Source organism: Molothrus ater, chromosome 6, assembly GCF_012460135.2.
Source record: "Molothrus ater isolate BHLD 08-10-18 breed brown headed cowbird chromosome 6, BPBGC_Mater_1.1, whole genome shotgun sequence".
Lineage (NCBI taxonomy): Eukaryota > Metazoa > Chordata > Aves > Passeriformes > Icteridae > Molothrus > Molothrus ater.
The window spans coordinates 37,451,916-37,573,811 of NC_050483.2; the positions used below are offsets into that span (position 1 = coordinate 37,451,916).

Here is a 121,896-nt window from a genome sequence, read left to right on the forward strand (position 1 = left end):
GTCCAATGATGTGCCTTCTGCTTACCAAAGACAAGTGATCAAATCAAAGAGGGTTTAAGTAACCTCACTTGTCAACAGGTGCCTCCAATATAATTACTTGTAGTTGGCCTTTTGCCAACAGGCAAAATTTCAATTAGCTTTTTAGCAAATTTCTGCCATGTTTCCACTTAGAAAACTCATAAAAGTGTACGATTTAAGGCATCTTAAACTCTACATAGATCCTCTCATTCATGAGCAAAGGGTCTGCAAAACTCTAACATATCTCCCCTTCTTGAGGTATCATAGTCACAGAATATTAATCTCTTTTGCCAGTTAGCAGAGCAGGACTCGAGCATTTGCGAGGGATATTCTCATTTACAGCTGGGTGTTTTTGCACAAGCCCACCATTGTTATTGGCTTAAGACAAAGCCCTGGGCTGTGAACAGGAGGGGATGAGGTGTGTTCCCCACCTTGCTCCACTCTGCAGGGAAGAGCAGCAAGCTGCTTGTGCTAATGCACTGAACTGCCTGGCTAGATTAGGCAGAGGTGCCTATCCAAGGTTTTGGTTCATTATGAGCAGATTCTACCGAATAACATCAAAGTAAAGCCGCTTGATTTGAACTGGAAACCTCCATCTTGGGACTGATGCATTTTAAAGGCCCTGACAGATGGGCTCTGCCGACCTGAACAGCAGCAATCTGTAACGCTTTAGCTCCCCCATGTCTGCAGTGCCCTCTCCAGTGCCGTCTGTCCCAGCAGCAGGGGAAACGAGCAGATGCTGAGAAAGGCAATTTCTCCGTGGGGTCTGTGCGGGCTGAGGCAGCAAGCCCCTGCTTTGGCCACTGCCAGGGCAAGGACCCCATCAGGGAGGTGGGGGAGATGGCAGGCAGACAATGTGTAACCATCACTGCTAAACCTGACAAGGTTCCACCAGGATGTCTCACACTTCCCTGATTTGCCAAAACCTGCTGCAGCTGCCTCCTGTGGCACCTTCTTCACACGCATAATAATTTGACCACAGTCGAAGTTTTTGCTTAAAGCAAAGAATAAGAGAGTACTGGTGCAGTGCAGGAGGAGAGCAGAATGTGTTTTAAAGCCTTTTCACAGCTTTGATCGGAAACCTTTTGGTTTCCAGTTAAACCCATTTTGCTCTGCCAGCAGCAATCCTCACAGGAACACAAACAAGGACCCTGTCTCCTCCCTTTTGCAACACTCACACCCTCTGCGTCTGGGCTTACCTGCCAAATTTCATGCAACTCTGTGTCTGGCACCTATGCAAATTAGGCAATCTGTATCTAATGTATACATTGCCATAAATATAGCTTCTGAAAAAAACCACTGGTAGGGGTGATTAAAAGTATTAGGCTGAGCCTTGGCTTTACAGGGAGAGCTTCAAAGATCAGGGTCGGAGTGCAGTGTAGATGGGAAAGAGCCTTCTTGACAGCCAGTCTGGAAAGCCTTTCTCTGGAAAACACAGGCGACAGGTGCATCCAAGGGTTCTTATGGCTCTCTTCCCGCTCAGGATCTTCTCTGGCCAATGAGCATAGCAGTGGAAGACCAGAACTTCACAGAGAGCTGTTCCCCATGGAAGGAGGAGTGTTAACTGATATCCCATGCTACACACTCATTAGGTGCTGCCAGTCCTCCGCTGGCTCCTTGCTTCCTCTTCCCCCTAATCCACCTCTTCCTCTTGATTGGATGCTCAGTGCCCTAAAACTGTCCTGGAAACGTGGAGCACACAGAGGAGAAAGGGATGGCTGTCCATCAGATGTGCATCACCCCAGCTCCCAGGGACAGATAGGTAGACTTCCTTCCTGGCGCAATTTCCCCTAATTCTTTCAGAACAAGCCCTCCTGCTCCTGATTTCTCCTACTTTCCTCTCGCCTTGCCCCTTCCCCTCCTCAGAGGAAGACTGGTTGGGAACCAATATCCAGCTGAACCAGTTTGGGCAGAAAGAGATCCCAGTCTATTGACCTCTGTACTCTCCAACTTCCCTCACCAGGGGGTGAGGTAATTGGATAGCTCATATACATTCCTGAAAACATTGTAGGAAGAGTAAAGGAAACATGACTGGAAGAGGTGGGATGGTTCTGCAAGGCAGGGCAGAGAAAAGAGTCCAGGTCATGCCAGAAGCAAAGTGGGAATTTATTGGGAGAAGGCCTCATTGACTTAGCAAACCCAAACAGACAGATGGCTGCTCAGGGCTGGGAGTGATGGAAAGGGCTCAGGTGTGGTGCAGTGCACCCTGTTTAGACAGGATTTAGCACCAGGCTCAGGTCATTGCTGGGTCTGGAGGCTTTGCCTCCTCTCTGGGGCACAGAGCAGTGTATGACTGCTTTTCCCACCAGACAGCCACCAGGCTGCTCTGGTCATGCTGAGAAGTTTGCACCTTGTTTCTCCTGTGCTGTGATCACAGCACTAAGGTGAGCCCGTTCCCATGCACTGGAAATACTTGTTTTGGAGCCTAGGTATCTCTGACAGTTAATTTAGGCTGTGAGCAGGGATTTCATCCACAAATACAGGATGTTTGTCTGCTCTCCTCTCTGCCAAGGCCTACATGGGGAGGGGACAGAATTAGTTTCTGACCAGCTCTGTCTTCTCCACTCCCTCCATGCCCTTTGCAGCCACTTGCAGGAAGGATGAAGGAATAATCCCAAGTCTGGATACCTTATCACTGTAGCTACAAGACAGTAAAATAAAATAAATCCTTATTTCTGAAAGGCCATTAGCTCTGGGTTGAATGGTCTGCTTCGAAGTCTCAGTAAAATACATCTTTCTAGCTACTAAATACTCATCCCTATTATCTGTGAGAGCTGAACCATATGCACAGTTATGATTAAATGTGGGTGCTGCAACTAACACTGTTAGTTCAGAGCAGAACTATCAGCTCAAAGCAGTAAGTGCTAAGAACATCTTTCTGTTATGAGAGTTTCAGGGTGGCATCAACTGTTTTGCATGTAAAGTTTGGGTGAAAAAATTGACCAGGAAAGAAAACCCCACTGAACAAAACCAAACACAAAAACAAGAGACAAAACCAGGAGGAGAAAATTAATGCAGTGTTGGATTTTATATCATACATGTACTGTAAAAGAGGATCCATTTGAAAGGGATTGGGAAATTTCACAGAAACCATCTTGTTATCTATGTAAGTAAAACCAGACCTAATTATCAGGCTGTGCTCAGTCATGCTGCTCCTGTTAGCACAGCCCTCTCAGAAAGTGAAAAAAAATCAAGTGATTTTAGGGTTCCTCTTACCTGCAGAAAAATCTGAGGATGGAAAGAAAGAAAATAGTAGCCTTAAGAGGTATGTTCAGCCTTCTAGACATTAGGACTGCTAACCACCTCATGTCTGGCTAGTCTGCAAGTTAAAGTATCATTTAATCAGAGCAAGCAAAGTAATACAGATAATGCAGAAATTCAAAGGTACCTTAGATCCATTTTTGTACTTTCTCTCTCAGCCCATATCTTTGGCTGTAGCTCAGGGTCTGAGCATCTGTGCATAAATTGGTTTAAAGATCCATCTTCAGAAATCTTGATGCTCAGAGTTGAAGGTAGAGATCCAATACTCAGATGATGAGAACTGGAGGAAATTCAGTGAAGTCTTGCACACACAGTTACACCAGCAGTCAGCCAAACCAGCCCCACCCCTCTTTAATTTTATCTAACAATTCCCATGGACCATCTAATGGGTCATGGTGGCTCTTAAGTTGTGTCAGCTTTGTACTGCAGAGATACTTCAATTCACTCTGTTACCTGGTGGGAAGGGATGAGAGGCTTGCAGCAACCTCATTTGCTGGTGCCAGCCTTCTGGCACCTAAGCTAGCAGGTGTTTCCATGTTTCCATGCATGCCCAAGGCACTGGCTCCAGGGCAGCAGTGTAGCAAACCTCACTGCAGAGACACACCAGCATCTGAGTCGAGGCATGGACCAGAACACAGGCTGCAAACCTCAGGGCATGAGCTGAGGCTCCTCTCTAAAGCTGTCACTCATCAGGAAGCATTAAGCAAGAGCCAGGGGAGTCAGAGTTAGAAAACAACCCTGTAAAAGAAGCAGAACATAGCAAAGCTGGCAGCAGGCACAGATGGGCCAAGAGGACCATGGATCACACCAATGCACAGGAAGAGCTGAAAAGGAAAGAGCTGGGACCATGCAGCAGCAGCATGAAATGGCCTGAAAGCTGGATCTGGGAGCAGAAGATGCTGTACTCAGAGTCTGCATGAAAAAAAAAGCTATAGCTGAAAGGTAGCTTCCCAGCCATATTCCCCAGCTGAGCATGTGCAAGTAAAATAGCAGAGGTAGCACTGGAAGCTGGTATTAACACCATCACAGCTAAATGTCAGAAGTAGCCTAGAGAGGGAACTTCATTCTGCAAAACACATAGCTGTGAAATCCATCAACAAAACTGATGTCTGCTTCTATTAGTACCACACAGCAGCTTGACCTAAATAGTAATTTCTGTTTGGCATTGAACGACAAACAGGAATAAGGTCCAAAATATGAGTCATTAAAAATAAATAAAGGCCAACAACATGTACTGTACTCCTCAATCAGCCCCTTCCCAAAAGGAGGCCAAAAGCTGTACATATTTTGGATTCTTCCATAGCAAATCTTACTGCCACCTCAGAATTTTTGGCTGACACCTTGATGACACTGAAATAGAGAGTCAGACTATGACACAGAGATTTTAAACAGACAGTGGTGGTCCTTACTAATTTCAGTAAGTGCATTAAGAAACACAGACTCACAGTATTGCAACACCACGTGTTGTGCTCACACATGCAGCAGTTTTGACATAAAATCCTTGAATGCTTGGCAACCCCCTCATTGCCTGGCTCTGGTTTGGATGTTTTTGCTGATGACCTTTTGGGTTATTGCCCTGGCAAAAATGGAGAGCTGACAATGACCTACCAGTCACTGGTTCAGTCTTTCTAACAAGCGGGAAAGAATCAGTAGAAATGTCCAAGATGCTCCTGTGTAGACCTCTGAGAGTGACACCTCTAGTGCATATGTGTAGCATAGTAGGTCAAGATTACTTGAGCTTACTAGCTCAAATAATTGTTTTCCCTAATTGCCACAGCTCCTAACTGAAATGTACTTACTATTCAAAATGCTTTCAAAATGACAAAGCTGATATACTTGTTTACTTACATTCTCAGCATGAACACCTTACACAGGGCTGAAAGAAAACATGTAGGCATCTGTGATCTCTAGTAGAGAATACTGCTTCTCAGCATCCAACCCTAGTTAGTCAGCAAATGCTTCCACAACATCATGCTTAGTCTCATTTTAAAATGCTAAACCTGATGTTTTGTTAACTTTCTGTTTAGCTTACTATCAAAATTAGTAATTTTTTCTTTGTTAGTTGCTTTGTTCAAGCAGTTGGAAGCAGGCAGCTCCACCCAAATTCTTCATTACACCAGTGCCCTTAAAATGTTTATCTGTGTGTCAGCTTGGTGCTTGTGTCTTTAATTGTTTTGCCAGGAAGTCACCAGTGATGTCCTGTTCCCCTCCCTTACCACCCCACCACCCCCCTCAGTAAATTGTGTACTACTTATCTTCTTAATGTCATTTTTAAAATAAAGATTATTTAACGGCTATGTATTTTCATGCTCTTTAAGTCCCTAAAAATACTGACTGCAAAGAGTGCACTCAGCAATCCTACAGCAGACCACGTGTGTGCAATTACCTCATTTACACAGTCACAATAACCACACAAAATTCAATGCCCCATCTGGAAGATAGGAAATATTATTTCCTTTCTTCTACCTTTGTCTGTGTAGATGGCTGATTCTCGAGGATAAGCAGAGTCTCACTATGTTGGTGGATATATGTACACACACACACAATACATATGCTCACACAATACTGCAGATAATTGGGGCCCGATTTCTCTTGGGGCTGCTAGCAACTCTGGTAAATTATTGTACTGCTAATTTTGGCATGAAACCTCTTGCCACCTTTGCCTATCCTTGCTATTTCCAGCTCAGGCTGACAGTTTTGGCTGGCTGCCTTCTTGGGTAAACCCCTGGAAGAACAGCTGAGCAAAGATTCAGAACCTTCCCTCTCCCCCCCGCCCCATAGGTGTTTGGTGGGGCTTGAGTCAGGTGATGGAAAGTAAGCCATCACAGACACTTTCACAGAGAGAGGGGCAGGTCAGGAGAACCTGGACCTCTGATGCATCCTGTGATGAAGAATGAAAACTGTTTTGTTATCCAAGTGGAAGGAGAGGAGTCTCCAGAGAAGCAGGAATGCAAAAATCCCCAAGACAGGGTCTCCAGGTAAAGTAGTACCACAACTGCCAGGGAGCTGGGACATCACACAAAGCATGCAGCAGAAAAAAAGGGGGGAAGCAAATACCTAGTGAAAAAGACTTACAACTAATAGTGAACTTCTGGGTTTGGGGTTTTAATATCTCTTTCTTGGATGGGGAATGACTCTAGCATGTGTTCACATAAAGAACTCCTACATTACAAGCTACAAGGGATACTGGAGGTGATCAGTTCTAACTAAACCTTCCAACACACTGCTACCTTGTTCCTGTTGGAAAAGACTCACCCCTAGGGTGACACAAACATGTCAATTTTTTAAGATATACAAGCTGCACTGAGTTTCTGCAAAGGAATTTAAAAAACATGTGCACTTAAGCATGATGTTCCATCTCTCTTCCTTCCCCAAAACACTGTGCCACATTAATCTGCTCTCAAATAATGAATGTGTGGAAGTATAGACATTTCCAGGAGCATTTAACATGCATTTGTTGGAAAAGCAGCACTGCCTTCTTCTCCCACTTATTTCTACAAATACAATTCCCTCTACTGCAGAGGGCTTGTGACAGCCCAAGGGCATATGAGAGGCCATTTGTTAAAATGCTGGCAAAGAGTACTGGCATTGTGCATGTCAACCCCTGCTTTACCAAGGGTGGGCAGGGGGCAGCCAGAGCCTGAGTCTGCTTTGAGGCCTCAGAGATGAGATGGAGCAGGGTCTGCTCTTTTCACTGGAGTCCCCACCAGGAATTCCTGGAGAGCGCATATCAACCCCTTAAAAATGTTTCTGACATTATTCCAGCCTGCAGCGAGTCCTAGAAGCTGTTCAGCTGAAGTTACTGGTCACATTTTCTATTATTGTCTTCCAGTAACAGAGAAAACGTGCAGGCTGCAGCCACACTCAGGCACACTCCTGCTGCACCATGGCTGGTCCTGGCACTGGCAGCAGTGAGAGAAAAGACAGCTGAGAAGAGACAAGAGACAGGAGAAACCTAGGAAAGAGAGGAGGATACAGATGGTGAAGAATGAAGGAGCTGGATTTGGGTTTTTTCAAGCTTGCTCCACTGTCAAGATTTCCTAAGCATGGGCCATTAGCCCCTTCCAGTGTTGCTTACTGTGAAAAAAGGCACATGGAAAATGACACCCCTTTGAGAGCCAGGCTGTTCTCACTAGGCATTTGGTGATTTTTTGGAAACAGTCTCAAGTAAAGATAGTTGCAACATGTCCTGTCTGCAAAGTGAATCTATCATTCTTATAGCTTGACTTTTTTTTTGTGCTACTACAGTGGATCCAGAGTATTTTTTTTCCTTCTTTTACTATTAGAGAGTACTTCTTTTACTACTAGCTCTTGATGGATTCAAATTTCAGATGGCTCTTTCTGCAGAAACCAGGGTACTGCATGGGAAGTTATGCTACTGGGGAATAGCAGAGCTGCTTTCCATGTGTGACAGGAACTCCTGGCTATTCTAAGTGCTGTAGATATTCATCTCCCTCATTAATTTTTTCTAATTCAGGCCTACAAAAGTGAAATTTTTGGATTTACAGTTGTTCAGTGTACTGCTGCTGCAGCAGGGGTTGGGACCTCTGTCAGGCCATACAGAGCTGGGTTTCACAGGCAGTGGCAGCACACACCAGCTGTGCAGCCCCAGAGCTGTGCAGGGCAGCGAGGGCTGGCAGCTTATGGCAGCCACCGTGACATCTCCAGCAGCTGTCACAGGGCTGCCCTGCACGCAGGCCTACAAATCTGGGTGCCAGATACTCCCCTCTCCCTTCCTCCCAACATCAGGGGCCAGCTAACAGCAAGGACAGTGTAAAAACAGAGCTCTAGGAAACAATTATTTATGCATTTTCAACACTGGACTGTGGTTAATCTGTGCTTCCTTTTCAATGCTGTCAGGTGAAGGAAAGAGCCAGAAAGTATCTCAGAGAGGTACTGGTATTATCTTTGCCTTTCAGGTTTTTTAAATTAGGTCACTTTACAAAGAAGAGCTCCGCTGTTTAACATTTTTTATATGACAATCTCAAAGCAACCGATACTCAATTAATTCACAACCTTGCTCTGATTTTGGATTTGTTGTTCTCATTTTCACAGTAGACAACAAGGAAGAGAAAAGTTCAATCACTGGCCAAATACCAGGCAATTCAGCAGTAGCAGAACTAAGAAGAAGGACTCAACATGCTGAATATACTCTGGCAGCTTCCTCAAGCTGAAACAGCAAAACCTTAGTTGAGGCAAGACACACACTCTGGGGAGGATTTCAGCTGATGTCCGAGGTCTTCTGAGCCGGCACAGGGAGGACTGATTTGCCCCCTTTCACATGAGGTTTTGCAAACTACATCACAATTTACCTTTGCTGCCCTTGTGTGTGGGAACGTGTAACAGGACTGAAAGGGGCCAGCTGGAAAAGAGACAATTACTACCTTGTTGATACACTAGTTGTTTCTAGCTCTTCAGTAGGTCACTTAGGCAGCTCATAACATCCTAAAGAATGGCCTGTGATCTCTGGCCCTATGAAGTCGAGTTAGGAAGAGGCTTCTAAAAGGACAGAGGAGATATATCTCTTAATATGAGATTGATAAAACCAAACTGAATTACCACCACCTCTTCTCAAGTGAACGTGTCAATGTGAGGGTTTTCACCGAGGACCCATCAAGGGCAGGAGAGGAAAACACACACTTCAGCAGCTTGAACTCACCTCTTGAGTTTCTCCTGATGTCTAAAAAAGACAGGGGGAGCTTCCCTTTTGCACCCTCTGCTGCATATGAGCTCCAGATGCGTGCATGCTATTTTCAGTCAGAGGATACAGATGTCATTAAATATGCTGGTGATCTGCTCCAGTCTATTGAAATTTTTTTAATCTGAGATCAACACCCAAAAAAAGTATTTGAAGACTCAGCATGAAGAGGAGAAACAACTGCAATGAAAGTTGTAGTTCCCATATTACCAAAACAAGGTGCAGGGCACAGATCATATCCAGTACCATGAGCCCCAAGTCCTGGTAATTGATTCAGGAGACCTTTCAGGACCTCTGGAAAAAGTGAAAAACATTCCAACATGGTGTTTTCTTCTCACATGGTAGTAGGGTTATGAAGTAGCTTTTTATGACCCATTCAGTTTTCCTTTTATATCAGCCTATTTATATACTCCAATTCAGTCACAGATTCCACTGTACTGATCACTACAGTGCTCATTTCCTCATTCTGAACTGCGCATGCATTTCTTTTCTTCTTTTTTATTCTCTCCTTATCAGATCTGTTAGCCTTGCATCCACCTCCATGCTGTTGCTTGGTCTCTCCTAGGCTTCTTTCCTAGGGGCACTTGTCTCACTGACAACCAAGTAACCAATAAAATAAATGTTTTAAGAAAAGCTTTCCATCTTTTTACATTTTTAAACACATGAAGAATAGATTCAACACAGTATTGAGCAGCGATTCAGCATCACTCAAGTTAAAACATCCTCTGCCACTCTGAACAGGACATGAAAGTAAGACTTAAAACTCACTATCCTTTCTACAGTCCCATTTATTTACTGAGTTGGTGAGTGCCTAAAGGCCACTAATCCTTTTTGCTTACAGCAGGTATTATCAAAGTCACGGACCTGTACATCATTTGAAGACTGAAATCCAATTTAATGTTTTCCCATTTACACTAGACATAAGTTGTGCAGCAAACTTTTTAACAATGCTTCTAAATTCACAACATGCTTAGTCCAAAACTCCTGAAGATAGTATTTTTGCACTTGGGATTGTTAATGTTTGCTAAAACCCAAAACATTCTTCAGCTGACTAAAAGCTTTACATCCTTAGAACGTAAAATCTAAATATAAATGTGGTGGGCGTATGTGGATCTTTTCTCTCTGAGGAGGCTCTGTTACGAATTTCCACTGTTTTACGCCACTACCAAGCCTCTGCTAAGCCATGACACCTGTTCAGAATTTTCAGTTTCTTAACCCCTTATTACACTTCCTACCATCCACAGAAGTAGTGCAGGAAAAGAGTTCCATTGTCCTAGATTTGCTGTATTAATACTCCATGGCTCCTCGGTGTCCTTCAGTATTTTATATTAATACCCACCTTAAGGACAACTAACTAAATGGATGAACTTGCCTCCCTCATAACATATGCCAGTAGATAATCTGGTTATCAAGCAGAACCTGGAGAGAAAACCTAAAAATTCCACAGGAGGAACACCAAAGATAATGCTGTTAATAAATATTGTTACTGATAAGAATAAATGCTTTATATCAAAATGAAACAGCACTACAGCTTTTATGTAACATTACGCTAAATGCATTCTTATCATTCACATCAATAAGGATTCACTGTTCCTAGGTTTGATATATTTAGCAAACATTGGCAGTGCATAATGCTACTGATGACCAAAAGTTCTTTTAGCGTTGCTATATAGATGCTCTTTTTAACATAGTGTTGCTATATAGATGCTCTATTTTTTCTGCAAAAAACAGACCATGAGGATATCTCCTCAATTAAAAGTCAAAATACCCTGTTGAGACAAAATGCCTCAGTAAGAAAACCTGTTTCAAAAGACTCTTTTTCATTAAAAACCACATATATCACTCAAATTAACCATAATATTAATTTTGACCTGATTTATTCACACAAATCAATCCAAGTTCATTTTAGGCCCAAAATATATATATCATAAAAATACTAGTAAATTTTTCCAGGTACTAGAGAATCTTGTATAAATGAATCTGTTCGAGTGCTTCTCTGTCAACATCCTTTTCCATATACACATCATAGTTCAGCTGCAACTCTTCAACCCATTGACTGATCTGTACATCTGTCTGAAACAAGGAAAGCAGATCCTTAAATCAACACCATGTTAAGAAACAGCAGGAGTTTCAAGGTTAAGGAGTTTCAACATTAAGAAGGCAAGACATATTATGAGAGATTAGTCATTCCAAATTATATGGCAATGATAAATTAATTTCTGGAAAAGGCTTTTTAACTCAAATAGGACATAATAAAGATAACTTTAAAAATTATCTCAGTCAGTAGTCTAGATATTTTGCTAGCATATTACAACTGCCTTTCTTTATGCATTTGTGTAAGCCTCAAGCATCCTAATTCAAAGGGTGACATTCTGACAGATGTGCTGAGGGAGCAGCTAATAGTATCATGGAAGAATCACAGGTATTTTCTCATTTTACACACAGGGAGTATTGTATTAAGGCTACAAAGGGCTTCTCAGCTGCTCTGTGACTACAGCCTGCTCCAAGAAAAATTCAAATGACACTACTGATGGTCATGGGGCTGAGGATCTACTTCACCCATCAGCATACAGGCAACAAATGATTCAATTTCTCTAAAACTAAGTACTGTTGTGAGAAAGTCACTTTATACATAACCTTGTCACGTCTGATCAGTGTTTTGTTTCCTAACTAAAGCTAGGCCACATAATTTGACCAGGTGTAACACACATGATCTAAGATGACCAATGGCAGCATGGACAGAGGGCAGAGCGTGGCCCAGCACAGAGCATTCAACACCTCTGAAAGAGGCACTGCTGTTATGTTGCTTCCAACTGCAATTTAAAGCTATGTAACTGATCCAAGATCCCTGATGGTAGTCACTTGGCTAGTTGGGGGACCACATCTCTCACTAATCTGGACTTCCAAAAGCTCATACTGCCATATTAATACACATGTTAATAGAATGATTCATGCAGCCTACTGATAGAGGCTGGGATTTTCCTTTTCACTCGAGGACAATCTAAGTACAGGGAGATGTGCTGGTGGTCAACCTCAAAACAGAATCCTGAGTCTTCCACCTTTTAATCTCTGCACAAAATTACTTATCCTTCCTTACAGCAATACTGGCAAGCAGCTAACTTCAACTACAGAAATGCCACTTTAACAGAAAATAACAAAGTGTGTCAGCTGAAATAGGCCAAGGGAACTTACCTGGAGCTTTGAAAGTGATTCCTCAAGACTTGGAACTGTCACTAATAAGGACCCTCTTTTCCTTACATTACAAGCAATAAATTCCCAAGCTCTGAAACATATTTAAAAGCAGGTGACCAGTTTTTTGGGGAAAAAACACACATATTTGATATACAATGAATCTAACACTTGCAGTTTATTGGCCAGAGGTAGTCTATGCTTAAAGACTTGCAATACATGCTTATCAGTCAATATTAATATCTAAGCAAATGTATTTGCAGGAATAAAATCAAGCTTTGGATTAAAAACACAGGGAATATATGGTCTTACAATGTTAGATTTTGTAACTTTATAATTCTCATACATACATGCATATCATTTGGTATCATACTTTCACTATGAACAAGGGTTAAACATTTACATTTGGCCCCTTTGGTTTGAAGAAAATCCAGTCCTGAAGTGCAGTCCTTTATTAAGCTTCACAACAAGCTTCTCTTTATATACAGACTTCGTGTACAGTCGTGACAAAGTACTTCTCTTAAGACATCAGTAGTCAGAGTACTTAAATATAGCCTCCAGCATTCCCTTTTTTAATTTTTTTTTTTGATTTTGCAAGATCATTTCTCACAGCACAGCAATTCAGACTAAAAAGAATTTAATTTCCAGCATTCTTCAAATGTCATTTGTCTTCATGCTACTAACGCAACACTAAACCACTATTCCCAAGTTATGACAGAATCAAATGAATTCTCAGTCCTGTGCCTGGAAATGTATCTCCTGGCATTTTGAAACACCCACTGTCCTTCACCCATCCACTCTGTGCCTGTCTGGTTGGTATTATCACCTGGTATCCAGGGCAGCAGGGCAAGCCTTAGCTGAAGCTGGTATGGAATGGCAGACTTGGCTGGGACCAAGTGGAGACACAGGTACTCCTTTTTTCTGACTGCCCATTCTAAACTTAGGATGATCAAGTTATTTACACTTTAAACGGATGCTGCTAGCTTAGCAAAAGCTCATCTGTGAGTGCCTTGTACCTGAAAGAGAACCTTAGCCACATGTTTGTTTGCTACCACATCCTTACAAATATCTATTAGCAGTATCATTCAGAACCATGCTTTGTAGTCTGTATATATTAAAGCTCTGACATTAGCGAGTCAGTGACTCTTACTTCTGAAGATTAAGCTTTATGCTGATACAGTAATCTCAGGTTCTTTAGCAGCAAGATACTATTTTAACATATCAGTGCAAGGACTCAAGCCAAGGTTTGGGTAAACAAAGCAGCAGTGTTCAGTGGGTTTAACAATAAACAACTGCCAGAACACCTTAGCAGTTAAGTATAACAACTAGAAGTAGACAGTATGAAACAATTTCCTTATATAAATTATGTACATGCCTTCAAAAAGCACAACCTTAAGGTTTTCCATTATTCACAAGGTTACACAGGTATTTACAAAGAAATAGGTAACTTGTTTGGACACAGAGCTTACCTGGCCTGTTCCTGTCTGTCAAGAAAATATTCAAAGACATTATTCATTACAACAACATCAGCCTTCTGCAGAAGTGAGGGCTGAGTACAGATGTCTGCATGAACCACCTGAAGGAGAGAAATTTCCCGAGGCATAAATTAAGAGACAAATACAGCCTTTGAGAAGTCATGAAGCCTGTCAGCCTAATACAGCAGCTGCTACCACCCTTTTGAACCAGTCACAAAACCAGGCATTTCACTGGCTTCACAGTAGATAAAACTGACATATACAACCATAATAACCTTGCAATTTTTTTTAAATCAGATTTAACTCTTCTAATTAAGATACTCAATCCATTATGATAAGTAAAATAAAGTACATCTGAATTTTGGTTTAGAAGTGTGTGCCATAAAAGAGGAGATGGCTGTTACATTCGACTTCCCTATATTTTATCAGAAATGTCCAGTGATTTCAGGAAAGAAGTTAAGCTAGTTGAAGCTATTTTGAGAATAATAAAAGGCATCTCACAGGGTCAGTGGGTTACTGAAGGATTATAGCTAGAAAAGACATACAGACCCAGATTTGACAGCTGAATTCTCACAATGCATATTGGGACGGGAAATGTTGGAAAGGCAGGATGCTCAGTAGAACTGGAGGATCCTACTAAACAACTGCCTCTCCAGTCAGCACAAGAGGAGCTGTTTTGATTTCATCTACCTTCACCTACCAAAAAGGATATTAGCACATCATGTCATTTTTCAAAACAAGTGAGACAGGAGAATATGGATGCTCATTAACACTCTGATGTGTTTGATTTCCTCTTAAAGACGGAGAAATCTTATCAATCTGACTCAATGATCCATGTGGGTCCTTTTCAACTGAGGATATTCTATTATTATGCATCCCAAATCTGATGAGAAATGCAAACTGCAATATCTTTTGAAGGGCTAAGTAGTAGTCAGCATGGATTCACTAAAGTCCCGCTTAACAAATCTGATTGACTTGTGTGATGAACCAACTACCTGCATGGATGAGGGGAGATCAGTGGATTTTGTCTATTTTGACTTCAACAAGGCTCTCAACTCTGTTTCTCACAACATCCTCACAGGCAAACTCAGGGTGTGAGGGCTGGATGAGTGGACAGTGAGGACTGAGAATTGACTGAATGGCAGATCCCAGAGGGTCACAAACACTGGCACAGGGTCTAGTTGGAAGCCTGTCACTACTGGTGTCCCCCAAGGCTCAGTACTGAGTCCAATATTGTTATATTGTTTAATTATTCCACACAGGACTGGGATGAAGGGGAGATGCCTCCTCTGTAAGTTCACTGATGACGGAGAGCTGGGAGGTGTGGCTGATACTATGGAGGGATGGGCAGAGAGGAACCTTCTGAAATTCAGCAAAGGCAAATGCAGGGTCCTACATCTGGGGAAGAATAACCCCATGCACAGGATAGGATACTAATGGCAGTCCTACTATTTTAAACCACAGTTCAGATAGCTGCTTAAACTACTGGAAAACTTTCAACATATGTCGATGTTTCCTTGACCTGAATGATTGACTTAAGACTTGACCTAAAATTACTCTGCATTTACAGAGTAGGTGACCATACTGACCAAAGTGACCTAAGCACCTCATTCTCCCCAAACATATCCTCATTCCTCTCGGGGACTTTGGGACCACATAAGCATATCTGGCTGCACAATGAGCTAGACCCAGATACTGCTCTAGTCAAAACCCCTATATTGCTGGGTTTGGTTTCAGCTGAACCAGCTCTCTGATCTGCTTGGCTGTGTGCCGGCACAACAGAGGAGGCAGCAACTGATGTTAAAACTGCCCTGTCATCCAGTGGAATACACACCAAGCCTTTCATGACTACAGTCAATTTCTGAATTGAGGTCTCAAGTTTCCTAAGATCTGTTGAACTGTTTACTTTCCTCCCAGTAGCTGAATGTTTCCTCAAATGGCAAAAGATGCTGAGCAACCCTCTATGTACTTTAACAAACCAAGTGTTGACCAAAGAAACACAAGGTTCACTCAGAGATTTAGCCACTAAAGATACCATTTCACTTTGCTATCTTTTAGGAACATATTCTAATAAAAATTCAGAATATCTTGAAAAAAACAATCTCTATTGAAGAAGAGCCTCTAAAACGTTTTTCAAACTTGTGCCATGAATTATGACCAGCATCTGGATTCTCACAATTTTTCAACTTGATATGTACCTCTAGAGAGAATTTGTTTGGGGGTGAAATAAAAATATAAGATTGAAATGTTCAAAGCAGTGTGATAACAGGAGTCACATGACTAAATTAGCATTTAATGAGACTCAAATAGCTAAGTCCTCCGGCACTGCTTTGAAAACCTATTATCTTATCTTTATGCTCCAAAATGAATACTTCAGCAGAATTACAAGGTGTGAAGAAAATGCATAAAAGCTTATAATAAAAAATATACAGGGCTGAAAAGCATGCCTATAGATCTCCAGCTCCACTGAATTAACTTGACAGAGCTCCTAACTGTACTTTCAGTTTCATCACAGTAAAGTGTTATGAACATAAAACATGTACAAAACCCAAAGGTTATGGATAAACTGTCAGCAACTGTGACTGAATTGAGCAACCCACTGCTACTGCTTACCCTGTGGTAAATATGTCTATTACTTATTTCTAGGTTAAAATTGGGTAACCTTAATACCCAAGAAATTACCATACTCAGCAGTTTGTGTGACTCCATTCAAGAGCACATGCATACAGCACAGGATTAAAGCCAGTATTCTATTCAGCATATTCTACTTACCAACTTTTGCTGGTAACAAAATCATGGGTCTGGTCCAGAAAGGAATTTTTTTTTCTCTTTAAAATATTAGTAGCTATTCCCATAATTAAACTAGGGAAGTGATTCCCATAATGATAGCACTTTCTTTGAAACCCATTTTGTTTGTGGCAGGTACATATACACTGGCATTCTATGAAAGGAAATATGAATAAATCTAAGTCCTTTAGGTATCCTTAGATGCAAATTTGCAAATCCTACAAACATTTTTCTGCTAACAAAAGTGAATCACAGACATTTACTTTAGTGTTTGTGACAGAAATTCTTTATACACCCAGTTTCACAGAAGTGAGTGGCAATGATGTCATTGATTTGACTGGGAGAATTGGCTAAGATTTATCTGTTTTGTGTGGGCCAACGGTTAAGTCCAGTGAGGAAAAAGGCTAAGTGATTAATATTTTGATAATTTCCCTCTTCCTCTTTACTATAAGGTCTTTATTTCCTAATGCAAAGCCTTTGTTTAGGATCAAAACAAGCTAAGGCAGAAACTTCTCAGAATGCTGATTTACCAGCCACTCACTTAAACCAGATGCCTTGTACACAGTGGTTAAAAATACAAAACCTAAAACATATATTTGGTTACCTTTATTCTGTCAATGAACTCGTACTTTGTAATCATAATTTCTTGCAACTGGCAAAAGTCTGCATTCATTTCTACTCCATACAGCTGGGAAGCTGAGCTATAAAGATAACCCTACATTAGGAAAAGGAAATTTAGTAACTGTGATGCCTTTAAAACAAGTTCAAATATTTCATTTAAAAAGAAGAGAATCAAACACAAGTTAAGATTAGAGAAACATTTTAAAATAGTCAGTTGAGAAATGTCTTTCAGTGGATGTGAAATATTTTTCAAAGCTAAGCTCCTGATTTGGCAATTCCTACTTAAGCCTCACAAATGTTAGTAAGAGATCCAAAATGACACATCAAAAAAACAAGAAAAGGAAAGCTCCAAGTTCATTTGAACTGCAAAACAGATGGAAAATAGTCTAAGAAAGAAAAAAGGTATACAAAACAAATTATGAAAATACTGTGAAGGGAAAAGACTCTACATGTCATTTTTGTTTCTTGGGAGAATTGAAGAAGAAAATATCAAGAGAAAAGAACAAAAACATGAGACATAACAGAGTCAAAGTGAGTGAAAATGGAGGACAATATACCAATAATATAGTGGGATATTTTGATACCAAGTCTTTGTCAGCTTCTCTAAGTTACTGTATTACTGACATTTTCAGATGCTTCATACAGGTATATATGAAAAAAAAAAAAAAAAGCTAAATTATGACTTAATATTAAGCCCAAAAAATAGTTCAGTTTTGGGCTAAGATTTGGGGAAGCCGTTGGAAATGTTAGAGAAAAAAAGTACAAAGACTTGAGCGTACAGTGCCCTAACAAAGATACTGCTTTAAGTGCCACTGTCTCTGAGCAGAATAATTACACTTTGCCAACACTGGCAAAGACAAACAATGTGAAGATACAGAATAGCTGAGATCCACATGTATTACAACTTCATTATTAAGGTTTTCTGAAACCATTCTACTCAGAGAGTAGAAAAGCAACCTGTGAAGTCACCCCTCCTCCAAGGCAAGACCATATTACAAAGCAGAACTCTTTTTGTGAAAGAGTGTTTTGAAAGTATCTTCTACTATAATAATACAAGCATTTGAATACTTCAAAATAAAAATCAGCCTAGCCAAAGTGTTACCATTTAAGGACCCAATGCTGCAAATATTTACAAATGGGAGTAACTTTCCTCATTTGAGTGATCCCAAAATTAGACTATTCAAACGAGTAAAATCACATGCTCAAGTGTTTGCAAGATTGAGCCCTAAACACACATTGACTTTTTTAAGAAAGTAGTAATGTGTGTTTTGCATTGCTGTTGGCCATATGTTGTACCAGCCATGCCAAAAGCAATCAAAATTGCACTCAAGGTTCTTGATGAAGTATTTTATGTGCATTTTAAAATGCAGAGCAGGACAATATGTTTTTGGAGACAAATTCATATCAAAGTCTTCCTTTGTATATTTTAACAGTTTATCAGCTTCATAAAGGAATTTAACATAACTAATCTATATATAGGCATGGTCAAGACATAAGAGGACAAACTCACTTATGAAAGAGACAGCAGGAATGAGCAAAAGAGCAGCATGTGTGACAGCAATATGCTACTCTGTTGGACAACAGACTTTTCCTCTCCATAAGCAGGATCATTTCTATTCCCTCTTGTGAGGAACACAGGAAGAACTGAAATTGCTAGTAAACAGCACCTTACACTATTCAGAGAGTCAGATCAGAGGTGCCTCTCAGAATGACCCATCCAATATTGAGTAATGAGAGTAGGCAGTCAGAAAAGAGGGAAAATGTTTGTCACAGTAACAAAATATGAATTCCTGTGCTGGAAGTTACCGCAAATAGCACTGCACCAAGCCTGGAGCCAACGTCAACCACTACCTTTCCTGTCAGGTCAGGCAGTACATGGTGATAAAGAAACTTCAGTTCCATGAGGGAAAAGGAATGCGAAATAAACTCTGGGAAATAAGAACAGAACAAAGGTGTTGGGTGGGCAGTACTAACTACTGTGTAATTAACCATTAGTAACCTGAAGTATTATCTTCACTGAAAACTTGGTTTCTTGCCTGCACTAGTGCACTAGGGCAGGGTTTGCAGATCAGAGGTAATCAGCCAAGAAGCCTGTCCCAAGTCTGAGGATTCCTTGCCTTACATGGCGAATTTTGAAATCCTTCATGAAACTGAATTACCTTTTTCTGAACAGTATGTTAAAGAATACAAAACCAAGTATCTTGGAACTGTTTAACTGAAAAAGGAAACGTAGTAAACACAATTTGTGCAAAACTTTTTGTGGGCAGACATATTAATAGCTTTAATTTCAACTCCAAAGTTTTCATGAATGGAATGTTCTCCATATAAACCATTCCTTCAATGGCTGTGCTCTACTGGCAACAGCACTGATCCGTACCACACACAAGCTTTAAGACAGATGGTGATTTCCACTGTTCTTCAGCATGTGAGAGGAGACCCAGGCTACTGCATGGACTCTAAAGTATTGTCTTCCTCTTGCATCTTCCTCTCCAGTGGTACATAGCCTGCTTCTAACCTGCCCAGTTTTTGTGGGCAACAATTGTCACTCATACACTGCAAATTAATTCAACTTACATGTGTAGGAGGCTCCTTCCACTGGTTATGGGAAATAATTCTGGCCTGTATATTGCAGCAGTCTGGACAAAGTCTCCCATCAGCTGGATGTTGTCATGTCCAGCTGAGTCACTGCACAAACCAGTTTAGTTAAACTCAATTTGTTTCTCATGCTCCCGAAAGAACACTTACCTAAAGATGCAGTTTTGTATGAGCCACACTCTGTGCAGTAGCTCCTACTCATTTTCCCCTCCTCACACAATGAATCAACAACATCATCATCATAAAGGAATGCATCAACATGAATCATGGGCAGTGGATGCTGGTGTATCTGAGAAGAGGAACAAAACCTTAGAAAGGGATAACCAGGTCTCTTAACTTCAGTTACACTGTCACATGTTAACTGTCCCACCATCCTACCTTTCCCAAAATCCCTGAGATCCATGCTTTTCCCTATGCAACAATTACCAAAAAAAAAAAATTTAGCTACAGAAATCCTGCATGTAAACTGGGTTATCAAATTCCACTGAGATAACCAGTAAGTGGTGGTCCACAAACAAAAGCAAGCTGGTTTTGATATCTGAGTAGGGAGAACTATGTGAATTTTGCCTCTTTAGTGCTTGCTTGGCTAGAGAACATACAGGGTAAAAGAAGCTTTTCCGCCTCTTTTAATGAGGAGAATGTAACTTAAATTTAGCAGAAAGGTCAATTCTGCTTCTCAGCCTCAACTGACTGTTTTCATCATTGTGCCTTATGCCTCTATCTAGAAGCACCCCTAATTAACATGGGTGTCACTTTCAATCAAAAGTATACCAGTTGGGATGCTTGCCCTCTCATTATTTCAAGGGGCATAATCTTCATCCTCCTACTCATCTTTCCTTCCTTTTCCAGGCTTGCTGCATGTGGCCAATCCACTTCTCCCACTGAAGAGCCACACATCACTTTTCTGGGAAATGCATTAACTTTCCTTGCATACTGACAGGTCAAGTAGGAAAGGTGCACTCTCCTCCCACAGGACTCACAGCCCACCTGCTTCTGAGCGATGAGAATCTGAAAAGAGCTGGATATCATCTCTGGGCTGCCCACATTATGGTAACAGCAAAACATTGGCCCTGTGTTCCTGCTGTCTTTAAGGGGGCTGTTAAGAGTCTATTATGGAGCTAGCATTGAAGAATCACTGTGACAGGTGCCATATCACACAGAATAAAATCTATCCCAAATAACATATGATCAAAGCATTAAAAACTATGAAGCAACTTTCTTGGAGTCAAGCAAACACAGAGCAACAGACCTGAGAACCAAACTGAGATTTCCTATACTTCAATCCATGTTCATTTTCTATTATAAACTACTGCTAAAATGCTATCAGAATAAATGATGTGGTTCAGTAAAATCAGACCATAACAATTAGCTTACTTTCTGAACAGCTTGATGTTCTGAAGTGAACATTGCCTCAATGGGTAAACGATTCCGCAAATCTTCAGCGATATTTCTGAGCACAACATCATTGTTACTCACCACAAGCTCATCAAAGTCATCTATAAATCAAGACAAACAAAAACCCCTGAACAATCATATGCAGATCATGTGGACTAAGTGATGACCAGTACAATACAGTTGCAAGACATAAACAACACCAGATGGATAAGGTTTTTTATTCACATGCATTTCTGTTAGCTTTTCCAGCCAATGACTGATTTGGATTGTAATAACTTTGCCACGTAAAATAAATGCACTGCTTTTCTGAGATCTCAAATTATTTTCATATTTATAAATTTATAACTCACATATGATGGTCTGGGCTGCCACCAAAGTGATATTGTTTCAGTTTAAGATATAAAAAGCATCAAAGATGTTTTTGAACTATTGGAGAAATTACAAAACTCAATAGTTGCCTGAATGCAGGCTTTTTTTAAAATACAAGTTTCTTTTTATACGTATGATCTTTCTAGTAAACGTACAAAAAAATTGGGGATAATGCACAGTTCAACAGTTCAACTCACAATACATTTTACATCACCTAAACTATCAAAATATTTCAAATGAGAATGAAAATAGGAATAAATGTAAACCAATACATTTTTGCAAAGCCACAGAGTAAATTTTTGCTATTTTTCCTGGACATTTCTGCATTACTTTAGCTCATTTTTTTAAAAGACATCTAGAAAAAAGATTCAGAAGGAAACCATGTGAAGACACTAATCCTTTTTTCTTCCAAGGCTCAGTCAATAGTAAGTGTCATTGCTTCTTCAAACTGCTCTTTTAAAAATGACTGTTAATGCTGGGGACTCTACAACCACCCTTAGCCATCTATTCCAGTGCTTGACTACCCTCAATATCAGAAAGGAAAACCCTTCTTAACTACTGATTTTGATGTCCTCTGCCACTACTTAGTATTTTCTGCCCCACTCACAATGGAAATAGCAAACTTTGTTCCTTTCTATTATACAGTAAGTATTTACTTCCCTGAAGACTCATCACGTGTCACATCAGTCTCCTTTCCAAGAAAAACCAAGATTTGCCTACTCAGATCGTTCCTGTTTTTTTTTTTTTCTTTCCAAGTGTGTGAGGATTCTCAACACTTCCCTTTGGATCTCCTGGACTCCCATCCTTTCTGACCTGCAGTATTGAGAACTCCAGCTAAAGGTTTACTTGCTCTTACCAGAGTTTTCACATCTTGCAGCCAACATCCGCTTATATCCCCCAATTTCATGTTAAGAGTATGATGTTCCTAACTGGCATTAGCACAAGATCTGCTTTATGCCTGTACTCTGCTCTTTTCTTGTTATGTTTTCCTCAAAAGAAGGATTAGATGAAATTCCTTTTTGTCTGGATATCTTACTGCTTGAAGGATGTTGAACTGGTTCTAAACAAAGGAACATCTCAGCTCAAAGCTACAAACCTGTAAAAGACAACCACCACCACTAAAAAGCAACCACTAATCTAATCCTGAAAAAATGTACCAAACCCATCCATTGAATCTTGTCTAAAAGTGAGACGAGTATGTATGTCCCCACTTCTCCATCCCTTCTGGCTTGCTTCTTGTTTTATTTAGACTGCCAACATGTTGGGCAGTGACTGTGCTCTTTTACATGTACATGCATCACTCACAAAAAGAAAATCTTGACAGCTTTTACAGGTGTTTTTAAAAAAGGCAATGTTTGCTAGCATTGCTGTTCCAGGTGGGAACATTAGTACAGAAAAGCTTGATGGAAAAGAGGTTCAAAATAAATCTACAGAACACACTACAAGTTTCTCTATGCTAATATATTTAATCTTTCCTGTGGATCACAGGAAATGCTAGAAAGACTGAGAAATTTTAAGGCTAGTATAGAAATCAGAAATCTGCAAACCTTTAAACTATGAAATGCTTCTGAAATGGTTTTTGCTTAAGCTTTGTAGTGAAAACAATATGATTAAAGAAAGCATCATTCATTGGTGCAAAAGGCTCTCTTCTTTAGACTGCAAATGTAAATGGTTCTTTCAACACATCCAAAAATGGACCCAAACAGACAATCCTGAATCCCCTGTAGTAAGCAGCAGAAACCTTAAATTATTTGTATTTCCCTAAGATATATGTGGTTTATAATTTATTAAACATACAGTAGTAATGCTCCAAAGCCTTGATGGGCCATTACCATTAGTAGTTGTTATACTTCAGGAAGGCAATTTACTGCTCCAAAGTGCTCACAGTTAGGTTCTCCAGAAGTTCAGCTCCTAAAGAGATGCACACTTTGCAGCAAGGAACACAGACAGAGGCAGCAGCTGCAACAGCAGCAACATCAACACAACAGGTGCAATGCAGCAGCTCCAGCTCGTCAGCATTTTAATTTGAAACTTCTAATGAGCACCCATCCTGGTAAACTCACAGCCCATCCAACAATTTGCAGATTTGTTATAAACATCCCAGAAGCACAGTGATGTTTCCAACCAGCTCAGGGAAGATTTCTATGGATGTGACACAGCACAGAAGCAAACCTAGATATTATGGGAAGGAAAGGTGGACAAATCTAACGGTAGCTTAACTGAGACCATCAGCACCCCAACATGCCCTCAGAGTGCCAAGGCACCAGTTTGCTGAGGTGGTTAACATCTGAAGGAGCAAGGGGAAAAGTCATGCTACAGACAGAACAAGAGAGTAGAAAGCTGATATTAGCAGCTGAACAGATCAGTGCCTGTGGGCAATAAGCCTCTACATCTGGCACTTGCTTTAAAACAATACTATTACTATGCAAGAGAGCTCATCCAGCTGTTATAGTGCCTGTTAAGAGTATCAAATTCAAATATAGCATTTAATGAAATGCAGGAAGTGTTCCTAGACCACCAGGCCAGCCACATCACACTGCAAATACAGAACTTCAGCTCTCTTCCTCCCAGATCTAGTGTGTCAATAGGATCTGCTCCCTCATGCCCTGGGTGACCTTTCCTGGCCAACATTAGTGATGGAGAGCTCTCCAGACCATTCAGTGTTCCAGCTCCACAGAAGAGAAACACACAGCTTCAGTGGGACACAGGCAGCACATCCATCTTCCTCTAACCCAGAATATCCCTTCCCTGCCCTGAGTTCAATCTGTGCAGTACCTGGCACAACGCTGGCCACCTTGCAGAGGGCCCTCTGATCTCTCCTTGCAACGCAAAGTATGACACACGTGAGTTCTTGTATGCTCTGTACAAAACAAGTCCTAAGGACAACACATATGCAGCTCAAAGCAAAAACTGTTGAAACACTGACCCTGAAAAATAAATGACAAATGTGCTCCTTTCTAACTAGCAGTTAATACTCTAAAGTACAATAAGCAGGAACAAAAAAGGAGAAGAAGGTCTGAACAGACTTCATTTGAGATGACAAAATGGCAGCTGGAGCAGAAGCTGCGTGTGCAACACTCCACACCTGTGTGTATAGTCTGTGACTGAACTCTGACACAGAGAGTCAGGACTCCTTCCTGTCAAAGCAAGAAACAGCAACAGCTACCACAATAACCCATTTGCTTTTGCAGTATGTAAATATTTGTAGATTGCCATCAAGTAGGAAACGCCAGTGCCAAATATGAAAATATGCATCTCTGCTGGTACAGTTTTATCAACTCCACCCTCGTGTTTAACAAATTGTTCACTCTTGAGAATCTCAGTATCGCCTTAAAAGGAATCTTCAAAGAAGAAACAAAAATAGAAAAGTATTTTATATATAATTTTAGTACCTGTTACATACACGAAATGTATACAAGATGAAATGGAGAGTGTGCAAGCCAACCTGTGTTCATTGCACAGACAACTAACCAGGAAAGAAACGTACAGTTCATGAAACACTGCAAGATGAATCACAATCATTTGTTTATGGAGGAAGTCTGAGTGTGTAGTGTTTGTATTTTACTTCAAAAACCGGTTCCACTGGATTTACTCAACATGCATTTATAAAATTTAATTAACACGTTGCAAAAAGCCTCATTATCACCCTGGTGCTAGTCAGCCTTTCTACAGAAGCTAAGAAAACATCACAAAGCCTCACACCAGATAGAGAGCACCGCTACACCAACATCTGAACACGCTGGCACTGCAAAATACAGGATTGAAGACAAGCAATGTGTGATTTCCAAATGACAAGAGAAGATTACATGTCACTGAAAGAGAGGAAAGAAGAGAATTTAGCAAAGGCAACCATAGCAGCAAGCACCTTATGGCCTTCTAGATATAGACTCCAACTCACAGAAGAGAAAAGCAAATATTAACAGCTGTGTTACTGAAAACAAGGTTGATTTAGTAATTCAGCATTTTTAAATAATACTAGAGAACCAAGTCAAGGAAGAAGCACCACATCCCTAAAACTTTAGTATTGCCCTTTTTGGCTAAATAATTTGAGAAGCAATATGTGACCTCAGTATACGAAGTAACTCAGAAACTCAAAATGTTATTTCTGTCCCAAAGCATACATAGTTATTGGTAGAAAGTAATTGGCTTTTTGCAACAGAAATATAACCAGAGTTCATTTTATAAGTTTAAGTCTTTTACACTGGTTAATTGAAAGAAGCTTTGAAGTTCAATTTTAAACAAGGTAAGTCTCATACTGTTTCACAATCCCTAGTTTCCCCCACCATTATTACATTTCAATGACTAACAACTTAGAAGTACTTGGTATTCTTCTTGAGACCTCTCTCACAGCAGTATCACTTGTCACAAAAAAGGAAATTAATGCTAATTCCCACAGTTGATGATTCATCCAATTATAGGTAACATCCCATTTTAGTTTTTCAAACAGAAGAGTGGAAAAGATTTTTGGTATGGTATCATTTCAACAAATAAATGCTAATGTGAAAATGCAACGCTATTTTTATCTCTTCTGAAAGGATATTTCAGTTGAATAAATCACTTCTACAAATTTGGATATGAAGCCTTGTACTAAATTACTTTTTCACACAAACACAAAACCACATACTATACTTGTCACATTGCAGAAACCCACATTTTCATCCTTTTTAAAGATACTCGTTCCACTTTACTTTCATCTGCAGACTGAAAGGAAACATTTAAAGAATCAAGTTTTTTCTTATCCTGTTTCCTCTTCTTGTCTTGTGAAAATTATCATCTGATAACTTTACCTAGCATGTCAGAGAACATGCTAATTCCTAGATAATAAAGTACAAGAAAATGCTGGACACACTTGGTCTGCTCCTAAGAGTATGATGAGAAGTTTCTTCTCTGTACTCAGAACACTGTACTAAAGCAGCACATCCTCTGTTATCAGTTAGGTTGACTTTGTCAGATACTCTTCCCTCACTGCCTGTTAAAAGCCTGAATTTACAGCACTGACTGCCCTCAACTTTCAAGTTACAAGACTAAATTGTACTCCAACCTCTTAAAAAGCTGGTTTGCTCCCAGTACAAGTGAATCCATAAAAAAAAAAAATTGTACTTAATTATATGTTGTTTATCCTTAAATTAGAAGATTTGCAATGATTATTATTCAATTACTATTTTGAGTGATACTCTTGATATTGAATATTTTGAGTACTGCAGGAACAATCAACAATTCAGACCAGTATATCACTTTGAAATCTAAGCTTCATATTTTCTCAGGAAATGCATAGATTGGAAATGGTTTGTAGAGTGTTTTATTACACTGTTGCATGAACTGAAAAAAATTTAGAAGTTTAGAAAAAAATTTTAGAACTGAAAAAAATTTAGAAGTTAGTATCACAACAGTAATATTTACCCATGATGGAAAAATATTTCAATCTTAGACCCCATGACAGAACACAAGAAGCATAAAGGGTCTTATCCCTTATCTGTGCTTCACTGACACTGACTGAGACACAGGCTTTGTAATCTGCATTTAAGCACTAAGTACAGCAAAAGCATTCAGTAGTTGCCAGTAGGTAGAGTGGTTTGGTGACTTCAATCTCAAACTCAAGATTCAGATTCCTGTATTTACTTCCCCTGATTCCTGTGGTGCTGCTCATGTACACAGATAGCTTGGTCAATTCACTGGTTATCTCCTCCAGCATTCATTCTTACCAAATGCAACCTTGTCTGCTACTGAAAATTTTAGAAATCTGGGCAGTGGAGGCTCACGTGGGAATTTGCCCCAGCTCTACATCAAATGCTGGGACCCAGCTGAGGGGGATTGTCAGGGGGGTTTCCCAAGTGGTTTGAATTAGCTCTTGGGCTTCACCCAGGTTTTCTTAGCCGGAACTTCTGGAACATGGTTATTGCAAAAGGATATTAAAGCATTAATCATGCTATTATAAAAAAGTTAAGACACGAAAGGTTCCTGTTCTTTTTTCCAGCTCTTATTATTTAATTTTCTTTAAGATCTAAGACAAACTCAAAAGAAAAGCTGGAATGCAAGTCACCGTGAAATGACGTAGATCTCACTGCAGTGTGTGGGAAGAGCTGGCTGATTGTGAAACAGCCAAGCAGTGTTGCTAAGCAGCTGCTTTAAAACACTAACGTCTTCTTCCATCACACATAAAGATTTGGAATTTCTAAAATTTTCAATACAAAAAACCCCACATTCGTAAGAAAAGGAAAAAAAACCTAATAGAATCTTTCATTTGCTTACATTCCTGTAATTACCAAGTAAGGTTAGTCAAAAATCATTGGAGTGAGAATTATGTTCAATGTTCTTTCAGTTCAAAATATGTAAGGCTTTACGTTAGGTCAGATAACTCGCTTTACTATAAACCAATTCGAGTCTTCCATGGAAGTTTGTCAGTAACATTTCATGCCTTCAGTGCCTGAGTCAGAAAACACCAACTAAGTTACAGTAATAAATAAGGCTGTCTTTGCAACAACACTAATCTTAAAGGTCATCCACCTTATGCAGGACTTTACTCTAAGGATGCATGTACACTTTAATTCAGAGAGAGGTGTCAAGAAGGAAAAAGCCTGACTCCAGCTAACACTGGAATCATGCCCAGTTCTCCTCAGCTGGAGGTAAAAGTATAAATTCAACATCTTGACAGAAACAGGAATGGGATACAGGAGGAGAAGGCAGGGAACTGACACCCCACAGAAAAACAGTTTGTCTGTGGAGATACCATTTTTATTTCCATTTATCCTATCCTAGTTTTCATTCACAATATTATCTCCCCATCCCTACCACTTTTTTTTTTTTCTCTTTTGTTCATCAGAGGTTTGTTTCCTTCCCTACATCTGTATCACCAAAGACTAGGCTTTTATTTCTATGTGGCACAGAGATCTGGTAACTTTTTATGTCTCCCATAAAACAGTCTTCTTTATGCACAGAGAGAACACTACATTCCCTAGCTGTATTCAGGGTACAGCAACAGAAACCTCTACCAGCTCCTCACTATCCTCAGTCCAAGCACTATTAATTATCACAGGATTAGCTAGGTATTAAAATGGGCAGTATAATTATTCAAATGCAACAATTCTGAGAGGAAAAAAAAAAAACCCACACTAAAAGTTACTGCCAGTATGCAGCCACAGAAGCAGCTCAGAGAAACAATACTAAGAGAAGCATCATCAAGAGTGTTATGCAGGGGACATCACAGAAAATATTTGCATCTCTGAGGAAAATGCAAAAAAGCTAAAGGAATGTGACCTGCAGGACAAATGCCTCTGCTCACTTACTGTCCAATGCTGCAAGAAAATAAAACCAGTAAGGTACAGATACTGATCTTGTACTCTACTCCTGTCATCAGGGTGAAAACTAGAAATAAAGCAGGACATAGCCATCCAGACAAAAGAAATCAGAAAAATAGGAACAGGTTAATGACCCTAAGAGGCAGTGAAACATATATTGATTGTTTAACAATGAAAAGTTTTTACACATAGGTATAAAGCTTTCTAATTTCCACTCTTTTATCATAAATCTACATGCAAACATATATGTATGTTAGAGAGGGAGACTGCAGCACCTTGAGAGAGCACAAGAACTGGGTAAACATTGATATTTTTCCACTGGCAACTTCTACAAGCATTAGCATGAGGCCAAATTCTACAGGCTCTAAATGTCTCCACAAATGTGGCAGTCAGGGAAATATGATTAGTCTAAGTCACACATTCTAAATTACACACCTTGGAACAAATGTGGTTGCCTACAGTTCTATACTGCATCAGCAATTCACAAAATACAATCACAACATGTAAGCAAATGCTGAGGATACAGATGACTAAAGTACAACTTGATTTCTCAGAATATTAATTAATAGCATCCAGCCAGGATATTAACAATGAGCATTTTTTAAAGAGAAAATTAGCATAAAATATTATCAGAGCACAAGCCTGTAAGCAAAGAATCCTAAACCAAAAAAGATTCTGAAGATGGCCTGACAAGGAGACTACAGAAATGAAATTATATTCATTACTTCAGCTGCTTGATCCTGATTGCCCTGTCCACTCTTCCCTGATCTGCAGCATATGAGCTGAAAAGCCATTGAATGGCAACCGTAAAGCTAATTATGTTTAAAGATGATGCACATATAGTGAAGCAGCAGCCATCACTATTGATGCAAACAGTATAAAAATAGAAGGACACAGATTGCTCAGATGTACCACACACACAAAGTAGTTCAAGATTTGGAACCTAATCTACTCTTTAGGTTGCATCTTAATTATGAAGAGCAAATATGAGGCAAGAATATATGAATCCTTTCACTGAAAGACCTAGGCAAAAAGCTAGATCATTAAAATTCAGAAAAAATATTTGAGAGATCATAATAAAGGCTAGTGACCATACCATATCATCTTTCACAGAAACCATCTTTAGTAAGTTTTGGAAGCTGTAACATAAAAAAAATATTTAAATGTATTCACTGACAAAGGATTTTGGAGTCTACATAAACTATGCTCAAAACATTGGCTAAAAATTCCTATGGCAGAAGTAAAACATGATCATAGAATTGAAACAGAGAAAATAGTAAGCATTAGTTTCCTAACTGAAACAGTTCAGCATTTTCAAGTTTCACTAGTAAGCTCCCATGTGCTTTGCTGTATCTGTAAAGGGGTCAGGAAGCTGAGAAAGCTCTATATGCACACCACACAAACTAATACAGTGTGTAGGAGCTGCAATGATTTATGTTATGTGAATAATCAATATGAATGATTGCATGAGAAATTGAATGAGATTTTTATATATTAGAGCATATGGTGTAGAAGAAAACCACTTCTAACAAGATTATTTACAGTAACCCAAGCACTGTTTAGGAAGTGTCCAGACAAGACCTCAAAACTGGAAGGATGCAGTACTGCTTACAGCAGATTGCTCTAGCATTATGTCTACACACACACGCAGACACATGCATGTGTAGACAGATACATACACGTAAGTATGTGAACATACACACACAGAAAATAAGAATGTTTAATTGCAAGTAACACTGACTACTTCCATCAAAACTCAGCCTTCACGTTCTAGGGAGGCCCATGTCTGCTCTAGCCGTGAAGGCTGACTCCCAGATGCTCTGGAACGTTCGGCGAGGTCTCTCCTAGGAAAGAGCCCGCTGGGTGGGAGGGCCGCATGCCTGTCACAGGCAGCAAAGGCTGCTCCCAGCTGCTTCTCTTCCCACAAATCCAGCAGAGGGCCTGCTCCCCCTGAGAAGGATCTGTCCTGCCTCTCCATCTGAGTGACTGCGGGAGCTACAAACCACAGAGCAGCACGGCGTGAGCTCGCAGCTCCAAGTACCTAGACAGCTGGACAAGTCCTTGGTGTCAGAGCTGCCCTTTGTGCCACGGTCCCTGTGTGTTGGTGCTGGCTCAGGAAGTTGTTTTCACCCTAAAGTGGACGTGCTGGAGCAAAGACCCAAACAAGAAGCATAATCTGAGCAAAGCAGGGGAAGTACTGTATTATATGATGAATTTCTGCTAACACACCATCATCAGGGTAGGTTTACCATCCCAGGAGACAATCATTAATAAACAGGACACACACACATACTGGATCTTGAGACTGGGCCACAATATTGGAGGGGTCTTCCAGATTCCTATCTGCAATGGAAAAATGCACATATCCCCTGAGACTAAGCAGGGTTTAGACTTTATTCAGCACAGCACTATGTGACTATATCTTTAACGCACTGCCTATGATGAGGTTTTCCGTGTCATCTTTTGGGTTCAGTTGCAAATTTACAGCTTCTGCACTGACCCATATTTCCTTTCTTCATCTGCCACAGAATGCTTGACTGCAGCACGCTGATGAAATTACATCCAGGCATAAACAAGGGAGTAAACAGAAAGCTATGTTCACTTAAGGTAACATCAAGTGCGGAAAGCAGCGTTTGTAAATGAACTCAAACCGCTATTTCCAAACTCCTGAAAGACTGCCGTGTACACGTGTGAAGCTGCACAAGACAAGCCTAAGACCTAAAGGCGTCTCGGCGCGGCAGGAGCAGGGAGCAGGCTGGCTCCGCACGCCCGGGGCGCCGCGGGCTTTGAGGGGCAGCCCGTCCTGCTCCGCTGCCGGCCGCGCCCGCGCCGCCACACCCCCGCCCCTGCCACGGCACCGTGGAACGGCACGGCACGGCACCCGTGGAACGGCGTGGAACGGCATGGAACGGCACGGCACCCGTGGCGTGGCATAGCAAGGCACAGCACCCCGGACGGGCGAGCGCGGCCGCCCCCGATGGGAGCCGAGCAGGGCGGGCGGCACCGGCCGTGCTCTGCTCCAGCCGAGCCGTCGGGCCGCTACCCGCCGGTACCCGGAGAGCCACGTGCCCCCGGAAGGGGGCGGTACCCCGGTCCGGGCACGCCGCCCCTCGCCCAGGGTCCGCTCCCCCCTCCCCCGACCCTGGCTGCCGCACGGCGCCCCGGGCCCGACCGGCCGGCGGGGCCGAGCCAGGCCCGCTGTGCGGTGCGGTCGCGGCCCCGCTGTGCGGCGCTTACGGGTGTTGCGCATCCAGTGCAGCAGGCGCGGCAGGTCGGCGGCGCGCGTGCCCCGCACGGCCGCCAGCACCGCGCGCCGCGCCGCCGCCAGCTCCATCGCGCGCCGCCGCGGGGGGGCGCCACGCGCGCCGAACCACGCACGTGCGCGCCGCGGAACGAACCGCACCCTCCGCGCGCCCGCCCACCCGCACGCACGCACGCACGCACGCACGCGAGAGGGCGACACCGACCGGAAGAGGCCCTTTGCGCGTGCTCGGCCCCGCCCTTCGGCGCACTCTCGCGGCGCGTGCTCGCGCTGCCGCTTGGCGCCGCGCCCGGCCCCGCCCCCCGCTGACGGCGCGGCCGCGGGGGAGGAGCTCCGCCCTCCCTGCCCCGCCTTAAGGCGGCCCGGCGCAATTCCCTCCTGTGCCGCGCGGGGTGCGCGAGGGACGGTTACATGGTGCCACCTTAACGACGCAGCGGTCCCGCGCGCGCCCCGGAAACGGAAGCCAACGGGGGCCTGTGGGGTGACGGCCAGTGCTGACGTTTCCCTGGTCGGTGGCGGCCGCCACTCCTCGCGATCCAGCGGAGTCTCGCTGGGCAGCCTCGCCCCGGCGGGCTGGGCTGGGCTGCGCTGGGCACGGCTCCGCCGCGGGCCCCGCGCCGCGCTCCTGGTGAGTGCACGCGCTGCCGCTGTAGCCGCTCCGTAAGCGGGACCGCCACCGGCCGCGGTGTTTGGTGACGCGGAGGGGCCCCCCCGCCCAGTCCCGGCGGGGAAGGAAGAGACACCGGTGCCTGCCGACCCCGGGAGGGGCGGTGGTCTGTTCTGCGGCAGCCCGGGCCGGGAGGGGCCCTCAGTCCGCCGGAGCTCCGCGGGAGCAGTTCTGGGCCTCCCGGACCCGGCCGCTGCCGCCCACAGCCACCGGGACGGGACTCGCCCAGCCGGGGTCCGCCCGCTGTCCGTGCCAGCTCAGGGCAAAGGCAGCGGCCGGGCACGTACACCGGGCTCTGCCCTCATCACTTTTTCCGAGAAAACGAGGGCATTGGGCTGTAAGCGAGATAGCCGTTCCCGGCTGCTGCCTTAGGGGCGCCTTCCCGTCGTCAGCCGGGTAATTTTAGAAGGTGGAAACTCGTGAGTTGATGTTGAGCTTGGCTGCCGTAGCTCGAGGCATTCCCAGCTGTGAAACAGCCGCTTCTCCCTTACAGTGTTAGACTTGCAGTTGGTCTTAATCCGTGTATGTGTACATGTAGTGCAACTTTATTGTACAGTTTTTAAGTGTTCGTTTTGCTGCTTATCTTCTTAAACAGATGCTATCTTTTAAAGCAGCTGCTTAAACTGCTGTTACCTGTTAAGCCTATTTTTTTTTTTCCAAAACCCTGTACATTAGATATTGCTAGTTTAGCTAGAGTGATCTGGTTGGAGGTTTATGCTGGGTGTGGGTGGGCAGTCTGTCTCCTCAGAATTGCTTCACTGCTGGCTGGCTATGCCTTAGTAAGACGTGCACTATTCCTGCTGCGCCTTTGTCCCTGGAATGCCCGTTTGTGGTCGAAGCACAGAGCTCTTGGGGCTGCAGCAGACCATGGCCTGGGAGCTCAGTGTGGCGGTGCCAGGCTGCTGCTGCTGGTGGAGGGGATCAGAGTGCACAGAGCTCGTGGCCGTGCTCAGCCCTGCTCTGTGTGTCTGTGGGGTGCTGCGTTCAGGGTGGACTGCCCAGAGCTGCAGCTGCTCAGCACACGCACCATCTGCACTGCAGTACTGCTAATGCCCATCTGGCTATCTGCCAGCCCACACTGGCTACCTGCTAAAACATCTTCTGTGTCTTTTTGTCTGGAGTGTGTCTCTCAACTTGGATGGACTGTCACAAGTTCTATTAATTTCTGTAATTGACAGCCCTTAGAAATTCTGATAACTTATGATTTTTTAATATGCTAGTAATAGCAGTTTATATAAAAATGCTTAAACTCATCTCCTTAGCAAAGGATTTGAATTATTCCTGTTGTAAGGCTGTTGGAAGAAGCTTTTGGAATTCTGCAGAGGAAACATTCATTTATTAGAACATAATTAACCTTCTGTATTTGGAGATCTGTAGAACTCTGAAACTAATTTTAAATATTGAGTATTAACATGACTGGTATGTTGGTTATCCTACCAAATTTCTTAGCGAATATATCCAAGTTTTATAGTTAAGTGCTGTCACTGGTTGCCATTTTAGCAGCTCAAAGCTTACTGAGGTGCAACACGGTTTTTAAAAGTTTGGAGGCTTTGTTTTTTCTTACACATTGTGATTATCACAGAAAATTATCTGGAAAACGTTTTGAACATCTGTCTTGCTGAGACTGTTTGGTAGAACCTATTGAGGTTTAAAATGCTTTTTTAGAATTATTCTGGAATAATATGACTTCTATGCCTTGTAAGGAAACCTTGGAGTTTTACCACTTCAGATAACATGTAGAAGTCCCCTTCCAGCAATGTAAGCAGATGGACATAAATTTCTATTAGTGTACTGTAGAGTACATTAATGGAACAGTAGAGTACAGTAGAGTATTTGCAAATACTCTGCTGGCAGAGTTCCTTAAGAAACACAGACTTGTTTTTTAAATTAATATTGAGATGGCATTTTAATGGATATCACTGCTTGTACGTTCAATGTACATTAAATCTAAAATGTGTAAATATGTTTGTGTCATTTGCCGTACCCAACTCCTGTACTTACACTGGATTTATTTATCCTACATCTTCTGAAGCTCCTGCAGACTTTGTTCTGCATTGTGACCTTAGTATCAGGGGAGTGTGGGTTAGCCTGGCAGGTATTTTTGGGGTTTTGTTGCTGGTTTAACCTACCAAGTTGGTAACAATAGTAACTCTCAATTAAACAAAGCAGTCTGGAGGTTGGCTTACATGGGAGCCTTGTTTTAGCTCTTTTGGAATATATGTTTTATTATTTATAGGCAATAAAACATTTTAACATTTTAAAACATTTTAAATGGTGCTTTTTGGGGTTTGTGCAGCTGATAAATCTCAATGTGTGTATACAGTGAGCTGCTTTGTCAGCCACATTGATGGCCAGTATATTAAATAAAATCAGAATGTAGCTAGTGGTGCATTCTTCATTTCAATAAATGGACTGGCTTTTGTTCTCACTTGAGGCAGGAGGAAGTCCCAAAAATCTTTGAAACTCTCATCTGTTTTGATTACAGAGACTCCCATTATTGAGAATTTGGCTTTCAGTACTGAAAGGAGGAGCTCAAATGTGAGATTCCAATTTGGGCTATGAGCTAGGAAGTAGTTTCAGCTGAGTACAGGAAAGCAACACTGAAAGTGGAAGATAAACATGAAGTATTTGAAGTGCTTCATTTCAGCATTAGCTGTGGTGTTGCAAATTTTTGCTCTTCAGACAAGTTTTGGTTTGCCCTTAATCAGAATTTTAGGTTGCCGATTCTACCAGGTGTTCTCCTGAATATCTTGTCACCTAATATAGGGAGTGGAGTGGTTTTGCATGTTGACTAGAATGTGTACCCTTCAGAAATTAACTTTTTATGGTTTTCTAAGTGTAAATTTTGGTATGGTTTAGGCTTGTATGTGAGATTTGTGTTTCTAGTGAGCAAAAATAGTCTGTTTTTCCAATACAGCCATTAAAAAATACAGTATTAATGTTGCTTATTAAAATGCAAGTATGTTTCTAGGGTTACTGAAATGGGAAATTCAGCTTGATTAATGAAAGCTGGATAAAATGCGACTGATAAATAATGTTGAATTTTGCTAGCAAAGTATTTTGCTTCTGGTCATACTGTCCTTGCAAGATGCAGTGTTTCTAGGCTGTTTTGCTTGATTTTATTCTGTTATGTAGCATGTTGCTGATAAGAGGATAAAAGGCAGCTGGCATTCTTTCTGGAAGTCTGTCTGGACTGTTTTGTTTGTTTTTCCATGGTGAATTCAATGCACATTTATTCTACACAGTGAAATCCTTCCTAATTGAAGTGTGGTATCTCTGTTTTTAAGTAGGCCATGAGATTGCCTAAAATTAACTTCAGGCCAATATTTCCTAAAAATAACTTTAAAAAGTAAAACTTATGCACTTTCTGTGTGAAAGCATAGCTTCAACTAGTTTAAAATGTTATTTTAAATTTTTTTTCCAGATCCTTCTGAGTCGTACTTGAAGCCGCCAAAATGGTTCTGGCAGATCTTGGAAGAAAAATAACTTCAGCATTGCGCTCACTGAGCAATGCCACAATCATCAATGAAGAGGTATGTCGTGTACAAATGTCATGGCACTAGCACTGGAAAAGTTCTGAGAAAAAGTTCTCACAGGCTGATGAGAAGCTTGAAGTGGGCTACCTAGACTTTCTTTATCTTCAAGTAAAATTTCTGCTAAAGGTTTTAACCCTCTAACAGTACTGCCAGAAATTAAAACTAGATTTATATGTGGGTCATCACCTCAGACATAGTGGGTCCCATGGTCAAAGGTTCCTTGAGCCTGGTGCTGTATTTAGGGAGATTAGTGTCCTGTGGAGGCAGTGTGTGCCTAAGGGTGGATGGAAGGTAGGTGCCTGCTCCGGTTTATGTGTGTGTGGGACAGGCAGACTATGCAGATGTGTATTAGGCTGCTAGAAGCTGAGATGTGGAAGAACAAGTGTAAGGTTTGTTGTCTGAATTGCGAGGAATGTGTTGTGTTTGCTGCCTTTATGTTCAAACCAGTGCATGGTTCTGGAGTTTTGTTTGGCTTAGCATGGCCTGTATTTTCTCTAAGTAAGAGTTTGGAAATAGAACTCAGTGTGTTCTGTCATAGAAGTTCAATGCAAGATGGAAAACTAACTAATGTGATGGTTTCAAAGTGTCTCTGAATACATAGATTGCTAGAAATTCTTTTCAGGTGGAAAGATGTGTGGCTTAAAGTAACTAAAAAATCGGCTAATTAAAAGCTGTAGGGTTAGAACTTACGCATAAAGAAAATGTTTTAATGTATCTTCTGCCAGGAGAAAAATCCTCAATTGAATCAAATGCAGCCCAATTAATTTTTTCAGCAATGGAAGCTTTTATTCTGCAAGAGCTCAAGATGTGAAAATGAGGCCATTTATGCAGGTGTTACTTTCACAAAAATCTTTATGTTCAAGACTTTGAAAACTCAGAATACACAGGGTTTCTAGCTGAGGCACCTGCTTGCCTAAAAGGCATACAGTCAGAGCAGCAGTCCAGTTTCTGAAAATTCAAGTAGCAGGGTGTCCATCTTTAGCTAAGGAATGCTGTAACAGAAATGGTGTCGTGATCTGAGGTGGTTTTTTTTGGTGTACTCTCTAAGGAGGGTCTTGTTGCCATATGAGCTGTGGGCCATAATGCAGTAAGAAGTGTTTTGTGTTAGTGTTCTATAGTGTGCAGTTGTTACAATTGAGAACCCTTCCCTCTCAGATTTAAATTGTTTTTATGTAGGAACAAATGCACAGACTTTTTTTTGTGACAGTTGATTTCATGATAGGACTACATGCATTTAATTTGTGAAAACTGTGGTTATATCATAAATAGACTTTCACATTCTTATTTTGATCTAATAGTGGCCTAGTTAATCTCTGTGTATTGTAAAACAATTTTTCTGATTTTTCTTTTATATTCCAAAGGTTTTAAATGCTATGTTAAAAGAAGTATGTACAGCATTACTGGAAGCTGATGTTAATATCAAACTTGTGAAGCAACTTAGAGAAAATGTCAAGTAAGTGAAATAATCAAAATGCATTTAACTTTTGATATTTGTAAAAGTTGTAATTTGAGGTTACAAAAGAACAACTAATTTATAACTTAATATGTTGGGGTTTTTTTAGAAGCACACAGTTTACTTTGAACAGGAAAACAGCTGTTTGAACTAAATGTTTAGCCAGTTCCATCAAAAGAGTCTTTGGTCAAATTTAGCCATTTATTGCTGTTACAGGCTTGTTTCAAAAATCTTTTGCTGTCGTCAGTTGAGTCGTCTGATAAACAAGTTCTTCATTATTTCCTAGACACATAATCTTCACATGTTCTGTGCTGGCTATAAATAAATCTGTGTATGTGACTAGCACTATTACTTTGCCTATTTTCATATTAATTTAAGTAAATACAAGTCTGAAAGATGCATTTTAGAAACCTGTTATTGTGCTCTGCATAAAAATGTCTCCAATGTGTGTCACTTCTTAAGTACATCCTATCTGAAGACTCAGAACAAATCAGGATGCTGTTGCAGTTCCAAAAACTCTATTACTGGGTTCAAGTGATGCTTTAAGTTATGCTAGTGTTCCATGCTTTTCTCAAACTCAGGTCTGCAATTGATCTTGAAGAGATGGCATCTGGCCTTAACAAAAGAAAAATGATCCAGCATGCAGTCTTTAAAGAGCTTGTTAAGGTAGGACTTCAAAATTCTGCATTGCATCACTTTCCTTGTACAGTCTGGGCTTGGAAGTAGTGCAGTAGCAAGGAAAGCTTTTAGGTGGTTATGTGGTACCTGCAGTCAGGTTTTCTGATGTGAAAGCACAACTGCAGTACTGCAAACAGCAGTATTATCATGGAAACTGCATCCTGGGCATTTCTCAAACTAACTTCAATTTAAGCTTTGAGTTCAATTGTTCTTATTCTTCAACTGAAATGTAAAGACAAGAGTAAAGTACTGCTAGCTTCTAGACTGCCTCTGGTTGTCCCAGAATACAGCTTTGCTACCCTAATGTTCCAACTATTGATAAGCCTTTGGAAAAGTGATAAACAACAACCCAGCAGCTCAACACAACATTTCTCATTAATCTGCCTGCTTGGTCAAATCAGGGCTTGAGTGTCTGTCTTCTGCCCTCTTTCCAATTTACAGTGTAGTCATTTGCTCCTCTGTAGTCTGTGCCCACAGATATGGTGGCTCTCAGGAGCGTATCTACCTTCTACTCATTTCACAAGTGAGGCAGCAACCCTACAAAGCCCTCTGTGCTGTAGGATTCTCACTGGAAGAAGCCCATCCTGAGCAGTGACAAGAGGGGTGGAGGTCACCTTTCTGTGTTGGTTGTTACCCTTGTGCCATATATACAGGCCACAGCCTGACTGTGCTTGGTGGTACAAAGAAATTAACACTGTTGTTGTTGCAGAATTATTATGCAGAACCTTATAGATACCTTGTAAGGACTGTTGTTGTTCACAGTAAATCAGCAAAAATCTAAGCCAAATTAAGATGAGACTGTGCAAAAACTGTTTTTCTCCTTTGAATATGAAACCAGGCACCTAACATTACTGTGACACCAACTGTTCTGTGCTTTCTGTGCTTTGTTTTTCAGCTTGTAGATCCTGGAGTCAAGGCGTGGACACCTACCAAAGGAAAACAGAATATTATAATGTTTGTTGGTTTGCAAGGAAGTGGTAAAACAACAACTTGTTCAAAGGTAAATGCAGGGGATCTCTTTGCATGGTTTTTGGTTGGTTTGTTGGGTTTTTTTGGATTTTTTTTTTTTTTTTTTTTTGCTTGGGGAAGCTGGTGGTCATTGGGCTCCTTAGGTAGGTTTGGCTTGTGATCTGTGCTGGTTTTGTTAGTAGGAAAGTTCTAACTCTCTACATATGCAGAGATATGTTTGCAAAGGGGTTTCTGAGATGAAATGAATGTTGAAAGTAAAATTCTTTTGGGACAATTTATGGCTTGTAGGACTTCCTTCAAAGATTTTTAAACTGAACTCTTGATGAAACAATACCCTATAAGAGAGTCTTTATTTGTCCTTGTACTTAGTTAAACCACAACATTGTAGTTCACTTTCTAGGTTTAAAACTAAATACTAAGAATGGGTGTTCATGCCATTACTTATTTAGAAAAACAGTGGAATTTGGCCTTTGTGTTAGATACAAGGTATCAGTTAAGTGTAAGTTGATGGGAAACCTCTTCCAGCCCCAGATTCGTTGAGGAAATTTGTGTTTGTATTTTTTTAAGGCTAAAAAAAGAATACTCTGAATTGACATATGTTCACATCTGCAACAAGGCCTTCCCTGTTTGTTAGTGTGAGGTCAAACAGCATACCATTCCTTGTGGGATTGTCCCCCTTCATGTGACAGGAAGTTGTAATCCCTGCTTTCCATTTTCCAGGAACTTCCTGGACTGTTTGTGCTCCGCTGTGTTGCTTCTCCAGTAGATGTCAGGGTAGTTAAAGTCCCCCCCAAGAACCAGGGCCTATGACTTTGAGGTTGCTTCAAGCTGCCCATAGAAAGCCTCATCCACTTGCTCCTTCTGATCAGGTGGCCTGTAACAAACACCCACAACAGCATCACTCTCACTAATCTGCCCTTTTATCTTAAACCATAAGCTCTTGATTCACTGATTCACCCCAGGACAGAGCTTGGTACATTCCAAGTTGTGAGGAGAAATTATCCTGTGGAAAAAGACACATCTTCATTGTTTTTTGTCATCTCCTTTTGAGATGCACATATAGTGAAATATTCAGCATAGCCTGCTCTGATTTCAGAAGACTTTCTTAGTGCTTATGTAGGTGAACTTTATTTTGAACATTTGTATTTGGTCAGTGTTTTGTGAATATATGTAGCAGCCGTGAAGCTGAGTGTTGTAGGAAGGTTAAGGATTCTGTCCACTGCTTTAAAACATGTCCTTTCAATGGAAATATCCTTGTTCCTCTGAAAGTACAAAAACATAGAGCTGTACAAGTTGTAGCCATTATGGTACTGGATATTGAAGTATTGCATTGGGTAGTTTCTACATGCTAGTCCAATCTGCAGTATTAACACTAAGAAGAATTCAGGAGTTAGTAAAATGGGAACTTAAGTTATTTGTAGTCATTCCTAGAGATTGCCATTTCAAGAAATTGAAATCAGAAGCAGAGTCAAGCAGGTGTTTTCATCTTGCCATTAATAATTATTTATGATATGCTTTCCTAAATAATGGCCATGCTAACCATGAACAGTCTTACTCTGTGGCCTCACTTACAGAAGGGCTGGCTTGAGTTTGTGTCCTCTGTGTGTGCCTTGAGGCTGGTAGAAGTGTCATGTCAATGGGACTTTGGTGTAACTACTTGTTTTGGGTTTCATTTCAGTTAGCATACTTCTATCAGAGGAAAGGCTGGAAGACTTGTCTAATATGTGCAGACACATACAGAGCAGGTAACACAGACTTTAATGATGTAGTTCTCTATCTATAATATTTGAAGATTTCCTTAAGTAGTCCCTTGACTATACCTGTCTTACAGGTGCTTTTGACCAGTTAAAGCAGAATGCCACAAAAGCAAGAATTCCCTTTTATGGGAGGTAAGCTTCTTTCAGAAACACTTAGGAGAACAATTCAACTCAGTTATGTATTGTTCTGTTCTGAACATTTTGCACTAAACCCCATCTAGCATGGCCTAATTTTTTTCATTTTAATAATATATTCTGGGTAATACTTGCTCTGATCAGATGAACATTCTGTCCAGTTCAGTATATTGTCAGGAGTAGCAGGTAGGATAGTGTACTAAGAGATCAGGTGCCCAGGAATAATTCCCTATGATGCTTACTCAATGTATAGCAGCTCACAGACTTTTACCAGACATGGCCAGATTTTTGAGACGTATCTCACAGATCAAAGGATATAATTTTTGGATGCTTAATTTTTATTATCAAATAGAGACAGAGGTGGACCTGAAATGTCTTTTTATAAAGCAGTAAATAACTTTCCCCTAAGATTTACTGAAGGTGAACTGTCTAGATGCTCAGCTAAATCCTATTTGAGAGAGGGTCTTGTAGAACTTACTGCTGCTTCCAGCAGGTGAGACAGACTTCAGGCTTTGTGCTTCAGTTCACTGAGCAGTAAGGGTAAATGGCTTAGGAAGATGTATTTGTAACCAATTTTTGCTTTACATAAGAGGAGTTCCCTCTTGAAATCCAGATAGACTTATAGTTAACAAGTTTATAGTCAAATGATGAAATTCTGAATCTTTGTTTCTCTTTTTGATCAGTTACACAGAAATGGATCCTGTAATAATTGCCTCAGAAGGTGTTGAGAAATTTAAGAATGAAAACTTTGAAATCATCATTGTTGATACAAGTGGACGTCACAAACAAGAAGACTCTTTGTTTGAAGAAATGTTACAAGTTGCTAATGCCATAGTGAGTAGTTTTGAGAAATACAGTAACTTGGCATTTGATGACAGTTGATTAATCTTTATCCTAATGTTCTGTGTGCATTTTGCTTTAACTCCTAGATGATATTAGAAATTACAAACAGATATGAATAAGAAAAGGCTAAACGACCAGTGCTTGTTAGTTTTGTGATGGTTTTAATTCTTCTATTCTTCTGATCAAGGATGCTTGTGTATAATCAGACTGCCATTCCTGCTTTAACTTTTCCTTTTCAGGATCTTTGCATTGAAAAACTAGATGAAAGAACCAGTCTGGTCTGGTTTCCTTTAACTATGAATACTAAACTTTCCGTGATTGTCACAAATAATTGCACTGAGACAGAGAAGATGATTGGATAACTTTCAAGAGTTTTGATATGTAAATGAAGTTGTTGTTTCTATGGGTTTAAAAAGTCTGGCTATTTGTTTGTCTCTGTGGTCTTGCATAACAATATGACACTTCCCACACAATTCCTGGTAATGCTAACTTATTTTTAGAGGAATGGATGTCTTAAATATCTAAATGTAAAACCAAATTGAAGATGTTAGTCACTAAGTGCTTGTAGATACTAATTATCTTACTGGCTCAAGATACTGGCTAAAATCACTTGAATCATAACTAATAAGCACAAGCATATTAAATTGTAATATTTTGTGTTGTAGATGAGTCATATAGTCATTCAGCATCAGAATTTTTTAAATGGTCCTTAGATAATACTGTTCATAAAACAGTGGTCCTGTTTTAAACTCTAGCATACAGCTCTTATATACTGTTATTGCAGTAAGTTCTGCTCTGAACCTATATAATAATAATAATGCATGAATATTGTTTAGTAAAGCAGGAAGTTATTATTTTGTGTATCTCATTTCTCCTAGCAACCAGATAACATTGTTTATGTGATGGATGCTTCCATTGGCCAAGCTTGTGAAGCTCAAGCTAAAGCTTTCAAAGACAAAGTAGATGTAGCTTCTGTAATTGTCACTAAGCTGGATGGACATGCCAAAGGAGGTGGAGCCCTTAGTGCGTAAGTACTAATGGGGTATAACAGTGTCCAACATCTGGCTGTGCACAGCCAGCTGTGAAATGTGTTAGTGTCTCACAGAAACCTGTCCTGGGGAGTGTCACTGTCACACTGCACAGAATCTAAGTCGGTCACAGTCACACTTAGATTCTTATCCTTCTTCTGTGGGTAGGATCACCTGCTGATTGTACTTAACATCAGCATTCAGTGATAGGATGTATTTTCAGTACAGCAGTTTGTATTGTCACAGGTCAGACTTTTGTCTTCAGAAGTCAACATCAAGCAATATTCATTGCCTATTGTGTATTAGGCATTTTTCCAGAAAGATAAATTTGGGCTCAATAGATATGACTTAAATGAAGAGTTTTGCATATCAAGAGATTTTTTTTCCAAAAGGGGAAAAACTGTACCTCATCATATGTGACCTTAAAACTACAATGCAGATCAAACTTCTGGATTGGCAGTGTCCAGAAACTTGATGAAAAGTTGTCTGCGGTCATACTTAGCCCAATTCCATTCTTGTTGGACTTTCCATGTCCTGTATCTTGGCAGAGTTTTGACCAGAAAATGCTACATTTTATCTTCAGCCTTATATGATTGTTTCAACTGCCTTGCAGTGCTACAGCTTGTTTAGAGCTGAGATGTTTGATCAAAACAGTCAAAATAACTGCCCCTGACTTCCTAAATCCCTGCTTGTCTTTGACCTGAAGTGTTAGAGTTCCTACACTGCCATGTGTATTTTGCTTTATCTATAGCATAATGTTGGAAGACTAAAGCTTTTGGTATTTTCATTTTGCTCTTGTTCGAGTTGTCGTATGCTTGTGTGCTTTAAGTGTGCTGTATTTGCCCTGTACTGTCTGTGGACTGGAAACGAAATTTTATCTAAAAGATAGTGCCAGTGTGGTGGAAAGGTTCTAAGTTTTCTTATGTCTGAGTTTTTTCCTGTGTTGAAAATGAGATTGTCTTTTGTATGAGGTACCTTGAAGAAATTGTAATCAATGCCTGTCATCTGACAGTATTATCATTAGTATCACTAGTATCATTAGTATGTATCAGTAATAGCCCAGTATTAGGATAAACTGGAGATGATTTATTTTCCTTTCTTTCCTCTCAAGTTTTTTAAACTCAGCAGTGAAAATTAGCAAATTCTGTTTCTGATTTTTTTCCAAACAGAGTTTGTATTTTATTAACTACTAATTAGAGAAAAATCTTTTTAACTACTCTGAGCTAAACACCCAAGTGCAGGGTGTTTTTTCATTAATAATTTGAGGAGTAAGGCAGATACTTCAGAGAGAATGCATAGTGTTGATGATGCCTAGCTGATTATAGTATAAAAGATGAATGGTGTTTGAGAGGCCATTTCATAAAATATATTTTATTGCAGAGTTGCTGCCACAAAGAGTCCTATTATTTTTATTGGAACTGGCGAGCACATAGATGACTTTGAACCCTTTAAAACACAGCCTTTCATCAGCAAGCTGCTTGGTATGTCCAATGTACAACTGTACTTAAAAGACACTTAGAACTGGATAATGGAAAGTCAAAGTGTATTTTTTTAATGCTAATTTCAGATCTGTTTTCTTTACCCAGGTATGGGTGATATTGAAGGATTGATAGATAAAGTAAATGAGTTAAAGTTGGATGATAATGAAGCACTCATAGAAAAGCTAAAACATGGTAAGTTATTCTCAAGGTCTGAATTGCAGATGCTTTACAGTGACCTGACCATGGCAGGTGCTCTGTGACAGAGACCACTGAGTTCATTTGTGCTGTAGACACAACTTGTTCATGCTCAGTGAAGAACAGATTTTCTTTCTCCAGTAAATGTGGCAGCCAAGTAAATTGAGTTGTGTTTTTCAAACAAAAGTCTGTCAGACTACAACTGCAGAAAAACTAGCTTAATGGTTCAGCATGTGCCATCTGAAACTGCTTAGCCATATGAAGAGTGAAGAGGTTTATTTATCTACTTACCTATGTAGTATAATATTTACCTTATGAATACAAAGAGTAATTAAAAAAGGACAGTAAGAGCAAAATGCTGGTGTGACTTCCGCTAACTTTTCTTTTGTTGTTGTGCTTCAGGTCAATTTACATTAAGAGATATGTATGAACAATTCCAAAACATCATGAAAATGGGACCATTCAGTCAGATCTTGGTTAGTTATCCCCAAAATAATTTTATTTTAAAACTTTTAATTGAAATTTGTTATAATCTGCGTTCTGTTTTTAAAAAGGTGAAATTATTTGCCTACTGCAGTATGCAACTACTGAACTAACAGTTGCTGTCTATATTTTTTTCTGCTTAATGAAGTTAGCTTTTCTGACACAGCTTTTGTTTCCCTTTCTTGAAACAAGGGCATGATCCCTGGTTTTGGAACTGACTTCATGAGTAAAGGCAATGAACAGGAATCAATGGCAAGGCTAAAGAAACTCATGACTATTATGGACAGTATGAATGATCAAGGTAATACAAATTTCACCCTCTGTTTTTTTTTCTTGATTGTTAAACAAGCTTATTTAGAGAGATGTTTCTGGAAAAATTCATATTGCAGCATGTACAACGACAGAAAATGACAAGAAATATTTAACATTCTTGGGAATCGCAAGGAGTACATGTGTCTCCAAATTGCTTCATAAATCTAAATATCTAGAGATACTTTGCCTGTTGCTGCTCTGTCTTGTGTAGAGTAGGTGGGATTTCAAATAATTTCCATTCTATTGGAAATCAATGTACTTTTATTCATTGTATTGTAACTGTTCATAAATTATAAATGCTATACTTGTAAATTGATAAGTTATGTTAATCTTTAATCTGGCATTGCTGTCTTTTTTCTACTCACCCTCAAATTTACTTGGTGACATAGCCTGGTCTCTGGAATTCAAAGTGTTGTTTCTATTCCACCTAGAATTCCTTTAGTAGTATGCTCTTACCCTTGTGCTAAACCCATTAATATGGCTTAAGACCAAGTATCCCAGGAGCATAATTTATTCATACAGCTTTTTTTCTATCACAGTTATTAACATATGAAGAGCTTCTTAGTATTACTTCCTAGAATATTATGTCTCAGTGATTTATGTAAAATTTTGCATTGTCACTTTTAAAACTTAAGTATTTATTCTGTGTCTCAAAATTAAATTCTCAACAGTGAAAACAGGTTTGATGTTTGTTACCAATTGTAACAGTTTTTAATGTCAGTGACTCAATGGATTTTTCCTTTCCACACTGTAATTGCAGAACTTGACAGCACAGATGGTGCCAAAGTTTTCAGTAAGCAGCCAGGAAGAATCCAAAGAGTAGCAAGAGGCTCTGGTGTTTCTACCAGAGATGTTCAGGAGCTATTGACCCAATACACTAAGTTTGCACAGATGGTGAAAAAGATGGGAGGCATCAAAGGGCTTTTCAAAGGTAAAAACAACTCCAAACCAATACCAAAAACCCCACTTTAAAATTTAACTAAGGCGGGAGGTCACTTGATGTGTGTACACAGAGGAAATGAGAAAACACTGATTAGGGAGAGGAGAAGGTGAGTTGTAGCTTGCTCATTTTCACAATGTTTGAAATTTCTTTTATGTCACTGGTAAGAGCTGCACTGTTCTTCATGACAGCAGTGTGTAACTTAGCAAGGAAAGCTACTGTATTTCTATCAATGCAGATTTGATTGCTATTACAGTACTAACACTTCAGTCTGGTTTGTGGAGTGCAGGGAGTGTTGATCCTAAATGGACTTTTAGTGGCTGATGTAGTAACTTCTAATAATGGGCTCATGGATATGAATCTAGAATTGGGAGGTAACATTTGGATTTATTTTATTTCTAGCACCATTTGTTAATCCACTTTCTTATGATTGCTCTTTTCTTTTTATTTAGGTGGTGATATGTCCAAGAACGTAAACCCATCTCAGCTGGCCAAACTGAATCAGCAGATGGCAAAGATGATGGATCCAAGAGTTCTTCATCATATGGGTATGTGCTGACTTTTTATAGCTTCAAGAGAGGACTGTCAGTTATAGCGGAGCATTTGAGATACAGAAGTGAGGAAGGGGATGAGAGACTATCTGCAGTATATATCAGTATTAAGTATTTCTGGGGTTTTCTAACAAGAATCAGAAAGTTGAGTCCAAATACTTTGCACTTAGCAGTGCTTAATCTAGTCTTTCGTTTGGATTCAGCTCTCAAAATGAGTACTTGCAATGGTGAAGGATGTCTGTGGTAAAGCAAATCTTCCTAGACTTCCCTTCTCTTCTAAGATTTGCTCAAGTGATTAAATTTGACAAGAGCAACTTTAAATAAGGACTCCCATAACTGAACCTTCCTGATTGATAATAGTCATTCCATCAAGTTTTTTTTCTTCTGTCTAGTTCTTAATGCACAAATCATCTTAAAACCTACTGAAAGCCTGGTGTTTTGCAGACCTTTCTGTAATTACTCACTCCATTCTTTATTTTCAATATCTATTTCAACCTGGTTTCACAGTTAGGGCTTCTGCCTTTGTATATTACTGGAATAGTGTGTGTGCAGTAATGATGCCTTGAGCAAGAGACCCGTGCCTCAGAGTTCATTAACACTTTCATGTTCTCACTTATTTTCTGCAGGTGGCATGGCTGGTTTGCAGTCAATGATGAGACAATTTCAACAAGGTGCTGCTGGGAATATGAAAGGCATGATGGGATTCAATAATATGTAAAGAAGCCTTAATACAAATGGACTTGGTTGACTCTACATTGCAACTTCAGTGAATGAATTCGCTTTCTTCCTTCCTTTTTACAGTGATGAGAGAGTGGTCTTTTGAAATCTTACCCAGCTTCTCAGTTTCTACATCTAATTCCTGAAAACTATTTTTGCTTAAATTAGTTCCTCTCCACTAATAACTGATGGCACAAAGAGCAATTCAATAAAACAAAATCATGATGTAAAATTTTAATATTTAGAGACACTTTTTAATCGTTTACATCAAATGGCAGCCATTATATTTGTAAACAACCCTGATCTTTGGTTATAGTAACATAAAATGTCACAAATATACTGTAAAATAAAATTTAAGTGGTTATAAACAAGGGAATGGCCTGTGTCTTCAGTTCCTTTTAACTGTCCTTTTAGTGTGTAATGAGATTGTTTTCTTAGTTTGATTTTTTTTTTTTTTTTTTAAAGACTGTTGTAACTCATGCTTGGCATAAATATGATAAGAATAGCCCAGTACGTAAAAATGTGCTGTTGGTGCTCATCTGTGGAGCATTTTTAGAATGTGGATGTGCTGTGCTCAGGTTTGTACAAGGCTTTGTCATATAGAATTTCATCATTCTTCCCCTATACACAAAGAATCAAGGGACTGAAAAAATGCAGGTGTGCAGATACCAAACTGTCTTGTATACTGAAGATAATCTTCATACCAGGCTGCCAGTTAAGCAGTTCCTTTTTTCTGGAGGTAATTTCTAAAGCATATTAGGCGGAATTCTGTGCTGGTACTGAACTTTAAAACAGAGAGAGCTGTAATTAACAGAGCATATTGCCCCAACTCAGCTACATTCTAATCTTAATTTCCTATAGCAGTTTAATATTTCAGTTTACTCTGTTGATATAAAAAGGGTAGAATCCACAGGCACAATTCAGAAACTAGGTAGACCAAGATGAACCTTGAAATCTAGCATAGATCTTGTACCCTTATCTTAGGGTAAGAGGGTGTATTATAAACTTTAATATACTGCAGTGTTTAGTGTGTAAATAGACATGTATTGCTGCTGTCTAGATAAAAGTTAAATGCAGTAGTTAAAAAAAGTGGGTCCCTCTGTCAACCAGTTCTCTGAGATGGCAGCTGACAGGGAATGCCTAATATATGACATTAGACTCTTGCACTAATAAAACATGAGCTATGCTGTAATGTAGTTTATAATGTGAAACTATCTCCTGCTTAATTAATGGTATGTGTTCAGTATATGGAGGATGCTGAAAAATCTTCACATATGCCATCTACCTAAGTCCACTGCATTAATCTGCACAAGGATCAGTTAATTTGAGTCTTTGTATTTTAAACAAAACAAAATAATGAGTCCTTGCATATCACCAGCTTTTTGGTGTGTGAACAACAAGCTGGTGATAGTGGTGTGCTTATTGGTTCTGAAGTGGTGTGCTTACTAAAACCTGATTTTTCTTTTTTATAGTATTTTCAGTTCTTGAGCAGTATAAACCAATGCAATATGTAAAACCATGCAGGAAAGAGTATGAAATCCTGATTTGAAATGCAGTCCCTAGGGGAGAGTGGATGGTTAATGCATTTGATGGAAATCAACCATGAATAGGGATATTGAGGATGAACAGTGAAGCACTGTGCTCCAGGACAGGCTCAGTCAGACTGTCAAGTTACCAACAATTTAACTCTATTTTCAGCTTGTGGTCTACATTTAGTTTTAACTTTTAGTTCACCATTTCCAAAGGAGTAAAACTGCAACCAGATACAAAGAGAGCTGTCACTAGCTGAGTGTTGGCAGAGACAAGGGCACGTTGAGAATGCATTTCCTTTTAAGTATGTGTTAATTGGTATTTCTAAGATATATGCTGGAATTAACAAACTGTATATTGCTCTTACATTAGGAAGCCAGGTAGAAAATACTTTGGAGCCTGCTTAGAAAAATTGCCTAAGCATCTCAAGCCTGGGAAAAAACACATCCATGATGGAGGCATTAAGAACAAGAGTTCAACTGTATAGGAGCACATCTAAATGGATTGGTGACTTACATGGCCTTTCATAGCTTGATGCAAATAAAACTCTCCTGGCAAATGTGTAACAACACTCCCAGCACCATTTTCTTGCATTAGGCTTTTTGTCCTCACCCTCTATGGCATCTCAGAATAGTCTGCAGAAAAGTTTTGTCTGGCATACAAGGACCTTGAAGAGCTAGGGTCAAGCAAAATTCACTGGAAATGCTTAGAAGACTGAGGTCTGTCTTCCTGTGTATATCTTGCTGAAAGCTGTTGCTGCTGTCAGACAAGCTTTTGTCGGAGCTGTTTTAGCTCAGGCTGCTGCTGAGCAGCCTCCTAAGAGGAAATGGTTATGATGGTCAATGGATAGCTGTGTGATGGAAGCTGGACAATTAACTATTCACACACACAAACAGCTATGACTTTATTTGTTAACTCTTTACCTTTCCATAGGACTTTCAACATTAATGTGCTAAATTTATTAAACTTGTCCAAGTTGCAAATGCCAGTTTTTCTGGGAGGTGAAAGATTAAGTTCGATATGACTGTACAGCTGCTATAACCACCGCAGAGGTGAAGGAAAGCAAGTTGGTTGGTTGATGATTTAATGCTGCTCTTGAGGAGCTGTTACTCTATCCAACCAGTCCTTCACTAAACAGAATGTATACTCTGTTGAGGGTAAGAAATATTTATCCTAACTTTAGTTTTTTTCTTTGGAACTTTAAGAGATGTATGTTTGTTGTAATCCCTTAAGCAGATATTCAGCTCTGTAGTGTCTAAAATAATAGTCTAACCTTTCATTCTGTAATCATTCTGTTTCTGTAATCATACATTGTATGTCAGCCCTTTTCACAAGCAACATTTTCTGCCTTATGCTGGTTTAAGTGTAAGTCTGATGCGTCTGTGCTTTACCTGGGCTTTGGTCATGGGCTCTGGATTATGCTTTGATGATATGACTAAGAAAGTGTCTAAGAGCCCATATAGTCCTATAGAGTGTAATTTTTTGGAAACTGTTCTTAATGATACAGGGTTGAAAGATGGCTCTTGCTGTCATGTAAGTGCATGTTACAGCCATTGGTTCCACCCCTCGCCCTCCAAAAAAAATTAAAATTACTCCCTTCTCAATCCCATAAAAAGAATGTTTCAGATGCTTCCACCTCCAGCTGTTTTCACTGGTAATTGACATTTACTAATGTACATTTTGCCGGGATCAGCACACACTGGAGGCAGGGCTCCCACCTCTCTCCAGGAGCAGCTGAGCAAATCTTACCTGGCAAACACTTCTCCCACCCTCCTGGGCATGCATGTTATTTTCTCACCCAGCCGCAGCCCAAGGGCCAGGGCCCTCTTGGTCTGCATTTCTTTCTTATTCAAGGGTTCGTTCGTTCTTTACAAAGGGCTGAGTTACCTGAACCATCACCCAATCCTGCAAGGCTGAGCAAGGGTGGTCCTGGGCTAGTAAGCCCCTTAACTACTGGCAAGGAACTCCATCTGCTTCTTAAAATATTATTCTATTATTTTGCAGGTTTTCACGCTATTTTGGGGAGATGATGTGTGTGTTGCCCCAGAACGGTGCTTTTCCCTCAGCGCAGTGAGGGTACGTTTCCGCCTCTGTGGCGGTACGGCTGTCCCTGGCAGCCCGGCCGCCCTTGGCCTCTCCCGTGCCTCCCTCCCGGCTCCGGTTAATGCCGGGCTGCGGAGAGAACCGAAATGACCGAAGCCGGTGGCGGCGGTGCCCCAGTCTCTGCCGGCCGGGTGCCGGCTCCTGTTCGCGGCCGGCCCCGCGGGCCGCAGGCACCGCCCCGGCGGGCGGTGTGACAGGCGGTGCCGCCCGGCCGCGCTCGCCTCCCCGGGCCGCGGCGGGCCCGCTGCCGCCCTCCCCCGGCGCCGCGGCGGGCGGGAGGATGGAACAGGGGCTGTCCGCCATCACCCTCTACTGCGCGCCCGCCGCCGGCGCCATGGAGCCCGAGCAGGTGAGCGGGGCCGGCGCGGCTCCCCGGTCGCTCCGGGCGGGCGGCGGGGCCCGGGCGTAGCCGCTTCCGGAGCGGGGCGAGGCCGCGGCGGATCGGGCCGGGGCGGGAGTGGTGGCCGCGGCCTGAGGCGCCGGGGGTGCGCGGGGCTGGGGGAGCCCCCGGTCCCCGCTGTGGCGGCGGGGTGCAGTGGCCCGGCCGCGGGAGAGGAGGTCTGTCTGTCTGTCAGCCAGTCTGCCCTTCTATCCAGCGCGCTGTAATTACAGACAGCGCGGCGGGCACGCGTGTCTCCGGTGTCTCCTGCTCGTCGGCGGACAATGCCTCTGACAAACGAGCCTGATGAATATTAGAGTGAGACAGGTTTCCACTTCCCTCCGTGCTGTCAAGTTGGCGAAGGCGTGGGAGGAGGTCAGGGACAGCAGCTCTTAATTACAGCGCAGCCCGGCGAGCTCCCTGTCCTGCCGCTCCTCGCTCCGGCCTCGGCTGCGCCCTGGGTGCTGTGGCCGCTGCCGCTGCCCCTTCCCCGCTTGTGGTGCCTTTCCGAGGCTTGTTGGAGGCTATTTTCTAATAGCCGTCCTCCGTCTCTGTCATCTTGTCTTTTGTTTCTGAAAGACTTATGCTGTTTAATTTCAGTTGAAACACAAGGGTGGAAAGTCAAACAAGCAGTATGAAAAAAAAACCCAAATCGCTCAAGCCTAAACAACCCTCCTGCCCCCGAACCCCAGCCAAAAAAATATTTTCAAAAAAATCAGTAAGACAGCCAAGATAGCATTGTAGAAATATTTTTCATTAGCTGTTGCCAGCCTTCCAGTGACTAGCAGTATCTGGTGAGTAGATCTATGCAAATTGAATTACTCGTCTTTCTCTGGGAAAGTGGGCACTTTGGTTCTTTGGTTCATAAGCTCTTACCAGGATTCCTGCATTTGACAGGTTAAATGTCAAATGCAGGGTTAAAAGAGGCCAAAGTCAATAGCCTGGTCTCTCCCTATTTCATTTTACTTTTCTTCTTTGTCTCTTTCATGAAACTTTATGTTATTGCATCACCTAATACTATTTGTGTCAGCTCTCCCAGCTTGCCTGCAGGTGTCCAGGCACACCTTATCCTTAACAGTAGTTTATTTATTTTGGCATTTTATATGCGGACTAAAATTCTGTTGTGCTGGGTATTCTATCAGCACTGTCAAGATTCCCTGCTCCGTCTCTGTTTCTGGTCAAAGGGTGAGGTAGAGTAGGTGTAAAGAGGATAAACAAGGAACAGGAACTTCAGATCCTGACTGCCTGACAGGTAAGGTTTGTATGTGTGCCATAAAGCCAAGAAAAATTCCAAGGGGACATTTAAAAGAAAGGGGCAGTGGCCTTACAGTGTTTACCGAGTGCCTTAAGAGTGTTAGCTAGTGTGGCAAAAGCACAAGGCTGACCAGCCTTGGTGTCTAGCAGTTGCCAGAATAGAAGCCAAAGTAAATACTTCTGTGACGTGGCCACAAATACTGAATCTTTCAAGACCATATAATGTGTTAGAGAAAGAGGAGCCTGTGGGAAAAAAATGAGGTCAGAAACCTGACTAAAGCCACACACTAGAAGAAAGGTCTTTGTAAAAACTTCCTAAATTGGAAAAGAAGATCATATTCGTAAAGGAAGATCAAAAGTATAAATTCTCAAATAAGAAATACCGTAACCTTTGAGCTGTAAAGTGAATCTAGTTGATAACTCTAGAATAAATTTGCATTACCACAGTTTTGGAAAGATAAAATTTATTGGTGCTGAACTTTCTGCTCACACCTGGGAGCGTTTATCAGCTTTTATTGCTGTGCTGGTGAAACTTAAAAGGCCAGTGATGACTAAAACCCATACAGGTTTGTTGACTAGGTAATAACCAAAACAACAGATGACATGCATTATTTTATTTAATGATGTAGGACTTTGAGCTAGATTACTAAGGGAACCAGATTCACTGTTCCTTGGTGAATCCTTGCTCTCTTGAGCTACTGCATTTGTCTGAAATGTTCTACCAGTACCAGCTATGTGGAGTTGCTTACTGTAGGGAGTGTGAGTGTGGGAGGGGTGTTCAGAGAACTAAAGCTTGCTTTTAAAACTTGAAATATTAAACCACATTTTTTTAAAGTTAAAATATTTGAAGCATTTGCACTAAATGAGCCACAATCAGATTAAGAGACTGTGCTTTTAGAAGAGCTCTTAAGGAGGGGCTCACATTGCTTGCTATTATTAATCACAGTGATATTTATGATGTGTTTGCAAGAAACAGTGCTCTTCAGTACTGTGCCTAAATATAAAAACAGTGTCATTGTACGATGCCAATAAAGTAGTGTGGAATGTTAATGAAAAGCTGATTCTGTGGTGCTTTTTGCACAAAAAGATACAGAACGGAGTCCCGGGAAGTGGCACTTTTATAATGGCAGCAAGCAGCGCTCCCTGGGCTCAGGTTGCTTCACTGTTCTCAGCATTTGTGTTTTTGTAGCTTTGCTCTGTTCCCAAGACTGATAGACAGCAGAGAGATTGCACTGGGGCCCCAGATAGTCAGTTTTGTCATTCTACGTGAAAATGTGATTCTGCCTGAAAATACTGTTTCAGCTGAATTACCCCATTGAAAACTTGCTGCTGGATTCTGCTCTGCTCCTCCAGGAAAATGCCTGGAACGTGCCAGCCTGGCCAGAGCGGTGCTGGGGAGCTGAGATGACTTGCAGATTTGAGGAGCGGCGGTACAGGGCATCAATCACTCGGAGCGATGGTGAATGGGTGCGCTCCCTCTCCACGCTGTGGAGCTCTGCCTGCCTCCCTCCTCTTGGTGGGCGCGGGAAGAATCCGTGGCTGGAATGAAGGAAGCAGTTCTGCTCCCCAGGACCCTCTGCTGCCTCTCTCCCCCGTGCCCACTGTCTTTCCCAGCTAACCAAGCTGCTTGCCTTGCAAAGCTGTGTTGTGTAATCTAGCATGAGGATGAGGATGAGGATGCTGTGCTTGCAGTGATTAAGGGATATTTTACAGCTGTGTGATAAAATATGTATTTTTATTTATAATTTTGAACTGTGCTCTATGGAGATCATGAGGTTTGTGTAGGGAAGAAGCTGGAAACTGGAATGCATTTTATGCAACCTGGATCCTGCACACACTGTGCCTGTCATTCCTTATGATACAGTTTCAAATTACATGAACTCATGCATTTTTAAAAACCTTCATGGTACATTAGAAACATGTGGTTGGCATTTCCTAACCTCTCTGGCCTTCTCTATATGACAGAAGTGTTTTCAGCACAGTTTTGTGCATTTGATGCAGCAGCATCTAAAAGCTCTACCAAGATGAAGACTCTGTTTTGATAGCTGCAATACAAAACCTTACTAAAATTCTCTGCCTGCAGGAGTGACTAGCCTAAGGATTTATTGACAGGCTTCTGAACTAGAAGTATATATTCTTAATTCTTGTGACCCAAAGGCTGCATTGTAGCATTCAGCAGTTGGAGGACACAGCCAGACTTCTCACTTTGTATGTTCTTAGCCACAAAACTAAGTGTTGTCCTTTTAGCCTGGTCCCTTGCACTAATCATGGTTGCTGATGAAAGCCCACAGGGGCAGATTCCTCCATGCATCTTTTTAAATCTTGAGCCTGGCTGCTTAGTTATTCAGTTCTCTTTTGTGTTAGAGGTGTCTGTCTGAACTTGCAAAGAGGCAGCTACAGCCTATGAACTACTTGATTAATTTCATCAGATATTCATTCCAAACCCAACCATAAATATTAAATATTTATTCAATAAATATTGATATTTCTATGCTTATCAAATTATTTAATGAAACATGACCCCCCAGAAGAAACCTGTTTGTTACTTTTAGAGAAGGGATTGGTTTTTACATATCTGCAAACAAGAATGTTTCAGTCTTTTATCTACAGGCAAGCTCTAATAAGTGTCCACTGTAAATGCTAATTAATCTAAAATATTTTAAATATCTCATGAAGTTTGTTAAGGGGGAACTTTCCAGTTCCAGAAGCATGCACTTGAGATAATGATTTTTTTTTCCTTTATAGCAAATTTCAAAGGGAGAAAGCGGCTTTGAGAATGTGGAGCTGGGTGTCATAGGAAAGAAAAAGAAAATTCCAAGGAGGGTTATTCATTTTGCAAGTGGAGAAACAATGGAAGAATATAGCACAGATGAAGAGGAAGATGAACAAGAGAAAAAAGACCTGTTGCCACCTGTAGATCCTGTAGGTATTTTACTTGATAAATAACTACTTCTGGTTTGCTGGGCAGCTATAAACATTTTATACTTAATTTTTTGTGTCACAAATCTGATACAGTCTTTCTCTATAAATTCTAATAATTTGATTGGCTTAACAGACTCAGAAATCTGTGAAAAGTATTACTGGGCAGTTTTGTCCTGGAGTTCTCTTCCAACTAAAGTAGCCTTATTAATTAGAAATGGGTTTAATTTCTTCACAGTTATTGTTTGTCCTCTCCTGCATTTCCCTTCAAATAATACTTGCTGTGTTGATACAAGTAGATACCTTGATTTATACTGTTGCTTAAAAAAAAAATGCAAGGGAGACATTTTTTCCTTATGTTTGTTGACACTGAATAATTAAACCTGTAATTTAGGGTCACCATAACAACAATTTTATATAATTAAAAGAGTAAAGGAGGGAAAGAAACAGATGACTTGCAGAAATAAAGGAAGACTTGTGTAATTCATGATACATGAAAACCAGATTTTAAAGGACCTGCCGAGTCCATGTAAGTAATGTTCATTTGTATTGATGAGATGTTGCTCAGCCTGTGAATGGAGTTTCCTTTTATTGGTCCAGATTCAAGTGAAGTCTCAACAATTAAACACAGTAGTGTGCATTGTAGCTGCTAAAATGCATTTTCCTTTTTGTCAATGATTGTAGATCTCGACATAGAGGTAAAATGAAATATGTAAACTGTTTTATTCTGTTGGCCTGTCTGATAAACTATTATGTAGTGATAGTGTGATTGCAAAGTTTACAGCCACATGTGCCAACACCTGCAGCAGCAGCTGCCCCCCCTCTGGCAGTCAGTCCCAGAGAAGATCCACATCCTGCTCTTTGTCTCTCCACATGCCCAGTCTCATGTTTCTTTTATGGCAGACCCAGAAACTTGTATGCCAGCCACCTCCACCCTTCTGCAACAATCCTTGCCTCAGTAAATTGAGTCTGCAGTCCTATTCCCTGCCTGCTGGCAGACTTCTCTTCTTGGCCTTCTCTGCCCGTAGTGAGCTGGAGGCTCCCAAAGTGGCTGTGTCCTCCCTGCTGTGCTGCTGTGTGGTCAGGCAGCCAGGAGCCATGGCTTTGTGCAGGACTGCTTGTCCTGCCTGGCTGCACGCTGGAGGCAGACACTGCTGTGGAGCTCCTGGTTCCCACACTTCAGGGAAGAGGCCTTGCATGCATGGACAACAGTGCCCTGCTTTCTACTTGACATTGCTGTCAAGTAGAATGTCTACTTGACATTGTTGAAATGACTCCTGCACCATTGTGTGGGAATCCATAATTAAGAAATGTTGTGATTGAAGCTTTCTATTTACCCTACAGGTAGTAGACCCTGTATTTATTAGTATGTGTATCCATCCTGGGAGAGCTTGGCTTTCTTGAAGGGACTGAAGATTTTGCCTTTCTGCTTATGCTCTTCTGAAGAACTGGTGGACCATAAGAGGTTTGCTCTGACTGCCAAGCAGTACCTCTCTTCCCCTCTGTAAAATTAGTTTATCTTGAAAAAGAAAAAAGGTGGGTTGAGGACTAAGCTCCAGTGAGATTGTGGGAATTCAGGTGGGATTGGGGGTTCCACCAATAGGTGAAGCTATTGCAATGCATTTTATGTGGATGGATGGCATTGCCCTCTTTCTTGGTAGGCAGTTATTGTATACAGCAAAACAATAACATTAGCTTGATAGCAGGTAGGATATTATCAGCATTAAATACACACAAAGTATATAGTTGGAAAAGAACTGTACTGCAATCACAAACAATGAGTGAGATGTTAAGCTGCCTTGCTGGGTACTAGGGTGGTTTTTTCCTCCTTAAGGATCTTCTCAAATCAAAGCAGGAACTGTGAACTTTCTGACTGTTATGGTGATGTTCAGGTATCTTCAGAGTGAGGTCTGTTCCCCACTTGGCAGTCATGTCAGATATCTGTGGATGTCTGAGAGATTTTAGTTCCCAATTACAATGATCAGGGAACAAGATGTGTGTAGTTTTTTGTGCCATTTCCTGACAGTAGAAGAGTTCCATGGTGATGCAGTGACAGAAGGCTCACAAGCCTTGGTGTAGGTGTTGTGAGGGCAGAGACATGCATGCTGCTGTGCACATGGACACTTAACTGAAGAGCCCTCAAGTGTGCACAACAGCCAGGAATGCTACATGATTGTTCCCCTCCTTTCCTAACACAGATTTCTTTTCTGAGTACCAAAAACAATATTGTATGGTGGAGTTAAGATTGCATTATTCTCCTTTTATAGTTTATTAAGTCCTTAATTTTGAATACATTTTTTAATAAAAGCACCCCCCAAGCCAGGGTAGTTTATTGTGAAGCACTCTATGCCTTATTATGTATTGCTTTTTACCTCGGACAGAATGAACTTGATTAGAGCAGGGGTTGCCATTAAGTGAGGCTTACTTTATCTCCTGCATGCTTTGTGTATCCCAGCTGAGCCAGACAATTGAAGAAATGCTAGTCCAAGCTGAGCTTTGGTGTTTTAGCCAACAGCTGCTTTTAAAATGTTTTTTTTTGTAGGATTTCTATAAAAGCAATTAAATAGTCAGTTTGCTGAGACCAGCATGTCTAAAACTTGTTATCTCAGTTGGGATACAAAAAAGTATGTTTCAGGCAATAGCTGTTTCTGGACCAGTTTATTTTCAGAAAAAGCACATTCAATATTTTGAATAGAAACTTTCCTCCATGAAATATCAAAGCTCTGCTGGTATTAGCCTCCTTGCAGTTTCTGAATGAGTTTAAGGGAAACAAATATTTTGCTGTGTTGTAAAGAAATGTCTTCAGTAAGTACCTTGGTTTAATTGTGTTTTACAGCTAAGCAGACAATGCCAATGTGTTTCTTACTAAGCAAAGTAATATGTATATATCCTGGTAATACCATAACCAGAGCACTTGGTGTGGTGGATTCCTGTTACTCCTAACAAAACAATTCTCAAAAAGAGCTGGGTTTTAAATTTTCTTTGAAAGAACTTCTAGTGCTTCAGTAGGTCAGCACTCAGTTCATTAACATTGTTGGACTGGGGTGCCCATTCTATTGTGCTTTGTGTTTTTCAATCCAGAACACAGGATATTATTTTTTAGATAATAGCATTCAGTAATATCTGAATGTTCTCACACTGAAATTCAAATGCTTTAATAGCATAGATGTGGTTTTGATTCTTTTGTCCTAAAATGTAGAGGTTTGCACTCTATATATATATATATATATATATATGTATTTTCTTTTGGTTTTGTCCACCAAAACTTTATTTTGTATTAATTAAGAAGATAATCCTTCTGTTTATTGGTGTAAACTCTTTGCTGTATTCACCTATTAGATGAGTGGGCAGAAGGTGGAGTGTAAGTCTGCACAGAGGAACTGTGAGCAACATGACTTTGGTGTGATAACTTTGGAATCCATCCCAAGAAGACATCTGCAACAAAGCTCCAGGAGGGATTTGATTTTATTAACCTTCAATGCTCAGAAAGATTGAAATACATCCTTGCAGGAAGGTTATCTTGATATCCTGTAGTTAAAAGGGCTTTATCTTCAAATAGCAAAAATTTCTCTCTTGAGGACCATTGAACTCTGGTTTTCTTTTAAGAATTTGAGGATGAAGGAGAAAAATAGTCACTGACCAAGTAATAACTACTCATAATATGGTAGAAGCTCTTGATGGAGTATGGTATGTGTGTTCCTGATCTTGTTTTTACTGGCTTGTCTTAGATGCCACAGTTTTACATGGTCTTACACAAAAGAACCTATTGAACAGTCATTGATTAAACTAATTAGCAAATTAATTGAAACTTTGTCTTGGCACAGTAAACAATAAAAGAGTATATATTTGGTGGTGTATATTAACTATTAATTACAGGATTTTGTTTTTGCCAATCAGGATATTATTATTTTTCTCATTTTGCCATTTTCTCTGACAAAAGGAAACCCTACATACCTTTGAAAGTTTAAGTGTTATTAGGGCTGAAATCTGTGAAAAATAAATACATATGTGGATTGTTCAGGAACATGGTGCATTCAGAAATTCAAGAGAACATGTGTGTTACCTTCAGCAGTCCCACACTAGGAAACAAAATCATAATACATTATTGAACCAGAGGCCCCTTGATTTTATCAGTGATTGAATCCATTATGTGCATTCCTATTTAAATTAAAATGATGCATTAAGATTTTTTGTAATTTAAAAATCGGTTGTCAAAACTATGATGTTTTCCATTTTGACAACAAAATGGGTAGTTGAGTAATATAATTAAACATTGTTTAATTATATTAACATTATATTACATTAACATTGTAGAAACATCCACTAAAGAGACTGATTGCAGGAGAAATACTATAAACAGTGTATGTGTTTCATACTGTCCCTTGTTTCCTGTCAAGAAATGCAATATTGCTATGTCCTTGAGTTGATTAAAGACTGAAGATGAAGGCTTCTCTGGCTGGCCAAAGAAAGCTGCCATGCAGTGTCTGCGTATGTGGTTCTGCAGGTCTGTAGGACCTGACTTGGGTATGGTTTTCCAGTTTCCAGCTCAGTGTATTAAAGCTACTTCACTGACAAGGATTAATTTGTACTGAGCCATTGCTTAAGAGTCCTGTTCGTGTCACTTGAACGGTTCCAGTTTCCCCAGTACCAGTTCTTGCCTCACATCAGCCATTTCTGCTTCCCTCTCCAAGGTGCTCTGGGAAGGCACCCAGATTTACCCTGAAGATATAAAGGGGGAATGTGTGGAAAAAGGTGATGCCTTGGATGTATTCCCTTGTTCCTGCTTGTTCCTGGTGGTTTACTCTCCAAACCTTTCTCCTGTTGATTTCCTGTGATGTGGCCTCTCATGATTTTATATTGCCTTTTGAGATGCTGGAAAGAAAGTTACTTTTTAAACTGAGGAGTCTGGCAAAGCCTGCCTTGTCAGGGATGAGGAAATGTCTGGTTGGGCTTTGTCAGAAAGCAGAGGTTCCCATGAAGCTGAACTTAGAAGTGCTTCCAGTGTACCAAACTGATTTTTGGCTGTGGTGGGGGAAGAGTAGCAATAGATTCTCTGTGTCTGCTGAGCCTCAGCTGTTACCCACATTTGTGTTACCACAAACTTGTCAGAATGTTCTGGGTCTGACTTACTTCTGTCACATTGAAGCTCAGCTTGTCTTTTCACTCTGAAATATTATGGGGGCTCTTGTAACTTCTTTCTTACAGCACACAGCAGGCCCTTGTTTGTCCTGTGCCCTGCATGAATGCTTTTTAACCTTGTCACCTCATCATGAAGGATTGTGCAGAGCCCTGCCAGTGCCATTATTTGCACCTGTGGCAACAAGTTTTTCCAGCACTTTTTTGACTTCTTCAACTGAACAAACTCCTCGTTAGCCTTTCTGCCAACTGAGCACATAATCAATGAGCTGGAGGTGCTTTTGTGTGAGTAGGATAGCAGCTGGTTTTGCTTACACTTTTACCTTGGCAGGACATTTTCCATATCCACTGCCAAAAATATATAGCATCTGGCTTTTTGTCAGCCTGCCCAACTTGAGTTTGTGGCTTGACAGACAATTCTTGTTGTACTGATTTGTAGAGATGATGCTTGGAAAGCACCAAAGTCTAGTGCTTGTGTACATATGTACTGAGGCTATACCAGATAGTTTCTGTAGCTGTATTATTTAAAATGATACTGGTTGTTGCTGTACACATATCTGTTAAATAAGATCATAGAAAAAGGTTACTACCAAACAGTTCTTAGTAGCAAGTTATAAATACTTACATAGCTGAGTAGAGCTCATGTGTTTTACTTAATAAAAGCTAACACTTTGAATTGCTACTTTCCAGAAGAAAGGTACTTCTACAGAGATCTTTTCTGAGGGGAAATATGTATCAAACAGCTTGCCTGAATACAGCAGCCTGTTAACTATAAACATATTTTAGTTCACTGTGAAAGTTGAATTTGCCTTTTCACAAATGGGAAAGCCTACAATTTTTTCCTCATTTGCTTGGCATCTGCTTTTCCCCCTTTTATTATACAGTTTGATTTGTTTTTTTCTTAAACAGATAGAGTCTCTTCCCTGAATGAAAAGCATAGCCTGTGCACACCCATTATTTTATAATTAATTTAATTATAAATCTTTAATTTACAATATATATATCTATGTATCAGTTCATGTGGAGGCTGCAGTATTTTTGCTGTAGCTGTGAATACACCCCAGTCGTGCAAAGAGCAATTCCTTTTGTCTTCCTGGCCAGGCCTTCCTAAGCAGCCTGCATCCCTCCACAGCAGCACTCGGTGCATTCACTGTATCCCTGGGGTCCTGATGAGATCCTACCCCTGCAGCAGCACACAGATCTCCTCATGTTTGTGTCCCATGTTGTGTGCCCTGGTGTGCAGGCTCTTCAGAGAAACTTCCTCACTCACAGGCAAATGCTTGAGGTGACCCAGCTGAGCCCTGTTTATTCCCGGTGTGTTCCTCGTGGTTCACAGCACCCCAGGGGCTTTGCTTGGCTCCATCGCTCCCTCAGAGCTGCAGTAACTCCCCCCCACTCAGGGCTCCTGGCTTTCTTTTCCAGGTGTAATTTCAAGGGATTATTTCTGTTTGGTTGTAAATGTTTTAAAGCAGCCTCTTCCTCAGAGGTTTGAAGGATTGATTTGATTTTAAACAGTCTTTTGCAGTTCACTCATTATTGTAATGAGGGACTACTTTGTTACCTCACTTCTCCTCTTGGCCTGATGGAATTCAGAACGTTGTGGAAAGCTTTTTCTAGCCAAGCATTGAGTTGGCTACTTGTCATTTCCCAAGTCTGGAAGCAGGAAACAAAAAGCAGTGAAAGAAATTTTCCCAGAGGTAAACCATGGTTATATCTTATGGTGATATTTTGCTTCACTTTTCTGGTCTATACTTATTTTAAAGCAAAAACATGGTAGTAGCTGGAAAACAGAAAACATTGCAGGTCTTTCTTCTACAGCCATTTTCAGTTTTGCATGTGTTATTTTGTGCCATGGCCACACAGCTGTACATACTCACACTACTCTTGTTCCTGCAGACAACACTCACATGGGGACCCTACTTGTGGTTTCACATGCTGCGAGTTGCCACATCAACCTTATCAGGTATTGCTTTAGTTAATTCTTGGGTAAACCAGAAGGGGAATACTGGAAGTCACAAAGTCATGTTGACAAACTGTAAATCATCTTTGGGTTCTACTTGTTTTTTCAGGAGTATGAATTGAACTGTATTTAATCTGTGGAGACATACTCTCCTGCCTTAGGCATTTATAATTTTTTCTTTTTTTTACTTTTAATAAACAATTCTTGCATGGAAGAATGAACAGAAAATACTCTTGATGAATGCTTTTCCCCCTTTTTCTTCATATGGAGATAGATTGATGTTGGCAAGGGAATATATCAGTTTTCTATTAGATTTTGTATGGAACCATTTTGTGTGATGTTACCTGGAAAGAATGCTGGCTGGTGTAACTAAACTGACAGTTTTTCTGAAGACAACGAGAAAGTATCCCAAGAACACATCTGGTTGTGTGCTGTACTATGAACTTCTGAGGTTACAAAATAAACAGGACTGTTGTCAAGGGTACTGCACAGACATTTATTTGACTTGTGGACCTCTTAAAATTTTGCCAAGTTTTAAAAATGCTTGTCATAGTCTGTGTTCTTTCCAAGGTAAAGTATCTTTACTGGGTTTTTTTCCACAAATATTATGGAGCTTCTGTCATTGTACACATAATTTTGAATACTTTAATATTTTTTGGCAGTCAGTTGTATTAGTTAACCTATCCTTATTTTTAGAAATGCCTTTTCTCTAATGTACAGTGTAACTATATTCCTTGATGTATCTGTTCTTCATATGCAAGGGTAGATATTGCTTTTCCTTTTTTTAGAAGCCCTTTATGAATTTGACGATCAGTCCTTTCTTCTTTGCACTTCAGTTTTGGCTCTTACCCCTGTAATTTGAACTGGTCTTTTGCACAGCACTCAGGATGCCAGGATATCTATAGAGTTAGTTTTTCTGAATGTTCATTGAAGCAGTCAGTGACTGACTTCTGTTTTTTTCCCTGAAGATGACTAAGTCATTTGCATCCTTGGGGCAGATTTACAATTTGAAGTGCAGAATATTTGACTTCTTGCCTGTCTTTACTCGACCAGTGTTATCTGCAGCCATCACCGTGGCAAAGAAACTGACTGACACAAGCTTACCTCTGCTCCATACTTCTGACTGTCCCCTACCTGTTTTAGCAAAGTAGCACTGAATGTAGCCTACACCTTGAAAATTGAGACAGCTGAAACAAATATTTTATTAATCCGTTAGTATGCAACACAGAACATTGTTAAAACTGACTTGAGGTATGCTTATGTCAGTAAATCCTGTCTGGTTTGCTAGTACCACCAGATTGAACTGCCAGTACAGTTGGTACCCATGTACTTTTGTCTAACCTTAATTTTCAGTTTAAGTTCAGCTCAAGGCTTACCCTTTAACTGATTCCTAGCAAAACAAACTTAGATCCAAAGCTGAAACTAGAAGAATTCAAACCCTATCACCATGTATATTTTCACTGAATTTCATATTCTTCTCCATTTGTTCATTCTTTATCCTAAAGAGCAATTATTAGTATATTCAGCTAATAATTACCTATAAGGAGATAACCTCACAGGTTTTTGTGGTATTTTGTGAGTGAAGTAGGACTAGAGAAAACCATTCAGGAAAGATGGTGATAATTTTTATAATAAAACAGCATACAAGAATTTTCTTCTAGATACTAATCCTATGTAAACCTCCCTTTATTTTTTAGTGTGTGATTTCCTGGGGGAAAAGATTGCATCTGTTCTGGGAATAAGCACACCAAAATACCAATATGCCATTGATGAGTATTACAGAATGAAGAGAGAGGTATGTGTGGGAGCTAGGGTTCTTGCACTCCTCTCCCAACTTGTCTTCCCTGGTACTCTAAAAAATAAAATTTGTATTCTAGCATTAAAATGAAGCTTTAGACTCTCAATTCCAGCTTGCCTCCAGTTTTCATTTGATGCATGATTAATGCTTTCTTATCCATCAGCCTTTTCTCTCCAGCTCATCAGTCTTAGAAATGGGTGGGTGCTGACCTCTGTTCTGTTTCTCTTGTACCATGCATTCTTAAATCAACACTGTGAGAAAGTTGGATGGACAGCTGCTGAACACTGAAAAAGGGGTATTGCTGCTAGCAATACGCTTTCCAGCTCTAAAACTTGTTCAAGACAGTCTCAAGGGTAAATTGAACACGAGGTTACTGTTTGTTCTAAAGCATAAATGGCCAATACTGATAAATAGCCAGTGCTTTAGGCAAGATAACCTAACCCTTAATAATCTTCCTTTAGAAGAGATTGAAAACATATTTAAAGCTTTATTACTTTTTTTTTAATTGAGAGCTGAAAAAGCTTTAGAGGAGGTAGACCTGTCACTATTGCTGTTAACTAAAACTGCTTCTCTAGATACGTGTCTTTTTTCTGTGTTTAACACAGTTTAATCCTTCACTTTTGGGGATTTTTTTTTTCCATAATGGGAGTGGAGTTTGGAATGTACCTTATCTTATGATCAACTAGTGACTCTTTTCTAGTGGAACAATTGTCCTTACCTTGTAATAGTAACTATTATGCTCTTATGGAAAGACTTAATCTAAGTAAGTGGTAAATAGTAAATAGTAGCATATGAATGTGGTTATCTCTTTCTAGGCAGAAGAGGAGGAACAGGAAAACAAGATGTCAGAAGCAGCAGAAAGACAGCATCAGGAGCAGCAGAACAAGCCACAAGTTGAAGCTCCTGTCCAGACAGACCAGCCTGGAGCAACAGCATGCTCTTCATTCGTGAATGTAAACTTTGAAAATGAGGGAGATTGCCCACCCACTGCGGAAAATAAACAAGATGTAGTTCCTGTCCCTCCTTAAGTGTAAAGCTCTGTATAATGTAGGAAATAAGAACTGTCAGGTGTCACAATCTGCCTATAAACAGGAAAAATAGGATTATGCTTGTTCAGTGAAATACAACTCCTACCATTCTTATTGATCAGGAGAGAGCTAGGCGATGTCTGTTCAGTCAGTCTGCCTAATAAAGGCTGAGGCATTCTGCCAAATTGGCACTTCAGTTAAAATGAAAATTGCACTACAACATTTGGTCTAAAATGGAATGTGTGAGCTAATTTCTGTGTAAAGTAAGTAGAAATGTCTTTTCTTTGAATTGCTGTGTCTCTAACACCTGTGGATTGCAGAGGCAGTGCTGTTTCCTACTTCTAAAAACCTGATTTGCACATTGTTTGCAACTTGGCTCTCTATGAATAGATTAATAGGAATTAATATCCTGTAACTCAAAGGTAATTATAATAGAGTCTTATCCCCCCTATTTATTGTCACTGTTGTATGCATGTATTTTTTTCTGTCGTTAACACAAGAGAAAAATGTTAGATTTAATGTTAATTAGATTAAAGGGTCCACTGAATTTTTGTTTATCAAGTAAAAAAATCCCAACTTCCAGGAGGCTATAAGCATCCTTATGAACTTACTAACAGGTACCAGCACTCTTAGAGGCTAATAGTGATCAGCTGCTCCAACCAGTGCTGTTGTAGCAAAGTTCAGAACTAACATCAGTCTAAGATGTTCTCAAGCCCAAGAATTAAGAGACCCAGGTGCTTGAATGCATGCTCTCAGTGGTCTGGAAAAGAAACTAAAGTTTGCTAAATGATATTAAGTGCACGGGACCCTCTATGTAGTACCAGTCTAGAACTAGGAACTTTTTTGGACATAGATTACACAAGTCTGTGTACTTGAGTAACCTAAACAAACTGTGTGTTGAATGTTAAATTGCCAGTAAGGGATGTGCCACTGCAGATAATTTTCATCCTATTAGCACAGAACACATAAATAACTAGAAACAACAAAACCAAACTTAGGACTCTTTTCTTCTCTTAAATAAATACGTGATACTGCACTTACAAAACCAGAAATTTTTATTTTTGTCTAAATGAAGTGCAGCTCCACATCTAATACCAATTAAGACTGTTTTACTGCAATGACTGTACCTGTAGCTTGTAAAAGGTGAATAGTTTACTTTGCAACAATCAGATGTCATTGCCCCAGTCATTTTCTGTGGACAACTGTTGTAGGTAAAGGAGCAGAGAACCTGCACCATTACCATGTAGAACATTACTTCTGTCCTTGAGATTTATTAAAAAAAAAAGTTAAAAATAGTCCTCAATGAAATTGGGTTGTTGGGTATCGTGACGTGTCCCTGGCCTTGCTCCCACTGCCAACTAAGGAGCCTGATGTAACACCACAGGCCAGGTAACTTGGCTCTTAGTTTCTGGAATTCATTACATATTTCAGATGACCCTCTGCCTGAACTAATGTCCTGTACAGCACAAATTTTTCCTCTCATCTCTCTGTAGCTCTCCAGTACTACAGAAATCTAAGGAGGAGGATTCAATCATCAGCTCTAGTCCATCTGTTTTGATACTCCATTCTTTGCCTTTTCTGAATCGTAAGACAGGGTGTGCTGACCACAGTGTAAAATCACTCCTTTGCCTTGAACATCTGCAAGGGAGAGCTTGATTCAACACTGAGGGAATACACAGAAAACCTGCTTGTTAGGAGTTCATACAGCATCAAAGAAAGAAAACATCAGAGATCTTGAGTAATACTTTGACAGCTGAAGGATACTTTGCTTTTCTTCCAATAAGTTAATGTCAGTTTGGTTTTTTTTACTTCCTTTCCCTACTATTTGTTGCATAACAAATGCTCTCACTGCCTTCTTTGTATGAAATACTGTATTACTCACTGTGCCTTAACTTAATCCTTCCTTTTTTGCGAACTGTATGAAAGGGGTTACTTTCATATTGGTTTAATTTTTCTGTAAATGCATTAATTGGTTATTTTATATTTAATATAATTTTTGAACTGGAAGTTGGCTATGGATTTTCCTTTAAAACTGTGTGGGCTTTGAAACTTTATGCCTGTACACAGGTGTGTGTGCCTGGTTAGTGTTTTCATCTTCACTAAATCACACATCCTGGTGGAATATTCAGGCACCAGATTTCAAAATATCATTTTACTCCCACCCCTTTCCTTAGACTCTCATGTGTTCAGCACTACCTCAAACTAATAAATAATGCAGGATTGTAAACACTTCTGGCCTGGAGCTATTGTAATTCTGTCTGAAAGCTGAAACATTTCTCTGGCTTTCTTAAGGATTAAGAGAGTTTTACAGCTTTAACTGCTACTGCTGTAGCTCAGTTGTACAATTAAGATAGATTACATAAAATACTTGCACAGGAAGTTAACTTGGTGAAAGCCTGTGTACAGATGTTTGGATTAGTTTTAACTAGATCTAAAGCTAGTGGAGTTTTATTTCTGTCAATGAACCTCTTAAAATTAGGTAACTATCCAGTTCAATAATTTACTTATCCTCCCTGTTACACACTTAGCGCTGGTCATGCATAGAAGAAAAAGGCCTCAATTCTTTACTTCTTAATGAAAACTTTTGCCTTCACAACAAAATGCTCAACAGTGCTGTCATTAGAGGAAGCCATGGAGAATGGAGAGGGAGGCTTGGGATGGGTGAGCGGATACAGGCCAGTGCTGAAGATACCAAGAACCACATTCTTACTTTCAGGTTAAATTCACACGTAGAATAAGGTATTTAAATAAGAACAGGGCTTGGTACACATGAAAAAAGTCCAAAAATATTTATTTTAAAAAAAAGGTTCTTTTTGCTCTTAAACAGCACTTGCTTTTTTGGTTTCAGAAATTAGTTCTGTGATTTGTTTATGTACCACATTTTATATCATATGTGGGGCAGAGGAGGAAGGGAGAGAAGTAAAATGGAAGAGGAATTAATTCAGATAATGAACATTTCCAGCTTCCAGCAGTTGGCCCATCAGATGGAGATCTCTGTGGATACAGTCTGCTCCCACTGGCAGTCACGTATCATCACCATCAGCAGTGCTGTCACTGTCGCTGGCCACAAGGACCTCTCTGTTCTCATAGGTCCAGAACCCATTCAGATCAATCAGAATGCTGGTAACAGTGTCTCCTTGACTGCTATTGATCAAGTCTTGAAGGGAGATTTTGTAAGGGTCCTTAGGCTTCACCATATCAAAGATTTCATCCTATGAAAGACAAGTCAAAATTGGGAGAAAAGCCCCACACATTAATGAGCAGAATAATGGCTATTTCATACCATATACAGAATGATCTTTGGGTAACTAGTGCCACCCGCACCAATTCACAAAAAGCAGCTGTTAAGCCCCAAAGCATTTAATACACAAAGCACACTGACTGATTGGCTACAGTTCAGAGCAGCATCCTCAGCTCCCACATCTCAAGAATTTGCTTTTCTGGGGAGGCTTCAGCCTCAAAGTGGCAAAATGAATCTCAGTTCTCTTGTACGAGCTAAATTTTGTAGAAGCTCTCATACTTTAAGTACTGAAACTAAATATACAGTAGGCAGTAATCAGTTTTATACGCTGTTTGTTTCAGTCACCAGTCTGCCCCCTGTCCCCCAAGGAATGATCCCCAGAACTGTAAAACAGACTTAGCAACTACTTTCAAGTGTAAGAAACAGCAACATGTATTTAACAGGTAATTTGTCTATTATTAAGGAAACTACGAGAACACATCAGTTATTTTACAGAGCAACTGCTGACTAGAAAGGCATTTTCAAACCTACGAATGGGACAAGTCAGCTCATTTCTGGTACTCTCCAAGTAAACATACAGCAACCTAGAAATTATGATGTAACACAATTAAATTATTAAATGCTTATTCACAGATTTTACACAGTATTCCATTTGGTAAAGCTAACCTTGACATCCTGAAAAGAAACTGGTTCTTGTCCATGAATTTTCATTTGTTCCTGAATAGCCTAGAAAAAGGAGAAGTTAGGAATGGCTAGTGTAGTATTATACTGACACTGTACAAAAGTTATTAAATGCTTCTGCATTTTAAGCTGTATTGCCCTCTAACAAAGCATTCATGGTACAGCTTGCAGTAATTTTTCTTCCATATGTGAGGTGAGGGTGAGTTAAGGCATTATCAATGATACACATCTCTAAGTTTACAGTTCTTAATGAATATGATATGAATCTCACTTTTATTATGACCAGTGTTTGAGCAATTTGCATATTGTGTCCCTCAACACTCAAAACTTAAGATACTACTACACTCGAGCCATAAGGTTCCATTTCTGACACAGTATGAAATACAGGCTAAGGAAAGAGAAAAGGAAAATGACCAATGAACAGAAAGACAAAGCAATTATTTTAATGTGGTACTATTTAAACACCTGCACCACCAAACCTACATCTGCAAGTAACAGCTGTGAACAAAACTGTTTCACTAGCACAAGCTGCACAGCCTCTGTAGGTGCAGACCTATCGACAGTTAATGCTGGCAGAAAAGCAATCAATCATTCACAGTCAAGAGGAAGTGTTCTGATTTCAAGGAAAACTTAGAATGTTCCATGTCCAAAAGGAGACTTGGTACAATACAGAAATAAGGTGTGTATAGGATCCTGCCTTGAGCAGGCCTGAATGCTTTACTGACTCTATGTAGTCTGTACCTTGTTCTTCATCCTTCAAGCAGATAGCTAAGCACAAGAACATTATTATTTTATAATGCAAAGATCCATATAACAAAATCTGGAGTGCTTGTCCCTGTGTCTGAATAGATACTACTGAGGGAAACCTGCACATGAATAAAGCATCAAGCTCATAACTCAGCTGGAACCATCCACAGCAAAAATACTGTTTTACTGCAGAGCACTTCCCAAGATATCTCAGGTATCGATGAGAAAAACAAGATGGAATAACAAAACACCTGCCCCCTTTCCAACCAAAATCACCACTAGTCAGAAGAAAAAAAAATCCAAAACAACAAAAACCATCACATACAAACCACAGTTTGGAGAAAGATTTGACAATCTTAAGTTAATTTGAACAGCAACTAAAAAAAAAAATTAAGCTTAGTTTAAATCTATTTTAGAAGCAACAGGTATAAATGCAGACTATGAAAAATGCAATAAGCTTTTTTCAAGCAAAGCACTGAATGAAAAAATCCCACAGCTGTATAGGCCTATCAATAAATTTCATTATCTTCATCTCTTTTAGTGAATTTCAGTATTACAGTTGAAATTAAAACCATGGGCAATAATCAATTAGAACTATCATAAAAGATTTTAACAGGCAATCATCACATAATCTTAGGACAATTTTCAATTAAAAAAAAAACATCCCAAATCAATAGAAAATAGTTTTCCTACTCAAAATCAAACCAGTTAATTTCAACTGCAGATAAACTACTGAAAATACCTTTTGAAATCTTTCCAATTTTAGTCTTTAAAAAAAAAATTAAATCTTCTTATAAGTCATTACTAGCCTGCCTGTGGCTATTGGTAATTTAAAGTCATTTCCTGCAGATCTGCATGCAGAAGCACATAGGCTGCAACACCATAAACACAGAAAATGGCCTACTTATAAAGAGACTTACCCTAAAGAAATAATTAAGGGAAAAGACATTCAGGTGTCCTTTGTTCTCTATATCAAGCAGTTTGAAAATATATTGCAGAGCTGCAGGCTCCTTTCTGTTTTCTAATGCAAGCACAAAGTCCAGGTAGGTTTTATAGTCCTAGAAGTAGATACAATCATGTTTATTACAGTCTTCTTTCTAAATTGATTTTGCAAGCAGGAACTCTATAATTGGCAGCTATTTCATTCTAGGGGATCAGTTTATTTTCTGAAAAAGACAACATGAAATAGAAAATGGCTGCTACCAGTAATGTGCACAGAAAAGTTAGTTTTTAATGTCTGCTGATAACAGAAAATCCTGCAATTTTAGAGGCAAAATAGCATTCCAAGCATAATCCAAGTGAAACATGCCATATATATGCATTTAAACAATGTTTACTATATATTTAAACTGCTGAACATACCCAACTAGTGAAGAAAAAACATATAAAATGTTTTCATTATCACAAATTAAATGTCTAGTGGCAGTAAGCCTACTGGTACCAAATAGTGAACTATATGGCCAATTACATAATCCTTAAACCAGAGTCAGTGGTTTGGCAAATTACATGCAAGAAACATTAGTTAATGTTCCAAACAAGTATCACACTTTTCTTTTTCATTAGTATGGATTCTTGGTTTCCCAATCAAGATACAGCTGTGACAAGGTCAGAACTCCTCCAGCCCTGTGTGTATAATTACCCTGTTTACCTGTAACACCAGGGAGTTGTGCTGTCATTCAGAGGGAGCTTGACAGCCTGGAAAAATGGGCTAACAGGAGCCTCACCGAGTTCAACAGAGGGAATGCAAAATCCTGCATCTGGGGAGGAATTACCCCCTGTACCTGCAGAGCTGGGGGCTGACTTTCAGGAAGCAGCTTTGCAACAGGCCCCTGCAGCAAGGGCTGCTGCCAGCACCCTCAGCTGCATTAGGAAACGCTTTGGTGGCAAGCTGAGGAAGGTCATCCTTCTCTACTCAGCACTGCTGGTGCTACATCCAGCCACTGCGTCCTGCCCTGGTCTCCCCCACACAGGAGAGATGAACCTACTGGTACCAGGCCAGAACAGGAAAACCAAGAGGATCCCTCATGACCTCAGTGATTATGGGATTCTAACAAAAAAACTGCTCAGGTGGCAAAAGGGCTGTATGGTGAATTTGTAACTTATCACGTCACATTCCAGTCATCTGAATGCAGACAAGAATTGTGGCTGAACATTAAGTAAAGCTTCAAACAATATAGATATAAGGTGTTTAAATTAGTTAGACTTCTCATTTTTCATATCTATGGAAAGCTTAAGATGAAAAACAGTTGTCATCATGAAGAAGTTGACAGCTTAGCTAACTTGCACTAATCTCAAGTGTGCCACTTGTCTTTGCTTCTCTTTAAAGCATAACATATAACTAGAAAGTATTGCTGCATCTATACATTTTTTCAACATGCACTTTTGTAACTGAATCTACAAGTGGCTTTATCCTAGGCTGTCTGGATTCTCTATCACCTCTGCTTTTTCAAACAAGCAATTTTTTTAGGCCACACTACAATCACCTTGCTCTTAAGAAAATCAACTTGCTAATATGTTGCATGGTCATTTGAGTGCACAATGTTAAACAAAAGTTTCTTCACCTCAACCTACTCTTTAAAGATACTATTAGACATTTATAAACTCAATAAGCCAAAGATGTCATGCTGTGGACAAAGGGAAAAACATGTAATTACCATTTCACCATCATAAGTTAAGCACTCCTGAAAGACACGATCCAAAAATATGTTGGTCAGAGTCCCTGTTCCATATCGGGATAGTTCTTCTTTGCTGAGCATGCCATTGTGATCTTTATCAAGGTTTAAGTACTGACCTAGCAAGGAGATTAAAAAAGCAAACCATAATATACCTCTATCAGAAAAGAATTCTTTCAACAGAGAAAAATAAACAATTAAATACTAAATTTTCCAATTTCCATAATAAATTAATGCAGTTAAGTGAGAATTTACTAGATTCACAATAATATTCATAAAGCATCAGAAATAAGTACAGAACGCGGAAGGAGAGAAGTGGGATTCCCATAATGAGGTGTCAGCAGTTCTAATATAAGTGAATAGCTGTGGATACTGAGAGAGGAGCAGAAGGCTAAGAGCATATTACTTTATAGAAATATGCTGTAAGCATTAATAAAGAGCTAAAGAGGATGCAAAGGCATGAATAGAGCCAGAAGAGAAGGTTACAGAGGAATCTTGTACCTTGCGCAACAAAGTGACAGATTTTAACACCACAGTAAAGAGCAACAGCGGAGAACCAAAATGATAAAGAAAGTCAGGAAGATAAACTGAAAGGGTGAATAGAGGATTTGAAAAGACAAGTTAACAGGAGGATTTAACATGACAAAAACAGAGGAAAAATAGCAGTAATAATGTGACTAAGTCATACAAGAAAGAGGAGAAGAAAAGCGTTGGCATATAAAGGAACCTACCGTAAACTCTTAATGCAGAAGGAGCAGAAAACCAATTTGTTTCCTGACTTTCTTTAGAAAGTTCTTCATCCCTTAACTAAGTGAAACATAAAGTTAGAATTCAGAAAGAGTAAATTAAAATACAACAGTATATGTTAGAGACCTTTACCTCCAGTAAATCATCCAGGAAGCTGCAAGCTAAAATATCCTGTATCTTTATCTTCCCTGCAGCAAGAAAAAGAAAATACATTTTAACAGTTGCTCAGCCAACATATCCATTTGACTATTCTCATTTAGGTGGTTCTACTTAAGAAAGAAGTATTTGGAGCAGAAAAAGATGCCCTTTTAAGGAAGAAAAGCTAAACAAAACTCATGTCTAACATCAAGGATAAGGCTCTAATTTCAGAGATAAAATAAAATACCTTTTAAAATGTTTGGACAAAACTACTGACATTGGCAGGAGCTATCCTGAAGCCTTAAATGCCAGAAAACTAGATTAAAATAAATGTGAATGTTCAATATCAACTACTCAAAATGTAAAATAAAAATGCAAAGAAAGCATGCTTAAAACATTTGATGAAATAGTCATCTCCTAAGTGACATGGTATTCTTACACCTTCAAAACTCCAGCTGTGACACAAAGCTAAGGCAGCAGAATGCACTTCTGCTGGTGCAGCTCTGACTGGTGCACAGAAACTGTGCTAGCAGCTGTGCAAAATAATGGCACTTAAAACTTCCCACCCACCTCTCCAAACGTTTGCAATTACCTCTGCCAGAGGCTGCTGCCCACACAATTCTGACCTTTACAAGGGGCACAGCTGGACCTTGAAACACATGCAGTTTGTGACTTAAATCGAGGCCATAGGAGGGAGCTACACTTGTAACAAGCATTATCAGACCTAACTGCAGACCTCTCCTAGTGGGTCTACATGGCACACAGGTTTAATCACAGGAAAAGCACATCACTCTAACCATCCTGAGCATTTCCACAGCTCTGTGGATGTTCTGACAAGCAGTTGTGTTGTTGGTTGTTGCATTTTCTATTCACCCTAAACACTTAAAAATTAGCTACAGCTAATGGCTCATTATGATGAAACAGTATCTTATTTGTCAGTGTTTGAGAGATAATTCTATAGTACCTCAGCTGATAGGTATCACACAGAAATTCATTAGCTGTAAAAGTAGATTATTAGACTACAATAAAGAGTCATATTCAGTGGAGAATAATCTTCAATGCTGAACAAAACCCTACCAGGACAACTACACATTGCTTTGAAAACACAAGTAGCTTCAGTGGAAGCATTTTAAGAGACCTACCTGTTCTGAGAGGATCCAGAAAGAAGAAGAACTTCCTAACTGCTGTGCAGACGTAAAAGGAGTAAAAAGATTTTTCTAAGCCATCCAGTTGTGGCAAAGTAGGGATGAGTTCCAAAATATAGTTTTCTAAATCCTGCAGAATTAAGAAAAGCATAGAACATTATTATTGTTCCATGTTTGCTATATTCCCTCCTTGCTTTCAAGTGTATTTTGTTAAAAATACAGTCCTGCAACAATGCAGAAAGGGGCATGAAAGCAGGTAAAAAAGCTTCTGTCTATGTGCAAGAAATCCCAGATCATATACATGCACATGTTATTCTAGGGCTGAAACAACCTATTAATGAATCAGAATTTAACAAAGTACATTTTATCTATATGTAAATATAAATGCATTCCACTGTAGCTTTTTCAAATATCAGGGGGGTAACTCCTGATTGGCTTATCCCATTGCTTAATATTCTTCAATAAATCTTTTTTCTTTCAGTTGAGTGGTAACTAGGACATTTTTATTTACTTTATAATATTTACCTCATTTTAGAACAGGAGAATAATTCACTGAAGAATAATTTGTGATTTTTATCATATCTTACTAAATCTAGTAATCTAGTGCTAATGACAAAATCTTTGTAGATACAATCCTTTTTTCAGAAAACTACCCGTAAGTTTAAAAGGCTAGCACCACTCTCACCACCACATCTCTTGAATACATGAATTGCAATTTATCCAAACAAATGTGCCCACCCCAAATCTATGTTATGATATAACCTTTTACAAGACAAGGCTAGAAGAAATTGGGATCTTTCTGATGCTCTGTCATTTGATTTAAAGAGAGACATTAGGTTAATCAAGAATTTACTTACTGATTCTCTGAGGTAGCCTTGTCCTGCCACATCATATAAACTGAGACCTATTCTTGTCTGATGAAGCCATACTGTGAAACAGAAAACAGAATTACAATGCAAGAAACCTATGGGGCTTTTGAGTTTATGTCAAAATCTAGAGGCCAGGCACAGCTGGATTTTAAGTGATTCTTCCCATTTTCCTGAGCCTTAAGCAAAGCCATGTCATGTACTGCTTAGAAACACTGTTTCAGTCTCTAAATTTTTAAGAGTCACTTGCAGTATACTATAAATATACACTTCATAAATATATACTCTTTATAATATAAACATACACCATTGCCACGACTGCCTTATAATAACTAGATGTGAAAAAAGGCTGCGCAGACACCACATTTTATTTGGTGTATCATAGAATAGCTAGGATTAGAAGCAACCTTAAAGATCACCTAGTTCTAGCCTCCTCCTGCCACAGGCAGGGATGCCACTCACTAGATCATATTGCTCAAAGCCCCATCCAACCTGGCCTAGAACACCTCCAGGGATGGTGCATCTACAACTTCTCTGGACAAGCTGTTCCAGTGCCTCACCACCCTCTAAGTATTTCTTCCTAACAGCTACTCTAAATGTCTCCTCTTTTAATATAAAACTGTATTGTCCTACCTACTGCAAAACTGTATTGTCTTACCTATTGCAAAATTGTATTCTCTTGTCCTATCACCTGCCTGGCTAAGAAGTCACTCTCTCTCCATTTTATACACTCCCTTAAAGTACTCAAAGTCCACAATGAGGGCTCCCCCAAAGCCTTCTCCTCTCCAGGCTGGACAAACCCCAACTCTCTCAGCCTGTGGTCACAGGAGAGGCTCACATCTTTCCTGTGCTGACTCCAGATGGGGTCTCAAGAGTCTCGAGCAGAGAGGGAGAATCTGGCCATGCTGGCCATGCTTCTTTTGATGCAGCCCAGGCTTTCCAGGCTGCAAGCACACACAGTTGATGATATGGAATCGTATGGCTTCTTCTCTCTTACTGACTAAGAAATGTGTAGCAGTGCATTTTCACTGCACTAAACAGCTGCACTATGTCACATACAGATAGATTTCTCAATCCCTTGTATAGCACCAGACACTGCAGCTACAGCCAAAGGTCAGGCCCCCAGAGTTACAAGACAAGAATTAGAATCATAGAAACATCTGTCTTTGTAATGAGAAGGCACATTAACTGGAAAATCTACAGGACAATGTGCTTGAAGCCATTGTCAAAGCACTGTAACAGTGATGGAGTATAAGAATAATTAAAATTAATAAATTAGATTAATAAAAACTATTATTCACATACTCAATTAAATTAAAAACTCAAACATTAAATTTAACTCCCATTTTCTGAAGAAACAGTTCAAAAGTCCCTCTTATGCAATATAAGCTGTTCTTCAGAACATTCACTCTTCAACGTAAGTGTTTGGCACAGTGTGCTCAGAGTCAGATAGCAGGCATTATACAGTGAGGCTGTTTTGTTGTTGGCTTAAGTTTAAAGGTAAATGTATCACACATGAAGTGATTTGGTGGTGGTGGCGGCTTTTTTTTTAATTACTATTTTGTTTGCTTGCTTAGAAGAAAGGCATCATCCTAAATACACAAGACTCAAAACTTATGGGTGAAACAAGCTCTGAAAAACCTCTGTCTGTCTGGGTGGGCCTTTCTGAAATGCATACAATCCTAACAGGTTTTGCCACAAGTCTCCTATCCTGCAGCTTTTGGGTTTGTTGCTGGAAATGAGTCTATTACTCATTCCTTGCATATTGTGCACACCTGCACATCATGCTTCCTGTTCAACACATTTCTCATCTCTGCACCACAAGACTTTAAGTTAGGCAGGCTGAGCTGCTCAGAGAAAGGTGCTGTTCTCTTAAATCTGCTTTAGCAGAGCTAAGAACACAGTAGCCAAGGCAAAGATAATGAGACAATCTTCCTTTCTGCTAGCCAGCCCAGTATTTTTAAACAACATCTAATACATATTAAAAAAAAGGGCATTTTTCAGTCCAAGTGGCTATTTAATAATAAAAAATAGCTGCAAGCATGGTAAGTGAAACACACTGAAATATCTGACACACAGTTAAAAAATACAGACATCAATGTAGAAGGACAAATGGCAAACAAAGCTATCTGCCTGATCACGGTGGTTAAGATCACACTTGCCATGGAACTGTAGTGCTTTGCACTTCACAGTATTGCCTGAATAAAGGAAATCAGAATGACATGTATATATTACAAACGTAATAATAATAATGGCTGGGGAGAGGTGGATTTCAGAGGTGTGATGGACTCCCACCTTCCAGTAACAAGAAAAAAATCCCAAGCCTCAAAATAAACAGCATTTGTAGTTAAGGACAGATATCACTACCGTTGAAGGGAACATCAAGTAACAAATAAAGCTGAAAAAGCCTTAAAATGAAACAACTTCTAACACAGAAGAAGCACTCACTAACCTTTTCGCATGACATAATTGAAGAACTGCATGATAGAGATTCTCCCATAAGGATCATTATGGAGTAATTTAGCAAAGATCTTTGCTGTAAAGAATTGCCTGCAAAACAAACACCCATCTGATTACACTGCACTGACAGATCCAGTTACAGTATTTGACATTTACAGATCCTGTAAAATAATGTTTTAACACAGAATGTGATAATATGGTACACTGCACTCATCAGGTGGAATCCTACCAAGTAACAACAGTAAACTGCATAAAAAGCAGCTACCTCTTCTGCTCATGAGACTTTTCAGTGAGGTACAACTTTAGAGAGCTTTTATTCAATTTCTCTTCAGTACAATGTGCTTGGTAGCTTCCAAACTTCTACAACAATATGCACATAAAAGAAACTGCCAGTACTGACAAATAACTGGCTTCTGCCCAAATTTCAATCACAAAGCTATGTGCACAACAGCCATCTCCAAAAGGAGCATAAAGAACTACCATTCACTGCACACTGCACATCTGGTAGGAAATTCTGCATCAGAAGATATTAGGGAAGGTTAGGCAATACCACTGGAGACATATTTCCAATTCATTTACATAATGTGCTGTTTGCTGACTACTGACATCTAAAAATGTTGATGCTGATAAAAATTTTTCTTCAAAAAGATGCACTACCATTCTTTTAGGCACCTCTATTACAAGTCACCTCAGAGAGGCAGAATACACCTTTGCAAGGATGTAAAGGAACCAGTTAATCAGTAACTACATGGATATGATTTTTTCTCACCATTAAACCGTTCCCATCTATTTTAGCAACTGAAAGTTACAGTAGCACTTAGGTTTAGTCAAAATGAGCACATACAAGAGAAGAAAGTCTTACTTGCATTTTGGTCCAGCTTTTTCACCAACTTTCAAGAAGTTCTCATAATTAATCATTGCTTCTTCCCCAATCATTGGTGATGTCTGATGTTTGTCCAGTAGAAACCATAGATTCTTAAAAGATATTTATATAGAAGATATATTTTATATATCTTCTTAAATATTTATATTTAAGGAGATATCTCTTTAGAGATGTCAACGTGCTTAAGATATAGCATTTAAGAAACTCAGCAAAAATGTGGGCTTGATGCAAGGGTTTCTCAATTAATCAGGACACGTGGTCAGTTCAGCCAGAAAAGTCAGTGTGTGCTACTTCCATTCCCTTAAATGCTGCTAAACACATGCACACTCTCCCTCCCTCACTAGCATTTCTAGGGTCACATGCCTTTTGTCTTTGCAGGGTAATAAAATCATCCATCTTAGGAGTCTCTCTCAGTGATACATAAACAGAACTTATTTTATCATCTGGGCCCACCAGGGAAATCACTGCAACATGCTGGAGAACTGGAAGCCATCCATTTAGTCTTCACATACATCATAACAAGGAAGCTTCACGCTGCCATTACCAGCCCAAGGCGAGGCAGCACTTCAGCTTTACCAAGTACTGTGTGCCCAAATACAAAGAACCTTACCACAAGATTCTGTGGGCAGACAGGAGATCAAACTCTGACAGGAGATAATCTAAATCCATTCAGAAGCCATTACAAGACATACAGAAATAATTTTCCTACCTGCAGCTCCTCATTATCCAACAGTTCTCTACTTTTTCTTTGCAGAAAGACAGCTCGAGATTCTTCTCTTAATTTCTGAAGCAAGACTTCATCTTCAGCTGGCAGCTGCAAACATTGTGGCATTTTAATTTTCAGCACAGGAGCATTCAAAAACTACACATCCAGCAAGTATTCTTAGGTAGTCTTGAGTCACACACTCTGAATAAAGTTGTTCACTTAACAGAAAATAGCTAGTCTACCAAACTTGCTTCTGCTACGAGAGGTATCACTTGCACACTGCCTCAAATCATTTCAATAATGAAGCACTTACCTAAAACAGGACATCTTTAACAGGAGAGAGAGGTACCTAACACCAGATAACCCACTGAGTAAGCACTTTCCCAAGGTTGCTAGGTATGAGGGCTCACACATAAAAGACATTTACTGCTGTGTTTTACTTGGGAGAAACAGAACATTCTGTTTTGTCGTAGGCCTGACTTTCCAAAGAGTGAAAGTCTACTAGACTTGTTTGGCCAACAAATAAAGATGATGAAAATGATGAAAGAACACCTAGTGTGAAAGTTCTGCCAATATTTACGTGCCAAACTGTACAGCACCACTGGAACTTGGAGAGTTGCACAAGTATCCATCAACTGAAACACAGGTACTTGAGAACTGCACTGGCAGAAATGTGAGACCCTAAGGAATACGTGACCATGAGAGGTTTGGCAGCAGCTGAGCAGTCACGTTAATGAGTACCAGCAATATCAAGATGTCAACAAGTGCTCCCATCCTAATCTGATTCATGCTCACAAATAAGTTGCTGGACCAAGCATTTCTGATGGATGATGCAAGCAACAGATCCATCTCTAGTCTGCAAGACCAGTGCCCCACCATTTTCATGAGGCAGCGTCCCACCGTGTCTAAGCAGGAAACAGAAGATACACACATGTAACACCAGTACATCAAAATTTTTTTAGAACTTTAAGTGCCTCTGAAAGACAACTTCCTATCTTTACTAAGCAGACTGATTAGCAAAATATTTCACTGACCCTGATAAGATTCTCAGTACTTATTTAAAACTGCTGAAATTCACAATTGTACAAAACAAAAAATTAGACTAAGCAATTCACATCACTCAGACTTCAATCTACTTTGGCTTCTGAAGCTGCAGGGTCCCTGTGAGCGAGCGTAACTTTTTGCTGTAACACAGAATAGCCTCTTGTTAAAAGTTTATCCAGATACTTCACTTACCCTGTAGTAAAATCGTGGTATGTTTGCATATGACATGTTGTCACTTTTTTTCCCTCCTTTCCATTCCATGTAATACTTTGTGAACAATTCCATTTCTTCATCCTTTAGCTCTTGCTCACTCTTTTTGGCTGATTGACATAGAAAAGAATGTTCACGCTGTACTCCAGAGACAGTTCTAATGTAAAAAGGGGCTCGAAAAACAGAGTTAATACTGGGGCTTATCTGGCTGCGCTGTTTGGTAACACAAAAATGAGGTGGAAACGAGCGGAGCACAGAGCAATCACATAAGAATACGTTCCATAAGTATGTTGAGTATGGTCACAGCTCTCTTTCCATGACTGCACACACCCGATTCACTGCAAGGTGTGGAGTAGCTCACGGAGCAGCTCCGTGAGGCTGCCTGGCAGAGCAGCAGCGCTGTCTGAGACACACCTGGGAGCTGCGGGCCGCCCCTCAGACCGGCTCGGGGCTGTCGCTGCGCACCTGCGCCAGCGCTGGCTGCGCTCCCCCGCCAGCCAAGCGCTCCCAGCCGCGGCTGCGGCGGGGCCGTGCGCCGGGCGGGGCCGGGCAGCGCAGCCCTCGCAGCCCTCACCGCTCCCTGACCCCTGAACCGCGGGAGTTTGGTTCTCCGCAGGGAAACTCCGGGACCCGCCCGGCCCCTGCGGCAGCCCGGACACGGCGAAGCACGGCAGCACCGGAGAGGCCGACGCTCGCCCCGCCGGCCGTGCCCCGCCCGGCCCCACCGCTGACTGCGGGTAGCCCAGGGCGCTTCCCCCCGCCCCGATCCCGCTCCCGGGGCACTCACGCGCGTGGCGCGCGGCCAGGCGGGCCCGCAGCCTCCGCTCCCACTCCATCGGCACGAGCCCGCCGCCACCGCCTCCCGGCGCATGCGCGCTGCCCTGCACGACGCGCCCCTGCCCTTCGAAGCTTTTTTGCCCACACCCGACATGGCGGAGCGGCCCCGTCCCTCCTAGCGGGGCGCGCGGATCACGTGTCGCCCCGCCCGCTGAGACGCGATTGGCTCCACGAGCGAGCACGGGCCCGCCACGAGCTTCCGGGCCAATGGGAAGCTGGCCCGCCCTGCCGTGGGGCACGCGCCTGCCGCGCATGGCCGCCGCGCACAGCGTCAGGTGGGACCCTCGCGGGGGCTGAGGGAGAGCGGGGCTTGAGGGAGAGAGGGGGGAGCGGGAAAGGCTGTCCCAAAAGCCGGGGGTTTTGCGGTACGGCTGGGCCCAGTCCGCGGGGCACCGAGTGAGGGACGTGGGACCCTGCGGAGTCTCCCCGTAAGGCGGACCAGCGTGCGGACCTCCCGGTATTTACCTGTATAATCTAACGTGTCCCTGGGATTTCAGTATAATTAGTGCCCGCGGTGTTGCTCTGCCTCTTTGGCAGCTGCGTTACCAAGGATTTGGGGTTGGAAAAACAAGTTAAATGGAAGTTTGTCACCAGGTGGAAAATGTGAGGGAAGCAATGTAGGAACCGCCTCCTGGGGCTGCCTGAAGGATCAGGATTGGGATCTCTCACCTGAAATCATCACCTGAGCTACCTTGAGCTTCTTGTTTGCTAGCGTGCAGATGGAAATATCACAGGAAACCACGGAGCAGATCATGATGTTGTGATGTTATTTTATTTTTAGGAAGTCTCCTGACTTGGACAAAGGCAGGAAGAAAAACCCCGTGCTTTTTGTGTAGCTGCGTCAACGTTGCCTTTCTGCGTACAACGTTGACGGTACACATCACTGCTGTAACCAACAAACAGGAATATGTAAAACATCTTCTCTAGAAAGAAAGATGCCCTCATTTTGGATGATTGCCCTCACAGTCTAAGAGACTGACTTTCATGAGAAAAGATTTCACCATTGTTTGTGTCCATAAGAGACAAAAAGGACTCACAGAACAAGCATTTGAAAACAGAAGCTTATACACCTTGACAGCCCTTGGGCTTCTATTAATAACCATCCCCATAGAAACTGTATTTTTCATTTTATAACTTCAGATACAGTGTGCTAATAGTGAGACAATTTGATCTTGTGATGGCAGTCTTTTCTCAAACGAGTCAGGGTTTTCAGGCTTTGCTATGGAAATGTCACATGTTCTGGCCTGTCTCAAGATGCCGACAACTGTTTGCTGCCTCTTTCAGCATCCCTAATAGGGGAAAAATGAACTATTTCAGTTCTATGACATCTTCCAGCACTGCTTTACCAGTGGACCCCAAAGAAACTGATGTCTTACCTGCCAAGAAAAGGTCTGAAAATGATTGCAAAGAAGGAAAAGGATGGGATGAAGAGACTAAAGAAATACCTGAAGGGAAATTCCACTTTTCTTCCTCTGTTGGAGCTGCAAAGAAATGGTCAATGAGTCCTGCTGTGGCAAGGCATAGGTTTAGCAATGTACAACCTCCAGAAAAACCTTTGCAGGCTGAGGAATGGGACAAACTAAAGGAAGATTTCCAATCACCTGAAATATTTGAAGAAGTGATGCTGAACAGTATGATCAGGTGCAACAGCCCCATTGATGTGGCCAAGTCCTTGCTGACCCACCTGGCAAAGCGCAACGGTGACATTGCATACAACATGCTGGTCAAATACCTGACACTCTGTGTCCAGCAGGGACAGGTGTCAGAAATCCGTGATGTGTACGACATAATGAAAGCCAGGTTCAAGATTTTAGAAAGTGGGGCTTATGGCCTTCTAATCAGGGGCTTGAGCAATTCAAATCAATGGAGAATGGCCTTGACTGTTTTGGAAGAAGTAAAAAAGATTATGATTCCCTCACGGACATGCTATGAAGCTTGTATCAAAGCAGCCAGCCGTCACCAAGAAATGAAACTCGCCTTTGAACTGTACAGTGAGATGTTGGCTAAAGATGTGGTGCCAACCTTGCACGTCCTGCAGTCATTTTTTGACTTCAGCAGGGGTATGAAAGGTGCTGAGCTACAAAAAGAGCTCTTTGGTGTCCTCTTATATTTGAGAGAGAACCAAATATACCCTCACAGAACATTTATGCAGAGTATAAAGCTATGGTTTGAAAGGTAAATAAAGTTTCAGTTGCAAGATGCAGTTCACGAAGAGGAGGGATCCAGATTATCCCACAGATCAGCTCTGAGACCCCTCAACATCTCATTTTGATTTTTGCTTCTTCACAAGTGACATGTTGTCATGAAAAGATGCATTTTATTTTTGCTCACAAATTACTGTGAAGTTTAAAATTTTTACTGATTTCACCATTTCTTTTACCTGTTAAATATTATTCCTTGGTACAAAAATTAGGAAATCGTGTTGGGTCATGGCAATTCAAAATAGCTGACCTCATCTCTTTCTGGGGTGCTAGATAAGGAATATTGACAGGTGTATGAGGGCTTTTCCTGTAATTTATTGGAGTGTAGAAGTAGTAAGCTAGTTTAAGGTTAGATTCTTTCTTTAAAGGAAAGAGGCAGCAAATTCCACTAGGTAAAATGAAGATTAAGTGCATTGACTTTGTTAATCTCCTAGTATTCTGTACAATCTTAATAGGAGGCTCCATGTTTTAACACAGTATTTAGCTGGTCCCATGGTTTGTCATGAGTAGTGATTGTCAGACTCTGCAGATTACAGCTAGTTACAGTGCACATGCACAATGGGGTTCACCTGAGCCCATTCCATATTTGTCATGAGGTTGGATTTGAGCCCATCTGTGATTTTTTGGCTTTGATTTATGTGAGCTACAGAGCCATTTTACAAGTTAGTCTGCCTGGATGGAAAATGTGGCAGTGGGAATGCGCTACCATTATTGGAATGGCTTATGAATGTGTAGGGCAGTAACTTAGAAGTTGTCAGTGCACACTGATTGTTTGTGTGGCTCTTAAAATTTGAGGACAGCATAAACTGCTGAGGTTGACAGTGTTAGTTTTTTGCATGTTGTTAAATGCTGGTTCTTTATAAAATATTTCCAGGTGTTACTAAATTAATATGGATTTTTATATAATTTCTTTGTAACGTAGATGATTGTTTGGTTTTTTTATTTCTAAATTTGACCAAAATATAATTATTCTTACATGTAGTTTGGATATTGTTAAATATGAGCCTACCTAATTTTTTTATTTATCTTTTCCTCTGTACTTATTAGTTTACCAGGAGGGAACTGGAGAGGACGCCTGACCAAAATTAAAGACAGGTAAATGCAACATTCTATTTATAAGTAAGGTATTGTCTTGATTAGTCTGTATTGATCTCTTCCTTCAAAAATATAAAAACATGGCTTTCCTTATATACAAAACTATTTCAGTCCTTGAGAATATGAACCTTTGTTGTGACATATGATTTCACAAACTCCAGTTTCCAATTTGTACATTAATCAAGACTCAGCATGCACATTTGAAAAAGAATTATGCTTAGCAGAGCCAAGGCAGAAAAACACAGTAAAAAATAAGAGGTGCCGTTTTACTGTGTGGCTTATTTGTCTCCTGTTTAGGATTTAAAGACTTTCTTTTTTGTTGACTTTATGATACTGTTGTTTAACAAGATCTATAGTAGAGCAGTGTGTAAAATATTCTCTTTTTGAAAACTGATACTATTTGCATACTGCAGTTAATTTGTACAGATGAAAGATTTCTCCCCATCTCATTTTCAGTGAAGACAAAATGGTTCTTAAATTTTCACAGGTATATTTGGGTGTGTGTTTCTATTACAGTGCAGTTTTCTTAATTTCTGTAAACTGCTATTTTAAATGGTATTCTATTTGAAACCTTGTTTTATGCTTTTGTAGCAATTTGGCAGTTATAAATGTATTAATTATGAGAATGCCTCCAATGGATTATGAGAGTTTTAGGTGGTTTATAAAAATACTCTATGTTGCATACTGTGAAGTAAAAGCACATTTAGAGCCCACAGTTTTTGAAGCCTTGAAAGAACAGGATATCTCACTCTTTTAAGAGTTGTTTGCTATAAAATAAATTATTATTATGTAAGAATGTGTGTGGTACTCTACTCTGTTATAATAATTCATCATATTTTAGACAGACTTTTCCAGCCTTTAAGAGTTTTAAAATTCTAAAGTCAATTGTCGTGACTGAGAGGTAAGTCTGTTTTCTGTCTTACTGTCTGTAAGCAGTTAAAGACTGAGAACTAAACCAACCTAGGTCACCTCACATTTTTTCATGGGTTAAGAACCTGTGAACAAAATGGTGACAAGTGGTTCCATAGCAGTTATTTTGTTAGAATTGTAGAACACTTGATTTTGAACTAAACAAGTTTGAGGTAGCCTACTTGGATAAGTATTTGAATAAAACTGAAATGGTTTCAAGAAAATTAAAAGAGTATAATAGCTAGTGACTTTAGTAGGTTTAGGTTGTATCACAGAAAGAGTACAACTGATTTTCTGATGATTGTACTGTCTTGGGGTTCTTCTAAAGAATTGTGCTCATATACAGACACTTGATAAGTTAGTAATATTTAAGGAATTTCTTATTTAAAAGCCTTTTTCCTTCTATTTTCTTGTTTCACTATTATTGCAGTGGACAATGCCCAGTTTGCAACCATCAGCTGGAGGACAGTAACCTCACTGAAGAGGAATACAGTCATCTCAGTGAGAGAATAATGAGGGATGTGATACATGGAACTGACACTTTCAGAAAGACAAGTCCAGAGGTAGGTCTTGTACCCTGTCAGGTTCATTGCCCAAAAGGATAATATGCAAGTAATGTTCAGGCACTTTGAGAACACCAGAAATTTTTCCCTTTGCTTTAAACATTGGTAGGTCATTAGATAGGCCATGAAGTATCCTGTGTGTTTATCCTGTGAAGTATTCAGTTGTGTTTATAATTTGCATCTAAATCTCAACATCTTTCATATTTTATTTGTTCTTAAATTTTCAGCTAGCTGTTAATGGATGCTGAAATAATTAAAATGTGGGGAGCTTTTACATTAAAAATTAAAGTGTTTTGATCTTCTGAAGGCTAAATTTTAACTATGGAATAAAACCCAGTGAATAGAACAAAATAAGACATCTTGAGCTTACAAAAAAGTAAAAGAACTGGTTATAGTTTCATTCTGTCAACTTTTACAACCCACCAACCTATCAACTACTCCTCAATTTTAAAGATATACTTTCATATTTATAATTACGGTATACAGTATCAGGCTTTTCAAAGGTCATGGTAAACATACGAGAGGGCACAATTCCAGACACTACGGTATATTGCAGTTCTCTCACTTCTGTAAAGCTTTTGACACTGCCTCCCCAAGCATTCTCCTGGGGAAGCTGGTGGCCCATGGCTTGGACAGATGTGCTCTCCCCTGGGTGAAAAACTGTCTGGGTGCTCAGGCCCAGGGAGTGGCTGTGGAGGAGCTGCACCCAGCTGGCAGCTGGGCACCAGTGGGGTTCCCCAGGGCTCAGTGTGGGACCAGTCCTGTTTAGCACCTTTGCTGATGTTCTGGACGAGGGGATCAAATGCACCCTCAGCAAGTTCACAGACAGCACCAAGTTTTGTGGGAGTGTTTATGAGCTGGAAAGCAGAAAGGTTCAGCTGATGGGTCTGGATAGACTGGATCAGTTGGTCAAGGCCAACTCAGCAAGGCAAAATGTCAGGTCCTGGACTTCTATCAGAAAACCCCAGGCAGTGCTACAGGCTGGGGACAAAGTGGCTGGAAAACTTCCCCGTGGAAAAGGACCTGGGGGTGCTGCTTGACAGCAGCTGGACATGATCCAGTGTGTGCCCAGGTGGCCAAGAATGCCAATGGCATCCTGGCCTGTATCAGAAATAGTGTGGCCAGCAGGAGCAGGGCAGTGATTGTCCCCCTGAGCACTGGTGAGGCAACATCTCTAATCCTGCATGCAGTTCTGGGTCCCTCGCCAGGAGAAGGACATTGAGGTGCTGGAGCATGTCCAGAGAAGGACAGTGGAACTGGTCAAGGGTCTGGAGAGTAAGTCACAAGAGGAGCAGCTGAGGGAGCTGGGGTTGTTCAGCCTGGAGAAAACGAGACTCTGGGGAGACCTTACTGGTCTCTACAAGTACCTACCTGAAAGGAGCCTGCAGCAGGGGTGGCTGGTCTCTTCTCCCAGGCAACCGGCAAAAGGGCAAGAGGACAGAGCATCAAGCTGTGCCAGCAGAGGTTGAAGTTGGACATGAGGAAGAATTTCTTGACTGAAAGGATGGTAAAACATGTAATGGGCTGCCCAGGGAGGTGGTAGAGTCACTGTCCCTAGAGATGTTCAAGAAGTGACAGGATGGGGCACTGAGTGCTGGCCTAGTTGACAAGGTGGTGATCAGTCACAGGTTGGACTCGATGATTTTGGAGGTTTATTTCCAACTCTAATGATTCCATGGTTCTATTTCTGACACGTTTTGTGTGGAGATAACAGATTTGGTGGTAGTGATACGGACCAAAGCTGAGCCCCACTAGATGGAGCCCACACCACATCTCGGGGCAGGTTTGCTTTGTCTTTGAGTATTGATTGGGCATTTGCTGCAGCTGGCACCTCAGTTCTTCACCAGCTTTGAAAGTATGGAAGAGGACAAGCTTTATTCTTCAAGCTTTCTGCAAGCACTGTCATTGAGCATGTTAATCAGTTACAGAAGCTTGAAACAGTCTTGGGTATTGTAGTACATGCAGCCATCTAATTTCCACACAGATCTTATTATTAGTTCAGGACTTTTGATCTGATCTGGCTGCAAATTGTACAGAAGAATAAAATTCTCCTTAAAATGTAGCAGTCATTTTAAGTATTTAATAGGTACTGGTGTTCTATAATATCATAAAATAAACAAAAGGCTGTGTTTTATTGAACGCTGTATGGCTTGAAAATTTCAAAGGTGTCAAGTAGACAGGGGTGGTTTTTTTTTGGTTTATTTTTTTTTGAAGTACCAGTTGAAGGTGGAGAGATTTAGGAAGGGAGTTCTGGGTAACAGGACCTTCACAGACAGGCTGAAGTGTAGTAGAAATTATGTTCCGCCTGTGTGAGAGCCTGATTGAATAAATGCATACAATCTAATGAAACAAAAACTCAATACACTACATTAAATTTTGATGTCAGTAGATTCTGTTAGACTGTGTGATAGCTGAAATTCCATCATTTATCACTCTGGGGCCACCTACTTGTTAGTTTCAAGTTGATCTCATTCCAGTTCTGTGTCAGCAGGTAGTCCCTGAGTGGAGATGAACTTGGTGCTTACTGTTGTTTGTACAGCTTAAAGTCTGCTTCCTCAGTGAATTTTGGACATGGATGTGGGGGTAGTGGCAAAACAGTGTCATGATCTTTAATGATGTTTCCAGAAATAAAATTAGGACTTTTTAGTTGCCTTTGTGCTAGGAAAGCAGTCATGTGGTGATGAAAATATGCTGCCCATTTTAGGTATGTCAGACTGTGGGACTTCTTCTGCAGCCACGGGCTTCTAGAGGGGAACGGGGTGATGATGCTTAAATAAGGATGTGAATAAATACATCTGAGAGGGTGGGGGCGATTTCATTTTCCAGTCACTCACTTTTTTTGTAGTGGCTGTAATTCAAATAGGAAACTTTAGCTTTGTATTCCTTCTTTTCTCCTAACTAGTTTTTTTTTAGTGGATCTATATTTCCTGCAATGAAATGATTAATCAGGGAAACAGTTTGAGTTGCTTTGAGCTTTAAATATTTTTTTCCAACAGTGTTTCAAATTGAATATATAAATGCTTTTGGAATCTGTTTTTTTCTTCACTGAGGAATAATTATTTGTCTTACTTTTGCAAGAGCATCGTTGCTTTATTTTATTTCTGTCGCTTAAGAATAAATGTGATCAGAGTAGAAAATGAGTAGCAAAGATTGGTTTGTTGAGGATCCCCCAAAAGTAATTTGTTGTGCAGAGATTAAAAACAAATAAGTCCTTTTTGTAATTAGTTTTAGGAAAAAAAATCAAACAACATAGATTTGTACATCAGAATGGTAGTGAACACTATTTACAAATATGTTGAAAAGATGGCTTGCATGAACTATAAAACTGATTATCTGTGATAAGGAAATGTTACACATTAAAATAGACATCAATTCAGATCCTTATGGATAGCTTCTGGAAGGTCTATTAGGATATCATATGATGATCTAATACAGTGAGCTGTAACCTTGCAGGCTGCCATAGAAAAGAGACAGCTACAATTAGACTGTCACCTTTCGTACCAAATTTCTGTGTGGTATTTTCTGTCAGATGCTTGTTTACCCTGGCTGCATTTAATTGGGAGCTGTGCCATTGAGCCTGAGAGGATATAATTGGTGTGCTGAGAGGCAGAATCAACTTTTGCTGTGATGACTTTCATGTTGCAGCTGCTCCTGGGTATTTACGCAAATGCTGTAATTTCATTCCCTTTGTGGCTCCTACTTACCTCTGATAAGCCTGAAAGGGCTGGTGTGCAGTGGGAAGGAAGTTCATGGGAGACGTGTATGTGCTGTCAAGAAGGCTGGAAGAGGTGGGTTTGTGCTCATGTGAATTCCCACACTAGATCTGGGCTAAGCAGGGATTTTACATATTCTTCTAGCACATAGAGGACAACAAAGAGGAAGTAGCCCATTCATCTCAGTGTTCTTTTGCAGCTGAATGAGGCGGTGCTATTTGGAAGGAACCTTGAACATTAGGCTCTAACTCTTACCTTTTAGATTGATACTTTTATTTGTTCTGTAGAGCTCTGGTTCTCCTTCCAGCTCCATGATTTGCCCCAAAGGCCTAAGTGACCCAAAGGGCGCTTTGGGTGTGTGTCAGTCCTGTTCTGTCAACCCGGGATAAGTGTGCCATTTCCCTCCTCTACCTCTATTCCCATGGATGTTAGCTGAGTCCTGCCAGCAGTGCCCGCTGTGGGCAGAGGCTCTGAACAGGCAGCATTGTGCACATGCACATCACAGTGAGTGCCTGCAAGCACCTTCCTGTTCCTGACAGTGCCTCCCAAGGCTGCAGCCACAGCAGTTCCTGGCTCGAGGATTATTTGTAAACTCAGAGACCAAACAAATTGTGTGCAATCCAGAGTACACAGAGATACCGTACTGTAGGGTTTCAAGGGGATTTCCAAGCTTTGAAACTGTAGGGGAAATATTCAAACCCATCGGGCATAGCAACAAATAGATTTAAGAGTGCTCCACCAAGGTGCATTTAAAAAAAGAACTGGCTGGATTTCATTTGGACAGCTGAATTTTATTTCTCACACTTAATATTCATTCCTGTGTTTTTCTTCTGATGCCAAGAAACATTGCTGAAAACGAAGCAATCCCCATAACATTGCATTTTATGAAACTGTTAAAAATTGAATGTTTTCACTTCTCTAAAATACATCCTGTTTGATAATAGGGGTAGTTACAGTATAATTAAGTGCAGTATAATATTCTGTTAATCAGAATTTGCTGTTTCCTTGCACTTGAGGATGTTGTCATTAAACAAGAGAGGAAGCACTGCTTTTTCTGCTGTACAAAGCTTAAAGTATTGTGACTTCTTCTGGAAAAAATACATGTTGAACATTGTAGTTTTACTTTTTTAAATTTAACTAGCGTCTCTCCATCATTCCTGAAGTGAACAAAAATTTTATTGTTCAGAGGAAGTGACAAATGGCCTTTTCTGCAGTGATTTGAATATGTTTTAGTGTGGGTTTTTTAATTCTTATTTTTGAACTCTACATTGGCAGGAACATAATAGCCTTTCTTGTATTTGTAAGTCCTCTGTGAATTTGCTCATGTATCTCCTTTGTATGTTAGATTACTTTGGCTTTTGGCATTTACTACTTTGGGTAGTAGACCTTTTTGGTTTGAGAATTTAGCTAATGGCATGATTTTTATTTCTAGTTGCCAACATACTTCTTATTTAGACTTGAGAAGAAAAATATTAAAGAGATTCATTTTTTCTGTGATTTTAAACTTATCATACACTTAAAACTGTTATAGACATTAAAATTATTTCAAAATACTCATGTGGATTACTGCTCATTGTTCTTACTGCTTGTTTAGCTATATTTTCTTTGTTTTGAAACATTTATTTCTGTTACCATGTTTAACATAGTATCTGTAAATACTAATAATGAATTCTTTCCCTCATTTTTGTTGTGGTCTTGAAGATCTTGTATGTACACTGGTATGGGAAGAAAAACATATATTTCTTTTCTATAATTCTATAAATGTATTTACAGAAGCTGAAATAGTGTTGTCTTACCAAAAAGTACTATTTTCATATTCATTACTGCTGCTTTTTCAAATACTTCTCGCTGTGTAAACCAGACTTTTGAAGTCTGGAGCTACACTTTTTAAAAAAAAACTTGAATTAATTAAGGTAGCGAAACTAGTCATTTTTCTGGCTTGCTTTTTCAAACAATAATTCCTATAGTTCTGGTTTTTTACAACCAACCTCTCTTGCTTTGCTCTAATATTCCAGGCTGAGAGTTACATTTCATAAAATGTTGTTTCATCATTTAGCCAGTTAGCATAGTCAGGGCTACATGTGGGAAAAGATGATCCCAGTAGTCTCACCTGCTACCAATCTCATTCCATTTCCTGGCTGCATTTTCATGCCAGGACAGTCCTCTGTGTTGTAACCTTAGCAGAGGGACTGGTGGAGACTAAGAACTGTTGTATGGGCTGAGTTCATCCACTTGGGTCTTTCTCCATAAGATGTGTGCATAGGTAGGTGAGGGAACAAAGCCAGGAATGAATGGCTGAGGACAGGGAGAAGGTGGAAACACCCCTTTCTGGGGCAGCACCGGTACATACCAGTATAAGATGGTGGTGAAATAGTGCATGAGCCACCCAGCTGGTGTGGAATGCAAAAAAAATGCAACTCTTTGTGCTTTTGCCAAGATATGAATGGACTTGAGCCACCCACACCCTAGTGATTAAACAATAAATTATTTAAAAACTCTTAAATTCTTTACATCAATATAAATTCCATGATGGATTTGGTTATAGCTGGCTTTTTCTTTTAGTTGATTTAGTCAATTGTGTATCCATTTGTGAAGAAAAGATTTTTTAATAAAAGGTGCAGTGAATCATTTTTAAAGGTTACATAGTTGGCATTCCCATTTTCCCAGTAAGACAATGAATTAAATCAGGTGGGTTTTTTAAAATTCCCTTTTCTTTTGTTCATGGTGTGAAACAGGATATCACTGGAGCCACTGTGCTGTGTGTGGGGAGGGAAGCCCTGCAGTGAGGTAACAGCCCTGGTGTGTTGCAGTACTCCTCTGCAGAACCTTATGGAGGGTCATGTCAATAAGCAATACAAAATGTGGTTTTAGCTTAGTTCCTTCAGTTTGAGTCATGTTTTCGAGTCCATAAGGAAAATGAACTTTTCCTTAAAAACTTTGTGAGATGAACCCAGTCAGAACAAGTTAGAAATCAGAATAAGGTTTGCTGTGTTTATTTTGGTGCTTTTACCTGGAGGGGCCGGGGAGGGAGGGAGAGAGAGAGATGTGTTTTGTTACTTGTTGGCTTATTGAAGGAATTCATCAGAAGTGCCCCTTGTCCTGTTGAGCAGGATGTTTCCAATAAATGCTCCTGTGGCATACACCACCTGTGGGGTGTGTGTAGATCACATGTTGCAGTCTCCATTTGGAAGGGTAAGCCTTTGTGAATAGCTTGCTTATTTTTGCCTAAGCCAACCTGACTCTTGGGGATGGTCCTGTGCAGGGCTAAGAGAGTTGGACTCAGTGATCCCTGTGAGTCCCTTCCAACTCAGCATGTCCTAGGATTCTGTCACCTGCATGTCATCATTGTACTGCATTGATAGCCATTGTGTCTGAGTTCACTTGATTAGTCGTACCCTAACTGCAGCTGTGCTCTACTTCATTTACTGCTCAGAAAGAAAGCCTTTAATTTCTTCCAACAGTTAGCTAATTGGGGAGATATCTTTAGGGAACTGTGGATGAATCATCTGTTTACTACTGTGGCTGAAGTAAGAGCTGCATAAAATCCAGACAAGTTCCAATCCTTAAAAATCAGCATTCTTTGAATTGTCTACTTTCTCTCTTTGTAGTGGGTTGGTCTTGTTTGGACACCAGGTGCCCACCAAGCTGCGCTATCACTCCTCTCAACATGTTAAGGTGTAGGGGTATGAAATGAGATGGAAAAACACTTGTGAGTCAGGATAGAGACAGTTTATTAAAGCAAGAGCAAAGGCTGCATGCGGAAGTGAAGAAAAATAAAATATTTATTCTCTACTTCCCGTTGCCAGGTGATGTCCAGCCACTCCCTGGGAAGTAGAGCATCAGTAGGCATAGCAGTTCCTCCAGAAAACAAAGGTCATAATAATAAACACCATCCCCTCGCCCCCTTCTTTCTCCTGGATGTTTTTCTGAGGGGGTGTCTCATGGATGGGATATCCCTTTGGTCAGGTTGAGTCAGCTGTCTTGGGGATGTCCCCTCCCCAGATTTTGCCCACCGCCAGCCTCCTGATGAGGGGTAATGTTGGAGACACAGCCTTAATGCTGTGGGGAGCATTAACTCCAGCTCAGCCAGACCCAGTACACTCCTACTGTGTAAGGCTTTGGGTGCTATGTCTGGATGAGGTAGCCTGCTGCTTATTTCCAGGCTTTGCCCTTTTCCTTCCCTGTGTCCAGAGAGAATGAGAAATATGGCAGCTCAAAAACTGTCTCTCAGGGGAGGAGACCTTCTCTGTCATTCTTTATGTATTTTTTTTTCTGGAAAAAAAAAAGAGCAACACTCTCATGTGTTGCTGCGGAAATATGGGTGGTGAGGAGAAAATAAACTGACCCTTGGGATTTTTAGTCTGTCTGAGGCTTTTTATTCGAGTCTTCTGTAGTTGGTGACATGAATTAAAGTTGGCCATTTGTCTTCTGCACTTTGCTATTAACTCCTCATTTCCCTGCCTGATTAAGTCTCCTTGCCACCAGCAAACCTTCCCTCCCTCTTCTGCACAGTTTGTGCCTAGAGAAGCAAAGCATTGAGCTGATCTGGGAGGCTGGCAGGGCATGCTGGCTGGCAGGCATCTGTTCAGAATGTTGGGAGACATGGACAGGAGGAGATGGTGCAGAAACATGCAGTGGCCAAGGGAATGACAATGAAAAAGCTGCAGCATCTCCCCAGCTCCAGGAGTAAACCCCAGAGAGCCAGGAAATGGCTTTCTGGGGAGTGCTGAGCCTATCCTGGTGCCTCTTAGGAGGACCCTTTTGGCAGCCCTGCACCATCTGCTCTTCTGGAAGATGAGAGGGATCCAAGCCAAGAGTGGGCAGAGGAGAGTGCAGACCTACTGAACCCCTGTGCTGCTTCCCCAGCTCATGCTGTAGTATTCCCTGAACAAAACAGTCTGCTCTGCCCATCAGGGAAAACCACCTTTTCAGGAACTGCTCTATAACCATTGTCACTTGAAATAAAATACCACTTGAAAAATTCTCTGCAAAGTTTATGTTTTGTATTGAACTGAGTCCATAAAAACAAGATTACTTGTACAGTTTGCTTCTTAAAAATGTCTTGACTGTAACTATTTACTTGAAATAATATTGCCAATTGTTAGCACTGAGAAAATAACGCTGTGTTGGAATGTTTACCACAGGTTTCACCTGCTTCCACTTTTTTTTTCTATTTTCACTCATCTTTGTCTCAGAGCTTTTCTATCTTAATTTCCTTTGGGCTACATGTCTTTTGCTTCTTTTAATCTCCCACATTTCAGGCAGCCATCCAGTATTGCAGTGATGGCTCACCAGATTTTGAACCAAGGAGGTCCATGGGTGGTGAAGGCCCAGAAGTCAGGAATCCATGTTGTTTGGTTTTTCACTTGTTTCTACTTGTTTCTACTGCCTTTACTAGTGACTTCCTTCTATGTCTTGGTGTCCCTGTCAGATGGCAATGAGAATTTTTATTCATCTATGGAAAATACATTGAGATTAGGGCAGAGGAGTGGGGAAAATATTTCACAAGTGCCAACAACTTATTTTTTCTTTTAGATGATAATTTTCTTGTCCAGTGTTTTATGCTTTCTCAGTAGTAACATTTATTTAAGCCATGGAGAAATGAAAGATCACATAACAGGTGATTGATTCCCAGGGTGCTAGACTGAGTCCTGTGTTGTCCGTGTTCTTACCACTGTGCTTTTGACTGGTACACCTCTGTTCACCTGGAATTTATTCCTGAAATTTTAACAGCTGAGTGAGCCATCTTATCTTGCTTGGTTTGTACTCTTAGTACAAGTAGCCCTTTTCCTAGTATAATTTGTCATAAGCATTCCAACTAAATTTGAAGTGATCATTTGTTACTGCCTGACAGCGTTGTACTTTCTGGAAAAATGAATTCTTTCTTTCATTTCTTTCTCCAAGGAAGAATTGTATATGCTCTGTATGTTTTTGGGTGCTGAGGCAGTGGCTTTTATTTAGATGTATGTTGCCATATTGCTACATAGAAGAAGGCAAGATTAGAAGAGTATTTCTTGAACCTTTTGCAGAAGGCATGAAATATTAATTGTTTTGAGTTCCTGTGAAAGTTAATTTATAGCCTGGATTGTGAAAGCTCTGTCAGGGAAAAATAAATCTTTCTTGTTACTAGAAAGGTAATTTATGCAACTAGGTCACTGCCTATCAGGATAATGCAGAGTTCTTGGTCTTATTAAAAACAGTCAGAAGCAAAAGTACAAATCTTATGCAAGTGTCTGCAAAAAAACTACTAAATCTTTCCCCCAAAAATCAAGGGAGAAATTCCTGAAGATTTTATTATAGCTCTGTAGTCTCTTATGGGAGAGCGGTTGTGATTTCCATATGAGGGAAAAGCTGGATGTTTCGCTCAATCAGTGCATTACATTTCTGACTTAGACTTCATGGTTTTAGCCTTAAAGCCACGTGTTTCTCACAGATGAGTACTATCTTTCTAAATGGATGTTTATTTAAGTATTGACTGGCATTCATAGATTTCATCATTCTTTCAGAGAACCTAAGTATGATCATTATTTTTCATTTGGATATGTTAAGAGCTAGTAGTGGTGAAGCTGTCTACTGGACTGTAAAGCTGCTTTGTTCAGCAGCTGCTGTGGGACAGTGACTATAGCATGTAACTTTATGGAAGTGCACAGCTCAGATTGTAATTTTGAAAATTTGGATAGCTGTAAAGTTTTGGGTTTTGGTTGTAATGTAATTTTTGGTTGTAATGGTTTTATTGGACGTATCCAATGTAAGACTTATGGCTTAAAAGATGGGTGGGTTTTTTTGGTGTGATTGTTAATGATGTGAAGTGTAGCCAACAAAGGAAAAGTAAGACATTTGGACTTTGTTTCCTTTTTAAATAAAAATTGAATGGAATTTCTTTCTATTAAACTCAACATATTATTCCCTTGTGTTTATTTATTTATTTATTTCAGGAATTGGAGGCCTTTCAAACTTTTGTTGAAAATCGACTTCCTTTTGATATTGTTATTGATGGACTCAATGTTTCCCACATAAAATCCAGAAGATGCAGTGTGAAAATGTAAGTGCTGGTTAAATATTCATTAAGTGTTTTGTGTATACTGATTGTAAAACAGTGAGTGCCTCATTATTAGTTGTCCTCTAGAGAAAATGAGCAAGTACTTTGTCGCACATTCACAATGAAGTTCAAAGAGTTATCTAAGTTTCACAAATTAAAAATTATTAGTGGGAAGATGGTTCTTCTATATATTTGCCTGTATTAGCTGTAAAATGTCATACATTTCCTCATATATTCAGTGTTTATAGTTACAGCTAAGATGTCAATAATAACATAATTACACAAACTCTGTGATTGTGTAAGTTTTCATAGTAATAGGGATTTGGCAGAACTGGGTAAATCTGCTGTGTAGAAAATTTAGTCGTATATAGTTATGCTGGTAAAAGTTGTCATTAAAATAACCCCTTGCTTAGTTCAAACCACATCCTGTACACATTTAAATATTATTTAATTTCCTATTGCTTTGAGACTTGAGTCCTGTTTAACAAGGGTAGCTCAAACTGGTTTCAGTTCTTTCCATTTGATTTGTAGAAGAAAAATCCTGCTCCTTTGTCAGTGAGAAACCTATGTTTGAGACTTCTTGATACTCCCTTGTAGCACTTCACTAAGAATTGGCTTAAGATTATTTAGGTTTTTTTGTCAATCAAATTTACTCTAAATTAGGAGTAGCAAAGTAGCTGCTTACACATACTTCAAAGCCAGAATTTAAATTTTCTCAAAATTAAAATAAATGTATAAATGAGCTTGATAATAAAAGAAGAAATTCACTTTCATTCATTACAAGAAATACATTTTTGTTCTAAGAATGACTTTAAAGCTATTGTTAGGAAGTAATGTATACTCATCTATGGAGATAAAAGTGAGCTGGGGAGGTTAGATAAACTTGCTGAAAGATGTTTCAGAGTTGCAGTGTAGTTTTGTGAGATACTGTCTCACAAAGAGAGTACTTTACTTACTACAAAAATAGCAAAAAAAGTTCACAAGTTGTTTGGGTGGGATCAGGGAGGAAGTTTTGATTATCTGAGCAGAATTCCAGGCAGAACATAGTGGCACAATATTTTAAATGTAGAAAGACAGATCTATGCTGCCAAAGATGAGGAGGGGAAAAGAATGTCCTTGCTCAGTGCATGCCTTTGCCACTGTGGGAGCTCTAAACAGGATTCTGAATGGAAACTGGAGGCAATCAAGCAAAGAGCCAGCCTGATTTTGGCAGATAATTACTCCTGATTTCTGATCATAAGTCTTACTAGGAGGTATTAGCATGCTGAGCAGCATAAATTGCCTTTGAGTTTCTCCTTAGCTTGGGCTGTAATGGAAGCACTTTGGGATCCATGATGCCAAAGAGCTCCAGGAGGATTCTGTGGAGGCATCAACTTTCGTTTAGGTTGTTCCATATAGGTGCAGGTCAAATTTCTCTTGAATCCCAGCTGTTTATTGATTAGGAGGATTTTGGGAAGACCTGACTTTCCTTCCTACACAACAGAACAGTAACTTTGGCTCATCTCAGCTTAACCAGAAGAGGGTTCTCTTAGCTAAAATTTACTTGTCCTATGAGTTAGTTGCTGTGAATGATTATTACATTTTATCATGCACAAAAAATGTGGGGGTTTATCATGCACAAAAAAATCATTGGGGTTTCTGCCAGTCTTTTTCTGCTCCTGTTTTCTGGATCCTGTTTTTTAGGAGTATGGAGACATTACATGAGAGATTAGAGAAGCCCATTATTTCTGCCATAGACCTGTAGATACTCACTGGCTGAATAGTTCCTGTTTTGGCATGGGAAGTGTATATTTGCACTCTAAACAACAAAATAGCTGCTTCACTACCCAAAAGAAATAATCTTCTAGACACATGGACTACTAAAGACTTTTCCCTGCATTGATCTTCTCAACTAACTGAGATCCTTTTAATTTTTTTTAATGCTAAATGTCATTATACACAATTACAGTGTTAACTATTGAGTTTATAGTTTTTTCTAAGTGGAAACATAGTTTAAATGCGAGATCATTCTGGATGCTGGCAGATCCTGTTTTATTTCTTCACGACTCTGAACTTCTATGTTGTAACATGTCGAAAAAGGACTATGTTTTTGTTCTTATTTTGGATCCTTCTGACAAGAAGCATGCATTCTTGTTTTCTGACTTTTTTTCCAAGACTGCTAAAAACAGAAAGAAACCCGCAAAGCAGAGCAATCCTTTCTTCTGTCTCCAAACTCTTTTCAGATGAGGGAGGGGAAGGCCACAGTAATCTGTTGATGTGTTGCTTTTCTGGTCATGGTGTTGCTGCCAGGCAGAATCCCATCTGTGAATGCTGACCTCCCTGAATGCTGTAGTCTGTCTTTTGAGGGCTGGCTCTGCCACAAAACATCCTCTTCTGGAGGCTCCTGTCCTCACACCGTGACAGCCAAATGGAAAATGTGGAGTGGTATGGATGGGGCATTTACAGCCTGCCTTGTGAAGCTCCTCAGTCTGCACAGGGAAACAGTGCTGAACTGAGAAGATGGAGAAGAGAAATAATGTGAGAGAAGTGGGAGGCAGAGCACAAAGGATGGAAAAAAACAAGAGTGAAGGCTACTGAGGTCAAGCTGGCTGGCTAGGGTAGCATGAGAGTCCCATTTTGAAGAGAGGTATGCAGTGACTTCTTCTGCTTGACTAGAGAGGTGGTAAATGAGCAGTGTTTCTGAGGACCTATGTTAAAGCTGTCCAGCCTGTCAAAAGCTAAATTATTTAACTTGTCAAAAAACCAAATTATTTTGAGTCTCCAAGTGTGGGTCAGTCTGTGTCCTTTTCAAGGGTTGATTACTGCATCTATTAGACCCACTCAGGATATTGTTTTATAAACTTTTCTGTTAGAGTATGTAGTTAGTATGCAGCATGGTTGAAAGAGAAAATGAGATTGTTGCTGTGTTTCTAACACACTCTTAAGTGTTACTATTTGCAAATTATTAGTTTCTTTGAAACCTGTCCCTTATGGGATTTAGAGAGAATGGCAAATTAAAGGGTGTTGTTAAACACAAGAGAAGGCCTAAGATTTATGTGACAAAAGCATGGTAATTTAAATGCATTCTGGTCTTAATTTAAATTTAACAAAAAGTACTGTTTAACTTCATGACTTAGCTTCCAGAACTGCAGCTGTTCTGCTGAAGATCAAGACTGTAGCTAATTCTTAGTCATATGATTAGAATAAGAATACATTGATGAAATTTTCCTCTCTGTTTCAAACAGCCTAACATTAGTAATTCCATGTCTTAGGCATCGTGGGGAGTGGCAAGGCACAGGTACCTTGAGGGATAAGAGGAGACAGAAAAAAAGCAAAAGTTGAAGGTAAAATTTTTGCTCATTTAATTCCCAAAGTGTTCTGACTTTCTAGAAAGCTAGATATGTGACTTCCCAGGCAACTTCAGTCCTCATAGCCAGCACTTAGCAAATCATCATGATATTATTGACTTGACAGGTGTATTAGAACATACTGTGGCAGTTTCTCTGTTTATGACACTCTTGGTTTGTAAATATAATCCCAATTGCCCTTTTGTCCAGGTAGGTTTTATTCTTGGTCTGTTTCCTGGTAGAAATTATGATGTGGCTGCATAAATTCCTCAATTCCTGAAAAAAAAAAAAAAAAAAAAGAAGGAGGCAGCATGAAGATTGGAAGAAAGACTTTTTGAGGGCTATGGAATGATGAGCCCATTTGATTTGAGGGCACTGCACACATAGTGACTGTAAAACTGCAACACCAGACAGCACCTCCTTTCAACCCTTTGCTTCCTTACTGTAGCATTTTAAATTAGACATTAAAGTTGACTCCTTTTTAAAAGATATTGTAGAATGGAAATTATTTTTGCTATATTATCAAGAGAAAAAAATTCCAAATCTCCCTAAGTCTAAAATCTCCCTAAAGTCTTACAGTCTGCTGCTGTAAGACTGTATCTAATGGGTTTTGCCTGAGTCAGTCACTGTACTGCAAACCTGTGGCTTGTAAACAGAGCTGTCCTGGCAGTTTAACTAAGCAAAGTGCATTCAGGCTGTGTCATGACGTGTTATCCTTTCCTCCAGATGTATCTAATTACATAAATCCTTACCCAACACAATCACTTTTGGTACTCTCTGTAGTGCTCTCACCTTTCACCTTGTAAAGGTCAAGAGAGGGAATTTCCACACACTAACTGTCTGTTTCTCCTACTAAACAAACTGTTACATAGTACTTAAATGGATGTTTTCCTGTTTATGACAACTTTCTGCAGAAGTATTCCTTTGAAATGAAAGGGAATCTCAGTACAAGCAGGATAGCTAGGCTCTAGAGGCTGCTCTTGGGTTGCAGAAGGGGAATGAAGACATTTTGCTCTGCTTCAGCTACCCCTGAGCTGTGGAGGACCAGGGTGGGAGGTGAAAGAGAGGTGAGAGAGCATGATCTGCAGGAACAGTCTGAAGAGTATTTTGCTATTTTTAATTTACTATGAGTTTGGTATGTTGTAAATTAAGTATGCAGCCAGCCCCTTGTTTTTAGCTGTGCCCATCTGGTGTTAGAAGTAACTGAATATATGTTTCAAATGTGTGTTGGATCAAAGCTAACTCACTATTCCCTTCTGTAAACAGTTTGGCAATTGGGGTCAGCTCTGCCCTAACTTTACCCTCTCTAATCTCCATATTAAACTCAGACATCTAACGATTGGTAAAATAGTTCCAGACTGAGTTACTCAAGGCTGACAATGCACAAAGGAGTAGTTTTTGCTCTTGGCAGATAATTCAAAGTGGATCCTCCTAAACTTAATCAGCACTTCTGTAAATGGACTACATGAGTTAATTCCCATATAAATTGTATTAGACCTGTAGAATAGCTGAGGAAGCCAGATCCTTGCTGTTCCTTCCCATCCCAGTCTGCTGGCAGCAGCCAGCAAACCACATCTTTGGCCTGAGACAGCAGTCAGCTCCTGCCAGGAAAGCCACCAGAACTGCTCCCTTGCACCCCTCACAGGCTGTCACAAAAAGCCAGGCTGTGGCTGCTGGTAATTGGGAGTGCTCTGTGGCAGGTGCAGGGGACACCTCATATTTTGCACCTCTTTCTTGTCTCTTCCTGGGAAAGAGCAGCAGGCTTGTTGAGTGGAGATTGCCCTCTGAACTGGGGAAGGGACTAAGAAAATTTTGCAGTAGTAATACATGTGTCTAAACATTACTGCATTTTCTTTTTCTGTATATTAAAGATCTAAAATTATATTTAACAGGAGGATTCAAGGTTTAAAACTAACATTATACTTTTAGTTTTTCTAGTAGTTCTGCAGTAGTTTGCTGGACTCCTGGCTACATTAGCAGTAGAGAAAACAGTGGGTAGAGAGAGGTTGCAGTCCTGAAAGGAAAGCTGGTCATGGAAAAAAGCTTCATCAAGATAAGGGAGAAAAATAAGACATAGGGTAGTAGTATACAAGAAAATGGTGAATGGTCCTGTTAAATTTATGAAAAAAACTCAACTTTGCCCTCAGAATTAAAGAACCTTGATGAATTACTCTTTGTGAATTCAGCTCAGAGCCATTGCTTTGGTATGTACTGTATTCAATTTGCAAGGCTTATTTTCCAAATATAAAGACAATAATTATTAAGACAAGAAAGCCTCAACTCTTCAAATAAAGGCAAAATTTTTAAAAAGAAAAAAAAGAAAAACAGGGCATCTATGACACACAATTCTCTTGGCTTAATAACCCAATTCAATTTTGCAACATAATTTTGCTTCTTTGAAATCTCTTTATAATGCCTATAAATCCTCTATGATGAATCAAGGAGAGCAAAAAACATATTGGAGCTTGTAGTGTTTGAGAAAAATAGTGAATACAACTTTCTCTCCCAAGTTCCAGTTACTAAACCATTTTTGAGGCCATGAGACACACAAAAAATCAGCTCCTATGCATACAAGTATAGTTGACAAATACACATACTGATATGCTCAGGTTTTCATGGGGTAAGCTTTACGAGTCTTCAAGTCAGACTTAACTGTGCAACATGCCTAAAAAATCATCTGTACAGTTATTGAGACAGTGATGCTTTGTACAAAACCTTAGCTCCACTCCATGAGCTGTCCTACAAAACAAGCAGTTATTAATAAATTTGACCCCAAAAACATCCATGGGAAAGAATTTTTTTCTTCTCTGACTCCTTTGGCAGCATCTGTGATTTGTTCAAGTACTTTACTGTCTGTAAATGAAGCAAGAATGAAGTAGATCCATGAGTCATTCTCTGTTCAGAATCAATACATCCAACAGAGGTCTTATTTGTCATACTGTGACAGTTCATCAATTCTGCCTCCGACCACCTCTTGTCTTGCCACTCAACAAAGCAGACGTGTTTGTTCATTTGCTCTCAGCCTTTTCCGTCTTTTTTTTCCCCCGTCTTCTAATGGTGGTTCAAGCTTGCATTTCCATGATAACAAAACAATTGTCCTGTTGCTCAAGATTGGAGAGATTTTTATCTTTGCAACATGTGTTTCATTCTTTAGACCTGTACTTTCATTTCCTGTAAGTACTGCACAAACTGTAAAGATGGAGATTTTTGGTGTTTTCACTGAAAATCACCTTCACTGTCTGTGTAACATGATCTTAGAGAAAAAGAAGGTCAAGCAGTAAGGGGTATTCTTGGAACTTCACCTATTTTAGTGTTGGAGATTCATGAGTGAAATATTCAGCATTGCATCCATATCTCATCAGTTACTTTCTGGGGGTTCCTTGGATATCTCAGCAGAACTCCGTTCTCTGAAGACACATCTCAGAGATCAATACTAATCTGCTGAAATCTGTCCCCTCTCCTCCTATGTTGGGGCTATCCTAAAATAGCATAGCTCAAGCTCAAGCATTGTGGTCACCAGATGCAGAAGAACAAGGCTGTTCCAGGAGAGCTGAAGGATAGACTCAGTTGCCAGTGGAACCTAGAGGGAAGGCCTGGGCTGCAAGTTCTCCTCTCCCTGCAGCTCTTCTGAAACCTGGCAGTTCCTGGTTGTGGCTAAAAGAGAAATAAGAGGGCATTTAATATGTTCAGTTTTGTATACCTGTACACTGTAAGTGCAGATGTATTGGACATCAGTGTGTCAGAGGTTCCAGAAGTGCTCCTACAGTCGGTTGGCATGGATGCTTCCCCCCAGGAAATGCCTGTGTTGCCCACACACCTTGAGCCACCAAGTCTGGCTCTTCCCATAGTGATGCGCTCCACTGTCCCTCACTGCTTCTGCAGCCCTGGGACAGGAGAGTAGGAGGTAGGTGGGACATCTTAAGAAGGGAAACACAAGGTCAGACTTGTGAATACAGGGGAAACTTTCTCAAAACGTTTAAATTCCCAACATTGTGAGATGGTGGAGGGGAAGCTGACAGAATTTCCTGAGTAAATGCCTCATCAGTTGGCTGTAAACAATTATTTTTCTTTTCAGAGGTTTCCACTCTAGTTTTGCATTTCCTAGTGAGAATAGAGCAGCAGAAATTGATAAAGTAAAAGAAATCTGACTATCAGGCAATTTGACAGGTTCTGTGTGTTACTTTCTCTTTGAGTCAGATTCTTCTTGGTGTTGCCTCCCATTACTATTTGCAGCCTTTGTTTCTGGCTATAAAATTAATAAAGACCCATGTGGTTAAATTAATTATCTCTCTTGGTTTCCATCTGGTGTTTTCAATTTTTACCTTTGTATTTGGTGATAATAGCAAATCAAAAGTTAATGTAAGTACAGGAGCACCCAACCACCAATCATACCTTTTTTTACCAAGTGAATTTGCATCACATCTTTCATAATAAGATTCTTCTAATCACTAGGAATATAAGCTTGAAATTCAGCAGGGCAGAGTGAACCTGCCTTGATGATTCACGTCCCAGTCAACTTAGTAACTGTGGCAAACAGGTTGGTTGTTGTATGTTGTAGAGAAGTCTAAAATCTAGGTGATAAAGTCAAATGAACATGTCTTCTGAACTGGATGAGTTTCTATCTTGCTGTTTTCACTTTGTCCCTTAGAAACGTCAAGATGGGGGTTTTCTCTGGGCAGCTCAACTCTTCACATGATCATGTGGCAGTAAGAGGTGTGCTGGCCCTCCAAATTGGAAACCTGGTCTTTGGGGAACTGAACTGCTTCTTTAGAAGTGATTTTCATATGAAAAATCTCCATAGTCGTGAGAGGCTATGGGAAGCAGGCCAGAAAATGTGAAGGCTGGGTTACTGTAGTCCAGTCCTCTGTAAGAACAAATATTTGATTTGAATGTGAGAAGTGCGGGTTTCAGTGTCATCTTAAAAGCAGCATAGGTAATCCTTAGGACAATGATTGTGTTCATTCATGTGTACACCTAGATTTATTTATATATTTGAAAAGCAACCAATTTTGGTTCACGCTTGGCTTTCACATTTAATAAGCTATTTCTAGTAAAAGTAGGAAAGAAAACATATTTGAAAGTTGTGTTATCTGAAGGTGAAAAGGTACAATGTAACAAAAGCCTAAAGTCCATTTGGATTTATTTATGAAGCTATGAAAGCCTAGTTTTTTGAACAGTATGTTATTCCTAAGGATCTCCACATATTGACATAATGTTTAATGATCCAACATTTCATTAAGCTACATTTGTTGTTTTTTCTCTAGTTGCATTCTATTTGTAAAGCAGGATTGGAAGAGACATTTATGTATAAGTAAATATACTTAAATTGAAATTATTAAATTATTATAACCTGCAATGAAGTTTAAAACTGAGGTTAAAGTAATTTTATTTTTTTTTTAATCTAGACTCATAGACAATAAAGTACAATTGTAAACAGCTTTTAATCTAAATCTCTTCATAAACTGATTGTTTTGTGTTGTCTGGAGCATGGAAATAGGAGCTCCTATTTGAATCTAGGAGACTGATTTCAGCAGAATTAAAATTCCATTCTGGGGATGACAGTCATGCTGGCAAGTATTCTTGCTTGAAACCAATTCACAAGAATTCCTGTTTCAAACAATTTCTGAAAAATGGTAAGAACTCTTCTTACCCAAAATACTGTTGCCCATTAGAGGTGACATTCTGTATCAAACACTTCTTAATGCAAACCTCACCTTTTGCTGGTATTGATTTTGTACATCAGATACAGACATGAAAGGGAAGAGGTTATCCCTATTCTACTTTTTACTTATTTTGTTTCAGGGTACATTTGTGCAGTTCTTCCAAATAAGGGAGGGGAGACGAGGCAAGGGAAAACACCTAAGGGTCAAAATAAAATAGTCCCCATGCTAATTCACACATGCCTTTATCTGTGGTGTTAATCTAAATTAGATCAAATTAGATTAAACTAAGATGTTCACTTGTGTTAATATAAAGAGGACATCTCATTCAGATATCTGTCACTTCTCTGAGGACTGCTACCAGAACTGTGCCATTAAGCTGGTATTGTACATGCTGAGACTTGAAACAATTTTGTTGCTTGGTATCATATGAGGAACAGGAGTGATGCAGTAAGAGCACCAGTACCAAGGACATAATAAGATAACTATGGCTACCTTTGCTGCTGCTGTTCTTCAAGTTCTCAGGAAAGTAACTCTTATACAATAAAAATCTTCACTCCCGTCCTTCAAGAAAAATGCCTAACTCAAGATCTTAAAAATTAGTACTTACAAACCAGTAGATGAAGAAACAACCTTATAAGGCATAATTTGTGTTGGTGTTCTCATTTTTCTGTAGATCTCCATAAAATAAACATTCAAATCTTCTATTCTGTAGAAGATAATAATAATCCCATTATTATTTCCTAAATATGATGCCCCAAAATTACATTTTAAAATCACTTGGAATGTTTTATCTCTGGCATTGTAACTGTTTCCCCATATCATTGTTAGGAAACCTTTTTCTTAATGAGAAATTCTCTATTTCAAGTATTTCACATATTTACTTCTAGTCTTTACAGGTATCTACTGATTTTTCCTTTCCACCCAGAGATACTAGCTTGTGATGCTGTTTCTTCCTGATTTATTATTAACTGGTCAGTTCTTTAATGAATAGGTCTTTTCACAGTTCCAGCTGGAAATATGCATTGAATTATAGTGAGTCAAAAGCTAAAGAGGTTGTCAAAATTATGTAAACATTAGGTACTCTATTTCCAACCAGTTTAATGAAGAATTTATTCCTTCTTCTAATTTTTCTGAATAGTTTCTACAATTTCCAGCTGCTGTATTGTCCTCTCCTTGCACAATGCTTCCTGTAGTGACTGTTAAAACTGAACCTGTGCTTCTGTCCCATGGGTAATACCAACTTACCTCTTAGATAAATCAGAAAGTATTAGGGATGCTTATGCCTGTCCTTATTGTCCAGCATGTATCCACTTACCTGCTCGCTTATATGCTCAACAAAAAGGAAGCAGTGAGTTTGCAGTAATATTTCTTCTGCCTCTTATATTTTGAATTATTGACTCTTGAACTTTTAAGGAGTCCAGTTGACATTGCTGAGCAAGCTGTGTACAGTGTGTGTCATAAGCTCTCTAACAGCAGGTAAAAGCCTATTCAGTTCCACTGGTTCTAAAGTAGCTGTAATTCAGAAGTTTTTCCTGACTTATGTAGTGTACCAGTGTGAGAATATCAGCCTTGCTGGGCTTTCTCTCCTTGATTATTTCCTAATTGTGTGATACTTTGGTAAACTAGATAGTGCTTACACTATACACTGAAAAAAAAAAGTAGAGTATGATGCAGGTGTTTGTTAAAGATGTGGTTCTCTGGAGTTTGAGCTTCTACACTCAGTGCAAGCTTAAGAAAAGGACACTGGAATACCTATTTCTTGAATACTGCCTGTACTACTTCTTGATTGATTGACTGATTGATTGATAGGAGTTTTATTCCACCACAGCCCTAAGTTGCCACACATTTGGGTAAATAAAATGAAGTAGTAGTCAGAGGGTTGCAAGTAATCATAGAGCAGAACCAGACAGTCTTAATGATGGTGATTTGATGGTGATTTGCCATGCTCCCTGTGAGGAGTAGTTACCCTGGGCTTGTCCATCATTAATGTCACTATTCTGCTCCCCGTAAAACACTGCACTGAGCTGTGTAAATCTGTTTGTGTGGAATGGCCATACATCTCAATAGTGAGAGGAAGTGTCTTAAAGAATTGGAGGGTTTTGACATTTTCACTTCTAGCTTATATGTATGTATCTGCATATCAGACCTTAAAGAGTGAAATCTCTTAACTTTCCATTGAATGGGCATTCCCAAATGGGCTTTCAGAAATTTGAATGCTATAGGTTAGGGATTTCTTTTTTGTCATCCCACCCACTCTCATTTCCACAAGCCTATTTAGTCTACCAGCCTAGTTAACATAACCACTAATAAAACACAATTTTAACCATTTGCCATCTGATAAATTTGGTAAACAGAACTTTCTGTACTTATAGTTCTGCATCAAGCAGTGATGTTCAGTCCTGGATGCTCCAGAGTTGTTAGCTGGGTATCTGCATCTTTTCCAGGGAAATGGACAAAAGAGGGCAAGATGCAACATAATTCCTCAAAAGTGCTAGCTGATATAGTCATATAGATACCTGGAAACTGTAATTCTGAGTCCCCAAGCTAAAAGTTGCTTTAAAAAATAGATCCTTTTATGAAATAGGGCTGGGGCTTGGGAGTGGTTCTTACTTGGCTTCTGTTGCCCAACCCTTTCTGATGGTCATATTTTCATATTCTCAAGCTTGTTTCTCTTGACAAGGGGAAAAAAATGGCTAAGTATACAAAGTTTTTCATGTAACTGGTTGTTCCCAGGAGGCCAAGCCTTTAGACAAATGCCAAATATCATCTATAATTAATTTGTGGGAGCTGACAATATCATCTGTTTGTCAAATTGCTGTATCTTTAAAGTTAAAGAAAAATACTTCAGATAAAACATGGCCTGCCCAGTGTCTAGCTATTGAGTATTGCAGACTGCTGCCAATATACTTACATGAAAAGCATCAAAGTACAAAAATTAGATCTTGTGGACTTTAGCTATCATGGTGGGCTTTCACAGACTTTCACTGCCTAGGATGTCCAGGAATGGACACTGCTGGCAGTGTTACTAGTAGTAAAATGGCATGAGTCTGCAATGATCAAAACTAATGGCTCTGTAAGATAAATAATGCTGACCCACGTTTTACATCAGCTGCGTTACACTGCATCAGATTTTTGTTGGTTTTGTAGGAACAGTGAGTTTCTTGCCAGGGTAAGCCTTGATCCAGCTGAGACAGTTGAACTTCTGCCTAATGGTCCTGGCAGTGCAAGGTGTGCTGAAGAATGTGAACATCTCCTGGGGTTTTTCCAATCTGGTAAATACCAGTTATGCTCTTAGCAATATTAAGCAGATTCCCTCCTAGGTTCCTCCTTGCTGAAAGCCTTGGTTTCATGGTTGGCCCAGGACAGATAGGTCTGACTCTGACCATGCAGCTGCTCCTCCATCTCAGACCTTTGGGCTTTTTTTGCTCCATCTCAGACCTTTGATTTTTGTAGTGTTGAAGAAGAACATTTTATATGTTCTCTTTCATATTAAACATATATGAAAGAGAAATCACCACTCATTTCAGTAGTTAATGTATTTATGCGTTAAGAGCTGCAAAGGTTCTTATTGAAACAATTGTTCTCGAAGGTGTATAAAAGTTTTGAAGGTAACCTCTGTATAATAATCTGTAGCAGGCAACTGGAAAATAGTACTGAGAAACAGCAGAAAGACAGTGTGAAAATTGTGTTATAAATATTTGCTGCTTGTTGTACTCTGATTCTTTTTTTCAACTGCAAGTTGTCAGTTTACTGATGTTTCCTTGGTTACCATATCATTCTACCTGGATGTCTGTTGTCCTGTGAGCTTAGAAATAATCCTAATGTTAAAGTGTTTCTGGACCTGTCAAGTTTATTAAAATGTGGGATGTCTCTGCAGAAGCATAGGTTTAATATACCATAACAGCATCATGCCCGTGCCTGCTGTAACAGTGATGTCCCCAGCTACTGCAGGACTTTCCTCAAAGGACAAAAGTATTGTCTGGGACTTTAGGACATGGGAAAAACACTTAGCATCAGACAAGATCTGTCACTCTGTGCAGACATCTGCATAGGACAGTGGTGAGAGCTGGAGTGTTAGTACCTTCTAAACTGTCAGTTTCAGTCTGACAAAGCCATTTCAGTCCTGCCCCGAGTTATTTCCTATCTATGGAAAGGATCAGTCAAGCTTGTGCTTTCATTTTCACAACATCCCATTACCACTGCCGCCACCACCACCCAGAGATCCTGCTCACATTTTGGATTTTCAGCACTTAAATACAGGCTTCTGACCCACGCTGAAAATCTTAAGACTGGCGCAGCTCCATTGGGCTCACAAACGTTCCTTTGAAACAGCTACATTGTTTCTAGTTCATTTCCCATGGCTACATTTTAACATTGTTTCTAAAATGAAATATGGTGGGAGAAACTCCCTTATTTCCTTAAAGTCTTTGTATACACTGTTCTGATAATTGTAGAAAAGCAAGAGTAACAATGTCATTGCAAACACTGGATTTCCAGTGAAAGAAGGCAGACCCCTGAAGCTGTGACTTCAGTTGGGAAAATTATTCCCTTTACAGTCAGTGGCTCTCACAGGTAGAGTTCCACATCTGAATCTTATGCAAGAATAAGTAAAACCTCATACATTTTCATTTTTATTTTACTTTCTTCCTCAAGAATATAAAGATGATGTATGTGTAATCTTGGTGCAATGAAGTAATGTGTAGTGATCAGTAAGAAAATACTGTGAGAGAAACAGCAGTGCAAGCAGAAAGAATTCAAGGATGGGAACAAAGGATAATATTGATATGTGGAAATGCAAAGGGAACACTTTCAGGTTTTACATGTTTCTTTTCCTCTTTTTGTATAATCACAGGTACGCCGTATCATCTAACTCCTCTCCTTGGTGTGAGGGGTTGAGACTTTTTAATGTTTTGTAAATCTTCAGGTTTTGGTACAAAACAGTAGGTTCTCAGGAGATGTCTGGATAAAATCAAATCCACATAAGCTGCCCCTTATGCATTGTCAAGGTCTTGGTATTTATTCTTTTTTACAATAAAGAAGATGAGGAAGAGGAGAGATAAAAGTATACCATGATATAAGCTATGGAGAAAAAACATCTCAGAGAAGATCAGAAAAGGACAAATACCTTTGTCCTTTTACATGACTCTAGAAAGAAAGACATTCAGAAAATTCAAATTCATGAACAAAAATGCTTTACTGCCAGCCCACAACTGCAACAGAAAATGTTAAGTTTTAATTAAAATAGAAAAAGTTAGTTGTTAGCATTGGGCTATAGTTAATGGTGAATTGGATATTTCCCACTTGCTACCCCAGAAAAATGCTGCTTTGGATTTCAGATTCACCCTTCTCTTCCATCATTATTCCTACTTCATAACTGCTGACACAACATCAAAGAGTCTGCTTGTACATTTAAATCAACATCACATTTTTTAAGTAAGTGATTGGGAATGAAAATTGTATTATAGTTGCTTAACAAAACTTTTGGATTTAGAAACTTGACTGGCACTGAAGTAACTTGCAGTATTCAACTTCCAAAAATGCAATTAGACAATATTTGAAGAATATTAATTTGTCTGTATATTTCTTGAATTGTAAGAGTCAGAAAAATTTGCCTGTTCTTCTCTTTTGCAACTTGTACTATGAAATTCAGAAATTCCTCAAATGTCCATATCTTCTTTAGTCATAATTTCTAGAGCTCTTTGCATTGTTCATTTAATAGCATACTAACTATTGTCACTACCCATTTTTATTTTTTTTTATTTCTGGATGAACTGCATTTGTCTGTACATCATGATGATAAAAATATTACCATTCAAAAGCAGAGACATTCGAAGAGTGTGAGCAAGAATGTTCACACTAAAAGGTTTCTCAGGTGTAAGGTCTGACATAGTGGCTGAGATCTTTTAAGATGACAGTCCTTTCTAAAATGCCAGAATCCAAGAAGCTAATGGCTCTTCCACTTGATGATCCCCTGCCTACCTCCCCATCCATCATATCATACACACACTTTAATTCCATGCTTAAATTGTGTGTATATGTCTTCACTCTCTGCATGCATCCCACTGTGATTCTGTTAATTCTCGTAGGAAATACTGCTTCACTGTCCATCAGATTACTTCTTGTGCCTTTTGGGAATAAGACAGCAGGATATGACTGTAATTAAATAGAAAATACCTATTTCAAAGCCTTCTTTTCTTATATGGCTCTGCTGGGAAGGATAGGCACCTATCCTGCCCTATCTGCACAGGAGAAATTCATAAAACTCCTACCAAATCTGAGATTGTTTTACACAGTTTTCGTTTGTATTGTGATGTTCTCTGAGCTCATCAGTAGAATAAAAGACAGGGGTGGCTCTTCCAAGATTGTTTGAAATCAGAAACTTTACCTACAGTTTATAATATAGCAGAATGCAGTGTCAGAGACTATTTACAAACATGTTACTTCTACATTCAGAATTGTTTCCGGGATTGTCTTGAGCAGATTGCATCTTCAGTTGAATTCAAATGGAGTTGTCATTAAAGATATCCCCGTTACTGGCATATCAGCCAGGGTATCATGAATACAGAAAAATATAAATCGTGCTATTGCTTCTGTATCTGACCTGAATATATTTAGTTACTTTGCTTCATTCTCCCCACTACTCAGGATTCAAGATGGTTCATTAGCTTGGTCACAGTCCATGGAGTATTGCTCTAGTCAGTTTGACCTGAAAGTAATGTGTTTACATACACCCAGTGTTACAATTGAGCCAAGTCCTTCAGGCAGTGGGAACACTGGATTGTGCAGGAGCACCAGGTGTCTTGGTACACACTTGGTACCAGTCAGTTTGGACCTGGCTGCAAAAGCATCTTCAGTCTCTGAATACAGACTACTCTGCAAGTAGCACAGCTGTATTTGGGAATTGCCTCATCTGAGCAAACTGAGACTACTGTACCATCCTCAATCTATATTAAATCAACTTGGGAATCTGCTTCTGTGGTTTAGTTTTCCTGCTCAATCAATAATCTGCCTTTGATTAATAGTGCTGACTGTTAAGAGTAAAAGCTAACATCTAAAAGTGAACTGCAAATTTTAATGAATTGTGATAGGGAGTTAAGACATATCTCTAGTGAATGTGTCAAGAGAGGATAAGTCAATTCCAGGTGCAGAGTCAATGCAGACAGGTTAAAACACGTTAAACATTGTGTGATAGCCATCACTGATGTGTGAAGAGCTGTCACTGGTAGAGTTTTGCATGATGATGTGTTACATCAATTTCAATAGTCTTACTGTGACACAGGATTACAAATATTCCCTACAATATTGTTTCTGCAGTATTGCAGAGATCCTTGGTGTTGTAAGGGAAAATTCCCAGGAGTTACCTGCTGACTGTCTAAAGAGTAGAAAGTTAACCAGGCTGATTAATCTCTGTGACTGTTACTTATTCATCCATCACTGCTTTCCCTTTGAAGTAGCTGCCCCTGTGTTAATCAGGGACAGATAAACTCCAGAGAAATCAAGAAACATGTATACTGCCCCTGTTTTAAGAGGACTTGAGACTAATTTACACTGTGTCATCAATAATGATGTAGAGAATGTAAGAAGCATTTGTGTTTGGTGCTGTGGTAATGATCTTGAATATGGTTTGGTGAAATTACCAGGCTCAGTGAGAAAGTCCAGCCTGTCTTGCAAGCAGCACACATGCCTTCCTTGAGTAGCTGGCTGGGGCAAAAATCTGTGGCTTCTCATCGTCTCTCTCCTGTATGTGGGACTGAAGTAAACAGGTTTTTATTGAGCTTATTTTCTTGATCTACAGTATGGAAAAAGGTAATCAAAAATTGTGAAACTGTTAAGTCAAATAAATGTAGTCATGACAGGGATTCATTTATAGAATCATAGAGTGCCCTGAGTTGGAAAGGACCTACAAGGATCATCGAAGTCCCAACTCCTGGCCCTGTGCAGGACACCCCAAGAATTGCACCTTGTCCCTGACAGTGTAGCCCAAATGCTTTTTGAACTCTGTCAGTCTTGGTGCTATGACCACTTCCCTGGGGAGCCTGTTCCAGTGCTCAACCACCCTCTGGGTGAAGAAGCTTTTCCCAATGTCCAGTCTAAACCTCCCCTTACCCAGTTTCAGGCCATTCCCTTGGGTCCTTGTCACTGGTCACCAAAGAAATCAGTGCCTGCCCCTCCACGTCCCCCTCTCCATGGAGCTGTTACTGCAGTGAGGGCTCTCCTCAGTCTCCTCCAGGCTGAACAGACCAAGTGACCTCTGTGCTGCTCATAGGGCTTCACCTCCAGCCCACCATCTTCATTGCTCTCTTTTGGATGCTCTCTAACAGCTTAATGTCTTTTTAATATTGTGGCAGCCAAAACTGTACCCAGGACTCAAGGTGAGGCCACACCAGTGAAAGTGAGGGACAATCACCTTTTTTGACTGGCTCCAATTGCTGGCTAAACTTTGGAGACAATGATCATGCCTGACAGTACAGCAATGGCAGCTCTGAACCTGTAGTCTGTGTTGGGCTTTCTTCTGCAGTTTCACAGCTTTGTTTGGGTGGGAGGCAGCACTAACAATAGGTGAAAAGAGCAGTAATAGAGCAGTTTGTTGCTCTTACTAGCAGATAACCTGTAGGTGAGCTTTGCTTTTAAATGGCAGTTAGTGAACCCAAATGTTTAAGCAATGTCAAACATGATTTATTCATAAAAAATGTGATTTAAATATTTTTGGTGGTTACTTACTTCTTCATGCTCTGTGCGTATAAGTGTGAGTCACCTTCTGCTGAATCACTGAGTGGTGTGCCTCCCAGCAGCAGTGTGTAGGGATTTCCCATTTCACAAGTGGGAATCTACCAGTAGTACCTAATGAGAAAGCTACCTCAAGCTAAGCTTTGAAACTGGGGACACATGGCACAGCGGGATCTAGCGATCAGAAAGGGACTGGCAGTGAAGTCTTAGGAAATCTGTATCCTGCTCTGCTCATAGTTCCTTGTATGGCTTAGAGTAATTAACCTGTCTTCCTTGTGCTCCATTATACACTCATGCAACTTCTGGAGATACTAGATTAATAAAATAGCCTTGACTTTTTAAATGAGAGATCACTACTGCTGTTTTTGTATTAACACCATGATGTTCAGTTACTTTCCTGTGTGACTGAAACAAGTGTTAGTGTGTCTCACATCTTCCTTTCTTGAGAAGCAGCCAGGTGTGGGAGTAGGCACACTTAGGAAACCCCCCATGTAAGTTCTGTGACTCCTTGTAGACCACCCCCATTAAGTGCCCAAGCCTAAAGTGAGAGAAAAGGCTCTTTAGTGAAGTTGTGCAGAACAAAATTATCCTTATCTTATGAAAACAAAAGTAATTTCTATCTTCTGTATTTTAGTTGTGTAAGTAAGGTTAATCTCTGTGTTAAGTAGAGGAGGGACAATGGGTTGTTATGTAAGCAGGAGTTTCAAAATTTTAAAATGCTGACTCCCTTTAATTTCACTACATTTTAAGCCTTTGAGTTTTTCCATTGCTGTAGCTAATTTATACCAACCTCTCAATTTTCTCCCAGAAGCACTTCACACTAGAAAACCTCATATGCTAAAAATATGTAGGACAAGAAAGTCCACATGACTAACAGGTACAAAGTACCGCTAGTTACAACCTCCAGAAAGAAAGACCTACAAGAGCTGAATCCAAGAATACTTGGGAATAGCTACTATTGACCAGTCTGTATCTGGAGCTGCTGTTTTTTATCTTCTTTTTTTTTTTCACATGATTTTTTGCTAACCTTCTCTTAATGTAGCAAAATGTTAGGCAAAAAGAAAAAGTATTTTTATTTGGAATTTGTGTTTGCTAAAGTTACTCATTATTATTTCTTCACTGTTGACTTCTGTACGTGAAATGATTAACCAGCTTAATTCTCCTTTGGTATTCAAATCCAGCTATTTGCAGGACTGGTTCAGTGCATGAGAAGTTACTGCATTTGGCCTTTTCCTGCTCACATTATGTTTTGTTTGTTTTAACCAGGGAAAAGTAGATTGTACACATGTGTAGCCAATATCCAGTGTGATCTCCTGGAAGCAGGAAGTCAGTTCCAATAGGTACTGTTAGGTGTTTGTGCTTTTCATTAGCACCAAGGTCCTGTATCTGTATTAAACAGAGCCTTTACTCCCTCAGAATCAATACTGGCAACAGCAACTTACAGCTCAACTGTTAAAATTAATGTAGAAAATCTTCTGGCTTCCTCTCCCAGATCTCAGATCCAGATTCATGGCATATTTCATTTGAGCCATCTGCAGGTCCTTTCCTGTGAAGGGCAGTCCCACATTTCCTGTCTCACCACCTCCAGCGATGTATTCCCATCAGTCATTGAACCTTTGACTCAAGTCTGTCTGTTGGGTTGCTGCTCAGCCCTACAGAAAAGTCTTCTGTTGGATCAGTGAGCTCGTCTGTAATTGTGATATAGATCTGACACAACAGAAGTAGTGAGATTGTGCAGCTTGAGAGAAGACTGAGTAGGGCCACCCCTTTCTTTTGGTACTTGCAGGTAGATAATTCTTTCTAGCCCCTGAAGCTAGAAAAGCAGGAAGGATTAAAGAATGATCAGGAGATTGTATGTTGGCTAACAGTGGTAGCAAATGCAGGTAAAAATTAGGAAATACCTTTCCCTGGTTGTTGAGCATACTGTTCTTGTCTTTCAAATACAATAGATGCATGAATCTCAAGAAACAATTCTTCTGTCTTTCTGGGTCGAAATGACATGCCATTGTTTTGTGAGCAGTCCATGGCGATAACCTGGATGCTGAAAGCCAGAACCTTTGCCCTCCCTGAGCTCAGTCTGGGTGAAGCAGGGAGGGAAAGTCCCAGGCACAAGTGCCTGTCCTGAGAAGCACTTCACGCAGAACAGGCACAGCCCTAAGAGACTGCTGAAAGTCCCTCTGAAGTGAGTTTACCACCGCTGTGTTGGTTCACAGGCGGGCGGCTGATCTGGATGTGGTTTTCATAAAGCCTTAGTCCCGAGGTCACGGATTTCCATGTCCTGCCACCCACCGCCTCCCCGCAGGGCAGCGCGGGCCGTGGAGCTCTCCAGCTCCAGCAGGTGGGGCTGGAGAGGCCGTGTGCTCCGGGCTCCCCGTGCTCCGTGATCACCGTGGGTTATCACGTAAATCCAGCGTGATTCATTCCCTCGCCTGACTTGGAACTTCTGACATCTCCAAACAACTCTGCCCGAGGTCGTTCGTGTCATTGGAACTGCATGAGCTGGAATATGAAAGCACTGTATTTTCTGTGTGGTTGAGAACAGCTTCCTTCAATGAATTGGTTTGTTGTTTCTTTTTTCCCTCGTGATTAGGGAATTGAATTAGTTATCTGCTTAATTCACATTGCAGTTAAGAACGGTATGAAATGAGAGTAGTCTAGAAGTCCCTCTAGGTGAGACACACCTGAAAGTATTCCATGTCACTCTGTGTTTACAGCTAGGAAAATCTTTGGGTTTGCTTTGTTTTCTGCAGCTGTTTGATGCTGTCAACTGCCTGGCCAAGGAGAATGCCCGGTTGCTTGTGCTGGGCCGCAAACATATGCTGACAAACTCTTCAAATTGGAAAAGAGAAATTATGAAAGAGATGCAGAGTAAGGCAGACTTCTTCTTTGCTGAAAATATGTAAGTTGAAGAAAACAGCTCAATATAATAGAGACCAACACCTGTTCTATGTGCATTTTGCTCTAGCTTTTAGTACCATTACTAGTATCTCCATCTGTGTCTGTGAAAGAAACATATCCCTTGCTACACTTGCTTCAAAAGTACATTAAAAGTTGCATTGTGAAGACTTTGATCACTTAGAATCATATCAACAGCTGTATGGTTTATTAGGATTTATGACTGATAAAACCATTGCCAAGAGCATAGTGCCCTGAACTACACAATTTCTGGTAGCATCCGTGTGCAGTTGTGTCTGCTGCTGTGTGGGGGTACACTGTTGAGTTTTAGCAGTTTTGTTCTACATAGCACAGTATTGTTAAACTTCATGGCAGGAGATTATATTGTTCTATTGTCAGATGTGAGAAGAGGAAAAAAGTGCTCTAAGTAGCACGTGATTAATTTTTATTGCACTCCAGCTTTTGGTGCCCTGTGGTAAGAAATTTTTTATTTTACAGGGAACTAGAGTAGTGGTGGGAATTTTCAGTGTTGCTGATGAATAAATCTTGATCAGCATTTGAATCACTTCCTGCAGTCACTCACTGCCTTGTGAATGACGTCTGTCTTTTCCATTTGTTTTGTGAAGCTCTGAAGATGACCCCTTCTTGTTGTATGCCACTCTCCGCTCGGGCAAGCACTGCAGGTTTGTCAGCAGAGACTTCCTGCGGGACCACAAGGCTTGTCTGTCCGACAGTCTGACACGCCACCTGTTCCGCAAGTGGCAGCGTGGCCACCAGATAGTGTTCTTCCCTTCTGCAGGAGGAAGGAGTATCAATTTCTTGGTAAGTTTTCCCACTGCAGTCAGAAAACACCCAGAGCATATTCATTGAAAATACATTATTTCAGATTCTGGAAACCAAAATATCGTGTTGAAGCCTAAGAAATGGATTTGTAACGGTGTGCTCAAGATTCCCATGTTAACTGAAAATCCACTGGATTCACAAAGCATGCCACAAACAAAAAAACTATAAGAGAGCCAAGAAATGCTACCTAAATGTTTAAAATGTAAATGTAAATAAAAGTTTATGTATACAAATATTTCCAGTACTGGAAACTCTGTAACCATTACTGGCCTCAGTAAAACCTGAGAGCCAATGTTTTAATTTTTTTAAAACTTTGAAATCCCTTGTTCTCCTCTACAGCACTATTATAAAATATCATACGTCCAATTTTACAATAGAGTTTCTTTCATCTTTATTTTAAAGAAGCTGAAAAAATACAGGTATTTCAGTATTCACTGTAATAGTAATCTAACATAGGTACAAAGTTTCATGAGGGAAAGTCCATAACAGCCAGGTTTATAGTTTGTATTCAGCTACAGAAACTGCAGTAATGTCATGTTATGGCAGAATACTACTCTTATTGTCTAGGAGATATGTATCCTTGTGATCAGATTTTTCTAGGAAAAAATCCATCATGTGACATTCTATATGCAGTTCTTTTGTTATCTGCTCTGTCTGTATTGTTACTGCCTGCTTAAAGGAATACTGCATACCTATGCATACTGAATACTTATGCAGATTAATTTTCTTCCTTTGCTGGTTAAAATTGTAAAATAACATTTATGATTACAAACAGAGATAGCAGTTTGTAAGAATGACGGCCTTTCATTCTTTGTTGCCATACATACATTACTTCTTATGGAGCCAAATAATGAATGGTGGGGTCACCTGAGCTACAGCTATCACAGCTTTAGCTGTTTCTTTCTCTTGTACAAAGGGACTGCTAATTTTCACATCTTAAGTCCTATACAAGTGATTTGGGTGATTGATATTGCCAGTCATAGCTGTCTTCTAAGTTTTTCTGGAAGCTACCACAGTAAACTTCCAAGACTATACATATAGAGTGATAGTATGTCCTGGGAACCATAATTACCAGCCAGTAAGGTTTCTTTTGTATTTGTCTTGTATATGTTGAATTAGTGTACCTGCAACATAATAGACCTGAAAGATTGTTTATTCTATTTGTTCAACCAGATGCTTCTGAAAGTGTTAGTTATAAGCTCTTTTCTTATATCTCCTTTTCTTACTACTCCTTGAGACAGAGCAAGTCAGCTCTGTAAAGAGACACGCTGGGAGAACAAATACAAGATGTCATTAATGTCATTAAATCCTACATTCAAGCCTATAAACTCCACATCCTGAGTAATTCCCATATGATTTCATTTAACTGAACAGAACAACAGTCATTTTGTCATTTCTAGTAATTGAGTGCATTATCCTGAAATCATTATTATCTAGTGCAGATTGAAGACAGAATTTATAATGACACCTAGACCACAAAATACTAGAAGATAGTTTAGTTTTTCCTCCAGTACTAAAATTTAGAATTTGTTTTGTATAAGAAAATAAAATGAGAATTGTTAAGAGATAAAACTGTGGAGACTTCTAAGGTAAGCATTGGAAGTTGTAACTAACTACCTGTAACTGATATTTCAGTAATACTTTGTACAAAGTCTAAAAAAAATGTTTTCCCTCTGTTTTTCCCAACAGCCAGCTTTCCGTTACGACTGTGTGGTACAGACCACAGGTGATACATGGCATATTCCCTATAAAGATGTTTTTGAGGAAAAATACTCATATCAAATACCAAGAAAATGGCTCTGCATTCACCAGAAATGATGAAGAATGTAATTGGAGAAGCTGAAGTGGCCTCTTTTTTTTTTTTTTAATTATTAAATCTCTGTTGCTGGCTAGGAAAATTCAGCAGAACAGTTATGGGGTGAGGTGTGTTACTAAAGAAAATTGAGTGACTGCTTTTGACAAAATCATTCCTGCGTACATCTCTTAACATCAGTGGTGGTCCAGTGGGGGTGAATTATGTCCATTATTTCTATTTTTAAAGGCAATTTTTGTGATTTGAATTAAAACATGCTTTTTCTTGTTGGAATTAGAGTTTGGGCATTTTTATCTTTTATTTTTTCTCAAACTTTTCATCTAAATTGGAATAAACTACACTGAAGAAATTAAGCAAGACTTGCAAAGTACCTTCAGAGTTTGTGGTGCTGAGCTTGCACAAGTGTTACACAATGTCTACCTCTATTCAGTGGAGCTAAGGGGGATAAATGGTGCATTTACCATTCACCAGACACACACAGACTTAAGACTTTCTCACTCTAATTAGAGTTTGTTTGATAACATAGAATGCAAGAGATTGGTTAGAGAAACATATAGCAATCATTTGTTTGGAAGAATAAGGAAAGAACCAGTGGAATGTGGCTTTTTTTTGTGGCTCTTCCACACTCCTAAATTTGCCATTTCTGACAGGATTTGGCATTACTGCAATAGTTTGCTGATGGAAATGCATGGATTTTTTAAATAAAAATGGATAGCTAGAAAATCTTAAAGACAATAATAGGACAAAATTGATTCTTGTACATTTCTATAAAATCTGTCCCAAATTATAAAGCAAAAAAAAATTAGTATTAATTACAGTAAAAGTATTCTGAGTTATTTGTAAGTGTGTATGTGGTAAATGTGTTTATTGCACTTACAACTTTAATGCAAACCTTTCTCCTCCCAAAACGTAGAA

At 40.0% G+C, this 121,896-nt stretch overlaps 5 protein-coding genes across 5 annotated transcripts; 3 read left to right on the forward strand and 2 right to left on the reverse strand.

Moving 5' to 3' along the window:
• Window positions 1-10,837: 10,837 nt before the first annotated feature.
• LOC118687340 (translation initiation factor IF-2-like) lies at window positions 10,838-33,689 on the reverse strand. The gene is made up of 9 exons (XM_036384264.2): window positions 33,677-33,689; window positions 31,941-32,888; window positions 21,019-21,140; window positions 19,795-19,933; window positions 18,856-18,977; window positions 17,033-17,143; window positions 13,636-13,742; window positions 12,170-12,260; window positions 10,838-11,050 (listed from the first exon to the last, which is right to left on the reverse strand). The coding sequence occupies exons 1-9, from the start codon at window positions 33,687-33,689 to the stop codon at window positions 10,934-10,936; spliced, it is 1,770 nt and encodes a 589-aa protein (XP_036240157.1). The 3' UTR covers window positions 10,838-10,933.
• On the forward strand, window positions 32,463-48,081 carry SRP54 (signal recognition particle 54). Its single transcript, XM_036383673.2, has 16 exons — window positions 32,463-32,593; window positions 36,057-36,165; window positions 37,530-37,621; window positions 38,203-38,287; window positions 39,195-39,299; window positions 40,947-41,013; window positions 41,100-41,157; window positions 41,844-41,994; window positions 42,882-43,030; window positions 44,412-44,512; window positions 44,618-44,704; window positions 45,110-45,183; window positions 45,383-45,491; window positions 46,263-46,433; window positions 46,895-46,990; window positions 47,620-48,081. Exons 2-16 carry the CDS (start codon window positions 36,088-36,090, stop codon window positions 47,709-47,711), a joined length of 1,515 nt encoding a protein of 504 aa, XP_036239566.1. The 5' UTR covers window positions 32,463-32,593; window positions 36,057-36,087; the 3' UTR covers window positions 47,712-48,081.
• Window positions 48,082-51,429: 3,348 nt separating this feature from the next.
• FAM177A1 (family with sequence similarity 177 member A1) lies at window positions 51,430-67,824 on the forward strand. Its single transcript, XM_036383675.2, is given in 6 exon segments — window positions 51,430-51,499; window positions 51,502-51,692; window positions 55,722-55,898; window positions 62,928-62,994; window positions 64,689-64,786; window positions 65,605-67,824. Coding segments are annotated over 6 exon segments (816 nt in total). The 3' UTR covers window positions 65,818-67,824.
• A 767-nt stretch (window positions 67,825-68,591) lies between these two features.
• Window positions 68,592-82,236, reverse strand: PPP2R3C (protein phosphatase 2 regulatory subunit B''gamma). The gene is made up of 13 exons (XM_036383674.2): window positions 82,145-82,236; window positions 81,340-81,467; window positions 80,107-80,211; window positions 79,377-79,489; window positions 78,507-78,604; window positions 76,046-76,116; window positions 75,186-75,318; window positions 74,038-74,093; window positions 73,890-73,965; window positions 73,141-73,277; window positions 71,407-71,544; window positions 69,725-69,784; window positions 68,592-69,029 (listed from the first exon to the last, which is right to left on the reverse strand). Exons 1-13 carry the CDS (start codon window positions 82,191-82,193, stop codon window positions 68,841-68,843), a joined length of 1,353 nt encoding a protein of 450 aa, XP_036239567.1. The 5' UTR covers window positions 82,194-82,236; the 3' UTR covers window positions 68,592-68,840.
• Window positions 82,237-82,598: 362 nt separating this feature from the next.
• PRORP (protein only RNase P catalytic subunit) lies at window positions 82,599-121,334 on the forward strand. The gene is given in 9 exon segments (XM_036384866.2): window positions 82,599-82,651; window positions 82,976-84,369; window positions 85,443-85,490; window positions 86,830-86,962; window positions 97,611-97,692; window positions 97,695-97,717; window positions 118,181-118,329; window positions 118,952-119,147; window positions 120,858-121,334. Coding segments are annotated over 8 exon segments (1,758 nt in total). The 5' UTR covers window positions 82,599-82,651; window positions 82,976-83,371; the 3' UTR covers window positions 120,987-121,334.
• The last annotated feature ends 562 nt before the right edge of the window (window positions 121,335-121,896 follow it).

Coding starts and splice junctions, on each gene's coding strand:
- LOC118687340 (XM_036384264.2), bottom strand. Junction 21,141..31,940: donor GCACTGGATGCGCAACACCC/GTAAGCGCCGCA, acceptor CTTGATTTATAG/ATGACTTTGATGAGCTTGTG. Junction 19,934..21,018: donor AACATCAAGCTGTTCAGAAA/GTAAGCTAATTG, acceptor TCCTCTTCTCAG/ATACACCAGCATCCACTGCC.
- SRP54 (XM_036383673.2), top strand. CDS start 36,088: ATGGTTCTGGCAGATCTTGGAAGAAAAATAACTTCAGCATTGCGCTCA. Junction 39,300..40,946: donor AAACAACAACTTGTTCAAAG/GTAAATGCAGGG, acceptor GTTTCATTTCAG/TTAGCATACTTCTATCAGAG. Junction 43,031..44,411: donor GGAGGTGGAGCCCTTAGTGC/GTAAGTACTAAT, acceptor ATTTTATTGCAG/AGTTGCTGCCACAAAGAGTC.
- PPP2R3C (XM_036383674.2), bottom strand. CDS start 82,193: ATGGAGTGGGAGCGGAGGCTGCGGGCCCGCCTGGCCGCGCGCCACGCG. Junction 80,212..81,339: donor TACCACGATTTTACTACAGG/GTAAGTGAAGTA, acceptor CAATGTTTGCAG/CTGCCAGCTGAAGATGAAGT. Junction 79,490..80,106: donor TGGATAATGAGGAGCTGCAG/GTAGGAAAATTA, acceptor ATATCTTTTAAG/AATCTATGGTTTCTACTGGA.